Here is a 143427-nt window from a genome sequence, read left to right as displayed (position 1 = left end):
CCTGGTTGTGTAAAATAACCTTTTCATTACTGTCCAGATCCAGTTCAGATTACAGAAACATGAAAGAACAAGTTAATCAGTAGTGTGTATTTTTATAGAATAGCCCGACTTTCTGTTTCCTCCTGCATTAATGTTTGCTGGTATCCACAGATATGAAACCTTTTATTCATGTCATTTGTTTTTATTTTATTTTAACAGGACTTTATCTTTCTCTTTTTCTATATAGGAGGAAAAACCATGATGCCACAGCATTTCATGAAAAAGTGAACTAAAGTAAATCTTAAATCTGCAGGTTTCAACATCCTAGTTCCCAGTTGTGGAAACTGATAATAAACTGTTTGGGTGGTTTACTACTATTTAAAAAAATCTTTTTTGTTCCTTTGCCATATTTCCATCCTGTTGTTCTCAGGCACACTGGATTGGTCCGTTCAGCTTAAGAGTGGTTTGGGAACGACCTGAGAGTCGTGTTCTCTCATTAGAGCCGGACAGACGACACTGACAAGCCGCCCAATGAGTGATGAAGTCATTCTGCATGAGCGGTGGTTTGACCGTGGCGCATTGAGCTTTGGCGCGCTCCAAGTCAGAGCGGGTTGGGAGTGTAGTAGTTATTCCACGGAGTCTTTAAGCACGTCCCCTCTTTTCTCCATAAACAAATTAATCCTGAAGTTATCCTCGCCGTCTGGACGGCGGCCCTATGACTTTCCCATCTGCCTGGCAGGAAGGGCCCCATGGCCGGGGCCCATGTCCTCCACCATCCCATCCCCTCACAGGAAGGCGCGCACCTTCCTCAAGTATGCTCCGCTGCTGTGTCACGTCCCCGCTCTGCAAAGCTATGTGATATAAAGCAGCAGTTTCCAACCAGACGTACTTCGTACCCCAGGGGAGGGGGTTCTGCATTTGCCAGGAAAAGTTAGTGGGAGTAGGTCAACTGATTAAAAAAAAAAAAAACCTCAAATTTTATTTTTATAGCGCTATTTCACAGGATACATTATCTCAGTGAACTTTACACAGTAAGGCCGAGCCGTTACAGCATTACAGGGAGAAACCCAACGGTTCCCACAGTGAGCAAACACTTGGTGACAGCGGAGAGAGAGAGAGAGAGAGAGAGAGAGAGAGAAGATAAACTCACTTTTAACAGCGAAGAGACCTCCGACAGAACCAGCGTCGCCGGCCTCGGAGCCGCCTGCAGAAGACAAGAGAGGAACAGTACAAACTGCAGGAGAGAGAAGACGCAAAGTTAATGACATGTAGTGTGATGATGAATACATGAGGGAGAGGGAGGGAGAGAGAGAGAGAGAGAGAGAGAGAGAGAGAGAGAGAGAGAGAGAGAGAGAGAGAGGTGCATCATGGGAGTTTCAATAGCTGCATAACTAAAGGATTGGTTCAGGGCTCACCTGATATTTATTTGAAAGTACGTCAAGCAAAGGCGACACAGTGGTAAAGTGGTTAGCACTGTTGCATCACAGCAAGAATCCCAGTTGAGCAGGGGTTGGCTCCAACGCTGCTACCTGAAATAATGTTTATGTTTTTAATGTTTTTTTTCGGGGGGGGGGGGTTATTTCTTTTACTTTAACTCCTCTGCCTCGCTTGGAGGCGTCTGTGCCTTTGCTTTGCCTTTGGTACTTTTGCTTTGGTTTACTCTTTATTTTATTACTTCCATCTCATGCAACTTATCCATGTTATTCTAACCATGTTTTTTTCATTGCTGTTTTCCCTGTAAATTCTTTAAATAAATAAATAAAATAAATAAAATAAATAAATAATATAATTAAAATAAAATAAAATAATGTACGCATTTAAAAAATAGATAAACATAAAGGATAAATGGTTAAAATTGCCACAAAATAATTTGTGGCTAAACAGTAGAATTTGTTCGCTATAACTGAAAAAAAAAGAGTAAAAACCTGGAATAGAATATAATAATAAATGGTTACTATTATTGGCTGAAGAAATCGATAGTTGGTTGACATGGGTAGAATAACAGGTAACTGCTTAAAGTAATGGATTATATAAAAGATTGAAACATCCATATTACACTTAAAGTTGGAGCACAAATGCAAAGTTAACCAACCAAACTAAATATTGAAGTTAAATGGACTGTATTTTTTAATAGCACTTCCCTAGTCTTATTGAACAACAGTGTTTTACAAAATTAATTTTTACAAGTAAAAAAAAAGGGGGGACATTTGGAACATGAACACCTGCTCTCCAGCCGGAGCGAGTGCATTCGTCAGTACATTATTCAGGCTGCTGCTCTTTCATGCTTGAAAGTCTTATTTTAAAACAGGTCATGTGGCACTGCACTCCAAACTGAAACACTACATTTGGATTCAGGGCACAGACGCTCAGGCTGAGCAGTCGTGCTCAAGTTTTTTTTCGAATTCATGTGTCATCTCTGCACCAGCTAATGGAGCCTAATCCGTAATTAATATTGCCCCCCACAGGCCGTCTCTCCCCTGACTTCAGATGTGATGCTCTACCTGTAATTACGGCCAATCAAACCTCTAAATCGCAGAACCCTCCGCTCCGATCGGGGTCGTCGCAGTTAATCAGAGGCCGAGACTCCATAATGGTCCTTCGCTCATGCCGGGCAGATGAAGTGTCAGGAGACGGGCAGATCAAATGTTATCGTTATTAGATGCTGCGAGAGCCACATTTGTCGGTGAAGGACCGAGTCTCTGCTCTTAAAAAAGAAATTAAATAATTAAGAGAATGAAATGCTCCACTCCTTTCTCTCCAACCACTTGTGATCTAAAGTGAAATACAGACAGGAGACTGGGGTCAATGCACAGGCGAGATATTTTTTATTGCATGCCATTTTCACTTCACATCCCTGTTCAATCACACTCACACACACTCACACTCACACACACACACACTCACACACTCACACTCTCACACACACACTCACACACACACACACAGACAGACACGCGCACAAATGTCATCTCAAGACAACGTAACGTGGTCCAGAGCTGAGGGATCTACTCAGCTTCCACTGGCTCCAGACTGAAAAACAGAAACCTGGAGAACAAAACGACCAACGAAAATAAAGAAAATGATAAATAAAATATATTCTAGCTGCTGAATCTGTGCGCGCGTGTTGTCAACAATTTGAAAAAGGCTTTTAGAGGCTGCGTAAAATGCTGAAGAGCCACTTCCACACAATCAACCCTACTGAGCGTTTACCACGGTGCACAGTAAATGTATTTAAATATGCATTTTTTTATGCATATCTGCAGGTTCCGGCGAGTTCACCGTGTCACTGCAAAATCAGCTTAAGCACAAACACAATGTGTCAGGAAGGCAAAAAGGACCATGAGGAGAAACTAAAAGGTACGGCCTCCGTAACCACCTCACTTAACTTAATCACAGCCGATGCTCTGCCAAGGTCGATAATTGGCACCATTACTTTCTTAATCACACCGAGAGCTATTCGTTATTTAAACACACGAGCGCTCGAGGTGATCGTAGCTTGGACCCATTTTGTGGCTTCAACGTATCCGTTTCTTTTCATTTCTTTGGCAACTTCATCTTCACATAGCTAATATTTCATTTGGGAAAGTCATTTACTTTTTACAAATGCATGAGTCCAACAAATATATAAAATAAAAAAAACATGCATAAGTAATACCTGGCTCGAAAAAAAAAACATCTCTTCAGGACCACATTCACTCGTGAACAACACTCACACAGACGTGCACGCAAACAAAAATGTTGAGCAGCAATAAAACGAAGGGGAAGCATGAGTTCGCCTCAGCCTTGCCTCCAACTGGGCTCAACACAGACTGATGATATTTGAGGATTTGACAATACTTCAGCGGGAAACTGCAGCAGTGACGCTGCCAACGACACCACGGCGACTCCAGGGGGATGTTTTCACTTTGATGGTATGTGGTCTATGCTGTTGAACGTCAGTGTTTGTTCCAGGTCGGAGCTGCGATAGGACCACTGGAGGACCTCTCCACCACTATCAGCTCATCGGGGTTGTCACGCGCCTTATAGTGGAGTAGAAGGTCTTGGATGGCCCGCTCTTCAATCTTTGAGGACACAAGGAGACAGGAAAAAGGAGAAAGAGCCAGGGATATTGTGGCGAATCAAAACCACACTTGATTTTAGGGGAAGAGAGAAAATGCTGACACTGAGGGCGTAATGATAATAAGAGCCTTTTTACATAATGGCAAAAAGATGCCGCAAAAAAACGACAAAAAGTGTCCTGCGAAGGTGCTGACAGAAGCCTGGCTACAGCTGGGGAGGAGCAGAGAAGGCCTCGGGGAAAAATTGGAGGCACCACATTTCTGACTAGCACAGAATGTCTCGTGTATGGGAGACCGACGCGCCAACCACGAGGCAAAAGCCCATGAGATGTAGCGCCATTTGCTAGCACGTCTCTTAATGTGTCGGGGAGTGATGTTTATAAACTGCATGCAGCTTTGTGCGGTTTTTCTAGTTTTCGATTTACAGAGCCTGGGCTGAGATTTTTTTTCGGCGCACACGCGGAACTGACAGCTAGAGTACCGCAAGGAAACGTGTATTGCTTTACAATCGCTCACTAGCCCTTCAATGTCTGCCACATAGTACAGAGAGGCCACTCATGAGCTATACATTCAGTCACATAGGAGTGTGTGTGTGTGTGTGTGTGTGTGTGTGTGTGTGTGTGTGTGTGTGTGTGTGTGTGTGTGTGTGTGTGTGTGTGTGTGTGTGTGTGTGTGTGTGTGGGTGAGTGTGTGAGCACTAATGCACACAGACAAGACGCATTACCTGGATGAGCGCCAGCGGCTTCTCTCGGCTGCGGATCAGTGCGGCTTCCTGCTGCTTCTCCTCCTCCACAATGGAGGCAAAGGTCACCGGGGAGTGGAGGGGCGGGCTGCCCGCCGCACCCAGGACCCAGGGCCTGAGGGGAGAGACGGGTGACAGGGAAGAGAGAGGAGAGAGACAGAGTGAGGACGGGTATCAGTGACTGTGCTGTGATGGTGAAAGCAATACGACTCTGGGAAAAGGTTGAATCGACTAGTGCAGACAAGGTGCTGTGGGTGAACACAGCCTCTGTCCACCTGGCTTCAACAACCCTCTTATGATTGTGTAACCTGACTGAAGTAAAAATTCATTTTTTACACACACACACACACACACACACACACACACACACACACACACACACACACACACACACACACACACACACACACACACACACACACACACACACACACACACACACACACACACACACACACACACACACACACACACACACACACACACACACACACACACAGTCTGGACTGTCACAGACCATCTGTAAGAATCACAGGACTGACACAACTTTTTAAAGGAGATCTACTTAAAAGATTAGATACAGGACTGCAAGACAATCCTCATTGGATACAGTGGATCACAAAGTATTGTTAGAGTCAGAAAAACTGAATGAGACTGAGAAGTCCAATCCCAAAGTGGTTTAAATAATAACACGAAAAAAACACGAAGAACAAAGTTCCACGGGGCCCGATTCTTGGTCCTTTTTAGCTCATATCATGATTACATGCATTCATTATCAGGGAAAGAATTGTGTCAGGGTTTCATTCCTGGTTCACAAGGAATCTTTAAAAGAAAGAGGGGAAAAAAAGGATGCCCAATCAAAGCGCCAGGATTACATTTCTATTAAACCAGACTCAAAACCCTGGAAACAATGTCCCAGAAGGCCGACACCAGATTGAACGGTGCTGCTGCTGCTGCTTCCTGCGCCTTGAACTCGTCCATCTCATCCAAATACCAGGAGGAAACCTGAAACCTGCTCCCTGTTCTGTATGATCCGTTTTGACGTGAGGTCTGCCCTTATCAATTCTGATTAGTGTCACCGGTTTCACGAGAGTGACTCACATGGTTCAATATGTCTGCTGGAAACATTTGCAGAATTGAAGCAGAGGCAAACAAAGCACAGAGGAAGTATGCTAACAGATGAAAGAGACACAGAAAGAAGAAGAAAAAAGACTTCGAGGATTAACCTTGAAGACCTAGAATTACAAAAAAAACCCCAGAGAAGTAAGCAAGTATTTTTATTTCTTTCCCTCAAAAATAGGCATCATATTGACATAAAACTAGTCTGTAATTGGAGTGTGTGTGTGTGTGTGTGTGTGTGTGTGAGTGTGTGTGTGTGTGTGTAGTGTAGTGTTTGTCCAGCTGGCGATGTAAAGGTCAGGGTGACCTCGGTGGCTGCACGTAGGTCGGCTCAGCTGTACTCGGGTCATTCTGAGCTGTTAAACTCGTTTTGACCGGAGAGACTCATGACTCTCAATCTGAAACTCAGTCCGACGTAAAAACGTTTTCCAGTTTTCCATTTTTATGTTTTAATGTCTGATTTTAATCTGCCAATGTTTTGGGATATGACGAGAAACTAAAAAATGAAATAGGATGTATATGAATTGTCTTGAAACAAGACTTAAATTAAGTATTGTGTTGAGGTTAGAACTGAGGTCATACAGTTAATTAGGGATATTGAATATAAAGTGCGTGTCATGTGTTTGCTGATTTGAAAAAAAACAACTAAAAACCTTACAGCAGTTTTATGAAGACAACTCAACAGTGTCACCAAGTGGTAACCAGCAGTACCGTGTGTTAGTAATGAGTGACACTCACCCAGTGTGTCTCTCTGGCTCGCTGCTTTCACTTTTGAATGTGACCCTCCTGGCAGCAGGTGAAGGAGTGACGGGCGACACCGGCGCACCGTGACCCCTCTGCGTTCCCGTTTGTCCCACTCTGATCAGGCGCTTCTCCTCCTCCTGCAGCAATGCCCGAAACGAGCACGGGGAGGGAGGGGACTGAACCGCCGTGGCCCTGCCGACAGAGACGACATGACAAAAAGAGCATATGTGACAAATGAATTCACAGGAAAGATAATAATGAAAAAGAGTGTTGCCATGTCGCTACTTCTTGTGAATTCAACTGAATGGAAACAGAGTGTAGTTAATCACAGAGACGGGCCAGAACATTTCCTGTCTCTATACCGTCTCTCAAATTATGGCAAAAATTAAAATACAAAAGTCTTAAAAGAAGTCATCTATACTTGGAAATGTATGCACTAATGAAGTTGTGAAGAACTCTTAAATCCCCCCCAAAAATAATATATTTTCCACCTCAAATCATCAAACTAATCTCATCTGATTTTCTTTCCATTCATTTCAAACTGTGCAGCCAGTGAGAGGCTGTGAGCCCGTCCAGAGAACCCAGGAAGTGATTTGATGACGGCAGTGAGCTGTGGACAACAGTGGTCTTCAGATTCGGGGCTCACTCACTCACCAGGCCTTCCCACTGCTTTTGGATGTGGTAACTGTGGGGGTCGGCTTGGAAGCGGTTGACTCCACACTGGCCTCCTTGTTGGCCATGGCCAGCATCTTCCTCTGCTTCTGGGACAGTTTAGTAGGAACAGGGGAGTGCTTGACGCTGGTGCTGACACTGCGAGCGGGAGGGGAAACGGAGAGAACAGAGGGAAACATCCATTCATATGCAACAGTACAGCGTTCCTTCTACTTGTATGGCCCTCAACTATTCCAAATTGTTATTGTAAATAAGAGTGTGATTGTAAGTGACGCAGCTCTCCCATACCTTCCAGGGCTTTTTGGAGTTGCTCCAAGAGTCTGCAGAGAGTTGGCTTCCATGTCCATGATGGTTCTCAGGTCCAATACTGGCAGTGGACGAGCAGGGCTGCAGATCGTAATAAAACAAACAGTCGCACATACATTTTTTTAATAGTTATCGATTAACTAGGGGTGAAATGTAAAATAACTCATCTGTCTCGTGGATTTTTTATTTTTTTTATTTTTAGGGGGGGAAGAAAACTGAGATTGTAAATGTAAAAAAGAAAAAAAGCCTTCTTACCAGGGCAGAACCTTGGGAATGATTTGTGAAGCAGAGTTAGGGGGAGTTGGAAGACCATTTCTCAGGGAGGTCGGGGTGCTGGGTGGAGTCTTCAGTCTCTGGCTGGAAGCTTTCTCATCCTGCAGAGTGGAAATGAGAAACATATTACCTATACTATAGTGTACAGTTGAGTTTTATATCCACCAGTCCATGCTGTGAAGCCACTTTTCTATCAATCTAACATGATCATTTAATTGAAAAAAGAATAAAAACGATACATCGTGGCTGCAGTCCGTGGTCAGATATTAACCTCAGCTCTGTCATGGAAGACAGGTGACTGCACGTCTCGGGGGCTGCCCAATCCCATGTAGCTGCCCTCCGAGTCCGACGTGAGCAGCTCCTGCAGGGACTCTGTCGAGTTCGCCTTGCCTGACTTCACCAGGCACTGGGACACAACTGAGAGGGAAGGGTGTTTAAAGGTAAGATGTCACTAACAAACAAGCTGTTGCTTTAAAAAGTATATGGTATATACAGTACATGATAAGGTTTTAAGTGTACCTGCAGCAGGGGGACTCTGGATGATATCAGAGAGAGTGTAGCCCCCTGAGCTGTCAGATCGACGCCTTGGTTTCTTTTTGGCCTTCGTCTTTGCCTTCTTAAACAGGACGTCCCTGTGGGGTACAATGGTGCACAATCAGTAGCACATACTTTTTGGGGCACAATGTTTTAAATGTTTAAAGGGGATTACCGTCATCACAGCTAGTTATTAAGGTTTATAAATCAAATTGTCAAAAGTGTTTTTTTGGCTCTGTATCCACATGAAAAGAGCAACGATTTGTGTTCACAGAGGCTAGGCTTGTTTACAAGAGGTTTAAATTCTCTTTTAGTGAATAAATTAAGGTTGACTATTAAATAAAACTCTGCGCAGCAGCCTAATCAGAAAACAACTTCACAGTTCTGCCTGCGGACCTGCTGGAGTGATCCAGGTCTGCCTCGGGTTTTGGGCTGAACGCCGAATCCAAATCTTCATCCCCATAAACACTGAGGTCTGGGGCGCCACTGAATGGAGTGATGATTCTCCTTTGCATGGCCGGAATCTGGGAGAAAAAAAAGAGACAACGGTATCAGTCATTATGGAACATGACCCTGAACACATTTATGTAAAGATATGAGAACCAGGACTAACTTAAAAAACACTGCAATCACAATATGCAAGAGGGTAAAAGGTTGGTAACCCCCCCCCCCCAATACATTTGACTGTATTCTGTAACAAACCAAACACTGCACTGCTTTTATGGAGCACGTGTATTTCTGTATAAATCCCAGAAGCCCTGCAGATTGTGCCAGAAGTTGCTGCATTCGGCTCCAAGTTATACAAGAAACAAAAAACAACAGTTACACAGTTCCCTTGCTACCATTTACTAAACCAGCAACTGCTGGAGCGATGGATTGGTTCGAGTCTCGAGAGCCCTTACTCTATAAGACCGAGAACAAAATCTGACAGCTACCGTACTGTTGCCGTGCTAGACTCTGTTCTTCAACTTCCAAGGAACTATTATCGTAAAGGAAAAAAATATTTATCCAAGAGATAAACAATGCGCAAATAGTGAAGTGACTCACCATCTGCCTGTAAGCTGCAGAGAGATCCACGAGCACTTCATCACTAAGCACATCCAGGGCTCTGAGGGCAGCGCAAGACAAACAAACAAAAGGGCACGTGATGAGAAAGATGAGAAAACCTATTCAAGTTCTCTCCTACTGGTGCCTGCATTCCTCCTGCTGCATAGATCAGAAGTCCCCATGTCCACACATCTACTGTATAGAGATTAGATTGTTGAAATGACTTCTGATTTTCTTCAGTAGTTTATCCAGTATAACTATAAGTGCCGTCTAATAATTCTGATATTGTGTCTTTATTGTTTTCACAGCTTCACACGTTTTTTCAGATTCTCAGCCTATTGAAAATCACCATTTTGCTTCAGGGTGTTTATATAGTTGGACAGCTAGTGTCATCAGCAAGCGGAGCCATCACAGATGTTACATTGAACAATTTTAACAAGACTTATTGAGTTAAAAATACTTCTACACAGGACCTTTGTGATGCTATAAACCTTTTAAAAGTCATGTAAAGTGCTGTGTAATAGAGGCAAGAAGATCTGTCGAAATCCCCAGTTGGTTCTCACTTTGACTCGAGCAGGGCGGCCATGTTGAGCACAATGAACTGGAGACAGGAGAGTTTGAGCTGATCTGCGTTGTACATGGCGGCAAACTCCAGCAGCTCGGCTGCGTTCTTCAGAGTCACTGAGGAGAGAAAAGCGAGCAGCTTAATCGACAACAAGTTTGGCTAAAATGATGCAACTGTGCCTAAATTTAGCTTTTCCATATCTGGGATTGGAAAAAAATAGGGTAATAATGATCATCTAGTAATGTGTAAACAGAAATGAACAATTAAAAAGTTAAAGTTAATAACAACTACAAGACTATTTGTAACACTATAAGCAACAACAAAAAATGAACCTTTCATTAGTTCATTCAACTCAAAAAAAGAAAAATTGATTTTTGTGAGATCTTGACTGATTGAGTGGAACTCAGTGTCTGAATAGCGTTAACACTTGAGTGCAACATTACGTACAAATCAAAAAAGAGCTGGTGATAGATAAGAGCAAAGGAAAAGAAGATGGGTAGAGGGCGTGCAGACAAATTAAAACATACAATTCTCGGTGATGACGACCTCGCACATTTCCTTCAGTCGGGTGATGAGCAGCTGGTCGGCCACAACCAGTACGCTGCAGACAAACTCTACATTAACGGACTCTGCCAGGCAAAAGAAAGAGAACATCAAGTGTTGTTAGCGGTTGCCTTTTACTGTTCATGTAAATTTAGAAAAACTAAGACTCCTAATCAGTACACAATCACAGAAACACAACAACTTTCAGCCACAAAACTGGAGAAGTCACCTTTAACGGCGGGAGACTCGTCTGTGTAAATATACTGCAGAATGGCCTGAAGAATCTCCGAGCTGATGGGCATCTCCAGTGCATTACAGGATGTGGCCTGAGGGGGCGCAAGACATCTGTATTAACAGCCCTGGAAAAGTTCTGCATCAGAATTAAACGGATGTTTAAAACAGTGACACAGGAATAAAAAAACATGGCGTACCTCAACCCAGGGGTTCCCAAGCATACTGTTGAAATATTCTGCAGAAAGAAATATATAAGGTACAAACAAGTAAACACACAGTTTCTCATATTCTTTTCTGAAAACGTCCCACAGCCGTCTCATGTAAAGTTCCATCAACAAACAGGAAGCTAATATTTATGCAAAGTGATGATGTCCTGCTAACAGGTGAACGGGTACATAACCAATAAAAGTTTATTTAAGTAAGTGTTTAACAAATGTTTCTGCAAAATAACAACCTGCAGTTACAGTTTCTATTCTCTATAGTTTCTTTGTATAAATATCTTCATTCGATGACGTGTCAGCTCATCAGCTTACCTAGTCTTGCACAGAGGACACTTTTGTGACAAGGAAACTCTTTGCCATCTCCCGATTTCAGAGTGACATCACACAGGTAGGAGCTGTGGAGACACAAAATATAATAGAAATATATCAAACATTCTACACTGTCATATCGAACGTATTAATTAAAATCTATTCTACGGCTACGACCGCTGATGTCCACTCGTATGCTCACCATTTCCTCTGACAGAATTTGGGTTTGTTGCCAGTCTTCTTGTGATTGACGATGATTTTTCCATTTTCGTATTTGACGCAGTCCAGTCTGTCGAGGAATAAAGAAAAAAAAACATTGTTGAGAAATGACACAATATCCCCAAATTTGACTGGAGGTTGAACGGCACACTTTGGGGTCTCTCACCGTGCAGACAGGCTGCCCAGGCCGAGCTTCTTGGCAACACCCTGCAAGGTTTTCACAGGGTTGGCTCCTCCTCCTTCGGTTGCTCCCGCCTGGTCACCTTTGACTCCTTTCCCCTTCTTGCCAGGCTTGGAGCCCTTGCTCTTGGCCTTGTCGACCTCTCCTTTGGTTGCAGGGGATAGGGAGCGGTACACCTCAAGTGCTGAACAACCTCTCAGGTTCAAGTCCCGCAGGCCGCTGATGAGCCTCTCCTGCTCCGAATCCTGACCGAGGCGACAGAGAGAGTAGGGCAGGACTCATAAAATAACCACAGCTTAGTCAGATGGTTTATTAACTAATTAGGTACATTTTTCCCCCTCACCTTATTTTGACCCGTCATGGCCCCTGAGACCCTCGGCCGGGCCCCATGCACCAGCAGCTCACAGGAGTCAGTGTAGATGAAGTGGAGGGCGTGTTCTAGCATGTCAGGTGGGATTTTTTCCAAAATGAGCAAGTCGCAGCCCATGGCATCTTCGCTCTTCCTCACTTCCTGATCGAGATCATCCTCACCAATCCCACAGCACTCGGACATGAACTGCTTTCGGAAGAACTCGGACCTCATGGACAAAATGTACTTGTGAGCCGGGAAGGTGCGACCGGCGGCCTGCAGCGTCACGTCGTGGATGCTGTCCATTTCATCCGCCTCGTCCAGAAGGCTCCGGAGGTGTTGGGAGAAGGAGGAGGGTGAAATGCTGGGAATCTCATACAAGCTGGATTAAAGACACAGGGAGGATGTTGTACAGTCAGTTTTCAATCAAAGGAACAATGAGTATAATCTGTGACAGCTGAGTGACAATTGGACCAGATTAATCTATTTTCATTAGGCCAGGTGTATTTTATACAGACTTATAAAAATAAGTAAGAGATTGTGAGCTACTTTTTCTATGTTTCAAGAAAGATCCCCCACCTTGTTTTGGGGTCAGCCTGAAGAACTCCAAAATTCCGGCCTTTAGAGTCCATGGTGATGCTGACAGCTCTGTGGACGTACGGGAGCTTCTCCAAACGGATTCGCTCATACAGCGTCCCGGAATCGGAATGGCCACAAACCTCCACACTGACCTCTGTGAGAACACACAAAACGTGTAAATCAGATAAATAAAGATCCTTGAAATCAATTCTTAAAACCTAATTTTTACAAAACTGCTTTAATGAACGTTTTTCGCTCATTATTTCTCTTCTGAATTATGCTGCTATTGACTTTTTGCATAACTTGTCAGGCATCGATTCAAATAATTAGAAACACAAACAAAAGCAAACTTTATGATTGAGTATACCTTGTCCCTAAATTCCTCACCTTTCTTCTCACTGTACTTCCGATACTCTCCAGCCCACACGCCACTGAAGCCCTCCCCCTCCTGAGTCACAAACATCATGCTGTTCTTGCTGATAGCAATGTCCGACATGAAGACCTGGCGTCCATACGCCCACCTGCACTGTCTCACCGAGCTGCCGCAGGAACGCCAGCAGAACACCTGACAAGAGAGGGGGAGCGAACGAAATGAAGGGAGGAAATTTAAGTCTTAGTCACCGTGTTCATCCGCAGGAATCCATATAGGCCGGATTCTGCTATGTATAACTGTGTACGCCATAGGTTAGATAACAATGCAGAACGTAAAGCAACTCTAAAAATATCAAGATACACATCCTCTCACTGTGCCAACTTTAAAAACTGAGGTAGAAGTGAAATTAAACTACAGTTTTATTGTTTCATCGGCCAAATTAAGTGTTTCCTCTTTTACTTGATGAACACACTCACCCTCCCAGCTTCATCTAACGCCAAGATGGCCACCTTTTCCCCTCCTCCTTCATTCAGGATCTGTGGGTCCACACGGTGGTCCAGACTGCCGCCACTGACCAGAACCTTCTTAATGTTGAGCTGCCTGAACGGGACAAAGCAAAAACAATAATTAGGAAAGAATAATGTAAGTGCCGCATTACATCCATTTGTCTATGGATGGATATTACTTGGTGTAAGACACTCATTATAATCATTACTGATGATTGCGTGACCGTTCAATTATTGCTATTATAATTGCCCTTTCAAGCCAACGCATGTTCACAGAGATACACTTTGCAAAGCAGAATGACTGATAACAACTGTTTCCAGTTAAGTGGCTGATTTACTATCGGCTGTCATTCAAACGAGGCTTGAGTAGAATAATGGAGGGGATGCAGAGACTACAGTGCCTCTGCTGGCTGTGACATCACAAGATGTCGTCTATTGTTAGTTATGAATGAAGTCTGTGCTGCGACAGGAAATGTGCCCAAATTTACTACCATGGGACACAGGAGTTTGGAGATGACTTGCTCAATCAATTGCCCTGACAACATTTTTCTGAACTATAAAATAAATTTTAAAAAAATAAATAAAACAGGACAAAGTGAATCTTTTAGATTTTCACAGTGCAGTGAAGTCCCGGGGTTGTTTTTCTTTTCTTTTTACCTTGAAGCAATTTTCTTGCACTGGTAGTCGGCCAACAAGTAGACGTCCCCCTTCTCCGTCACCACTACCGTGGCCCCATCACATGCTGCAGCCGTGGCTATGGTGACGTCTTTATGAAACAGCGCTGACACCTGCCGAGGGGCTGTCACACACTTCTCCCCGTTCGGATCCAGGAGGTAACCTGGAGATTAAATCACAACAGACAACACGATATACTGTAAATCAACATACCAATGAAAAATAAAAATAATGACATGGTAACATTTGCTGTCTTGCACTTTTACACTAGTGTGCCAGTTTTTTGGGGCTTCATATTCATCGGTGAATGTGAAAGTGTTCAGTTATATTAAGTGTCTGAAAAGCAGTATAGATTCTCTCCCATTGGCTTTGCAGACATTACAGAGTTGACACTTACCCAGCTGGCCTCCGTTCAGTCCCATCGTATAGACGGCCTCCTTAGTCCACAGTACCGTATGGAACCTTCCTGCTGCAACACCAATCACCGTCCTCCCTCTCAGCGTCTTGGAGAACACCTGTACACATGATTATAATATTAGATGTAATTTGGACACCAAAACAACAAAAATCCCATCCGTTGGTACGTGCACCGCCCTGCTGCTGTAACCTACCTGTTTAGGGACGTGTGCGGAAGCCGGGGGAGGAGCTAAGCCGAGCTGGTGGAAGGTGTTGAGGCCGAAAGTGTAAACGTATCCTTCCTCCGTCAGAACCACGGTGTGGTCTTTAGCTGCCGCCACCTGGGAGCAGTGGTGGGACGTCAGACCCTCGACCATCCGAGGAACCTGAGATAGTGTGACATGGATTAGAAAAAAAAATGTAAATAGGTATATAGATTTTTTTTAAAAGCCTTTACATGCTCAGTGTCGGGATTTATCACTATTAGCATGCCGTCACTGAAAAGCCATCGACGAAGCCTCATTATTTTCTGCTGTGTTCCCCTCATTTGCTCATTTGCTGTGTTAAGCTCATGTTAATGCATGCAGCTGCAGTTGATATCACCTCAACACTTCATCACTGTACTTTACAATGAATTTATTTTCAGTTCAGTAATGTTCTGTCTACTCATTAGAACAGGTGCACACAGAATGTTGATTCAGGTATTTAATCCATGGAGCCGATAAAAATATGTACATTCTGAAATGTGCTTATGTGGCTGTGGTCAGAGAGCAGCCTACATGTTTTATCAGTTGTAAAAAACATGACTGGCTCAAATTGTTTCATAAAATAGTTACTTACAGGCCTTTAAAGCTATGACAGCCTCAATTTTTTCCTTTTTAGTTCAATAGACAATTGATAATCATCATCAATAGACAATTGATAATCATCATCTCAAGTGAGGCCTTCTTCAAACTGAACCTTCACCAAAACTTCCTAACATTTTTGATGTCATGTCAAAAAACACTGGTCCTAGATGTTTCCTGTTGTTCCTGTACTGCAGGAAGCATTTACTGTAATTATAAGGTTTCACCAAAATGATGCCCTATATAACGAGTCTCACCATATAAGCCTCGTCGTCTCCGTGGCCGAGGCGTCCTCCTTGTCCGTGGCCGCAGGTGAACACCTGGCCTTTCTGGGACAGGAACACAGAGTGGAACTTACACAGGACCACCTAACGGGGGGGCGAGAGAGGAGATTAAACATGAACATGTTGGTGAGTTTTCGGTTGTTGCTTTAAGTTTCGAGGTATTATTGGTTTGTGCTGATTATTGAGGCTCTTGTCATTATAATTTTGACCTTGCAGCTGAGGGCCCTGATGCGTCTCTTTCCACGTCCTTCAGCCAAGCCCTCATGTAGTAATAGTAAAACACTACGCCAATAAAAGGCCACTGCACAAGTGGAAAAGCAAACATCATTACTAATACATCGGCACCCTCAAGCCTTCAATAGAGCGCAGGGATGTTTCCTGAAGTATCACATTGATGTGGACGTCCACACACACACATGCGTACACACACCGGTGTGTTCATTTAATTAAAAACATGTCATTGTGGAATTAATATTTAACCTCTTGCACCTGCTGGATTATGCTAGGGAAGACAAAGAGCGTGCACTGTGCCACTGGGTCATTGTGTGGTCATTGAAATCAGATCCACTTGTCCCCCACGAGCCTTTATGAAATGACTCGACACGAGCCGTGCAGGTCCGAAAACACCTCAAACAGAAGTTTCTTCTGTACACGGGCGGCAAACAAAGTGTCACGAAGATTCAGATGAATTATTTCTTACCGCACATGCAAAAACCCGCTTTCAAATGCCAAGTGAATAGATTGAAATGACAAACTTATCTAACGCAGTCATTCTGCATTACTTAATCTACTATCACCTGGTTTGCGCACACACACACACACACACACACACACACACACACACACACACACACACACACACACACACACACACACACACACACACACACACACACACACACACACACACACACACACACACACACACACACACACACACACACACACACACACACGGGGTGGCTGCGCCGGTGCCAGCAGCTAAGTTATATTAATCACACTGAGAGCATCTAAATGACAAACGCATGAAACTGTAGCCTTGGCTGGCACAGCCCGACCACGCACCGACTTCGCTCGACTAAGTCACACGTTTAGACTATACAGAAGAAGACGTAGCTAATCGCTCCCTGCCCAACGCACCAACTATGCCCTCTGTTTGACTCAAGTAACGTTACTGCTGATACCCCCGGCTCCCAAATCCACATTAGCAAAGAACAAGTGGTTCTACATCGCATCAACCTCCTCTTCTAAAGAACAGTTTAAAACTCAAGTGTAACTAATGTTGTGGATTCACCAAGTCAAGTATGAGGCAAGCTTGAAAATCAAATGCTAATGTTCCCTGAGGAGAACGTTGTGTAATACAGGACTCTGGGGAAGGGGTGTTTTGCTGGTCTACCCAGGTGGTGTGTGCCTCATCTGAAGTACCCCTGTGAATTGGCTTTTCTTTTTTTTTTTTTTTATACATGTTGGTAACAGACAAGAGTGGGGTTATCAGGGTGGGGAAGCCTTGTGCTGCGAGGAAAACACTGTTCTCACTTCCCTGGACAGCCATGACAACTGTTGTTAGTAGAGATGTTTTCCGATTCCAATACCAGTAAAGGAAAACGACTCCGACACTGTTGAAAGTGCTGGATCGGGAGCCAACGAGTGTGGGGAATCTATGTAACGATTCAATACCACATCTTTAAAGTGGCTTCACCCAGATAAAAGTGCAATTTTCTTTTCCCGGAAAGCATTTCTTCGTCACTGCTCCGGAACAGCAATTACGCTGTACTGCCGATGGCAAGTACTGTTTTTAGAGCAGCAAAGAAAAAATGATTACCAGTAGTGCAGCATTAGTCAGAGAAAAAGGCGACATGCACCATACTGTTGTTTTATACTGTTACTGTGAAATACACAGACTAGAAATATTTTATTTTTTAACAGCTATCTAAAGGAGGTAATTGTTGTGTATTCCTAGATTTATTTATTTGTGTTCTTTTTTAGTTATGTCTGTCAAACCACATAATTAAAGAAGTTATGTGTCATTCATTCTCTGTATGTATCTGTTTTTCAAAGGGGTGTAATCTGAGCGAGGCCAAACAACAATGATAGCAACCATCATCAGTTTTTTTTTTATGCACTAGTTTAAGATCGGTACTCTGTATTGGTCGATACACAAAGTCCAGGAACTGGAATCGCTATCAGGAAGGGAAAAATGGTATCGGAACATTTCTAGTAATTAGCCCACCTGCTTGATGTAAACTCCAGTCCTTGCAAACACATCCACAAGCTCAGGGTGCTGCCGGCTCTCCTGATTCCCATGGCCCAGGCTGAAGTTTGTATTGATTCCCCAGGTGTATACTTCAGTTGGGTCTGCAGTTTGGGAGAAAAAACACGATTACTGATATGGATTTTTGGGGGCTGATATTAGGGAGTAAAAAAAAAAAATTGGATAGAGATATATATATGCAATACATAAATATATATTTTAAAAAGGGGCAATGATTCCTAAGATGCTGTTATCAAACACTTACGACAAAGAAATGTAATTGAGGCTTGATTTTACAGTTTAACCATAAGCTTTTATAAATAACCATAAATAATAAGTAAACACAAATGCAACGAAATCATTTGAATTAAGAAAATAAACCTAATTCTTTTAACGTAAAACAAACATGAATGTTCTTCTTTTCTGCATTGTTTATTCTGTAAAATAAATGTTTTCATATCGGCAGACATAAACGCCGATACCAATATGTCTGTGAAAGGCTCACATCTGCCAAATGATAAAATTAATCGGGCTCTTGTGATGATGGCAATATTAGGCATTTGAAATAACACAGTGAAAATTAAATCCCCTACATGTACATGTTAGAAATGCATCATTAAACAGAATGAATCAGGATGATGCTTGTTTAGCCTTGTGACTCTTGACAAGGAGAACAATCTAAAGAGGTAAAACAGTTTAATCTTGAAGAAGTCATCAACTTTTCTCACCAGTGGGTTTGAACACAACATGTGTCGGTCGGTCCTTCATCGTCAGGTCCGGGACAGAGAGACCCTCTTTGTCATGGGTGGACAGAAGTCCGCCATGCTGAAACAGAACAGATTTAAATGGTCAAATTTATGGAAAAAGAGTTTTCTCTTGCTTCACTTGTGTAAAGAAAGTGTTAAAAATAATACATTACAAGGAACAACTTGTCTTGTGATATTGGGACTCATTTCACTAATTTAGTGAATGGCACCTTTTATTTTCCCGGTCAATAAAGCTAATAAATGCAGACAGCACATTTTTTCTTTAATGATCCACCTTGAACAAATACCTTGACAAGGGATATGAGACAGTGGATCTGTCCGTAGAAGGCGCTGCGGTGCAGAGCGGTCCAGCCCGATTCTTTATCCTTTGCCATCAGGTCCGCGTGCTTACTCTCCAGCAGCCACTCCAGTGTGGCCTTCTTTCCCAGCGAGGCGGCCATGTGCAGGGCCGTGCGGCCATAGTCGTCCCGCAGGGTGGCCACATTGTGGCAGTATGAGGACAGGAAGGCCCGCAGCTTCCCCTCGGAGCCCCCCGTCAGCGCCGCCACGATGTTGTCTGCGTGCTGCGGTGAGCGGCATTTGTGGGTGCAGTTCTGCGGTGCCACACTCATCTTGACCACCCCACTGAATCTTCACAGTGACCTCTAACTCCCTTTATGTTTTTACAAAGCCTTACTCCGACAACTGACCACCAACAATTGCAAATTAACTAAAAAAAACCAATATGAAATCAGGTAACAGACCAAAAACACCGTCTCTAAAAAAAATTGCAAACTATAACAGCGCTTGCTCTCCAGGAGGCAAAAAATACATAATAGGGGAAAAAAAGCGTGTCAACAAACGGTCAAAATGGTTCGGAGCGCTAGAATTGTGCTTGTGTTGAGGTTCCACCGCACCCTAGCGACCCCAGAGCCCTTGTGTGGCTCGCTCAGTCCACCATGTCGACCACGCGTTGAACACGGCGAACTAAGGTGCTCGCAGCATACATTGACATCTAGACTTCAATAAATACAAAAACTTCTTCTGTGTTTTGTACAAAATTCTACATTTAAGTGTTTGCAAAAATAGATTTTTTATTTTTTTTTCCTCTACGGATTTACAAAAGGCACAAACCCTTTGACCTTCCTGTCCAGCAGTCCGACCATCAGACTTTAAGGGGAAAGGCCGCCTTTCCCCCCAAAACTCCCACCTTCCTCTTCAAAACTCCATAATTGTAGAGTGCACCTGAGGAGGGGAAGACGACAGAAAAGTGTCTCAACTAAATATCAGAAATAGCAGTGGGGAAGAAAAACAACAACAACGATGACGTAACTACATTCACGTTTTTCTTTAAATGCAAAGTGCAAAGGTCAGAAGAAGTTTGACCTAGTGACCGACTTATGCAGCTCAGGTCAGCCGAGTCGTCAGGTTTGCAGACAGCTGCTTTAAAACACTTTTCAGACAAGATCAGGGTTATTAAACTTACTTAACTTTGCATATAGTTTGCATATGGATGGGGCACTGACATTAACTAGGGAGCTTCTTGGTGTGTTGACTATACAGCAGGATTATGTAAGCGGTCTTAATACCATGAGTTGTTTTATATTTTATGTCATATATATTTATATAGTTTTCCGTGACAGCTCCATTCCTGTTCAGCCCATCACGGAGTAAACAAGAAGTGACTTCAGTCGAATAAGAGCTTCCAAAAACAAAGCTAAATGTAGCTAGCATGCTAAGAGCTAAAGAAGCTGCATCCAAGGAGGACGACGTGACACATCGGGCCACGTAATAATGACTCATGCATTATACCAAACTTGGCAGTTCACTTCTTCTCCCAGTGAGGACAAAATCGACTATATATTAAAAAAAGTATAAGTTTTAAATATGAGCAAACTTAACTTAGCTTAGCTTACCTAGCGTGAGCTAATGCTACAGCTGACAGCTAGCTTAACTGACACATCAGCGCGGAGCTAGCGTTTAGCGAACTGGACGTTAGCATGTCGTTTTTCTTACCTGCCGCTAAATAAAGGAAGAAGTGCACATGGTGGAGAAAGTAGCGTCAACCGTGAACATCCACTGTGTCATTACTACCAGCGACACTTGCGCTTTTTGCTGCTGGTGCAAATTGGTGTCAGGCTTTCAGGATTGAACGCCTGAAAGGCTGCAGGTTGGGTAAGAAACCCCTCGCTCAGTGTCGAGACTTGCGATTGGTCGGGGCGTGTTCATGCCGCTGTCCTATTGGTTGGATTTTGCGAGGGCAGGGTCGTGGCGCTGTTGCTAGATACATGACGTCACTGGGGTTTTAAAAAATTATATATATTTTAGGATTTATAGACACAATTATAAAGTCATAAAATATTTAGGATTAACACGATCAAACAGCGTAGACGTAAGGAGGATTACAATAAAACTGCTTTGTACCTTGTAAATAAATCTATCTAACATTTCATATATCATTTAGGATTAATTGAGTGTTACATTTTACACCTTATGTCAACATTTATAAAGTGTTAATGCTGTTCTCTCTGAAATGCATATTACATATTCTATCTCACAACACTATCCTATATTTCAAAATTTGAAAGAAGCAGAGACCAGGTTTAAAAGTAGAATTTAAATCGTGCACAAGACAAAATCGGTTTGATGTTGATGGTTTGATGTATTTAAAAGAGGAATAAAAATAGTGTGATGAAAAAATTCCACAGTATTCCACACTGAAGGTGACATGGCAGATGGATGTAATCCACAGAAACATCATGTCAGTTACAGTAGTTTTGCATTCACACTCACCAGACAGGACTTTAGGTACAGTATCATATTCGGCCCTCGAAATCCAGGTGTCATGGAATTACCCAGATGATTGTCACATTGACCCCGGCTAAGAATAGGAGAGGGGTCAAGGAAGGGTTGAAGCTAAGGTTACACCGGGATCCAACAGAGGGGCTTCCAAATATGACATATTGATGAGCACACCCCCCCCCCCCCTCTCTCTCTCTCACCTTTCAAGCTTCAACACATCCACCATTTTTTTCTTCTTCTCAGAAGTAAAATCCAGCAGACAATGCTTTCACCGCAACGCCACCACTCAAGTCTTTTTTCTCAAGGGGACATATGGAAATGCAGACCACGTAAAAAAAAAAAATGCTGCCAAAAATCAATTTTGCATTATGCATCAGGGACAAACTAGAGCTAGCATTCCTTTTCACATTGATAAGATCCAGGAGTTCCTAAACTTTTATCTGCACCAGTAACACTCGGATCAATTCTTATTATACCAAGGAGATTGAATCAAGCTTTGACCCCCACCCCACGGAGGAAAGCCTGAGAAGATTTTTTCTAAGTGCAGAGATAACAACAAAGGAGAGAATTTGTTCCAAAACATTTACATTGACATTTTTTGACATTGCTATTATTGCTTGTGCATAAAATAATGAAATAATTCACACTTCGAGGTCAACGGACTGACATTTGATGGGCACTTCTTTAGTGACGTTCAACCACTCAGTTTAAAAAAAAAAAAAATCTAGTATGACAAAGCACGTTCTTGCAGTATAGTCAATATTATTAAAGGTACTTTAATCAAAGCTGAGTTGTTTTAATGACTGTTAGTATTAAAGGGATAATGACCTTTGAGACATTGGGATGTTTGTTTGAAAGAAGATCTTTCTTAAATAAATCTAAGCCCAAATTATCATGAAGTCATATTTTCTTTGTCATTTGTGGTTCTGTGTGTGATAATGGGTTTAGTGAAGTCAAATTATCAGTGGATCAAATGATTAATGTATTTCCACTTTTGGGCTTCTCAATTTCTTTAAAGACTATACGCGCCTGTTTCCACTAAAACTGTAAGTTATCGAACTCTGTGTTGAACTGGACTGAATATCAACTCTCACAAAAGGTCAATTGATCAAACAGCTGTACCCACATGGCTCCTTCCGTTTTTTCCTTTCTTTTCAGTTTAAAAAAAAAAAAAAATTCCCCCTTACACGGTGAAATGACGTCACTTCTCCTCTCTCTCTACACCCATGAGGATAATCATTTCCAGCGAGTACAGTTTTTATATTTATGTTTTTGGTTGGTCATAATTTCGTGTCGAGCGCCAAAAATAATCATAATCGCTTATTTGAAAACCTCAAACGTATTTTTTTTTTTTTTACCGCACAGTGCAACGTGTTATTCTACAGGTCTATTTATGAACAAATGGTGGCAATTTTCACATTTGCATTTATTTTTTAACCATCAAGTTAAGATTGATTTTTGTTTGAATGATCCGTGGATCGTTTGAATGCGTCTAAACGAAACTTGTGCGAGTCGTCCTCCCAGCCAGCCCCCACCCCTCTTCCTGCAGGATGATGGTATGCTCCCCCTAACCGATGGTCTGCACTGTGCTGCTGTGTGCTCGGTCTTTCCCCTCCAGGCTGCCAGCGGTCTGGAGAGAGGCGGCCAGGCTGGAAGTGCGACTGCAACATCGGAGCGAAACCTCCTGGGAGCCACGGGGAGCTCTGTCTGTCCGGGCGAGCGCTCCTCTCCGCCGGTTCTGCTCTTCTGCATCCGACCTGGTGGTTGTTTCTTTTCTCCTGGGCTGGAGGAGGAATATCCCCTGGCTGATTTTATTTCCTCACAACCCTGAGGTGTGTGTGTGTGTGTGTGTGTGGGGAACAAACGAAAAGAGGAGGGGGGTGGGTGGATATTCCTTAAAAAAAAGTTTGCGAGCTCCGCGTCCTCATCACCTTCATCCTCGTGGAAATGTAGACTCACCCCGGCGCCAGAATGGTGTGGGGGTAGTTCTGTGCAGTGGGAGCACTTTTGTCCCCCCCCCACAAAAAAAAGGGTGAAGGTGGCACGGACACAGTTGGGAAAACTTTCCGTTGGTGTCGGGCGGAAGAGCGAGGCGGCCACTGGGCTGGAGCTTTACGCACGATCTTTGCGCACACGGATTTGGAGCAAAAAAATCCAAGATGCGCGCGCTGAGCACGTCGCACGGATGCAGCCGCGCGGAGATCCGAGAGGGAGCGCAGAAGTTCGGCATGATGCATTTGCTCGTGCTGCTCGCGGTCGTGCTGTGCTGCCAGGGCTGCCCGGAGCGATGCTTGTGCTCCTCGCAGACCGTGAAGTGCCAAAATCAGGACTTGGACGAGATTCCCAGCTCCCTGCCGGCGAACACAAAGATTCTGTTCGTCACGGGGAACAACATTTCCCGCGTGGGCGTGGATTCTTTCCCGACTGGCCTGGAGATGTTGACGGACCTCTACCTCAGTGGGAACGAGTTGGAGTCGGTGGGCGCGATGGCGTTCGACCGCTTGCCAAACCTTGTGCGCCTGGACCTGAGCGACAACCACATCCAGACCTTCGGCGAGAGAGCTTTCCCCGAAGACAACAAACTGCAGCTGCTGAACCTCAGCAGGTCGTTTCACAACCACTCCTCCTCCGCGGACGTGGTCCGGAGCGTCCTGCAGAGTGGGAAGCTCCTCGCCCTGAAAGTCCTGGACCTGTCCCACAACGACCTTGTGATCCTCCCAGACGACGCGTTCCGGGGCCTCGCCAACCTGGTCAACGTCAGCCTGCAGAACAGCTCCATCATCTCCATCCAGAACGGCACGCTGACGGCGCCCCCGCTGCGTGACCTTGACCTGAGGGACAACGGCCTGAGGTATCTGCCCGCCGCCACCCTGGCGGAGTTCAGCCTCAAGGCCGGTCTGCGCGTCTGGCTGGCGGGGAACCCCTGGCGCTGCGACTGCTTCGCCGAGGAGATGCTGCCGTGGCTGAAGAACTCCTCGCAGGCGGTCGACGCGCAGAACCTGACCTGCGCCGAACCCGGGGCCCTGAGGCGCCAGCCGCTGCTGCAGGTGGAGCCGTCGCAGCTGAAGTGTTCGGGCGACATGGAGGGCGTGCTGGAGACGTCCTACGTCTTCTTGGGGCTGGTGCTGGCGCTGATCGGTGTCATATTCCTGCTGGTGCTCTACCTGAACAGGAAGGGCATCAAGCGCTGGATGTACAACATCCGGGACGCTTGCAGGGACCACATGGAGGGGTACCACTACAGGTACGAGATCAACTCTGACCCGCGTCTGGCCAACCTGAGCATCAATTCAGATGTGTGATCCGAGACGGGACAATGTCCGGTCACCCTGCAAGTGAGATATGAAATGAACTTAAACTATTAAGAATTGCATGAAAGTCTTCCTCCCCCGTCTCCTTCCCCCCCCCCCCCCCAATTATGCTATTCAGATTTTTTTTACATCTGTCGTCTGACTCCTTAACCTCACAACCTCCATTCAGCCACTGCCGCATGTCCTCCACAAGTTACTGTGCGAGGAAGCCGTGACATCAACTGCGTCTCTTCCGTGTGACTCTGCATGGACCACGAATCGTGACAAAGGGTTGTTTTTTTCTTTTGGCGGAGAGTGACACGTTCTGTTTTCACTTTTCCCAAAGGATAAACGGACCGAGTGCATTGACTTTTCAGTGAAAGAAAATCCTGGTTGTCACATCCTCCTCAATAAGCCTCTGCTGCAGAGAAACGCTATGCTGCTTGTTTATAAGGTTTTTTTTCATATGTGAACTTGTGATATATATATATATATATATATATATATATATATATAGGGTATGTCATTTATTTTATTTCTGAATGATTATAGTGCAGATTGCATCGTTTTTGGAATTAGTAGGTTGGATGTGATTGCTCTCTTCTTTTTTTTCCTGTGAAGATATTCGGCTAAATAAAATGCTTCTGGATTGATGGGATCCATCTCGACTGAGGGCCTTTAATCTTAAAATTGAGGAATGTGATCCACACACACACACACACACACACACATTCCTGAGGCTGTGCCACAGCTCGCACGAACCACATAACAAACATTACATCTCACCCCCGTTGTCAACAAGTTCCACCACGTGTGAAAGCGTCTGCAACTTCTGCCGCCGTTTGAACCGGGGGAGTGCGGCCTTTCAGTGTGAGTCGCCGCAGTAACAGAAAGTGAAGTCAGATTGAGGAGTTGAACGCGGGACATACCGTCTGAATTTAAATGAGCGTCTGTCGGCAGGTGACGGAACGCAGCCGTCCGTTATCGCTCGTCCAATTTGCTTCCTGCTGAGGATCCGAAATGATAAAAATCCGCGGCTGCGCAGGAAATTCACCCCCCAAAATAGTGTCGGTGAGCTGCGGCTCGGCGTGGACGGGCCTGGCAGGCTCCAGTGAGTGCTGTGAAAGCGTATCAGTGTCCCCCCCCAGAAAAAAACAACAACCCTGGGAAGATGGCACACACTGCTTCATGGCACATGCAAATGAAGGCAAACTGAACCCAAGATCCTCAAGGGGCACACAGAGGTTTTATGGAAATGAGCCTCAGAGACTTTGCTTTTCATGTAAGCCTGTTTTAGAGGGGATTTCATCCTTGGAGGAGGTGGGGGGGTTCCATTAGTGTTGATATCCAATTGTCAATTGCTCTTTTTCATGCCCGTCCAGCATTGTATGAATTCATATTTAATGAGTGGTATTTTTCTTTGAAGACTGTGCCACGCATGTTGTGGCCAGCAGTCTAAATTAATGAAGTCTGCACACGAGAACCACTGTGACCTCCCTTGGCCATTTGAAGAACATCCAGAGATAACAATTTCCCTCTCTCTGCATCACACACACACACACACACACACACACACACACACACACACCCACCCATAACAACTGCTCTCACATAGCCTGCAGCTACATGTAATTTGAAGTACAACAGCGGGGCTCGTGCCCAGATTTCCCAGGCCTGCTCCTCAGCGGCGGCGGCGGCGGCGTTGGTCTGTTCCATATCTGACACATCTTTGGGATTTTTTCTTCAGTGTGAAATTTATTTTTGTCATCAGCAGCTGCCATAATTCTGCCACAATCAGACACATCGCCGGATGTGTCTGATTACGCTCGTTTCGGCATCAGAAGGGGGGAAGCGATGTGTAACACTATCTGTTCTGGTCTGGTGCCCTGGCTGGTGTTAATGCTCCGTGTGTGTGTGTGTGTGTGTGTGTGTCTCCAGACCAAAAAAAACCCAGCAGCCGCGCAAAACTGCCTCTGCGGGCTAAGGCCGCCGCGTCACACCTTGTAGTTTCACACTTTTCCCGCCGGAAAATCTCCCATCGTCTTGCGGAGGCGTTTGTTCCGAAACAGCCGGCCTCGGAGATTAGAAGGAAAAGACCTGGAGTCGTCAGTAATGTGCCGCGCATTTTACTGGGTATTATTTCTTTTCTCAGGCTCAGGTTTTTATGCCGATGATCACGCCTGTTTTGTCTGGCCCCTCTGAGGCCCTCCGTGCGCACGTTGAACCACCCCACGTTTAAATGGCTGCTGGTTGCGGCGCGCGCCTGTTCCCTCGCCACGGATTTGTAATTGTTGCAGGTTGACTTTAAAAATGGATGGTCTCACTTCACACACACGAGCGCTCACAGTTTCCCCAGATGGAGGCTTCCTCACCTCTCCGTCCCAGGAGGGAGACGTGCAGGTGCAGGCTGCTCACAACCCTAATGTTTCCACACCAACCAGACCAACCGACGGTGGATAGACGTCTTTCCTCTCACACACACACACACACACACACACACACACACACACACACACACACACACACACACACACACACACACACACACACACACTCTGATTTTGCTCAGCCACGCCTCGCGCTGTGCCTGGCAGAGAACGTGTAATCACGGTGGGCGGGTTGTTGGGGGAAAAAAAGAAAGCCCAAAAGAAAGTGAGGGAGTGGACGGTGGTGGAGAAAATAAAAGCGATGAGCGAGGAGATTGCTCTCTGCTCTCGAAGCACAGCCACACCTCTTCTGGCTCACTCGGCGGCCCCTCTGTGCTTGTTAACACCGGCCTCCGGACAGCTCAGACGTCTAAATGGCCGACCATTGACTTATGGTGTCGTCGGCAGGGTTCCGGAGAGGCAGCCCCCCCCCCCCCCGGAACCCTCTCTGCCGCCTGCTGTAGCGCTCTCGCCTCAAGCTCGTTTCTCACGCAGGAGCGGGAGCTGATATTTGTCCTTGTTACTTAAACAGAGGGCTCTTGTATCAGACGCCGGGAGCTCTGGGAGATTCAGGTCGCCAGCGGTGTTTTATCTGTCCCGCCGAGGCCCGACTGTCACTTACGGAAACATTGGCTTTTCTTTTTTACGGAGCCTCGCCAAAGGAAGAAATAAAACCTTTGGGTATAGAAATGTGTTGTCGAATGAATGTTTACCAGCTCTGGGAAGATAGACATGACGAACGGAGGCTGAAGATTGAAGGGTTTCTGGGGTGTGATGGATGCAGGAAGGGCCTGAGCCAATCGCAGCGCGCTACCAGTGCCTTGAATTGGATTTGAGCCGCCAGAGCTACTGCTCACCAATATAATCCCTCCTGTTCATAAAGGTCGTGAAAAGATTCCTTCAGCGGCAGAGGCCGGGGTCAGAATCCACGGTCCACCTCTTCGTCAGAAATGTCTTTTTCAAGTGCCACCAAATTTAATGAGGAATTGGGTGGCCACGCTGTCGGATATTAATCTCAATAGTTCGCTGACTTGAACCTGAAAGGCTGCCGTGCTGTGCTCCGTGTGCAGCCACCCCGGGGAAGAGGCGCCGCCCTCCGGGATGAACTCAAGCAACCAAAGCCCCGTCCCTCGCAGTGGTTTCACAACCCGAGGAGCTTTGTGGAACGGATATGAAATGCGTGAATAGCCAAAAAAAAACCCTGCGCTTAGTCGACGAGAAAACAAAAACGAGCCGGAGGGAGAAGTCTACCAAGACATCCCTGGCCCCAGCCGCACTAAGGAATGGATATTTGCACAGAGAAAGGACTGTGGTCTCTTACTTTGGAGTAAACTGGCCTTCAAAACCTGCACACACACACACACACACTGACGTACACACACACACACACACACACACACACACACACACACACAGCTCCTTGTGCTCGCCGCCACGTTCGTTGAGTCACATTTAATATGCCGGTGCACTTTCCCCGTGCTGAGAGACAGACGGGCAGGTTATCAGATTGCCAGAGTGCCGTAATTACATTCACCGCGCCGCACTGGTCTGCTGCTCTCCAAACGCCTGGCGACTCGCCCCGGCCGCTGACCTTTTCCCTCAGAAAGGAAAATCGGGCTATGTAAATGGCAGTCGACGCGCGGGTCACGCTTTGTTGACTGAAAAGATTTTTTGGTTTTTCCCCTCCACAAAGTAAGGGACCCGTCCCCTGAATACACCTGCTACTTGTAGGCCACAATTGCTGCATCAGTTCTTCATCTGTTGGTCGGCGGCTCGGATGGCCTGGACTGTTTGTCACCGCCTGCTGCATCCTCCCTCCACGCGAGGTGCCTCGTCCTCTCTAATGTGGATTTATGATGCCGCACGCGGGCGCGATGTGGTGGCCTGCCTCCTGTTGAGCCGCGTTGGACTTAATGAACAGGCCCCCCCGCCCCCCCTTCCTCCCATCCGCAACGAAGACGGATCGGAGCTGACAGCGCCGCGGCCTCTCCGAGCGAGCTCGGTCATGCAGAATGTGCCACATGTGCTTGAGGGACGGATACTGGGGGGAAACGCGGAGAGACGGGAGGGACGAGGAGGCAGAACGCGGCGCGGGCCAAGGCGATATATCTGGCGGTTTTACTTGCTGAACTCGCACAAAAAAAAAGAAAGAAGGAACTCGATGTGATATGTGAACAATCTCATAGTATACACACTGAGAATGACCTCTGTGTGACGGTCGGCCGAGGGTACTGGTTTGTCTTTTACAGGATGACGAGCAACCGCGTGAAAGCTGAGGACGTGAAATGATTCTAATACACTGACCTTTAACCCCCGGAAGACCTAGGAGAACGGATTTCATAGTTTGAAAATATTAAATTTTGTTGTTTGCATAGGTTTTCCCTTTCAGCACTTCTGGATATCAGATCAGATCTCTTGACAATGGACGGATCACACGCTCTTGTGCACGCCGACACCATAGTCTCCGGATGCCACTAGCGTCTAACGGAGGAAAAAAACACATTATAATTCATTGCAGCTTCAAAGCCGGTTGGTCGTTACTCGTGCGGTAATTTAGAAAATTGCTTTTTGAATACGCCAAAAATAACCGCGGAGCCGTTCAGGTGACAGGGTTTCACGTTTCAGTTTAATGAATCCAGATGTCGGACTCTATAATAAACTTTTTATGACATTGAAAGTCAGCATTCGCTCTACGTAGATGCCGAAGTGTGACTTCTCTGAGCGCTGGAGCCGACGATCCGTCGGGCACAACCCACACGCGGATCGATTCTTGTGTAGATTCCTCAGCGCTCGATGTGATAGCTGATCAATGAGCCGGTCTCAAAAGGAGCTGGTGTGTTTCCCCTCAGTACATTTTTCTGTGAACTCAAACTTGAAACCCCAGCCTGCATTTCTTGCAAAGTTTTCTGTAACACGAGAGACGAGGAGAAGCCCTTTCGGTGGCATTTAAAAAACCCCATCGGAGACTAATTTGTGGACACGTACATGTGAACGCCGGAGTTGGCCATCGAGCTCTCTGTCGTCTGGGCTCTTCAACAGAAAGTGAGACGTTCAAGTGCTTCAACACTAATTGGTGACTGGTGGATTTAAGCTTGTCTTTGGTTACATGTAGAAACACGCCACACTGTTGTGAAGGGAGCGTGTCTATGCAGCCTCAGCCCTATGTTCCATCAGCCCTATGTTCCCCTTAACCCTATGTTCCCTCAACCCTTTGTTCCATCAGCCCTATGTTCCCTCAGCCCTATGTTCCCTCAACCCTATGTTCCCCTTAACCCTATGTTCCATCAGCCCTATGTTCCCCTTAACCCTATGTTCCCCTTAACCCTATGTTCCATCAGCCCTATGTTCCCCTCAACCCTATGTTCCCTCAGCCCTATGTTCCCTCAACCCTATGTTCCCCTTAACCCTATGTTCCCTCAGTCCTATGTTCCCTCAACTCTATGTTCCCTCAGCCCTATGTTCCCTCAACTCTATGTTCCCTCAACTCTATGTTCCCTCAACCCTATGTTCCCTCAACTCTATGTTCCCTCAGCCCTATGTTCCCTCAACCTTATGTTCCCTCAGCCCTATGTTCCCTCAGCCCTATGTTCCCTCAACCTTATGTTCCCCTCAGCTCTATGTTCCCTGAACCCTATGTTCCTTCAACCCTATGTTCCTTCAAACCCAATGTTCCTTCAACCCTATGTTCCCTAAGCCCAGTGTTCTCTCAACCTAACCCCAACATAGAGCGTTATTTTGATGTAGGGGAAATTTAATAGAAATAAGGGAACACAGGGCCTAATTTGGGGGGAAATCCTTCAGGGAACACAGGGATGAGGGAACATAGGGATGACCCCGTTATGAAAATGCACACTTTGTCTTTTGTCTCAGTGGTAAAAGAAATTGGTCAAAATATTTTGTGTAATGGTTTTTTTTGGTGAAAACAGTTTTACTTTGAAAAAAGAGGGAAAAGCCAGTGTCTGTCCGGCGACAACCATCACTGTGCTAACAAAGCCGAGCTGGATCAAAATGATATGCAGTGTTTGTGTAGGAAGAGAAAGGGAAACTGTCTAGTCATTAGAGTAGCCGCTACTCTTCTGTTTGGACTCGGCAATCTAGTAACGCGGTCTGGGCCGGAGAGAACACCTTCAACCCCTGAGCTCATGGAAACACGTCACTCCTCTGGCATCCATGTGTTTACACTGGGTCATAATTACGTCCACGCGGCTCCGGGGGCGAGCGCGTCCCACTACTCACCCCGCTGGAACTGCAGATTATTCATTTTTTGGTGTCAGGACGTCTGCGGCCCTTCAATCAGCTGCGTGACCACAATCCCGACAAGTGATGGGTGAATTATCAACACGGCAGTATGTATAAAGTATATAGAAATATAAATAGATGGCCATGTGGGGAGAAGAGCCTCCCCAATACAGTAACTGTATTCTGTTACTCTTCCAGTACTATGTCGAGTTAAAATATGATCAAAATACATTTGTATTGTTGTTTTTTTAAGCTCTTTTGTGTTCTGATATTCAATATAATTACATATTTAGCTTTTAATCACTCTCTCCTCTTATGTCTGAACTGAGAAATGTTAAATGGAGTTGGATATGCGCACTATATTGTGAAGATTAAAAAAGATGTGGCTCTGAAGTTTGTTAATTCCCCTTTTTTTGGAATCTTTCGTGAAAGATTCCAGGCAGATTGCCATGTGGGTGTTGTCCGACTCGAGGCTCCGAGGTCAGTCTTTACCCCGGACGATTACAGCTCAGAAGACGATCTCACCACGAGGTTCACTCAGTGAGAGATAGGGAGCTGTCAGTCCCGTCACATGATCTTCTTGAGCGGACGGAGCCTCCCTTGTTGTCGCTGAACTGTAACCGTTCACATTTCTGTCTTTTCCCCCTTTTTTTTCTGAGCAACTTATTCACGGCTTAGAAGTTCAAAGTTAATTCTGGACCTTGGGAAAAAAAAAACTGTCTCACGACAAGGTCGCCTCAGTTCTCCCTCCGGATGCTTTTGATCATATCACACATGCGGATTTCTAAGGCAAAATAGATGAGAGGTCCTTGAAGTGCTCGAATGGAACTTGGCGAACTCAAACATCCGCTGATACATGATCAAAAGCTGTTAAATGGTGAAATTGTTTTCTCAACTATTCGATCTTTCTGGAAAAGGACCTCGACTGACTTGGCTGAATTCTACAAAAAGAAAAGTGTGACGGTTCAAGACGGGAAGATCGATATCTAGCCACGGGTCGACTGGTCACCGTGCAGAGATGACAGGACTCAAGGGAGGTGGTGCGCCCAGTTAAGAAATAGGGCCACCATGTTACTGCCCTGAAAAACTGCTTGTCAATAAAGTTTTGGGGTGAATTATAATAATAGAATGTGTAATTAATGTGCTTTAAAGGAGACATCTTATGTTGTCACACCTGTAGTGTTTTATATTGTCTCTTTGTGTATATGTACTGTAAAAAAAAAAATTTGCAAAGTTAAAAAGCCCAAAGTCCGCGGTAACATCCCAAAACAAAGCCGGGTAAAGCGAGACCGTAGGCCGACACTTCCCATGAGCTGGAAGCGGTTGACCAATCAGAGCAGACTGGGCGTCATCTGCGACGGGATGGGGGGCCTTAAAGAGACAGGAGCAATCGTTAGAAGTCGGAAAAAGAGGAGCTGCAGGAAACTGACGTGTTTGCTGAAGCCAAAGTAAACCTGAATATGAGCATGATACGTCTGTGTGACGGGAGCCAGGCGAGGCTGGTGGACGGGACGCCGCCGTATATTTGGTAAACTCGACCCTCCTCGGCAACAGGCGTTTACCTCTTCCCACTCCGACACGGTCCCATTTCCATGGGGACACGATAATAATAATAATAATAATGATAATACATTTTATTCAAAGGCGCCTTTCTCGGCACTCAACGACTCCCTGTACAGGGATACATAAGACATTAAGAGCGGCAAAAAAATAAAGAATACAACAACAATAAAAACAACAGAAAGAGGCAGAGCAATTGACATTCAGTGGAATAGGCAGCTTTAAACAGATGTGTACGGGCTCCCTTGTAAACAGCACTTGAGGTGTGTGTGTGTGTGTGTGTGTGTGTACATTTATTCTTTAAGCATTTAAGAAGGAGCCACCATCAAGAGCAAGTGTTAATATTTCCCCCTGATGTCCAAATAAAGGGTCACAGCTTATTGACAGACTTTTGCCATCTGCTCCAGTGTTTCTAATATAATCTCTGAGGTAGAAATGAGACTGATTTAGTAAGATATAGGCAAAAACATCTACCTCCCACCTTGGTTGTGTTTTTGGTCCCTGCGTGCACTTTCTTTCCAATTTCGTAAAGTGCAGAGTCTTCGAAAAGACGACATAGAAGAAAGTAACGATATACTGTAGCCCGTTCTTATTTATATATATATATATATATATATTTTTCTAAATCACACAGAGTTGTGGGCACTTTACACCTCGCGAGGTCAAATCTGAAGAAAGTGTTTTGATTGCGTACGTGCATGCATTGTCTCCGCGTACTGCAGGGGACCAATAATCAATAACTAACCAATCACAGTGTCAAGCCTTAGCTTTCCAAAGGAACGCACAGCAGTGAGACGAGCATTTCAGCAGTGTTTGATGATGTAGGATCAGCGCAGCCGGGCGCTCCTCTTGGTTGACGCTTGGTGTGGCCATCGGTCAGCGGGGGGGAACAAAATTAAACACTCGGTAATATGACGCAGATCAGCGGAGAGTGCGTCGCGGTGTGAGTAACGACCGCAGCAGCACGGCGAGCAGAGGCGGCCAGGAGAGGCTCGCTCACGCCGGCCTGCCACGGCGCTCTACAAGGTCATGTCGTGCCCAGACGCCATTTTAAAAAAAATAAAAAATATGTTCCTTTTTTCTCTCCTCTGAATAAAAATGCTCAACGAGGTCCACACAGAATATGAAATCCATCCTCCTGGCATTGATCTGTTGATACAAGAGGTGTTTTGAGTCGACGCTGCTCGGGGTGCAGCGCTCACAGTGGAAGAAGGAACTCGTTATGTCGCCTGAAATGTTGTAATGTGTATGTAGAAAAAATGTCATCAGTTGTGTTTTAATACATATATATATATATATATATATATATACACATGGTGTGTGAAATATTCATCTTGACCTGTGTTAATTGGTTAATTTAAAAAATCTGTATTTAATTTATGTGATAAAAACAAAAAAAGCCAAATGTATTAAGAATTGGTTTGTTAAATAAATAAATGTTTAATGCTTTTACGTGATCATTCTGTTTTTCAAATTCCTTAGTTTCAACCTGTTCACCTGTTCGACTTAGCACACATATTAATATGATATCAAATTTCCTTCCCCCCCAAAAACGTAGAAAGAGTCTGACTAGTCCAAGACTTCAGTATAACGTAAACATAACGAAAACACATGTATGAAAACACTGTACAAGGATGGTCTATCAATGAGCATTAACTAACGTTGTTAAATGTCATTGACCAAAATTCTGTAACTACTGCAGGTTGTTGGTGATGCCACAGAGCAGTCTAGTGGATGGACAATCCACAGAACTCAAACCGTAATCCGACCTTAATCTTAACTGCTGTATGCATAATTGTTGGTAAAGAAGGAAAGAGAATATGCATATGATTTAACTTTTTTATTGCATGTTGTCAGTTTCAGGCCTCCGTAACCCTGTTGGCCAAATGTGGATTGTATGACATCCAAAGACCTCAAGTGGAAATACTTACATTCACATTTCTCCTGTTACAATCTCGGGCGCCCCCCCCCCCCCCCCCAGAGTTGTCAAGTGCGTCGTTCCGCCCCTTTGCACTCCATCTTGTCCTTTCTCTATATCCTCCGTACGAAACGAGACGAGTATCCATGTGCCGGCGAAGCAGTCTGGCTGCGGCGCTGGAGAATAATGAAATAGGCTTCAGTCGCGGGCCCCGACAGCCCCTCGACAGATGAAATGCAATATTCCTAAAGTGCTGTGTAACGGGAGCTTCATAAGTCGATATCGGATAGTGCTTCACGAGACCTCTACTACCCATCCACAAGCCAACGCTTTGGGCAATTAGGAAGTCTCCAGTTACTGTGCAGGAGCCAATCCGAGATGAGCAGGATAGAAAAAACCGAGCTCAATTAGCTTCTGTGCGACGCTGCCTACTGCACAGAGCAGGCTCAACTGTTCCAATACTTTCCTTGTCAGACTAAACACCGAGGTCAAGGCTTCGCCCGTTCACGGTATTGCTCCAAGTTCGCCGGGTGAAAGCAAATTCTTGCAATTCACTGAAGTATAGAAAAAAGGTTCAGCTCGAGGAGGATTAATCTCTCGTGCCCTCCCGCAAATCCCTCCAGCAATGTGGGGATAAACACGAACAGAACACTCCATCAGACAGACCGGCCCTGCGCCTAACGGGCCCCGGTCAGAAAAAAGCACAAGAGTACGTCATGGGATCACTTCATCAGGGAGGGAATTTGCAGTTTCTCCTGATTACCTCCCCCCCCCCTCATCTTCTGCTTCCTCGTCAGCCCTTCAGAGACACTCACAGAAGCCTTTATTTTGGATGAATCTGGATGACGGCCCAAGTAGGAGAAGCCCTGAGATATACAGTGGTATCTGTGAGCCAAGTATCTCTTTGGATTTGACGGAGAAGGAACCGATCAGAGAGATGAGGCGAGCCCGCCGCGTCGACGTTCGTCTTCTACTCGATTCCTGCCGGGTCTCTTTCAGCGCGGTGACCCACCGGTTTTGACCTTTTGCATTTTCGCATGCGGTCAATGGACCGTAGTGCCACGCTTGGCTGCTAATGTGCGCTCAAACTCCAGATACATCTTTTCAAATCATCATGTCGTCTACTTTTCTACACAATCTTGAGATACCAAACTATCATTGACAAATCATTTTGAAAACGGTAAAAATGTATCTCAACCCCAAGACTTTGGATGAAGAAGGCTGCGCATGCTCGTGACCAAGATGGGTCGCAAAATTTCGATTATTACTCAGAATCGACGCGTTGAGTTCGTTCTGGTTAAATCGTCCGTTTGGGAACGTGTTGGCAGTGTTGACTTTTTTAAGATTGAAAACGTGGTGGAGGTAAGTGGCTGGTGGTAATTGAATAAAAGTGGTTGGCGACGGGGGCGTTGATAACACCACTGTCATGAAAAGTGATATTGAAAATTGAAATGTGACATTATGAAGCAAAAAGTGGCATGAAATAAAAGTGTAATTGGTATAAATGTTCAAAAAATAAAAGTGGGATTTTGAACTACAAACTAAAAAACGCTGCTATTATGAAAAAATTATCAGGAAAAATCCCAACATTTTAATGATAATGAGTTGAATATTAAACATTTCTTAAATAATTTCATAAATTACTGTTTCATTTATAATTTTATATTTATGTTATATTGTACACACTTTATTCATATGACTTTTTATCTCATCCATGCTCATAGATCATTTGGTATTGAACACTTTGGAGCTCATTAAGTCTATTCAGATTAATATTTTTTTACATAAAACGCTTTTATGACATGATGTACATCTGTAGAGAAGACGACCCAATAATCAAGCTCCTCCTTGACCAACTAAAACATCAGTGTGGAGCATTAATGTTAATGGATCCGTATAATGATCCAAATGCTTTGTATATATATCATAATTTAACAGTTTGAAATGATCCATTTTGCTGCATAATTGATACTTTTGATACTTAAATTTTTTTTTATTATTGGCTTATTTTACAGACGTAGAGAATGAGGTAGAGAGCCTATTCCCTTGATTGATGTCTAGAAAATATAATATAAAAAAATTAATGTATAAAATGTGCTGTGTGTAACACACACACACACACACACACACACACACACAACTTTTGGAATATGCTTCACAAATAACCTTCTGAGAATCAAGGAGTGCAGATTGCCAGCTCATTTACCTCAAGACCCCAAGCGAGCTCCGACTTTAATGAGCGAGGCAGAGGCTGTTGCGGAAGGTGTGCATCGGTACGGGAAAGCGTTCCCCTATCTCGCCGCGCCCATTAGCGGAGTTTTCAAACATCCTTCTCCTTCTCATCGGCGGTGATCCTGAGCGAGGTTGGCAGGGTTGCGGGCGATAGCGCTGTGTGTGGTTACACTGGCGTTACAAAGGAGCAGTGTAAAATGTTAATGACAACTCGTCGGCTGCACGCACACACACACACACACACACACACACACACTGTAATCACATCATCGTCCCTGCTGGCCAGTCGGCCTCTCCCTCCTCCAGTACAGGATGCCGCCCCCCCCCCAACAGGCGTCGCACGAGGTGCCCGTGCTGCCTCCTACGAGCGGCCGCGACCTCCTGACACACAACACCAACAACGACGACGACCATTTGTGACACACGCTCAGTCTGCGGGGGCCCAAGTCTCCCCGGCGAACTCCGTCGACGACGGAGCCGCTGAGGTCGCGGAAGGAGCTGTCGGGCGACGGGGAGGCAGATCATCCGCTGTTCGCGTCGCCGACGGGACCCGAGAGGCGCCGCGTGGCGGTTCCGAAAACGGAGCCGCGAGGCGCTCACGCACACGCTGCGTTTCAGTACTCGGAACGCTGTGCGGAATTGGAACTCGGAAAAAAAACCAACTGACGATTATGTGTTTCTGCGGTTCGCCCCAAATGAAGTCATCGCACGACCACAGTCTGAATCGCGAACATGCATGAAGTGGGGCCCGCGGTGTCCGAGCGGCAATAATGGGTTTGGTTGTCATTTGAGAATACACCGCACAAGCAGAGGCAGATCAGTAACATCAATTACACAACAATTTCTTTAGGCTATTGCAGGCTACCGGTCTGGAATGAGAATCTGCTCGACGCTGTGCAGCAGCAGCAGATCCCCTACATGCATTGAACTGAGCATTGTAGCGAGGAAGAACGTGTAATCTGGTCCTTCCAAAAGTTACAGTTTAGTTTACACGAGTTTGACAGCTGTTTCACTTGATGTGTGAGTCATGTGACCTGAAGCGAATTCCCTCCATTTTCGTTCTTTTTTTATACAAACATCGTGATTTGAGTTTCAGCCTCGGAACACTGGCAGCTCGTTGAACAGGCTTCAGTCTCCAAAGCCAAATCATGTCACACTCTGTAAGATTTAGTGACTTAAAGGGACAGTTCAGTGATTTTGAAGCGGGGTTGTATGAGTTACTTCTGCATAGTTCACATCGCTGATCGCCATCTCCATGAGGTAACATGTGAACTATGCATAAGTAACTCATACGACCCCACTTCAAAATCACTGAACTATCCCTTTAAATCGTCCAGGGAGACACACTGTTAAGACGTTCATCACGTGCAGGACCAACATGTGGGAGGGACCGCTGGCTGACACTAACACCGGCAGGCAGTGGCACAGTTCACTGTACAGTAAACTGTATCTTTTTTTTCATTTTTCCAGATAACCTGGGTGGTACCATAGCAACCCCTCTAACATCATCTGGGTCACAGACTCGACCAACGTCTCCGTCGGAGCCACAGAGGACATTATGACACTGCTTCCGCGGGGTGAACAGTCTCTCCGCGACTGTAGTCAATCGATTTAGACATTTTGAAACTTTTAGTCTCAGGATTAGATTAAAACAACTTGAGATATGACCTCTTTACGCGATTTCCGTATGAGACGATTCCTGTGTGAGTTCTCCTCCGCGCATCCTGTAGGTCTCAGTGGGTGGGGGAGCTCCCTCCGTCTCCCACCTCACGAGACTAGTATTTTTGTAAATGTGTTCAAATCATCATTTTATGCAAAGATATGCAAATGCCGGTGTACGGTAATAATTAAGATGTCAGTGGTGAAAACGTCCTTGTTAACTCCTGTGAGCTAATAACATGCACTGCAATTATAGCAGGGAAAAAAAACCCCTCTCTCTGTCTGTGTGTGTGTGTGTGTGTGTGTGTGTGTGTGTGTGTGTGTGCGCGTGTCTCCCAATCTCTCCTCAGCAAAAAAAAATTACATTAAACAGTGCATATCGTGACCATGATTCAGTCTCCGTGTGCAGCGCAGCGCGGTGCAGCGCAGTGCAACAAAAGATGCCTTCGGCAAATTGAAGTGAATCACCTCTTAACTTTGTTACCGAAGCTATTAAAGTCAATACAATGCCAGAGCCACAGCCGGAGGCAACGCGAGGACAGGCTCTGTTACAGACGAGGGGCAAGTGGGCACAGGCAGGTCCGACGTCATCCGGTTCAAACATCTGAATATCGCAGCTCCGTTCGGAGACTGTTTGTGGAAATTTCGCCCCCAAAAAAAGGGAAAGACACGAAACAATACAGAGACGCGTCCCTGTGGCACAAATCTGGACAGGAGTCGTTCATTTCCCCCGCGATTGAGAGATTACTTGCTAGGGGGGTGAAACGGAGAGCGGAGAGGTGACAAATAGCTCAGGGGGAAGCCATCTCCTGCGATGGCTTGAAATGTCTCCCCGTCTAACCGCGAATGAAGCAAAAGTTAACTCAGATACCCGGCTGCCCCTGCTACTTCAGTGTTTCATCATCAGCTGTTCGCCGAGGGGCCCTGAATTTCCATCGCTGAGACGTCGCTCACCAACCCCGGCACGATTGAGGTGAGCGATACAGAAAAGAGGACAGGAGGAGGAAAGCATTTTTTGTCGGACAGAAGATACTGCCGACAAGGAAGTTGATGAGATGATGCTCTTGGCTCGTCTCAACAGCCTCCCCTCCACCTGTCGCCTCACCGGGACAGCCGGGGGGGGGGGCTTTTTATCCTCTCCCCCTTTTGTCTCAGCGATAAAGCCTCCACTGAATAAAGGCTTCTGTCGAACAGAACGAGCTTGCCCGGGAGACGGGCGCGCAGGAGGGACCTACAATTTGGAAGCGACTCCGGGAAATCTCTCGCCTCAAAAACATTAATGCCTCCGAGACTCATAATGTGCACAGTCCTGGAACCGCTCCGCGAAAAAAACAGAACACACCCCGGACCCAGTCTCATCGCGATGAATCCCCTCTAAAGATAGATCCGTGGAAACATATTGGAACGGACAAAAGGCCTCTCTTTGGCAAGAGGCGATGGATAACACACACACACACACACACACACACACACAGACACACACACACACACACACACTAACACACACACACACACACACACACACACACACACACACACACACACACACACACACACACACACACACACACACACACACACACACACACACACACACACACACACACACACACACACACACACACACACACAGCGGACACTGTCCCGGTTGGCCAGTGGGAATATGTCTGGGCCTATTATTCGCTTTGGTTTCAGGTCGCTACTTTCCTTGGGTTTATCATGTGAAGGCTGTGTTGCCGCGGGGCTCCAGAGGTCAGGTCAGCTACACAAACAGAAGGCCTCTTTATCTGGAGGCTACAATCAGCGGAGAGTCCCGGAGAACGAGAGGAGAGAAATGTGCTGAGCAATTTGTTTTTGTGCCCTCTTCTCCCCCCCCCCCCCCCCCCCCGCCCCGCCCCCCCTCCCTGGATACCGTCTCTTTTTGTTCTACAAATGCCCGTAAAGAAGATGGACACTCCAACTGAATCCACTGGTTTTTTTTACATCAGTGGGGAAAAAAATGGTCTGTGTCAACGTGTATTTTTTTGTTTTTTTTTGCTCGGGGCTCTATGGATGACAATATCAGTCAATCCACCAGTTTGTGTCCAGGCTGAAATAAGTGAAACTTAAATCCTTTCATGGTCCCCACAGGATAATCTGATGGGAGACATTCGTGATCCTCGGTGAGGAAGATTCCGTCTGGACCATAGTGATGCTTCGACTTTTCTCAAAGCACCAGTGTGGGGGGGTCGCTACCACTATTGGATAAATTCCACACAGACATTAATGTCACCTTCTGGCACACTGCAATAAAGTTGGTGTTGCTAGAATCTAGAGCCAACGTCACGTAAAAATAATGAATATTTTTGTCCAATTGAGATAAGATAAGATAAGATATCCCTTTATTCGTCCCACAATGGGGAAATTTGGTCGTTACAGCAGCACAGTGGACAGAATATAGCAGAAATGGCAGAATATAGAAAGAAATTTAAAAAAAAGCATTATTTATGTACAAAATATAAAACAAAATTTAAAAAAACTTTGCTTAATGACTAATAATAATGCTTAAAATATACAAAGCATTAGACTCTTACCGTGTGTTCAGAATGCGAGGCCACTTTTCAGGAATTCGGACTTACAGCGCCACCCGCTGGCAGCTAGGTCTCTTAAGGCGGCGACGAGCGATGTTTACAGACTGCACTCGCACTGTGTTCGGTGCGGTCCGCACCACTTTTAGTTTTTCAAATTACAGAGCCTGGGCTGCGCCGAAAAACCCGGATTCTTTTTCGTCCCGCGCACAGAACCGACAGCTGGCGGACCGCGAGGAAATATTCGCAGATTTTTTTTACAAAACGTGTGTCGCTTACTGCCCCTTTAAGTGTTGATGCGACCCGAGGGGTTGTGATTCTCAATAGATTTCTCATCATGTGCCTTTTGTCAAAGATATATGTCCCCCTGGACCACAACAACGGAAATACACAGTTAATCTGTCGGCCCTGACATTACCACAAGCAAATATCCATTCCCGTTTCATACACATTCATACGCTCGTTTTGAACGGCAGCAGCTGCAGTGAACACGCCCATGAGAGGAGCAGAGAAGACATGAATCTGTGTAGATTGGACCATTTGTCTTCTTAGCCCGTGAGCGCTGACAGATTTCCCCGTTGTTAACAGCCCCCCTCTCCGACTCTTTCCTGTTCCCGATTCTATTCCATCCCTCATTCGGGGCCTGCCAGTGCACCAGGGCGGCACAGTCGTCCACGTACAGTAGCCGTCATCGCATTCGTGGGAGACAACTGACAACTGAGTCTCTGCCGTATAGTTAGAAGATCCAAATTGACTGGACTGTAATCTGTAATGGATGCAGTGTATTGCATTGTGTCATCAGTCATTGTAAAAAGTCATATTTCATTTCTTTGTTTAGTTTCATGCCCAGCTCCTTCCTGTATTAACATTTTGTTCAGATGGAATCAAGGTCTTACAGGACACAATTCATTTCCCCCGGGACTGTGGATGAGCAGCAACGGGAGACTTGACTGCTCATTTAAAAAAAAAAATTTAATAATACATGCTGAAAAATAGCTGATAAGCATTTTGCCCCGATGATGACGAGTCAAAAGCTCCTCTGTCCCCAAGACTCAGAAGTATCAGTTCGGTTCATCGTCACCCGGGTCGTGGGGGGGGGGGGGGGCATCGAGCAGCAACAGTGGCAGAAACATCATCCCATCACCGGGCGGCCATCTCCTCTGTCAGCTGTCAGCTCCAAAAATGTCTCCCCACCTGTCAGACCAGGGCTTTCAACTCAGTCTGTGTCTGTCCGCATCACCACCACGACACACTTTATTTCCCCCGACTCAGGAATGCGGTTTTGCATCGTGAGCGAAGGTCAAATGTGCCGATGTGTGCACTGCAACCTGCACAACAGAAATATCGCCGACGTGTTTGACAAGTTTCATTCCCACATACTGTATTTTCACATTCGACTATGGTCGCCCGGTGACAGTGAGCAGTCGTTGCGCTGTCGCGAGCATTATAAGCTCCGAGAGGGCTTGCTTTTTTTTTTGGTTGCCTTGTGCTGTCTGAGGCAACTGTGTCATTTTTCCCAAGGAGCAGATTGACTACGTGGCCCTGTAGCTGCTCGAAGGCTTTGACACGGGGTTTGTTCTCGGTTGGCCACTGAGATTTGCTGGGACCAATGGACAAACTAATGAGCCCCCGAAGGCCCCGCTCATATGCCCCACGGCCTTGTTAGAACGCCAAGATGGGAGAGTTCTAGAGAGGGAGAGAAAGACTTAGGTACGGGTGTGTGTGTGTGTGTGTGTGTGTGTGTGTGTGTGTGTGTGTGTGTGTGTGTGTGTGTGTGTGTGTGTGTGTGTGTGTGTGTGTGTGTGTGTGTGTGTGTGTGTGTGTGTGTGTGTGGGGGGGGGGGTCGACAGTCGACAGCGATGCTAGTGGCGATTTGAAGCTGTACTTATGCGAAAGCCAGCACACTAACTAGCTCGCACCCGACGCGCTGACATCACAGCGCAATTCTAACATTTGCCAAAGTGGAATGCGACTGACGATAATTGCCGGAAAACCAAAGTACTGGACGAATAAAAAAATTCTGGAATCACAAAATGTACGAGGCCTCATCGTCGCGAATGTCCTAAGTGTAGAGATGTTTAAAAGGCCTGTGAAAAGACACAGCCGACTTGTTGCTGGTGCATCTGTGATTCATTTTCATTCCGAAACTCGCTTCAGCCATTTTATGGGAGGTGTTGGCTTCTCCAGTGCAAAGGGAACAAATGGAATACAAGTGGATAAAAGTGGATGATTCACAAGGAAGAGTAGGGGGAGATCATAAGACCATAACACCGTGGTCGATCCTATGGAATATGTGGACATAACGAGGTTCATCCTAATGGTTTTTGTGTTCATTTTTCACATGACGCAGTGAAAAAGAGGAAAAGATTGTGCGATCCTTCTTTCGCCGAACTCCCAAGACTCTCAGGATAGATGACCCATTAGGACTGGGTGACTAAAATGGCAACTCAATCTAATGCCTCATTTCCCCTCAGAGACGAAAAGCCCCCCTCCCCCCAAAAAGGACCTTATTCTTTCCACGCTGGCCTCGTTGTAATCTCACACATCGCCGTCTCGCCTAATATGAAAATAATATCAAACACATTAGTGAAGGTACAGGCCTGGAAAATCCAATTTGAAATTCATAGTGTGGCGCTGGTAAAACTTGACCACTCCATGTGTCACGTCGCGCACTGGTTTTTAATGGACATTTATCTCCGATAGGACAGAAGTCGAGAGAGAGAGAGAGAGAGAGAGAGAGAAGGCGGGAGGTTCTGTGTGAAGTGATGCATCGAGTTCAAGTCGGAGAAGTGGAGGACACACGGGCCGTTTCTCAGACTGTACTCCCTCCGTGACAAGACCTACAGTACAGCACATATATTTGCTGTCAGGTGAAAAAAAAAAAAGATGGGAGTTTGAATGCATTTGCTTCTTTCTTTCTTTTTGAGCCACAGTAGCCGCATATCTGCATTACAAATATACTTCAACAATTATCGGTTGGGATTGTTGTAGAATTTTGTACAGACAGACATTCAAAGTCGTTATAATTACTGCTCAACCATCAGCGCATGTAAAAAGAAGTATAGGCAAAAAGAACTGTCCCCCCCACCGTGGACAAGTAATTACTACGGCTCCAATATGGAGTAGACCTTTGTACGGACTGATATTTTTTCAGAGATAACTGTCTAAAAAGGGCTAATGAGCGGCACCGTGTCAACAGACCAGGGGGTGTGCTGGCCGCCCCCCCCCAAAAAAACCTTTTAATTTGGCACTTCAATTGTCTATCATCAAGGGGGAGAGGGCCAAAGAACGCATGCAACTATGTGCAAGGGCTTGTGGGAGACCTCGTCTGTCGGTGTGTTCAAAACGGCGGCGGCGGCGGCAGCAGCCAGTAATGTGGAGACGAAGCACCTTCTGCTCAGCGGGCTTGAAACAAATGGTTTATTTAGAGCCTACTTCATTTGCACTTGTGGAGAAAGGGCAGAGAGGAAACGAGAACCCCTTGACGGTCCAGTGTTGGACGTATTTAATTAGCCAATTCACTCTCTGCTTTGCCGCCTCGGCGGGCACAATACTTCTTTGTATTTTTTTTTATAAAAGTAATTGTCACTTGCAGCATCAGCATTCAGCAGATCCGGGCATGCAGTCAGGGGGCAGAAGGGGAAAAAAAAAGAAGATATAGTTCTCTGAGCATTACAAAGAGCTTGTAAAAATAGACATACAGTCCGGCATTATGCTGCATTGCTGGTCAGATAACCTGTGGATGCCATGTTCACAAAGTATCTTTACTCTTTTTTTTTCTTTTTTTTAACGGTATGAGAAAAATTTAATAATTTTAATAAATATCATATATATATTTTTAAAAAAAAATCTTAAGTGTGAGGCTACATCTAGTAGCAGCGGTTCGAGTTAGATGCTAACTTCACATAACATGCTGACAATGTTAAAGCTGCAGTGTGTAATAATTTGAAGAACTTATTCACAGAAATTGAATATATTGTCCATAACTATGTGTTCATATATGTATAATCGCCTGAGACAAATGTTTTTTTCGGCAACTTTGAATGAGTTGAGTGACATGAGGTGGACCCGACCTCCGTGTGAGTTTCCATGTTTGCTACGTCGTGTTGAACACGGTTGTTGCATAAAACGGTTCCAGAATACGTCGCATTCCCGTTGAATTTTCAGCGCTGCAGGAAACTGGAAATAGAATTAGCGGTGCGCCACCATAAAGTGTCCCCTGTCGGTTGCTCAGCTGGTTGCGGTTTGCAACTTTACGGCCAGATGCCGCCAGAAAATTACAAAAATGACACACTGGGGCTTTAACACTCAGGGGTTTTGGCCTCGTGGTTAGCGCGTCGGTCTCCCACACCTGAGGCATCAGGATCGAGTCACAAAATCAACCACAAATAATCTTTCTCCAAAATCGCTCACTGCCACCTTGGCTGAACCAAAGTGGTGGACCAACTGAACGACTAGATCAACATTGCCATCGTGGCTGAAGAAGCGCTCTCATCTCATCAACCATACTTTTCCATAGTGATCCTTGCCGCCACGCCCGTTACATAAATCCCACCAATCATCGGCACACTCCCAAATAAACCCACCAAGAGACAAAAAATAAATAAATCACGTAGCTCAACAAGCTGTAATTACACGGGAGTGGAGGATGCGCTGCTTGTACCCTGGGGCTGAAGTGGCTCTATAATAAGCTTCCATCAGGAGCCAAGTCAAGAACAATGTCCCACATATCAACAAGCAGTGCTCTCCAGGAGATAGAAGAAAAAAGAGAAGAAAGGAAGAGGCAATACTTTCACAATACAGGAGTTTTATGTTTTTGTTGACATTGTTTAGAAAAATACAAAATAAAAAAAAGAGTTGAGAACTGAAAAAAACTAAAACATTCACCATACAAACCACCACTGAACTACCACAAAGGAATTCTATGAGAAACTATTTGGGTGTTGTTCTTCTCTTCCCAGTTTTTTTTTGCGTTTACTGGACGTGTGTTAATGTGAAGCATCAGCCTGGCAACAACTTGCGGCAACATGAATCCGTTCGCAGGTGATGATGCGCCGGCGAACATGTCGACAGAAGCGACAACTAGATGATGTCAGACGAGCTATTCCACGCTTGCTGCATTTTCTTCCGTGTGTCACCTTAACACATACAAGCACGCGTACATGTTGGCTCCGCCTCCAGCCGGTCCGTCCTCTTGGATTCTCCACGAAGACCAACGAGTCGAGTCGTGACCTCCTCCTGGATTCTGGCCTTCGACCTCAGAGTCTCAGGTATGCCACCTAAAACAAACAGGTAAAAAAAAAAAGGTTATGATGCATGAAAATAAAATAGTTTTTAATAGTCTTCTTTTAAAACTCCACTTTGTTCAGTATAATAGGGTAGGATTTTTTTATTTGTTGCCCAAAGCACAGATGTACTGGATCTCAACCGTCTCTCTTGAAAATCAAAGCAACACATGATCTGCAGTTAACGCCTTCAAACAATTTAAAAACCACAGGTGGTCGAGTTTTAATCAATTGCAAAAACACACATTTAGATAAACAAAGCCAAGGAAACTAAATCTGCTCGGCTACGTCGCCTCTCTCCCTTTCTCACTCTCTCTCTTCCTCCATCTGCTATTCCTGGGTGTTTGCCTGCTGCAGACAATGGCTGCGCTCCACTGAGAGCTCTATATTGGGATGATGGATGAGGGCATTTGCCTCACTCAAGGCCCTGTCTCCTCCGTTCCCATGCCAATGCCTGCTCGCCACTCGAGCGCAGCAATGGTAATTCATACAAATGATAACAAACAGCGGTTGGAGGGGAGCCGCTGCTAAAACAACTCTGGGGTCCCGGAAAAAGAAGACAAAAGAGTGATAAGGAAGCGGAGCTATGGTGAAGAAGAGTGGCTGTACAGGGCACCACTAATGTCCACATATCAATTCAAACTCTGATTGGAACAGATCACGTTTATCAGTCCCGCCCTCTTCAAACGAGTTGTTTAATGTCAAATAAGCAAAACTGTTTAAACCTCACGTGGGTCCTTGTGGGACCTCATCCATCAGAGTGAAGACACAACGGTTTTCAGTGGTTCCAAACAAAAACGTAGGCTCTTTAAAAGGTGTTATAATCAACGTGTAGATGTGTGTGGATACTCGATTAAAGTCAGACGTGAACTCTGGAAAATTACTGCATAATGGCATCCAGACATTTTCCAGGGTTGGCCGTTCACATATGACGCACTCAGCAGGAAGTTGTTCGAGTCTGACACGTTCACACCAACAGAAAAAACATATCTGGAAGATTCCGGAGGCGTCTGGCTGGAGCATGCAGGAGGCAGGACATGACGATATCCCTGTCATGTCTGCAAAGCATTCATCAACATGCCCACTCACTCGCTGTAAATCCTCCGGAGGTTCCCCCTGCTGTTTTCTCACATGCGCTCACTCGGGACATTCTCCAGAAATTTTACTAGGGGGCTGGCAGGAGAAAAGACCCAGAAAGTTGTCCGGAGCAACATTTGTGGCTTCAGTCCCGACTTCAGTGCACGTCTGCAACAGATCCAGCACATCATCAGTTAAACTCAGTCATCTCAGTAACTGCTCGTGTGTGGACATGAGGGCATGTTGCCACAGCGAAGCTAATTTTGGAACCACTACAGGTGGTTCCACATCACCTGTGAACTGCCAAGCTCTGCTACCAGCAGGCTGAAGGGCTGAAAAGGACAAATCAAGGAAACAAGCTGTTTGAGCCGAGGGCTCACTGCTCCCCCACTTGCTCCTGATGAGCATCTCCGTAAGTTGTACCAGATTCGAAAACCAACTGTTTATTTTATGAGTAGCCACATATTAAATAAGATTCTCAGAAAGTTTGCATTGAACGGTGTTAAAATTGCACAAGGGTTTTTAAATTGGCAGGAGTCCACAGTCAGTAGTTCTGCCCCAGAGCACTTGACGATAATATTCTTAAGGGTGTAACTCGCTCTTTGATCTCACTGGGAATCTCTTGAGCTTTAGCATAGTGAAATATGAAATATCAGAGCTGTGGCGAGAGATTACCGTTGCCAGTTTTATTTTCCATCTCGACACGAGAGCTCTTTAGATGAAGGGACTTTACAGAAGGGGGGTGGGGGAGGATGTCATGAGGCTGGTGTTGAAGAAGTGTTTTGAGTAAACACACACACACACACACACACACACACACACACACACACACACACACACACACACACACACACACACACACACACACACACACACACACACACACACACACACACACACACACACACACACACACACACACACACACACACACACACACACACACACACACACACACACACACACACACACACACACACACACACACTTTGATTCTTGGTGCTCGGGACCAAATTTGGCAGCACAGATAATATTTCTTCCCAGTTCCCACATGAAGACAGACACACACACACACACACACACACACACACAGGGTTGTGGAAAAGTAGAAGATGACGAAAGAAATGTTGCCGCCGCTGCTGCTCCACCACAGAAAATGAAGACTCGGAGGGGCGTCCGGCAGTTCGAGCAGATATAAGAGATCGACGTGGGCATAGATAGTCCTGGCACAATGAACAAAGCCACTGACCTATACATAATAATGCATCTTATCATCATATTCCTTTGGCACGTGTCCACCTTGCCCCGGTGGATGTGATCCAAATTAAAGATTAAGGAACCACAACGGTTGATTCTGAATTGCGGACACATGAACTGATCAGTTCAGTCATTATAGTATACGCAGCTGTCATCGAGTTATTGCCAGGGAGTTTCATTAGTTGCAGAGGGCAAACGTAATTAATGAGAAGCATCCTTTTAGTATATAGTCTCATATATATACTGTTTATATATATACTAAGATTTGGCAAAAGGATTTTAGAGTACAGTACCTGAACTGATTTGAAATAAAAAAAAGATTTGATCAAATTATAGATCTATTTATTCGTGTTCATGAGAAAGATTAAGGATTAAGAGAAGTACAGATTGGTGTGATGCTAATCTTTGGCGAAATTTATTTAGCGAATAATCTTCCATACGTAATCATTTAGCAAGCTATCATGGGACATGAAATAGTTCGCGAAAAAGAGTGGATACATGGTTAAAACGAGAAACTCTCCCTGGAGCGCATATCTCTGCCAAGGCCCAACAGTCCTCTTATGAAATCACATTTAAATCTGCTAGATCCGGATTTTTTTTTTAATGGATCCGCACCAGTCCATTCAATATGCCTGATTTTTTTTCATCAATATCCATGAAATATTCCTTGGGGAATAGGTGAAAATGTAAAAAGAAGCCGACATTTCTTGCAATTGTAAAGAAAGTGATATAATACATTTGACCCTTTGCCCAGATCCAAGCCAAACTTTACTGGCCCCTTTCTTGGCCCATGTCCCAACCTTCCGCCAAAGTTTCATGTGAATCTGTTGAGTAGATTACGGACAGCAGCGAGAACGTAACCTCAGTCGACATGAGCATGTTTCAGACATGAACAGTTAGTGTTCGTGAAGGTGTACATGAACGTGTGTGGGTATAGCACACATACACTTGTATCGTACCAATGCCACAGCGACTTTAAGATCAGCGCCTCCCACATATAACCAAACTACAGTCACAATCCATCATGCACTAAAGCTCTAATTCAACAAAAAAGTATCTCTCACAACTCAGCAGAGATAAATCCCACTGACTTGCCATTACAGCATTTTCTTTTTTCCTTTTAGATAAGAGGAAACATAACATCGTCAAAGCAGAGATATCCGTCTGTAAACACCAACGCACAGCGGCATGGCGGACGACCACCAGCTCTGCTGATAAATGCTCCCTCTCATCCATTTGTTCACGTGCAATGAATCGCGACGCGAGCGTCCTGGTGGAAGTAATTTATTTCGACAAAGTGCAGTCGCTCCCGGTGCGATGCCGCAAGGACTGCGGAAAGACTGAGGGGCGATGTGTTATGATCGATACAGCTCCTTCAGGTTCTTCGTGGTAAAACAAACAAAAAAAGCGGGATCACATTTTGGATCGGTCCCCGGTCTAACCTACGTAGGAGCGAGAGATTAATGAGGGAGGCGGTGGGAGGGAGGGGTGTCTGTCGTCGGGCTCCAGAGCGACACTTGGAGGTGGAACTGCTCTACAGCCCATTAGACGGGCAGGGCCAGGGATGGAGCGGCGGGAACCACGGCAGCCCAGACAACACTAGACATTCCACAGGCAGCATAATAACAGGCTGGGTTGTGGAGAAGGCTTTGATCTCCACACAGGGACCGAAATTAAACAAAAAAACCCCTAAAAAAAACACACACACAAACTATGTCAAAGTGCCGTGATAGTCGGATGACTGATGCGTTCGCAGCCGGCCGTGACAGTGAGGCAGTTAGACAGCACGCACAAAAAAAAGACAGGACCCTGAAAGTGAAGCGGCTAAATGGAGTTGAGCCACTTGTTATTAACACTTGTTGGTCAAAAGGTCCGCAGTGAATAAACAAGGCCTAGTATTTGCTTTTCACGAGCAGTCAAATGTTCAGAATTCAACGAATCCCTAAATCAGCCTAATCATCCCGATGCAAGTCACAACAAAGGTTAACGTGCTTGCATTCCATCAGTGCATTTTTTTTTTTCGAACCACAAGCTTGTGCAAGCTTTGATTGAACTTCAGTCAACCTGGCGGAGTTCTGCTTCTCCAGGCTGCCGCACGCGGGCGAACACGAACGCAGCGTCGCACTGGACGGCTCTTTGTTTTATATAAGCTCGTTACTCTTCTTTTGGCTGAGTATAGACTCCCGTCTTTTACACCTTCATCCTCATTCTAATGGGCCCCTTTTCACATCTGACATTTTAACTTGTCATAGCACCGAAAGCAGGGATGTAATTAATAACACAAAAGATACTTCAGCTCCATTAATTGCCCCAGGAAAGCAGCACGTGCAGCAAAGTGAGCCAAGCGTGTAAATGAAACTGTACTGCTATTACATGTCACAGAGTGTGCTGTGAGGAAGTATTAATCATAGACTGTATGTAAAAAAACGAACGCAGTCACCGGATGCGGAAAATGAAGCTAACGCAAAAGTGCCTGCAGCCTTGTATTGTCTAGAATCACCAGCGGAGGATGACTCCCTTTTTTTCAATAGAAATCTAAGAGCAAATGACTCTCACTTTATTTAACTATAACTAGAGCCCGACCCATATGCATTTTTTGGGGCAGATGCCAATATCGATACTAGGGAGTACAAGATTCCCGATACATCGGCCGATATATATACATATATCTGTCAATGATTGCTAAGATGTCTTCATCAAACCTTTATGACGATAAATAATAAGAAAACACAAATACAACCAAATATATAGAATTTATATTAAGAAAATTAACTATTTTTTATGTAAAACATAAACATTAATATACTTCTTTTCTGCATTGTTTATTCTGTAAATTAAATGTTTTAATAAAAAAATACAAATACAACCAAATAAATAGAAGTTGAATTAAGAAAATAAACATTTATTTTACCTAAATTGTAAAACATAAATGCACATTTAAAGGCTCATTTCTGTTGGCCGATAATATCTGCCGGGCTCTAAACATAACCGATATTAATCAGCCAACCGAAATATCGGTCGGTCTCTATTCATAACGTCAGTAAACATTTTCCAGAGGAGTTCATCTCAATTGCTTGTTTTTTAAATTTTGTAAATTATGCTCTCATTTAGAGAGATGTAGACGATAAAGCGCCATATGCATCGACGAGCTCTCAGTCAGACCCCCCCCCCCCCCCGCAACAACATGGCGCTGGTCATAATGGTATTAATGCACAGAGAGTCTTGGAGCGTAGCTCCACTTTACTTCAACCTGAGCAGACATCTAATCAACCAGAATAAATGTGAACACATCCGAGTGGGTGTGCTTGGTCTTTAATAATCACTATTCACCATCTGTTCCAAATAAGTTATTTTAATGACAGATACATTTGCTTGAATCCCGTCTGAGCATATGACCACTTGTGTTGCTTTCCCTAACGGTCAAAAATGAAGATCGAGAGTAGAAGTCTTATCATAGCCTTTACATGAACCACAAAATATACACTTTTCCTTGAAATGAGGTCGAAGGGAGTGTTAATGGTTAATGGTCCACACTGCCACCACCCCGCTGCATGCTGGTCCACCCCTCTCTGGTGGTTTGCCTTTAAAACACAAACTCTCAGATGCTCTCAGACCATCTCCGGTAACTCTAGATGGCCATGAGATCACATTACCTTCCTGTCGCCTATAGCACAACAACAGGCCTCTACTATCAGGAAGTGTTCAACTGTGTCAATTTATCACACTCTTTTTTCTTTTCTTCTTTCCTGCTGTAACCACCAGACAGATACGGTGTCCTACGTCTGGGTCGCATCATCCGTTGCCTTCTCCATTTCAACGTAGCAGCCTAATTTCCCCGTCTACCGCTTGTCATGTCGTTACCAGAGTAAACAACAACAACACGGCTTATCAAATGACCACAATGTGTCAGAGACGAAAGAGGAAAGGAGCTGTAGACGTTTCATAAGACGTTTTTAAAGTTTGAGGACTAATACGCTTATAACAAGACGGGAGACTAATGTAGGTGAAATTAGAAAAAGCAATCTGCTGGAAGTGAACTCTGTTCCAAACTGCACATTCTCTAAGGGGAAAATACAGCTGTGTTTTACCTTTCAAATTATGTTATTATGTAGTGTGTGTGTGTGTGTGTGTGTGTGTGTGTGTGTGTGTGTGTGTGTACACACAAAATGACGCAACAACAGATTTCCACCAAACTTGGTGAGAATATTACAAAGCAGTGTTTCTGCAGGTTTCTCCCCGTGATCATGTAGTATGTGACCCCCCCTGTTGCCAGTCAGTCGTGTAATATGAACTCACAACGACATTAATCAATAAAATTAAAGAATTGTATTTTGACAGGTCTTATTTTTTAAGCCAATCCATTAAAAATATGCCTGGATTGGCACCAACACCGATACTGAAGATCGGTTCTGGACATTTCTTCCTAATATGTTATTTTTTTCATTGCAAGGTAGGCCAGCCTGTCAGGCCTTCATCTGAACACCCCCCGCCTGGGCTGATAGTGAAAGCAGCTTCACATGTACAACAGCGGGTTCCTTGTATAAGAGTCGCATCGCTGTGCATTATACATCAGCTCTCGTATTTTTTTCAGCAGATGGAAAACTTGTTAGAGTGGTGGCAGTCGCTTTCTAAACTTTTCCCGAGCAGGAACAATCGGGGATAACGGCTAATTGCCGCCGTCGCCGTGTTTGAAACAGCTCGGAGAATAGAGTTGTCAGCAAGGTGAACACCTCTTATTTTCTAGTCAAAGCGCTTTCTCCTGGTAACTCCAGCTAAATATATACACATTTTGCACAATTAAAAAGGTGTATGGAAGCTGGTGCCAGGTCGACAAAAGTAAAACCTTACATTTGATCCACATGACTCCCTAAAGTGAGGCTGGTAACTGAAAGCTCTCTGAATCATGAAATTAATTAAGGCTGGATTAAAAACACTGTCAAGCACGGGTGAATAATGGAAAAGCGAGGTGCTGAAAGTAAGAAGTATGAGGAATAAAGTGATTGCTGTCAGCTGAGAGTGTTACAGTTGTGCTGCAATAAACAAAATAAAAGGAGAGGATGAATTAGAGCACATCTCTGCTCGGGGAGGGCGGTATCTCCGATATATTCAATGTATCGTGGTTTGTTACACATGAGATGTATTAAATGACTATATCGCGAAAATACAGCGACTACAAATGGTCACGTAAAATGTTGTAAAGGCGCCGGCATAAGACCTGCTTTGAAGTGTAAGATTGTCCCAATAGAAACCCATTAATGAATATAATCAAGATTAAAGAATGTTTTAATTCAGACATAGGTTTCACGGACGACTAGAATCATCATACTGGTGTGATTGTCTGCATTGTCTCAAAGGGTTAAATTGTGAATTCATGAAGTGCTTTAGAGGAGATGTTAAAAATTATCGCGATGTATATCGTGTATTGCGATATAACAAAAAATATTGCAATATTATTCATAGGCCATATCACCCAGCCCTACTCTCTGCTTGTATTACACAGTATCAAGGTCATTTTTTTATAAAGATTAAAAAGATTATGTCAATGCCAACAAAATCAGTGTGAGTTAAAGCAGTCATCAATCTGCTGTCACTTACAGTAGGGACCGTCTCACCTGATAGGACCGCATGCGACGCATCGACGCAGGAAGCGTAGAATTGCTGTCGTCTATCACTTGCTGCAGCTCCTCGCACACCTTCAGCGGCAGCACCACGGGATGTCCGATGACACTGACCTCCCAGCTAGTTACGATGCTGAAAACACACAGAGACACACACAGCGGGGGGTGATTTACAGTTGACTTCCCACAGCATTATACAATCAGGATGACGGCCAGAGATAGCTGCTGTAAATCCAACGCTCTAGCAAAATCGCCCCTGACGTTCTAATTAAGCAGTTTTGAAGTGTAAACTTAACTGGTTAAACAGGGAAACATAAAAGTGGGATTGATGATGGGTGTATATGTGGAATCAATCTGTAGCTGTGTGCGGAGAAAGAAGAGGGGACTGAGAAGAGGAGGAAGAATAATTGATGCGCTGTCAGTTGCGCAGTGCTGATCCAGTGTGTTTGGGTGACATTAAGCCATCTGCGCAGTTCTCCTGAGGAGAAAAACTCCTCTCAGGAGTGTTGGCAATTTAACGGAGGAAACGTTGCTGCTTTAGCTTTGTTTACATGCATGGGGAAAGTTGCCTTTGGCTACTCAACAACTTGGCTCTTAATCAGGTTAAGCTGCTTACGTAGCAAATCTAATCTAAGTTCTGATGTCTACACATTGACCCCAAAAAGTCGTCATCATGACTCTTGTTAATGTCATTTACAGTTGGATTTGATCAATCAATTAAGTTGAATTAATTCAATGAAAAAAAAATTGCCCATATAATTTCCTTTTAGACTCAATTTCCATATCTATGAGGCCTCCCGTTTCCCATTGTACCGGACTGTGACGGTGCCTGCAACTTTCACTTAACTCACAATCAAGACTCTGCCATTAGCGACAAGCTTAATCCACTTAGGCATCGGCTCACTGATTCTCCAGCCAATTATTGGCAGTTTTAACCACACGCACGGCAACAACCACTGGCTGCGGTTGACTGTAACCGACTGTATATCCCCCCGAATGAGAGGGGGCCACCAGCCTGGGAATTCAGCTCCCCGGGCATAACATTTAATTTAAAAATGTCAGAGATGAGTGATGAAGGATGAACGGTGTATTATGTAGGGGGGGGGAATGGAAGTGCGAGTAACATTTAGCTTTTGCGAGTCTTGAGGGGAAATGTCAGAAGTCTGTGAAATAGCCGAGACGAACGTGAAGCCTGTTTTATAGGTGACGAGGAATCTGGGAACAATTTACTGTAACAGCGAATAATAAAGATGGCAGAGTGATAAATTACCTGGAACGATATACAAGCTGATATTTGCTTTGTTGCGGATACAGAGCATAGATATGTGCTCATATGCTGATGGATAAGTCGACATATAACAGATAGATTAATTATGTGTTTGAGATGGTTTAGAAAACAGTGTCACTATTACATAAGTTTGTCAACTAGTAGACAACAGCAAGAGACATTTCCATTTCATATCTAGCAAATGGGTAATGTGGAATCAGCTATTTCATAGTCTGCAGTACGCAAAAGTTTCCCCGCTGTCACTCAGCTCCAAGAGTTTATCATGTAATTTAAATGGACTCTCACAGCTTTGACTGAGAAGACAAGCCTTTCTACTTTCATGCGAGCTTTGCCTCTAATTACCATTTCTCCTGCGGTTAGCCGGTGGGCTTGTCAAAATGCTAGAACAACAAAACTTCCCTGTTCTGCCTTCACTCTCTCTGGCTGCGGGGAGGAGGAGGAGGAGGAGGAGGAGGAGAAGGAAGGGACGGAAAAAAAATGCAACCCGCTGAGTGCTGATTCAGTTGAAAATAATGAGGGTGGAAGGCTCTTCCAGTGGGGTGCTGCTGTAACTGAGCGTGGAGAACCACATGCAGCACATCCGCCCACACCCCTCTGATGCATCGCAGCAAGGTACACAAGAGCCTCGCTCCAGTCAAAACAACATCCCCCTGTATGTGCAACAAACACGAGCGTGGCTTATGCAACTGACAACTTTGAGACGATAAACACCTTTGATGGCAATCTCATTTGCAAAATTGCAGGCAATTACATCTGAGCAGGGACCCTTAGCGCCGAAACCCGTTCACCAACAACAGCGTAGTCTTTCATCCCGCGCAGACATTTTGTGATTGAGTGGGCTCGTCGGGAAAGATGAAAGGATGAGATTAAGACGAGGGAAACAATGCTTGAAAGAAAGAAGAGAAAAAAAGGAAGAAAAGAGGGTGGGGAGTTGAAGTGGTGCAGGATACAGTAGGTGTCCTCGCTTACTCTCTCTGCTGGGCGCCCGTGTCGGAGCAGGCGACGTAGAGGAGTTTCAGGGCTCTGGCAGCTCCGGGTGATGGACTGTGCAGAGCGGCGGGGCCGATAGACTTCAAACCCCCGACACGCGTCTCCGGCACCGACGCGATGATGGAGTCGCTGTTCAGTAGCCAGAGCTGACAGGAGCAGACAGGTCACTTAACACTCGAGAGGCACATGCTCGACGTCACACGGGCGACGAATCACACTCACGCTGACCGAGGGGTCGGAGAGACACTTTGGGCCAATAGTGAGCTTTTGGTGACCCTCGTGTTCTGCTCTGTCGCTCAACGCGCACAGTATTTTATCATTTTAACACGTTTTTTTCCGAATTTCTTAAAAATGTGATTGATTTTTAAAATTACTTTAAGCTTATGACATGATGCAGCTACATGCGTAGCTGATGTAACATATAAAACAAAAGTATTTCAGGTGCTTTATCATCATTTATTTTTTCATAATTTTGTCCCCTGGTGGTTACTACTTTTGATACATTTATAAATATTTTGTAAAAATTAGGCAAAAAGAGGTTAGATGTATAAAAAGAAAATAACTCATGACAAATTTGGTCTAATTTCACTAGAGTTGCAACAGCTCATTGATTAATCGTTTAGTAATCAATGAGTAATCGATTACTAAATTAATCACAAACTATTTCAATAATCGGTTAATCGGTTTAAGTAGACAATCAACATTTTTCACCATTTTATGGACCAAACAACTTATCAATTTATTGAGAAAATAATCTACAGATTAATGTTATTTCTCTCGCGAGATTCAGTGAAGAGATATAATGTCCCTCAATTTAAAAACGCTGTATGAAATGCCCACACAAACGCTCGGAGGGGAACGTACAGATCAGCCGACAGAATAACTTCAGTTAAAATAATGTCGGTGCTGGAATATAAAAACGCTAAAAGCAGACGTGTTAAAACATGCTACTGCCACACAACACTCGCATTATGAAATGTCCTCGGCGTGCATTGGACAAAATGGCAATCTGTTTTTGTTGCAGCGGTGCGTTGCCGTTGCTATAATAAGAGCTGATTTTGAAAGGAGCTGAAGGTCGAAGCAGTACACTCGAGAACTGGAGCAAATCACAGTCAATCAGCTCGTTGTGAGGACTATAAGGACCTGCTGCAATGTCACTCCTACCCATTTCTCAAATAGCTGAGTGGTCTATTTTTAATAAAAACACCAAGTGTTTTATCCGATGTTGTCGGCTTACTCTTACCAATAAGAAGGCCTTTCCGTCAGGAGTTTGGACGGTGAAGCGGAAGGTGCACAGTGAGTTGGACAGCTCCGACAGCCTGGCCGCTATCGTCCTCTCCAGGAAGAGAGATCTGTTTGGAAATTCATTTGTACATGTAAAAGGGAGACGTGGAACTAAAATTGTAACACAGTGACATTATTTATGAAAGAGCCTGAATACAAGAGGACACGAGCGTCGTTGTCGTCCCCCACAAAAAGTTTCAGCTAAATCCAATCAGCGGTGTCGGTTATCGAGTTATCCCGGCGTTCGCTTCTGCGAGAGCGAGTAAACATGAGCTCGTCGCCGACTGGGTCTGGTTCCCCGGTTCATATGGAGTGAGACTGACATCCAAATGAAGTCAAAGTGATTTATAGTCGCCTGTACTGACTTTACAGTGAGAGGACAAAAATAACACGACAGCAGTCAAAATGATTAACCTACAGAGAAACTGAGTGAGATTATTTTCTCTCCTGTGTGTAACAGGTATTTTTTTTCCCTATGAAACAGCGACAGCTTTCTAATTATCACCACTTGGATAAAAGAAAAAAAACCTGCCTGTCAAGTGAGGCTCCCCACTTTCTGTCTCCCACTGCGGGCTCCACCACCACCTGCGTGAAGTACAGTTTCAGGGTCCCTGTTAGATACAAGTACAAAAAAAGGCTCATGTAACACAACTGGGAAAATGTCATAAGTGTTGTTTTTATTTTAAATCCACTTGAGTGACGCGTACCTGGTGCGACGGCCTCTCCCAGCGCGGTGGAACAGCTCTTACAGGAGATGAGTGTCAGTCGGCGGCAGGGTTTCTGTATGGAACAAAGGTCAAACCCATCATTTTTTGTGTTTTCAGTAGCCACTATTATCTGTATCTGGATGGAAAACAGACGAGACAGAAACAGATGTAAGGAAGGCAGGCTGTCCTTTCTTCCCCTTGCTCTTTCCATTTCCCTCTGTCAGTCCTGCCGCTCGTGCCGAGAGCGACTAGCGGAATAGCAGGGAGCTCAATCCTCGCCCGTGTAGTGTTCAGAGTTTAACTTCACTGACGCGGCCGTCTGAGGATCGAGTGTCTCGGTGGGTGAGTGTACTTTCTTTATGATAGCGCTATGAATCACATTTTTTGTGTTAAATCACAAAATCTTTTGAGCATTTATTTTGGAGCCTCCACCGCTCCCTCTGTCACTTTGCAGATCGTCAAGTAAAAGGTCTCCTCGGATAAATTCTAAATCAGCCGGCGGTGCCGTCAGTCACTGTGCTGGCGCTCTCTGGAAGTCCCTGACACTTGAACTGAGGTCCGCTCCAACAGTCCAACTTCTAAAATCAGACTAAACGCATATCTTTTCTCACAAGCTTTCACTTTTAATTAAGGTGCCCATTCATTTTACAATCTGTTTTAGGGGCAATTTACACACTTTTTACTTTGGTTTTCATTCATTTGCATATTCTCATCCTACATGTTTTTTACCATATTTTTCATCATGTCATATGTTGCCGTGTTTTGCCCTCATCTGTATTGCACATTAAGCATTATCTTGTTTTATTTTATTTTGTAATTTACTCATCTATTTAATCTTATTTGCATATTTATATGCTACATGTTTTTGTTATCTTGTTTTGTCTTGTCATATGTTGCTGTATGATTTTTTTTGTACTGCACATTAAGCACATTGCTGTCATATGAAATGTGCTATATTTATAAACTTGACGTGACTGCAGCAAGTAAGTACATGTAAGGATTTTCCAGCTTTAACTTTCATACTTTATTTCAGATTTTTTTTATATCTCTTCATAATTTTCTCGAAATTACATAAACAGTAAAGACCCTGACAGGGTGCCTTTAGGTTTTTTTTTTTCCCTTCTTCCTGGTGAGGAAACAGACCAATCGCTTTCCTTTGCACGCCCCTCACCTTTGGATCCTGACCGTCCTCCGCGCCGACGGGGCTCACTTCCTCTGTGAGGGTCTGATCACAGCCGTCGTCTCTGGCCAGAAGCAGGAAGGTGTCGCCCAGTAGACAGTCCTCCGCTCTGGGCAGCAACTTCTTAGCGAACGGATCCGGGTGGCAACACCAGTCATCCACGAGGGCGTTCCAGTTGCCGTTGGGGAGAGGAAGTACTCGCTTAAACACTCTGAAGAAAGACAGAAAAACCCAACAACGCAGTTAAGGGGTTTTCTCTCTTTCATTTTCCATGTGGAAACTGTAGTAATTGCTTCTCGCTGCAGTGGGAGCTGTTATCTTTCAATAAGCACAGAGTTCTCCGACGATCGGGGAAGGTCAGAATCCAAAAGAGCGGAAAATCTGACCAAAAAAAAGAAAGATTTCTGGCCCTTTAGCTGCTAAATGTTCCCGTGCGCCCCACCAACGAGTTGCAAACCTTTTGTTTCTGCCGCCTGGTGTTGGAAAGCGAGTGAACAGCTGGTTTATCTGAGCTTTATGGACGGAAACGGCTTCCTGCTGCCGGAGATGAGGCTGACGACAGCAGTGCAAGAACCAAAAAAACCTGTTCTGTGCCCTAAAACCAAACCAATGGGCTGAAAGATGCTAAAACGCTTAATTAGAACCAGAAGGGAAAAACAGAGCTGATGAATAGTTTCCTGTGGGATCGTCACTATGATGTCATTTGAGCCACTGAATCGATGATTCAACTGCACGGTCACTTTGAAGGCTGGGGAAGAACCCATTACATTTTGATGTGGCTGTGGATTAAGAAGAAGAATTTTTGTTTTATGATGAATAAATCATTTAGGTCATCAGACAACTTCTCTCTTTCCTCTCCACTTTTCTCATTTATATTTCTAGTGTAACAAGAAGAAGGTATGTGTTCTACTGAGTGTCATTCCAGTTTGTGCTGTTGTTGAACTATATTTCATCATACAAAGGTGTAGAGCTGCAACAGTTAATCGATCAACTGAACTTAATATTATTAATCTATAAATCGGTTCAAGTAGTTTTTATGAAAAAAAAAAGTCTAAATTCTCTGATTTCAGCTTAAATGTGAATATTTTCTGGTTTATTTGCTCCTATATGACAGAAAACTAAATATCTTTGGTGTGTGGACAAAACAAAATATCATCTTGGAGTTGTGGGAAATATGATCAACATTTTTCACCATTTTATGAACAAAACAAATCGATTAATTGAGAACATATAGATTAATCGATTATGAAGAGAACCGTTAGTATCAGCCCAAAAACAGGTGTTTCTATTATTTAGCCAACCGTCATTGACGTATATGGGGTTGGACAAAATAATGGAAACACCAATACAGTCCAACGCAGCGCCACAAACTGCGGCCTCCAGAATGATCTGTTGGATCGACTCGTCTCTAAAACACTTTTAACACAAACTGAGCGTTATAACCTGCTGCGGGTCTGTTGTGTTAGTTGTTAATACCCGACATTAAACATACTGTTAGAGAGCATAAGTTTTTCAAAACGTTGTTGAAAATTATAACTTTTCACCTCGCTGCGAGCACCTCTCCTCTCCCGACAGTTCGACTTTTCCTAGACCCAGTTGAAATCCAAATTAAAAAAGAAAAACGTTCTTGGCTACTTTCAGTGGGTTATTGTCGAGAAACAGAGCCGGAGGGCGCAGGGTCTCTGTAATGCAGCTTTTGCAATCTTCAGCGCGTCACATTGCTGAGCGGAGAGAGAAAGCTACAAGCTGAAGGCAATAAGAACACCACCACCTCAAGGTAAGAAACACAATTGTTCTTTTTTCCCCCTTTTTTTTTTTAATAGGTAGCACAGACCGTAACGTCACACTGACTTTATAACTCTAACCCACTCAGGCTGACGACTCCAGCTCCGGCTCCATCCATCATTTTTCTTTTCTTTCTCAGACTATCGCTTCCACCGTTGGGTCACACCATCAATAAATTCTTCGCCCCTCTTCCTGCGGAGGAGTGTGTGAATAAAAAACCCATTTCCGCTGATGCTCGCTCCCCCCCCCCCATCCACCTGCTCCTCACCTGTCCTCCAGCAGCCTGGTCATGCAGCCCTGGCAGTGGAAGCAATAAGTCTCCTTTGCCCGGAGTGTCTCCATCACGCTGTCAGAAGCCTCTGTGGAGGGGCCAGAGGTAAGAGAATACATGAGCCAGATCCGGTGAAAGGGTGGTAAACTTGTACTACAGGGCGCAAAAATCGATGGGACTGTGGGGAGAGGGTGTGGGGACGGCGGCTTTGGCCCGAGAGCTGGCAATAAATCTGGATTTGGATTGGGCTGGTCAAGGACTGTCATTAGCTATAACTCACATCGTACACCAGGAGTCCCACAAGAGAAAATCTCAGGAAATGCCAAATGATGGAGTTTGGGGGATTGTTATGCAACGACTCTGGGGCACACGTTTGATTATATGAGATAAATTCGAAACTTAAAGGGATGATCAGGTGCAAGTGGGCCGCTGCCGCGTCCTGAGAGAAAAGATTTACACCTTCACTGTCTCAGATGACCCAGTGACTCAGTCCAATTAATTCAGAATAGACGAGCGAGCTCCAAAATAGCTACTCAAAGACTGTGTTGTTATCTCGGCACAGAGGAGTTTGAGCGAAGCAGAGGGAAACCTTAACGAGTGTCTGTGGATAACGTCTCCATTCTCATTGCGCCTTAAAATTTACCTTCCTCTGAGCTTCGCTCAACACCGATGCGCAGCCGGTAATGCAGCTCCTCTTCGCAGGATTCTCCGGCAGGCGTCGGGACGCAGGATCCCTGCTCCAAGGCGACTCCTGCCGGCAGAGTCAGGCTCAGCTCGCCTCGCCGCGTCCGGACACAGAGCGACGAATCTCCGCCCGTCACGGTCACGTCGGCGGGACTTCCGGCCAAATCTTTCCTGGGAGAGCAGACGGGATCAGAGGCTTCACACTCACAGGTTCACAGTTATTAACACATTAACGCCTGGGTGCAAGTTATGGAAATACACCACCTTCATTTCACAACATCATTCACTTTAGCCAAATAAACTATTTTCAGAATTCATTCATCATTTTAGTCATTTTCAGGCCAAAAAGACAAACATGTGCTGGTTCCAGCTTTCCCGCTTTTCTTTGTTATATATTAGAATAAACCCAATATCTGTGGGTTCTGCTCTGTTGGTCAAATGAAAAAAAGAAATCTGGATACATCACCAGCGGCAGTGGGAAATTATTATTCTGTATTTTCATGATAAAATCGCTCACTGAGGAAATAATTGGTCATCAATAATGAAAATGAATTAGTTGCAAGCGCATTCGTGTCAAAGATCAGTTTGTTTTGATGACCTAGAATTTTACAAATAAAAAAAACATGCACAAGACTCTGACACGGGGCCTTTTGTTGTCATTGTTGTAGAGCTGCTCGAATCCCTTATTAAGAGATTAATCCTAGCAAACTACACCAGAGTGTTTTCAAAACTAGATTTATTTCGTATTTGTGATTTTGCTGAACAAATCAATAGGTAAATGTGTCTTTATAAAATGTCAGAAGTGTTTGCCAAAGCTCACGTTGACTTCTTACAATTAATGTTGTCCTTTTTCTTTTTCTACCAATAGCCCTAAAAAATATTGAATTACTTACAAACTGCAAATACACTTCCATCGGAATCTCCTTAACACCATCTAGTGTTGATGTCGGTGTACTACACCCACTTTCATCAAGAAGAGGAAAGAGCCACATGTCACTCAGCCTCTCATCATCACCACTGCATATTAAACTCAACAGGTACAGTTGTTTAATATGTAATAATGGTATATCAAGAAAAAAACATCTTGAATAATACATCACAACTGGCTTTGCAAACATACAAACAAAAAAGTTGCACAACTGTACAAAAAGTTGCACAACCCCCCATCGCCTGCACCAAAGTCAGTGGTGTCACCCACTGAGTTGTACCAGCTGATGCTTCATGAAATATTAATCTAAAAAAAGTCACTGTGGTTATCAAATGAATAAAGTAAACGGATGTAGAGGATAGACATGTCTCTGTTTAGCAGCTGATATTCAGTTAGCAAATATTAGAGATTTGAATGTTACTGAAACAGCAGAAACAGTTAGTTATTTATTTAGTTAGTCAGCTAGTTATTCATTTATTGAGTTAGTTAGCTATGTAGTTATTTATTTAGCTAGTTATTAATTTTTTTAGTTAGTTAGCTAGTTAGTTAGTTAGCTAGTTATTCATTTTTGAGTTAGTTACCAAATAGTTAGTTATTGCGTTAGCTATATTTAGTTATTTATTTAGCTATTTATTTAGCTAGTTATTTAGTTAGTTGGTTAGTTCGTTAGTTAGCTAGGTAGTTCGTTAGCTAGCTAGTTATTTAGTTAGTTCGTTAGTTAGCATCTCTGTGATCTCTGCGCATTTGGGCTAGGTTAGCTGCCGAGCTAGCATAGCTGCATTGTACAGGCAGTTTGTGAACACACGGAGCAGAGTCCCCGAGCTGCAGGTTGAACTCTCCATCGGTACCGTCGGTGTGTCACTCACCCGACGATGAGGAGTCCGGTCTGCAGCCTCCGTCTCAGCTCCACGAACACTCCGACCTCATGCGTCCTGCTCCGCGTCTCACAAGCCGCCATTCAGTCCGCGCAGTATTCAGAGGAAGGACACGAAGAAAGACAGAAAGTCCGTCTGTCTGTTTGACTCCGGGTTGGTAACGAAGCTCCAGGAGAAATTAAACGTGTGTTAAGTATATTTGTCTGACTTGACTGAGCTGGTTGGATCCAGGGGTTGGTACTTGTTGTCTGCAGCGTGACGATCCCACCGGCATCAAGTCCACCGTAGTAAGAGAGGAACTTCCGGTAAGGCATTTCAAAATACTTTTTTTTCTCAAAGCGCTAGCGCCTGATTATGATGTAGTTTAAAAAAAAAAGATATATTCATTGATGTCTTCATGTGATGGCAGGTTCTTTACATTTTCCAAGAACTCTTTTTCTTGATTACATTTTAGCTGCATAGTACATATTTTAATGCGTAGTGTGTAGAACAATTGAGGATTGTATATATGATTGTATATGTGTGTATTCATATTCATATTATGGTACAGTGGTAATACTACTAAACTTTTGCTCAGGGGCCTTGTTATTTATATGCACAATATGAGCACAACTAGAATAATTAATGTCTCATGAAAAGATTTTGGTCCAGAGACCTTGGACTGCAATTTTAGTTTATAATCCCAAAATTGATCTTATACTGTAATGAAAAATGCAATTTTAGATGACCAAAACCAACTGACTCTCACTGAATTAAATTTGTATTTTTTGGTCACAAGATTTGTCATAAATAATACCAAGGGTTTTTATTATTACTTAATATTTTTCTTTTATTTTTTGTCAAAAATTGGTATATACTTCCGTGGAAGGAGTTTTTGTCACAACCACTTAGTGGAACCATAGTGAAAGTCAATTTCATACAATCATGCAAAACAACAATATATCACAAAATACATTATACATTTTGGTTCAGGTTCAGCAAGGAGAACCACAAGTTTCACAGAAATAGTGATGAAGCATTTAATTAATTTATGGTTAATCATGCAATAAAAATAAGCATTAATAACTTTGTTTTAAATATAATAATATTGATATACATTTGTTAATGTATATATATATAAATAAATAATTAAAATACAATTTAATTGTAATAATCATTTTAATGGGCAATAAAATAGTGGAACTATAAAACAATTTGTAATTGAAATATTATTCCATCATCAAAGTGTTCACATTGAAGAGGCGTTTACACAAAACAGTCAATAAGAACATAAATAAGAAAATGAATTGATGGAACTTTAAAATCTACATTCAAATTCAGAGTAGAGAAAGTTTACATAAGAGGTTGAAAGTGCTGCAGTTTACAGCTCCAAAATGTGAGAAAACATTTAAAAAGGTTTTATTTTGTAAAACAAAGCGCACGACTTCCGATCTAGTCTCGGGTGACCAAATTGCACGCGGCGGCGAGAGAGGGCGGAAGTAGGGCGGAAGACGTCCAATGCGGAAGAGCGGTTATTGGACGTACAGCAGCTAATCTGCAGTGCAGCTCGGGAAGCTGCCGACTGTCCTCCTCTTTGTATCTCTGACACCAGCAGCAGCAGCAGCAGCAGCAGCAAACGATGAGCCCGTCACACACAAGAACATGTAGAAACACAACGAGCCCATCGTCCTGACTCCGAAGCCTCTTCCTGTCAACGGGACCGGACTTGTGTGTGTGTGTGTGTGTGTGTGTGTGTGTGTGTGTGATAGGGTGGTGACATCAGAGCCGGGGCCCTGCATCTCTCTCTCTCTGATTCTCTCTCTCTCTCTCTCCATCATCCCGACAACCTGCTACCAGCGTTAGCCAGCTGGCTACTACGAGTCACACCGCTGACGCTTCGTCAGATGAATGGATGAATGACAGTCGCCGGTGTGTCGTCGTGTCACGGTAAGATATTAGTCTCAGCCTCACCTCGTCACGTCGTTAGAGTGTCACGTACGTGAACGTCAGCTGGACTCACCTCAGCTAGCTAGAGACGAGCTAGAGACGAGCTAGCTGTTAGCATGTTAGCTCCCTGTACTGTAACTGCTGCAGTGACAATTAAATTCATATCTTGTGAATATTCTTCAGCCGAATGTGCTTCCGGTATTATCCTTATCATGTCGTATGTGGCGTTATTGGTTTGTGATAACACAACGTACTGTGTGGACGACAGGTGTGTGTGTGTGTGTGTGTGTATATATGTATGTATGTATGTATGTGTGTGTGTATGTGTGTCAGTGTATATGTGTGTGTATGTAAGTGTGTGTCAGTGTATATGTGTGGGTCAGTGTATGTATGTGTGTGTTTGTTTGTGTGTGTGTGTGTATATGTGTGTGTTTGTTTGTGTGTGTGTGTATATGTGTATATGTGTGTGTATGTGCCCTCAATGTTCCTCTAGTTAGTTACAGTAACAGGCTGCTACACACACACACACACACACACACACACACACACACACACACACACTCTCTCTATTGTTGTTCTTGTCCATACTGACTGTAACTGTTTGACATATTCACAGTGTCGGTTGGAGAAAGAGTGTGAAACCCCTGAAGGCTGTTGACACGAGGAGTCAGGAGTGAGTGAAGTGAAGCTGGAGTCTTTGTCAGTGACATCAGGCTGGAGGTGCAGGTATCAGCTGCTTCACGTGTTTAAAAACAAAACTAACCCCAACAACCATATTGTTGAGTTTCACAACGAGCATCTGCTGATGTGTCACGCGATGCGTTGTCCCAGAAGTTATTGCGATAAAACAATATTTATTCGTCCTTTTAAGACCAATTTTTGGTCTTAAAATTGATGAGAGGACAGAAGCAGCGGGACTTTGCTGGACTGTTGTTGAGATTTATTCTTATGTCAACACACACACACACACACACATGTAGACAAAATGGCTGTTGTTGAGGTCAATAAAAAATGATTGAGTCGATATTCATGTATCGTATGATAAGTGGATAGCGTCATTATTGTGACAGGCCTAATGTGAACCAGGCCTCTCAAAAGAAAATGATTTTGTGTGCAAAAATTAACTTTGCGTACAACTGTCAAGGGTCAAAAGTTCACAAACTCTATATAAATAGACATGATTTATTCCTGGAAGTGGGCGTCTTAACTACGCTGACGTAGTGAACCAGAGTAATGGCTGAAGGAATCCTGGGAGCTGGTTAACATCTCTGTTAATGAGTCGATCCTGAGCGAATCACGGAGCCCGGTGTGACGTGGCAGGACATTAACCACGGAAGCTGCTTCTCTCCTAAACAGAAAAAAAACATCACAGACATATCTTGAATTGTCAGGAAGGAACACCAATGCATACCAACACGAAAACACCGTCGCAAAGAGGAAGTAAGGTGGAGGAGGCAGGGAGGTGCCCGAGTGAATTCCGAGGTTTATCGAGTTATCTGACCGGAGAATGTCCGGGTGGCTGCAGCCCCAGTAGAAGATTTGTTGTTCACTTACTTTTTCCAGCAGCCACATTCATGACTGTGAATGTTTAATGGACGTGTTCCAGTGCAGGTGTTGGCGGTAGCATGCATTAGTAACGGCTCACTGATGTGGCTTCCTGTGAACTGGTGCCGAGTCACCGGTAATGTTGTTAGTTCCTCTTTCTCCCTGCTTTGACAGATCGAAATGTCTCCCCCATGGAAAGAGACTTAAACGAGGAAAGCTCGCTATGACAAAAATGCCACTTGCTTCATTCTTTTAAAAATTTTGCCTGAGCGCCTTTGAAAAACAGGTCAATCTAAAAGAAAGCACATAACTTTTGTAATATTTCATTGACCTAATATCTCTATTTGCAGCAAAACAAAAATGAGATGCCTCTTGAGTTGGACACGAATGGAGAGAAATACTTGCCTGAGACAAGTCAGTGTTGTCATGTCAACCAGAAGATTCCCAGTATCAGTTTTACAGCCAGACAGATACATTGTATATTTATTGACAATCCAGCTTTATGGAAAACAGTGTACGTATGTGACAGATGAGTTAAGAGCCATAATCATAGATATATTCTGAAGTACGATAGGAAGGACTGACCAGTTTATGTTTCTTCTGCAATGTCAGTATTGAGTCTGAAAAGTAAAGGGATCAGTTGATATAAATGTCATGTCTTAAAAAGAGCATTGATCTGACAAGTTTGCATAAATAATTACAGTATAATGAAGAGTCTGTCTAGCTAATCGAAAATCATACGTTTTGTAGTTGATATTCTTTACAGCTGCAACCAAAAGTCATTTCAATTATGAATGAATCTGCTGATAATATTTTTTGAATTTGAAATGTCAGAGAATGAGGTCATATATTCAGATCTGCTTTAATTTGACCAACAAACATGAAACCCTTACGTTTGAGAATCTGGAACCAGCATAGGTTATAATCAGTGAAGAATGATATTAGGTTTTGCTCAGCACTATTCTTGGAACGGAGTTGTTAAAGGTGTGTTTTTGTGTTTTCAATATAAAGGGGGGCGGGGGGGTGTTGAGTCTTAGTGGTAGAGTCTTACTCTGGATGATTCTGTGAAGCCCGGGGAGCCAAGCTGACATAGCCGCCTGTCAGCCTCACGGGCTTAACGGCGTCACCACATGCCAACAGGAGCCCGTGTCACGCTGAGGCTGTTACGAAATTACCTGCCATGTGAAAATCCCAGACCGACTCGTTCATTCCTCTCACCCGGCTTGCAGATAAAAAATCTGTTGTCAGGTCGCACCGATCTTCGAGATTAAATGTTTACCACGAGCTTCCGTCGTAGGAGTGGACAGAAGCTGCTCCTCGTCTTCTCCAAACTTATTTTTTTTGGTTTTGTTCTGTCGGGGAGGTCGTTATCTGATTCAGGACGTCCTTGCGCCGTCACGCTTCATTCCCAACCACATAAAACAAAGATAGTAATGGGCCGCTCCTGTCAGATTTTGCTCCCCTGCTGATTTATATGACTCAGTCTGATGAAAAGACTCCAGCTTCACACTGGCACATAGTAGAGCGCATGCTGCTGATTGATAGGCTCAGGGTTTTTTTCACTTCATGGTCAAGCATGAAGACGATTAAACCTTTAAAAAATGAATATCTGTGTATTTGCGATCTCCTCCTCGTCTCATCTTTCTCCCGTCTTCTCTGTGGGTTCGCTGCAGGTGTGATGTACCTATGTGTCCCCGGTGTCGTACATTAGCGTAAAAAACACCCAAGAGGATGAATGCGGAGGAAGTGGAGCTGCTCAGTGACTCCAAGTACAGGAACTATGTGGCGGCGGTGGACAAAGCCCTCAAGAACTTTGAGTACTCCAGCGAGTGGGCAGATCTCATCTCTGCACTGGGCAAACTCAACAAGGTGAGGACCAGACGGGCACTATTACACATAATCATTCAGTAAGTCTACATTAATCGTACGTCTACTTTTGTGTCTCTGCGGCTCCCTCTAACCTTTTTCTTCTCAGGTTTTGCAGAACAATGCAAAATATCAAGTGGTTCCCAAGAAGCTGACGATAGGCAAACGGCTGGCCCAGTGCCTCCACCCCGCCCTGCCCAGCGGGGTCCACCGCAAGGCCCTGGAGACCTATGAGATCATCTTCAAGATCATAGGCCCCAAGAGGCTCGCCAAAGACCTCTTCCTCTACAGGTAATAAACGTGTCGGCATGTTCAAGGGGCCAGTGAATGATCTCGCCACACAGTGTTGGGTGTTAAACTCACAAGCTTTAACTTTTTCACCCCCCCGCAGCTCTGGACTCTTCCCTTTACTCTCCAACGCCGCCATGTCCGTGAAGCCTGTGCTGCTGGGGCTCTACGAGACCTACTACCTGCACCTGGGGAAGACTCTGAAACCAGGCCTGCAGGGGCTGCTGACCGGGGTCCTGCCCGGTCTGGAGGAGGGCTCCGAGTACTACGACAGGTAAGAAACGGAAAAGAAAAAAACAACTTTGGAAAGATTTTATCGTCCACATGCAGGCATCAGACTAGGCCATTAGGAGAAGGCATTTTATAGCATAATGGGGAGAGGGATTGATAATTGCAGCTTGTATGAATGATACATGAGATATATGAGTCATCGCAAGATGAATATTTCAAAGTGAAGAAAAGCCTAAGACGTCTGTCACGTCTGGAGCTTTAAATCTCTTGACTCTGCAGTCTAGCACTCGTAAAAAATGACGAACTAACTAAAGAGCACGTGATTTATTCATTTCATTTTATCCTCCAGTTGTCAACAATGTGTCAAACACGCCTACTGTTGTAAGTTAGTCACTTTATCAGTGTCTTTTCTTCAACAGTGTGGCTAATACACAGACCTACTGTATCTAAGTGTAACAGCACAAGGAGGAGGAGGAGTCAAACTGAAGCACGAGACATTTGTCCGGCAACAGCTCATCATACTTGAAGCTGTAACAAACTGCAGGTTCTATATTTGAGTTGACTTCCCTCCTGTCAAAATGCAGAGCTTCACAGGACTTTGCATTACTTTCACCACTGCGCTGCCGTTTCCTGTTACAGTCTCAGAATATCTGTTTCCACATTGAGAAAACTTTGCCGTCTCCGTATGTTAAAGCTGCGCTTGGATTGTAAATCATCCCTTTTGTTATGTTGTTGTGCATTAAAAATGGTGATTATAGATTCACCTCCTTTGCCCAAATTAAATTCAGTATTGGGTACAAATCCAGACTGAAGCTCCACAGTGAGACGCAAATGGTCTCATAGACCGCAGTGAGTGCTCCGTTCAGGGAAAGCTCACAGATATATATAATTATGATTAATAGTTCATGACAATGAGTAGTTTGTATTACACTGTTTTTTCTGACTGACCGAGAAAAAAAACTAAATGTTGAGTGAGGGCAATAACATCTGCCACTATTTCTACCACAATGCAACTACAGTACTGTCACAGATCAATATTTACAGTAAACTGCAGTGCTTCAACTCGTTGACCATCTTCTATACCATTGTGTGAGGGCCCTGAAGTGCTCACTCACTATCTCAGCCTAGGCAGAGCTAAAACGGTGTGTACTGTATTTTCACTTGTGCCATCTTTGCTTTGTGGACCACATCACTTTGCAGGACCACAGCAGTAAGAGGGAGACGCTGGCGTGCACCCTTATAGGCACATTCTCTAATGTCCCTGCCTGTGTTTGTCATAGAACCAACACCCTGTTGGAGAAGGTGGCTGCGGCGGTGGAGCAGTCGGCCTTCTACAGTGCCTTGTGGGGCAGCATCCTGACCAGCCCCGCCGTGCGTCTCCCAGGGGTCTCCTTTGTTCTGCTGCACCTTAATCGCAAGCTCTCCATGGAGGACCAGCTCTACGTCATAGGCAGCGACATCGAGCTCATGGTACGCGAGAGGCTGTGCGACTCAAAGGAATTGGCACATCTGACGGTTCCAGTGAGGGGGATGAGGGACAAAATATGCTGCAACACCTGCTAGAAAAATATAAATTTTGGGGGTTTATTAATTTGCAGTGCAGGGTTTTTTCTGGCATAATGTCTTGAAGCAAATTTGTAAGAGGAATCTATATGAAATGTTGATTTACACTGAAAAAGAAAAGGGACAGAAGGGAATAAGACAACATAGATCATAGATGTTTTGTGGTGGTGTCTGCAGCCTGTAAAACATAAGATATAAGACCAACGATGCAGGTTTGTCTTGATTCACTGTCGGTCTGCATGTCTTATCAGTGTAATGGTGTGTATCGTTGTGTATCTTGGAGAGAGGTTGACCCACAGTGCTGTTATGCTCTCACCAGGTTGAGGCAGTGAGCACCTCTGTCCAGGACTCCAGTGTGTTGGTGCAGAGGAGCACCCTGGACCTGATCCTCTTCTGCTTCCCCTTCCACATGAGCCAGGTGAGCAACGCCGTGTGTGAGGTCTGACTACACAGGACTCTGTGTGTGTATGTGTGATTGTGTCTGTCTTATACAGTAGTAAGCATTGATAGTGTGATCCCAAGGGATCAACAGAATACACTACATCATAATAAAAATGTCATTGGAAATTTGAATTTAATTTGTATGCAATTCGAATGGGATTATAGAGGAAGATTGACAGCCCTAATCTATACGTGTGAAAGAGAGACACATATATTTATATATAAATATATTAATTTATGTTGTATTCAGGCGACTCGCCCCGACATGATCCGGATCCTGTCTGCAGCTTTACATGTGGTCTTGAGAAGAGACATGTCCCTCAACCGCAGACTCTATGCCTGGCTGCTCGGTGAGAAGTGCGCACGCACACACACACACACACACACACACACACACACACACACACACACACACACACACACACACACACACACACACACACACACACAGAAACAAAGAGACACACACACAGAAACAAAGAGACACACACGCACACAGTACTGACATTCAGATATACAGTATCAGTTTTCCATTCCACTAATGCATCATACAATTGATTCTACTGTATATTGTACAGTACTAACCTTTTGTTAAAGCTTAACTGTTGGCAGAATATTTATAGTTCATGAAACCACCAGAATTATTGATGTTTTACATGGTGACTTACTGTACAATCCTGTACACACACACACACACACACACGTTATGTTCTGTTTTGTCATGTGCGTACACATCATAAGGTGTGTGGATACTTTGTTGCTCGTTTTCCTTTTTCCCCTGTTCTGTGCACTGTGCAAGTCTCTGCTGTGAACATTGTCGTTACTGTATTTTCTCTTGTTTGCAACTCTGCGGATGATCACACTGGTAAGTGTCTGCATGACACTGGGAATGGACGCAGAATATATGTCAAGCTTATATTTCTTATCTGAAGCAACTTGCAATGATTTCAACTTTAGAATATCTCAAATTCCTTACTATATTACCAAAAAGGATATGGAACAAGGTCTGATGAGTGGAGTGTGAAGCAGTCCAACACGTACTTTACTGTACCGTGGATGAAATCTGAGTGATTATCATGAGGAGTTTACAAAGAAGAAAGAAGAAGACAAACTGGCAGAAGAGTAGAGAGTTTATCTTCATAAAGATTAAATATTAATTTCCTCCTCTCTGGTTAAGTGCTTTTGCCTGAATGTGCTTGATATACATCCGAGAGTTTGTGCAATTCTTACTGTACATGTCTTTTTTTTTTTAAGGCTTTGATAACAATGGGGTGATAACAGGCCCCCGCAGCACTCGACAGAGTAACCCAGAGGAGCACGCCAGCCACTACTTCAACACCTTCTCTAAGGACATGCTGGTCCAGGTGAGGTTTCAAGGTCAATTACAAATACAGGTCATCAATTGACAATACAAAGTTTTTCTCATCAGACATGTACAGACCACTGTACAAGTATGTGTGGGATCAGAAGTGCACTTGTTGGTGGGGGCCCATCCTAAATGTGGCAGATCTGTCCTATCATCTGGTCTCCTCCCACACCTACTTCATCCTCTCTGGGCTCTACATACATGTTTCTTCTCTCTTCTGAAACACACACACACACACACACACACACACACACACACACACACACACACACACACACACCAACAATTGTGTTATCTGTCGCATCATGCTCAAAACAGCTGCAGCCCTCGTGGCATGTGATGAGCTTTGGTACTCTAGGGGTTGGAACAGAGAGCGACAGGGAGGGGAAGTTTTGTTTTTGAAAGTTCTTTTTGTTTTTTTTTTGATTTTTTGTTTGCTCCTCTACCATCTGCTCTGACTTATTGGTGCTCCCTCCATTGGGAGAAGGTTGGTACTACAGAGACCGTCTGTTCCAGGCATCGGCCCATTACGTGGCAGACGAAGCGTGTAACATGCAAAAAAATGAAAGGGGGGTTTGATGCGAATATGAGATTGAATCTGCCAAATATATTCTAAAAAAGCAAAACAAACAAAAAATCAAAAGCAAAATTAACGTTCCCTCAGCTGTGCGAAAAGTGGCTCTGGAGTTTAGAGATATCTCATGATCTCTACTGTAACAGGTGTGTGTGTGTGTGTGTGTGTGTGTGTGTGTGTGTGTGTGTGTGTGTGTGTGTGTGTGTGTGTGTGTGTGTGTGTGTGTGTGTGTGTGTGTGTGTGTGTGTGTGTGTGTGTGTGTGTGTGTGTGTGTGTGTGTGTGTGTGTGTGTGTGTGTGTGTTTTTAGGCAATGGTGGGGATCTTGCAGGGCAAGGCCCGAGGTGGGGAAGAGGAGAGCATCCTCATGCACGACCTCAAGCCATTTCGCATCCTCATCAGTTTGCTGGACAAACCCGAGCTCGGTACGTCGAAATGTCAACCCCATCAGTCTAGTTAGTGTTGCAAAATAATGACAGTGTGTGAATTCTTCCACTGTGGATGTCATCCCTTCTGTCCAGGTCCTGCGATCCTAGAGGACGTTTTGATTGAGGTGTTTCGGACCCTACACACGCAGTGCCGGACGGAGCTGGACCTCCAGAACCAGAGTCCGTTCAGCAAAGACCACACACACCTCAGCAGGTGAGTCCGGTCCAACACCCCCTGGGTCTGTGCGCCTCTCACATCAAGAACGATACAAATGAAATGAACCCTGCAAAGGAACGACCAGGAGACAGAACTTTTTTGTTTAAGAAATATATACATTTTGCAGTAATGGGGGCTTTAAAACATTTTTTTTGGGGGGGGGTATATGATCCCATGTACATTATGAACATGAATTTATATATTTTCTTGATAGATAAGATAAATTATTCATTATAAGAGTCAGAAAACATTTATTTTTGTATTGATCCATACAATTTTTGCTCTTTGTAGATGAAGAGATTGAAACTTTAATGTTTTATGTAAATGTAATCCAGAGTTTCATATTGTTAAATATTGTTTTGACATGATGCAAATTGTGTCTTCTTGTCTTAGCAAATTGCGAGAGAACAAGAAGACGGCAGAACTTATTAAAACTGCCAATCTCCTGTTCAACTCGTTCGAGCCGTACTACATGTGGGACTACATCGCTCGCTGGTTCGAGGAGTGCTGCAGGTTCGTATGTGTGAAAACACAAGTGTGTACACAAATATATATATATATACAAAATAACAAGTGATGTAAAATATGCTTTTGATGCAGGAGGACGCTGAACAGCAGCACACGTGCCCAGCGGCATCCTGGGAGCGTAGATCCTCCTGAGCTCTCATTGGTGGAGTTCTGTCAGCTGGTCGATTTCCTACTGGATATTGTTTCCTTGGTGAGACTTTTTTCTTTCTTTTTTCTGACTTTCCATCTTTTTCTCTCCTTTTTTCTTTCTTTCTTTTTTTCTGACTTTTTTTCTGACTATATTTTCTTCAGATATTCTTTCTTTTTTTCTTCCTTCTTTTCATCATCTGCCTTATTCTTTCAACGTGTCTCTTCTTGTTCATCCTTCCTGTCTTTGCTCTCACTCCTCTGTGGTTGTCTTCTACTATTAAACTCTTGTAGGTATTTCTCACTGTATATTCATTTTCTCTTTCACACCTTTACATCGCTCCTTTCGCTCTTTTCACTCTCTCTGCACTTCTTTGTCTTTTCAGTACACAAGTAATGCTCAGTCTTTCATTTCAGTTTTTTTTCTTCATTCTTTCTCCTTACCTTTTCATGTTTCAGCTTTCCACCTCCTTCTCTTTACACATTATTTTAACCCCCCCAGCTTGGGCTTTTCATCTTATTCTTTTTCCCTCCATCCCTTTTGGCTCACACACCACCTTCTTTCATTCAATTTCTCCCCTACAAATATAACTTTCATGACCCTTTTGCAATTTGACCATCATCTTTGTCTTTGTCAAATTTGTCATCCAACTCCATGTCCAGAGTTGGGATGTAATGGCCACCATTAGGGTGTGTGTGTGTGTGTGTGTGTGTGTGTGTGTGTGTGTGTGTGTGTGTGTGTGTGTGTCTCCTGTCTGTTCTCTGTGTGTGTGTGTGTGTGTGTGTGTGTGTGTGTATATGTGCAGTCACTACACAGGTTGAAAATGCCCTGTGTGTTGAGTTTCCCCGCCAAAATGTTTGTTTGCATCCTCTAGAAATATGCTCTACTGTATTTCCAATCTGAATAGTTTGGAAATCCCTCAGTCTCTTGTTACCCTGTTTAAGTTTGTGTGTTGAGAGAAGAGAGAGAGAGAGAACCTTGTGTTCTGAGAGATTGTGAGTGAGAAAGTGTGCGAGTGCCTCTGCAAACAAAGTGTTGTGGCCTGTGCTCTGCTTGCTCCTGTCTGTTCAAAACTATCTGCTCTTTCTCCTTGAAGCCTACTAGAAGCATGAGGGTAATCTGCCAGGTAAAGTACTGCTCTTTCCTGCTTTTTCACCTCACTCTGCTTCACTGAGGCTACGATAACATTTCTGCAACGTCCCTGCCAACATCCCTCAGGCCGTCTTTGTTTTCCCGCCCCCTGCTTTGAGTGATCATTTCAGAATGACTGGCTCACTGTCATATGCTAATACCAAAAAATGAACATGATCCCATGGGAGCAGAGGATTTACATGTGGTGAAAAACGTATGCTGGCTGTTTGGTGTGGATCTTGTGTGAAATGAAATCTCTGCCCAGTGTGTATGTGCATTTTGTTAAAGCATGCATGCAGTTATGTCCTATTCACATATTTGCAAGAAATATGTTTTATGTTCTTTTATTTTTCCTTGTTTTATAAAAATGTGTTTTGCTTGTTAAGTAAAAATCACCTAAAAAGAAGATCACCTCGCTCGAGACGCAACTACGATGCAAGAACGTGATAAAAAAATGAGTTGTGGCAAAAAGTATGATCCATATATTTGTATCCATAGGTCTAATATATTTAATGATTCTAGCCTTGTTCAGCCTTCATTTCATCGCACAAAATCATATTATTTTTTAATAAATTTGAATAAGGAACAGCCAGAATACAAAAACACAGAGGATGGGAGAGAGATCTTTGGATAAATACAGAATATTTTATACCCTAACCTACTTTGGAGTTTAAAAAATGTATATATTTTTACACTGAAAGTGACAGTAGCTGAAAATATGTTGTCCTTTCAATGTAGTTTCAGGATAAAACGAAAGGCAGAAGAGATACGAAGATAATTTGTGTATTTAATGACATTTATTCAAAAAAAAACTGAAACTCATTAATCCTTAAAGTTCAATAGTCTATCAGAACTCTAACGAAGTAAAAAGCCACATTATATGAGGTTCACATCCTTCCAGAAATTGTATGTTAATTTCCTCATTTGACTTCTGTTTTTCCCCCCAAAATTCTTTCCAGGAGACGTACATAGAGATCCAGACAGAGCATCTTCCTCAGCTGCTGTTGCGCATGGTGGCGGCTCTGACCTGCCACCTGCAGACCCTGGGCCTCGGGGAGCTCACCCACTGCCTTCGCCTCTGCTCCAAGATCCTCAGCAAAGTGCAGCCGCCGCTGGTGTCTCCTCTGGCCCTGCCCTCGGCCTCCCAGGCGCAGGGCCACCCCAACTCCACCGGCCACTCCTCCAGATCAGCGAAGGACAAGAGCAGAGACATGGAGGACAAACGGGTGAGGAGAATAATCCATAAAAACAAAGTGACTGTGCTCAAAAAGAAGGAAAAAAATAAGTTAATTGGGAAGTGTTGAATATTAAATGTTTTTCTTGCCACAAACCTGTTCACATGGTTACAGTGGCACCAATTTTACACCACACAAGTTTTGCCATGATTTACCACTCGCCAACAGTTTTTGAAAATCGCAGAGAAAAGCCCCAGATCAGAGGCAAATTGGCAAGTTGCAGACCACTATTTCTGAAGTGTTGAAAGACGCAGTCCAAGAGACTCTGTGATGCATCGCGTTTATCTAGATACCTAGCAGGCTAAATGCGTTGTGACACGATTGTGAGTGTTAATCAGTGTGCCAACGAGCCGTAACCAATGAGAGCACAAGATATAGAGCGAGGAGAAACCCAACATCAACCATCCCTTCTCTCGAGAAATTAAATTTCTACTGTCGCTGAGTCATTTTGTGAGAAAACCACAACGTTTTCGAGATTCCTTTTACTACAAGACAACATTGAACATTACAGCATCTGACAACTTTGAAAGTTGTGCAGTGGGTGTGTTGATGGCATTAGAAAATTCTAAAACTGTTCACAAGCACCGAAACCAAAGCAAAGGCCACTGCTGCGCTGCGCCAACCTCTGACTTTGAAAAACATTGCCAGGCAGAACAGTGTCTGTTCTGTCTCTGATCCTCCCCCCCCATAAAAAAAAGCCTTTTGATTAAAACAAACCTTGTTCCTGCCCCCGTGGTCTGTGTAAAATCCCAGTTTGACCTACTTGACCCTCTTCCCCTACAAGTTAATGCCCAAAACCCCATGAGTTCAGGCTCTGATGATGTACCTTGGTCCCTGAACAGAGCCCCCTTCCGACTCGTGTGTCCTGCTGCCAGCCTCCTGCCCCGCGCTGCAGTCGGCTGGGTGGCCCTGCCCTCCCACAATCCCCCCCACACGAGGCATTTGAAGACTTGTTCAGACCAAATGCTTTTGTGTGGCCGCCCTGGTCCTCCCCGGTCCCCGTCCAGCAACCTGGTTGGTTAAGTGTTTGAGGGCTCAGCAAGGCATGGCTTAAAGTTTAGTCCCATGTCTGGAGATGAGACAGGGGGTCTACTGGATCAAGGTAGACCCACGAGGGGCAGAGGAGAGAGCACAAGTAGAAAGACAGAAGATGGTGAATGCAACAGCTGAGCCCAGCTCGCCTCTTTCTCTCTGAAGAAGAAGAGTCGATGAGCCCGTGATGCCTCCTGGGTTGTGTCGTATCCATCAGAGTGGAAAGCATCCCACATACATTCACTGAATACTATCACCCCCCCACCCCCGCCCTGAGGGGCATATAGAGAATGTTTTGGCTGACGTGCCATCTGAGTCCAGGCTCCAGGATGTGCACGTTGCCTCCAACAAAATATGCCCCCCGAAGCCCACAGGGCCCCCAGAGGCCGACTGTGACAAAAAACATAGTTTGAACTTATTACAACCAATAGATTTGGCATCGCATTTCTACTGAATAGATTACCTGTGTGGTCTAAGTGTATGGGATGTGAATCAAGTCTTCCAATTTTATATCTGCATATTGGGGACGCAGCGAAATGAAAATTGTCGGCTGAAAGTTTTTCATTTATTTAACCCCACTTACTTTTGTATATTGTACCACCTCAGTGTTTATTTATACTGATATTTTTTATGTTTTATTTTTATATTTTGCTATTTATATTGTCAATCTTGTGAGCTACTAAACTGTTACATCGTCTTAATACAATGACGATAAAGATCTTTTCTTTTTTTTTCACATTCAAGCAGACATTATACCAACAAAGCACAATATAACTTATTAAATAAAATGAAATACTTTTAGTATCATCACTCTTTTTGCTGAACGTCCTTCATCACCTGCCTCTCTTCCCGCAGGCTCTCCCTGCCACTCTGGAGCTACCTGGCAACGGGGATGTTTTCGAGGACGGGGAAAACCCTAATAGTAGTCGCTCCTCAGAAAGTGGCTTCACAGATTTTGTCCAGTACTTAGGAGATGGCCCGCAGGAGACAGAGCAAATCCCCCAGTCCCACTCAGCGAGCAAATCAGGCCGTCGCTCCTCGGGCCCGTCTCAGACCAAACCCCTGGACAAACCTGTCATGCAGTGCTGCCTGGAGCACTTCCAGCAGTTCCTCTCCCGACTCGTCACCCTGTACATCACCCCGGGGCGGCTGGACAGAGCGGAGGGTGAAAGGACTGAGGTCGCGCAGTCGGGGCCCTTGGTGTCAGAGAGCTCCCAGCGTTGTGATTACACCGAGTTGTGTTCAGAACCTGCGTCGCTCCAGAGGGAGTGCATCGCCGCCTTCACCGCTGCCTGCCAGCTCTTCCTAGAATGCTCCAGTTTCCCCGTCTACATCGCAGAGGGCAACCTCAAGTCCTCGCCCACCCAGGAGGAGCAGCTGGGTAAGCACCAGGAACACTGTGATAATAAACGACAGAAGCCTCTGTCTTTTAGTAGGTAATTACAATGTGCGGTGAAGCTAAGACCCTGTTACATCCCTCCTGCATCCCGACAGACAGTGAGCAGGTCCATCTGCCGGTGTGGCTGCAGACGCTGATGGACGCCTGCTGCCTGCCCAGTGACTTCAGCCTGCAGGGCGTCGCCATCTCCCTGCTCATGGACCTGGTGGGGCTAACCCAGTCCGTTGCCATGGTGACCGCTGAGAGCGTGGCGTCCGGCGACAGCGCGGACTCCCCCCAGCCCATGAGCCCCAGCCAGGGTCGGGTCGCCGTGGTCATCAGGCCGCCGCTCACGCAGGGAATCCTCAAGCACATCGCCGACAAGACAGACTTCTTCAAGGTAGAGATCTTCAGATTTCAGGTCGAATTATTGGTTATCGTCTTTTTTTTTTTCTTCATGGTTTTTCTCTTTCGCTCAGAGTGTGGCTTTGATCTTGTGGGACCAGCTGAGTGAAGGAACCCCTCAGCACCATCAACGCAGCGTGGAGCTTTTCTACCAGCTACACAACCTGGTGCCTTCCTCCAGCATCTGTGAGGACGTCATCAGCCACCAACTCATGCACAGAGACAAGGTCAGCGCGCACACACACACACACACACACACACACACACACACACACACACACACACACACACACACACACACACACACACACCCTTAAATCCATACTGAAGCATGTTTTCTTCCAGAGAATTCGGTTGGAGGCCCACGTGAAGTTCTCTGTGCTGTGGCATTTGACACGAGATTTAAACATCACCAAGTCCTCTCCTTTTAGTCGCACGTTTGACAGGTAGGTCAGGATCTGTTAATGACATGTGGATTAATTTATCTCCCTTGATTCAGTTGTATTTTGCGTCAAGCGTCTTTCCTGGGATTCACTGTCCTTTTCATTTTCCTCTCTCATCCACATTACTCTCTCTCGTCTCTCTACTTCTTTTCACTTTGGTCCTGCAGATCTCTCTTCATCATGCTCGACAGCCTGAGTTATTGGGATCCGTGTACCAGTGCTGTCGGTCGGGCGTGGCTCAATCAGGTCCTTCAGAGACACGACATCGCCCGGGTCCTCGAGCCACTTCTCCTCCTCCTGCTCCATCCGAAGACCCACCGGGTGTCCATTCAAAAGGTACAAGCCCAGCGACACTGGACCCAGGTCTATCCCGAACCACCGGAGCAGGAGCCATCAGAACCCATCTACACCAGGGACTCCGGCTTCTCTGACAGTGAGCAATTGCCGTTAACTCTGCTTGAGGAAATTGTTTCTTTTTTATGGTAAGAGCATCTGTTGATGTCAATTTTTTTCCTCTCTCTCTGTCTTTCATTAGACTTCAGTCAGTTCCACGGAGAGAGGATTGCACATGAGGAGCTCCGGAGCCTGGCGATGGGCGAAATGGAGCCGTTCTGTCTGACAGTCAACCCGTTGAGTGACAGCCTGTCCTTGCTGAGCCTGAGCAGTGAGAACTTACAGCTGGCCGGTGAATATCAGCCTGCTGACCAGCAGGGGGAGCCCCAGAGCTCCGAGTCCAGTGGTTCTCACTCATCGACGGTGGAAAACGGCAGCTTTGAGGAACCAGAGGGAGTCAACGCCACAGTGAACGGCTCAGACCAGCAGCCCGGTTCCTCGGATGACCTGTCTGAGGACTCTCTGGAAGAGGTTGTGTCCTCTGTGATAAAAGAGCTGATAGACCGGGTTCTGAGTTTAGCAGATGAGGGATCTCTTGAAGTCTCGCCTCCACCTGAGAACTGGCCACAGACGGACACGGACAGCATTTCCTCAGATGCCTCGAGCGGCCCCCGTCTGGACTCTGGTCCTCTCTCCACCGCCATCCACCAGACTCTTCCCGAGATGCTGGCTGGAGGCACACTGGAGTTTTTCTCTGTCACACCGGCTGATATATCGGCGGAAGAGCTGCACAAAGAGGGCATCACCCGCCATAGTTCATCTCCTTCCATCGTCACGTTGCCGGACAGTCCTGAACCGGCCACCCCGGACCACAACCTGCAGGTCGATGACCCCCAGGCCCGTAAACGTAGCCATAGCAGCACCCAGCTCAGTCTCAAAGGGAAGATCATGGAGAGGCTGTCAGACAAATCTCCGGGGGCCAAGCCCAAGGTCAAGAAGGCCAAGAGGAGAGAGGAAGAGAGGCAGCGAAAGGCAGCGATTCAAGCAGAGAAATTGCGGCCTCCCAGTATTTTCTTCGGCGACAGCCTGGACCTGGAGAACTGGTACAGTTGTGGGGAAGGCGAGGTGTCAGAGATCGAGAGCGACACCGGCTCGCCCAGTGGCGGATCTGGCGGGACGGTTGGGGGTGTCAGCGTCACGGGACGCAGATCATCCTCTGCCCCACCCCGTTTCAACATCCATCCCCTCTACCAGCACGTCCTGCTGTACCTTCAGCTGTACGACTCATCCCGGGCCCTCCACGCCCTGTCAGCCATCGCAGCCATGCTGAAGGCCACGCCCTCAGGATTTGTCAGCGCCATCTCCACCACCAGCATTAACAACACCTACACTCCTCAGCTGTCCTTGCTCCAAAACCTGCTAGCGCGTCACAGGGTCTCCGTCATGGGCAAAGACTTCTACTGCCCCATCCCCCAGGACTCCCACTCCCACTCGTTTCGCAGCGCCATGTACCTGGAGATAATCATATCGCTGTGTCTCTATTTCCTAAGAAGCTATTATTCTGCCCACCTGGCAGCGGGCCCTCAGGACTTGGCAGGGAACCGAGCCATGCAGCTGACCAGTGTGGAGGTCTTATCTCTCCTCTTCAGCGAGCTGGCCAAAGTCACCGGCGGCTCGGCCAAGGGCTTTGCGAGTTTCATCAGCGACGTCCTCTCGAAGTGCAAAGTTCAAAAGGTGGTCCTCCACTGCCTGCTCTCCTCCATATTCAGCGCACAGAAATGGCACGAGCAGCGGGTGGCGGGTGTCAACGTGGCCACTGTGGAGGAGGGTCTGTCCGAGGACAGCGTGATCAACCTGTCGGAGGACCAGATCGACAGCTGCAGCGCAGTCCAGTCGCAATTGTTGCGACTGCTGCAGAGCCTCGTCGTACTCGAGCACAGAGTCCTGGTGCCGGCGGACGAATGCGGAGAAGGAGGACCCGTGGGAGCAGGCGCAGGAGGCGGAGGGACGGGAGGCGGCACCGGCACAGGGTTCGAGATCCTCGGCGGGGAAGTGGAGCACGTCAACCCTCAGCAGCCCATGACGTCGCTGCAATACCTCCACGGTCAGCCGATCACGGCGCAGGGCATGTTCCTGTGCGCGGTGATCAGGGCTCTGCATCAGCACCACGCGTGTAAGATGCACCCCCAGTGGATCGGGCTCATAACGGCCACCCTGCCCTACATGGGGAGGGTCCTGAGGAGGGTGGTGGCCTCCGTCACTCTGCAGCTGTGCAGGAACCTGGACAACCTTCTGCATCAGTATCGCTATGAGACGGGGATAACTGACACCAGGTATTAACATCCGCATGGATCACATTGATATAATATATCATGATGGTAACTACAGTCCCTCACATCACATCAAGGAGGATGTAACACGACTTGGACACCAGATGGCGCTCCTGACCATCAGATGGCATTTCTGTCTTACACATAATCCATCTTTATTAAGTACCATTTGTCAGATGTTTGTATTGATTTGAAATTATATATATGTATTGAGTGAATTGTATATTCTCCCTCTGTCCTCAAGACCCCAGTGGATGGCTCTCTGCATCCCCCCTGACCTGATCCTGACTGTGCTGGAGGGGGTGACGGCCATCATACATTACTGTCTGCTGGATCCCTCTTCCCAGTACCACCAGGTGAGGGCGCTGTCAGCAAATAAGTATAGCTGTTTAAACATGTCCAGTTCATAGACTTGTTTTTTATATATATAGTAATTCTTAATTCAGGCCTCCTTTGTTGTATTTTAGATATTTATGTCCTTATTTGATGATTTTCATTCAGTATTGCAATTTTTTTTGCCTCAAGTTACAAGTGAGTGTTAACCAGAAGCACTTGGCCGAGGCTCGCTCAGGGATCCTGTCCATCCTCCACACCATCATGTCGTCCGTCACGCTGCTCTGGAGTGTCCTCCACCAGGCTGACAGCTCCGACAAGCCGGCCGCTGCCTCCGCTGCCTCCACTTCCAACATCAACCTGGGCTCCACGAAGGTACCACAGGCGACACGAATTATCCCGTCTAGCTAACTGACAAAACAGCCAAAAATAATCCAACTAATGCCACGATAGTTGAGTAAGGACAACGTCTGTCTGACTGAACAAAACGATCAAACACAGAAATGAGAGGAGGCGTCTGTGGTAATGAGATTGACTTTTCCTTTCGGTGGAGTCCTGTTTGGTTTTAGGGCAGGAAACTGAAGTGCTTGGTGAACATCAGAACACAAAACTAACCCAGCGCTAACCTTCAACATGTGGGCTCCCGAGACGAATAACTCCACACACAATACTTGGATCATTGGTCTCAACAGTAAAAACAGAATCTCATTACTGGCTTTTTTTCCCCCCAGCAGTTTGAGCTCTGTATTTTTCCCCTCAAACCTTTATTAGCCTCATTCGGATGGAATTAGTTTTTCTGCAGGTGGGCTGGTAATGTAATTTTCACTGAGATAATACAATGATTTTTATCCTACACACAGAACAGAATTTGCAGTCATTACAGAGCCCTGTGTTCCCCAGGGGGGAACAATTAAAGGCCATATAACCAACCTAACTCTCTCCCAGATTTTGTCAGTTTGAGCAATTTAGATTGGGCAGTGGGCGTAGTATGTCAGATATTAGAATACACCTGGAAGGTAGCATGTGACACACACATGAAAATAAAATGTCTCCCCAGTAACATTAGTATATTTTAAGACTGTGTTTGACTTATTTCTTGCATTCAGTTGTGTTTTTCGTAGCACAACATACACAGCGTTGAGACAAAAGCCTGCAGTGGATTATAACTGACATTGTTTGTTATCAGTTGTTCAGATCTTAACCCCTAAGCTCCTCACTCAAATTTGACTTGACAGAACCTCCGTCAGCAAATTCTAGAGCTGCTGGGTCCGATCTCCATGAACCACGGCGCTCACTTCATGGCCGCAATCGCTTACGTTTGGAACGAGAGGAAACAGGTCAAGACGCCAGTCAGAAATAAGGTGGGTGGTGGAAAAAGAAGCCGCCCTTTTCAATGTTGACACCTTTAAAATCGGACTCTTTTGTTACTGTCTTGTGTAGTTTTGTGTTGTAAACTTCACGTGTAGTTATTTTAGCATGTTAGAAACAGAATATTTGTTTATTAAGTTGCAGAGTGAAACATGACAGCAGGAATTTTCATCGCATCCTTGCATAATCGGGTTTTTAAGAGATGTCTTAAAAATAATTCTTTGAACATTAATAGTGGCACATTTGCAGTGTTTTGGATACTGTCTGCTTCCTAGGTAATCAGGAGCTGCTATAAAAAAAATCATACTGTTCAACGTGATATACACATTATTATACTACTCTCATTTATTCCGTTCATACCTTACATGTCTTTCAGGTGATCCCTCTCGCCAGCGAAGAGCAGCTGCTGCTGGTGGAGCTGGTTCGCTCAGTGAGCGCCATGCGCACCGAGACGGTCATGCAGACGGTCAAAGAGGTGCTGAAACAGCCGCCTGCCATCGCAAAGGAAAAGGTTTGTCTTTCTGTTTTTTGCTGCTGGCGTCCCCCGTCTCCATCATCTGACTATTAGACCCCGCAGAGCTGAAAGAGCTTTTCTGTATTACCAAAACACACATTTCTCTATTAGTTAAAAGTTATTTCATTTTTGATTAAAGTGAGAATATTGGACTATACTTGCCTTTATTTCTAAAGCACAGGGAACTTTGTTAATTGTGGGGTTTTTTTTAAGTTTTTAAGTAGAACATTATGATTTTTGTTCATATGTTGTTGTTTTTTTATACAAATACTCTGATTCTCTTGAAGTCTTGTAGTTTCACCTTGTTCATGATCATTCGCCGTATTTCCTCGCTCTCCACAGAAGCACCTCTCCTTAGAGGTCTGCATGCTGCAGTTCTTCTACGCCTACGTCCAGAGGTGAGTCCACTGCTTCCCAACATTAGTATATCGTGGATTTATCTTTAATTAACTGCATATTATTGTTTTAATGAATCTAACCTTCAGAAAGTACTGTTCACGCGGAGCCTTTTAACCTCTGAAAAGTTTTTACCGTGCGTTCTTGAACGTGCCCCTTCCTTTCGTTCTAGGATCCCTGTGTCCAGTTTGGTCGACAGCTGGCCATCTCTGCTGGCGCTGCTGAAGGACTCTGTGCAGTTAGGGCTTCCTGCCCCGGGACAATTTCTCATATTGGGGTCGGTCTCTCTTTCTTCTCTCCTTTTAGTTGATGTAAAGGTGTGCTTAAAGGTGATCCTGTGGTTAGTGGGTAGCTCACACACCCTGCATGTTTTAACTTATGCAACACGTCTTTCTGTTTGTCTTTCTTTTCTCTAGAGTTCTGAATGAGTTCATTTTGAAGAACCCTAATCTGGAGAGCAAGAAAGACCAGAGGGAGCTGCAGGTGATTCATTTAACCACCAGTTTAATTTTTGACTGTTATAATAATATTTCACTTTCTTCCTCTTGTGACAAGTTGAAGTGTTGCTGACCTCACTGGAGATGACTCCTTACTAACATAACTGAATATATTGATCGTGTTCAGGACGTGACCCATAAAATTGTGGAGGCCATCGGGACAATCGCAGGCTCCTCTCTGGAGCAGACCACGTGGTTGAGGAGGAACCTGGAGGTGAAGGCTTCTCCTCAGATCGTTGTGGATGGAACCAACCTGGAAGCTGATGTGGAAGGTGCGTTTCCTACGTTTACTAATTGCATGGAGAACGTGCCAATGAAGGCCATATCCATATTACCGGATATAGCTACAGCAGAATCTGTATCTGTATATTGGCAAGTTTCACACTAACACTACTAAAATTTAACTAATATTTGAAGCACCATGTGTAATAGAAATGTTAGAAAACGACTTTAATATACATGTATGTCTTATTCTTAACCCCTTTTCATGTTATGATAACACTCCGTAGAGTTTTCTATCTGTTAACAATCTAATCAGATACAACACTATAATAAAATTCAGGTTTAAATGTCTGTCAAATAACCTAGGCCAGCATTTTACATCATGTCTACTTATACATGTGTTCCTGAGGAAGCTCACACCAACAGGCTGAGATAGTTTCACAGTTGTTGAGGTGCAAGTTGAGAAGTAGTAGTTGGTGTTGGTGTTTGTGTTCAGGGCAGCCTGTATTTTATACCAGAGATGTATTTTAATGTCAGGGATTAATGTAATCCAGCTAAATCAAGTGTAGAAATTAATCTGAATGAGGCACTGAAACTAAAATGTGATGCATCACAAAAAGCATGCGGGATGTGAATACACATCTTGGATCGTCCGCATGCTACAGCATGGCAGTATTAATGTTTTTTCTTGTATGTAGCTGCTGCTAATATTTGGTATGTGTGTGTTTTTGTGTAGATTTAATGCTCACAGTGATGGAGGCCTCCAGCTTCACTCCATCAGTGTACAGCGTTCACGCCCTCACGCTGTTGGCTGAGGTAAAAACATGTCTCAACCTGTCCTGCTGCTTCTCAGGGCCATCAGTCAGTGCCGCTTGTTTCCAGCTGTTCATCTCGATTTTGCAACAAGACGCTCTCACTCACATTTGCCAGCAATGTTTAGGCCCCGACGTTGCTCCAGGCACAGACCGACAGTACGCTAACTGCACTCCAGCCGAGCTCCTCACAGCTGATGGACGACCACCTCCCCGCCTCTGTCGTGAATCATTTAAAGTAAACCGATGAATCAGCGTGTTGGGTTAAGTGTCGTGTGCTGTGATCGAGCCGAGCTGGACTATAGAAATAACTCGCAACGTTCTGCCATCCAGTTTGTTTTAGCTCAACGTGCTTTTACTGCAGTTTGCAGCTTTATGATTATTAATGGGTTCATTTGTGGCAGTATATATATTTATATGTTGCCGTGGCAATATGGTGATTAATGTCGCCTTTCTAATAATATTTAGTAAGAACATCAGTCAGTGTTGCCATGGTTACTGAAAGCATATGAAGGCAAAGACTGACACAAGGAATGCTGAATGTGCTCCGCTAGGTGCTGGCTCACCTGCTGGACATGGTGTTCTACAGTGACGAGAAGGAGAGGGTGATCCCGCTGCTGGTCAACATCATGCACTATGTAGTGCCCTACCTCCGCAACCACAGGTGGGGACAAGCTCTGTCACCAGTGAGACATCTCATCTCAACGTCTTTTGCCAAGTGTGAAAAATGAGTCTGAGCCGATCGCACGCGCCTGTTTTGAACGTGACAGCGTAATGTTTCCTGTTTCTCCTGGCAGTGCTCACAACGCCCCCAGCTACCGGGCCTGCATCCAACTGCTAAGCAGCCTAAGCGGGTACCAGTACACCCGCCGTGCCTGGAAGAAGGAGGCCTTCGACCTCTTCATGGACCACACCTTCTTCCAGATGGACTCCTCCTGCGTCAGTCAGTGAGTAGGAGTGTGTGTGTGTGTGTGTGTGTGTGTGTGTGTGTGTGTGTGTGTGTGTGTGTGTGTGTGTGTGTGTGTGTGTGTGTGTGTGTGTGTGTGTGTGTGTGTGTGTGTGTGTGTGTGTGTGTGTGTGTGTGTGTGTGTGTGTCAGCACATGACTTGTAGTCTACTTGGTCCATATTTACATTCATCAGTATCAGAACTTTTTTTTAAAGAAAATAAATAACTTAAAATATAAAGTACAAGTCCAGTATATAACTTTACTTGTAACTTTACTGTAAAGGACTGTCTGTAAACATTTTCCTGTAATTTTCTATCAACATAACTTTGTAATGTTAATGAGCCATAAAGACTGTCTATTAATTTGTCTCTTAATGTTCACGGGATATTAGTCTAACATCACTCCTCTCATCTTTCAGCTGGAGAGCCATCATTGACCACCTGATGACTCACGACAAGACCACGTTCAGGGACCTCATGAGTACGCCTTATGATTCTTCAGTAGAGTTTTTTAATTCATAGTCGAGTGTAGATGTTATCACCGGGAGTGGTTACGGATCATTTAGCAGATCGTCTTTTCCATACTGACACTTAGAGACTGATCTGCCCTTCTCACTAAATCTGTTGCCCATTCAGGCAAAAAGAAAAATGCTAATATGGCATAGCCCACTAAGGCCTGCACATGGATTAATAAAGGCTGTGTGTTTTTGTGTGTGTTTCCCTCTCCAGCCCGGGTGGCTGTAGCCCAGAGCAGCTCCCTGAGTCTGTTCACCAACCGAGACGCTGAGCTGGAGCAGAGGGCCATGCTGCTCAAACGACTCGCCTTCACCATCTACAGCAGCGAAGTGGACCAGTATCAGAAATACCTGCCAGACATCCAAGGTAAACAACCAACACGGAGATGTGCAGCAGCAGCAGGGAACACCTTTGCTTGCTTGGGGGAGACGATTTTTCCCCACATCAAGCGGCACAGAAATCAAGCCTAATGATCCGCATCAGCTAAATCTTACATGACAGATGGAGAATGGGAGTTCTGAAGATGTGCACTATATGGCAGCTGGCGATAGTATTATTCAATACCTGAAGACACTGTATTACAGATCCGTACTGAGAGAGGAAACGTTTAGTTTTTTTTTTTAACTTCCATGTTTTACCACGTCCATTGTGCAGGTGCTTAGATTTTTGTATGTGTGTCTGTGTGTTTTCAGAGCGTCTGGTGGAGAGCCTGCGTCTTCCTCAGGTGCCCATCCTTCACGCTCAGGTGTTCCTGTTCTTCAGAGTGCTGCTGCTGCGCATTTCACCTCAACACCTCACCTCCCTGTGGCCCACCATGATCACCGAACTGGTGAGCAGCAGATGTGACCGACTCAAAAATCTCTTGGTTGTCTCTTTCTTTCAGACGCATTAATCACTCTACAACTGTTTCCCTGCAGGTTCAGGTGTTTCTTCTGATGGAGCAAGAGCTCACAGCGGATGAAGACATATCAAGGTACGTGTTGATGCCGCAAACTGGATTATAGCAGCGAATGAACGTGAAGACCACTTCTTCCTGTGCGCCTTTGATTTTTTGTATCCTCTCCTGTCCATCTCCAGGACGTCGGGGCCGTCGGTGGCTGGGTTGGAGACCACCTATTCTGGAGGGAACGGCTTCTCCACCTCCTACAACAGCCAGCGCTGGCTCAACCTCTACCTGTCTGCCTGCAAGCTCCTGGACCTGGCCTTGGCTCTGCCTCCCGAGAGCCTGCCTCAGTTCCAGATGTCAGTACCAACAGGCATTGGGTCATAATGGGCTTTGCATGTGACAGGCCTGAGTCAGGGAATCGGCTACTGACATCATTTATTTAAAGTAGAGATTCTGTGTGTGTGAGACATTATTTGAGATGGATGAATACAGCAGGGATCATTTGTAAAGAAACGGCAAATTTATTATTATGTGGGTATTTGAATCTGAATAATAGATTTGGACGTCTATTCCTCCTTAATGCTTTGGTGGTTTGGTTTAATAGATCAAAAATGAAGGTTCTGTCTGAGTGAGTTCTGCCTCATCGTAGGTACCGCTGGGCCTTCATCCCAGAGGCTTCAGATGATTCAGGACTGGAAGTGAGACGTCAGGGGACTCATCAGAGAGAGTTCAAGCCCTACGTGGTCCGACTGGCCAAGCTGCTGAGGAAACGGGCCAAGGTATCTCATCCTCCCTCTGTATGCACAAGGTTATTAATAAGTGATGGAAACAAATGACTCACTGTTCAAAAGAGTATGTTCAGGGGGAACACTTGAAAGGACATCCCCGTTTTTTTTTTTCCCGCAACTCCGTCCACCTGCAGAGCACCACATTACTTTCTCCTCGTCTGTGATTTGTTTTTTCCATTTCTTTCCTCCCTTTCAGAAAAACCCAGAGGAGGACTGCTCCACCCGAACCCTGTCCTGGGAGCCCGGTCACCTGACGCTGACCCTGTACGTGATCCGCAGCATGGAGCAGCTGCTGCCGTTCTTCAACCTGCTCAGCCACGTCTTCAACAGCAAGGCCAGCAGCCGCTCCGGTCCCGCCCACGCCCGCAACCCCGCCGACTCCTCGTTCCTCGGCCACAAGGAGGGCCACAAACTGGAGAGCCAGAAAGTGTTTTGGAGTCGAGCGCGACAGAACATCGAGGAGATGGTGGAGAAAGACTTTCTCGAGGGACTCATCAAGACGTGAGAACGCGGCAGAGGAGTGAGAGGAACACGGGGGATTAACACATAACTGATCAAACACTAGTGAAAAACCTCAACCTGTACATTACAGAACAAAGGGAATACAAAGGGAGGGGGGGGGGGTAGTTTGTACATTTTTTTCTATTTATAATGATTATTTTACTTTTCAAAAGCTATTGTATTTAATTTTAATTATTTGTATATATGGAGCAGCTTTGATGACTGACTTTTAACATTTCATGCGAGTCCTTTGGGAAGATGCTGTGCCATTCCATATCGATGTGACTTAATAAATAAAAGATTTATAATGGGAGGGTTACATGCACACCGCTCTGGTCACTGTCTCCACAAGATTCAAAATTGCAACTGCATCAGTCTCAACAGTTACATTGATTGTTGTCAATGTAACTGTTGAGACTGATGAAAGGCCACAAACCTTCCAGTGTTAGTAGAAAATTGCAAATAGGCTGTATATGCAAGCTCCTTAAGGTTCTGATCTGATATAGATGAAGTGTTCAGATCCTTTCCTAAAGTATACAAAATACTCCACTATAATACTATAATGGAAGTGTTGTCAGCAATATATACTCAAGAATGGCCTCCTATCCGAATACAGTGTTTTCAATGCACTTAAATACCAAGTTATTATTACTATATATACACACGGGAGTGTAGCACCAAATTCTGGGCCCTTTACATAAGCAGTTGCCACAGCTATGATGCTTATTAATTTATAGATACTTTGAAGAAGTCACTGGTCAGTAGATTAGTTGAGTCGTGATGGACAGACTAATCCATGTTGTGCCTTTTGTAAGAAGGGAGAGGGAGAACCTCGGAGAATCTCCACTATTTTTTTTTTTAAATACATAGTTCAGTTTTCTGTTCATGTTATGTGGATGCTGATTCAGGAAGACGGAAACCGTGGATGTCTTAAGCAGAAGTATTTATTATAAGAGCTCAATATTCAGGAGACTTCCGGTTCGCTACACAGATCAGCAGGTTCACAGTGTTTGGCGTCCCACGATAGTCTGCCCATCCCCGGTCTCTGTAGTGTATTTAGTTAAGGGGGATGTCGTCATCTCCCCGCGACTATGACCCCTCGAGTGAGGCTTCCGCTGCTCAATGATTGTTTCCGCTGGCCATAGATGAGAAGACCTTGCCTGGTGCCGGAGAAGACTCGTCCTAAGAGTTTCTCAGGGGAGGTTAGACGAAAAATTCCTAAACAATTATGACACTAATTACTTTAGAAAAACACTAATTCCAGACCATGATATCAGACCGGAAACCTTGGACAAGCAACAGTGACAGAGATCATTTCAGATTATATCCAATTTTTTCTTTTTATTTGTCTCCTGATCAAGTGCAGCATCGCTCCTCTCTTCACATGACCTTCACGGCACGGCAGGGGTCATTAACCCCCTCACTTCCTCTCGCGAGCTCTCGTCTTCCTCCTCTCGCGAGCTCTCGCGATAACAGAGGCGGCGGCGCGGGTTGGGCAGCGCCGCGTCACGTGACTCACGACTGAGGAGGGGAGGGGGCGATATGAATAAATGAATAATTACATAAATAGAGTCGATGTGAAACAAGTGTATATACGTATATATCCTCCTGGAAACAGCGCACATACAAGAGGGGACGCGTCCAGCAGAGGAGAGAGGAGGGGAACACTGATGATGATGATGATGATGGTGATGATGATGATAGCGAGGGCCTGAGGTGCCGCTGCACACAGGGACCGGCGGACTGGTGGTGGGGAGGATTATCCTGGAGACGAGGAAGGAAGACAGGGAGGAGGGGGAGGCAGCAGCATCAGCATCAGCATCAGCAGCGAGCATCATCAGCATCATCCGGAGAGGAGCGCTTCGTCAGGGAGGCGCGCGACAAGAAATAGGCCGAGGGATTTTCCCAGCTGGATATTTTTCTTTTTCTCTTTTAATTTGTCTGCATATTTGGACCTTTTTATGTTGTAATTTGTCGTGCTCTCCCGAGGATACTGGCCTTCAGGGGAGGAAAGGCAGTTCATGCTTGTTCCAGCAACGCGTGCAGATGAGCTCCATCACGACTGAGTGAGAATCTGGTGCAAGTTCTGTTCGAAAGGCGTGCTGCCGGCTGGGATTACTGAGGCTGGTCGTTCATTCATCTGTGTGTGTGTGTGTGTGTGTGTGTGTGTTTCTGTGTGTGTGTGTGGGTGGGGGGGCAGGACCATATCGGACGCTTGATAGTCGACAGTCGGGACCTCCGCGGACAGAAGAAGATGTCGGGTCAGACGCTGACGGACCGCATCGCCGCGGCGCAGTACAGCCTGACGGGCTCCGAGGTGGCCCGGGCCGTGTGCAAGTCCACCACACACGAGCAGACCGCCCCGAAGAAGAAGCACCTGGAGTGTGAGTAGTAGAGAAGACACACCTACCTATCATCTATCCATCTATCCATCTATCTATGTATCTATCTATCATCCATCTGTCCATCTATCTATGTATCTATCTATCATCCATCTGTCCATCTATCTATGCATTTATCTATCTATCTATCTATCTATGCATTTATCTATCTATCTATCTATCTATCTATGCATTTATCTATCTATCCATCTATCTATCTATCCATCTATCCATCTATCTATGCATTTATCTATCTATCTATCTATCTATCCATCTCTCCATCTATATATCTATCTATCTATCATGTGACCCTCCATCCATCCACCTCATGAACAACTAGGCCATGCACCAAGTACCATGGTTGTTGCCTATCCATTCACACAGTACACACACACACACACACACACACTCTCAAACTATGCTTGACTCATCCACTCCCTTGGAATTTGAACCCGAACCACACCTACCACCTCATTCCAGCAGGGAAGACAGACACGACGCCTTCACACACCTGATACTGAAGCTACCTGTGGTAGCTGTTTCTGAGCGATGACGTTACACCACTGGCCATCGGGGCTTAATGTTTGAGCTTCCCCCATTTGGCTGTTGGCTCTTGAATGACTTTGGGGCAAACAGTTTCTACAGCGTCCTCGGGGGAGTGTTGCCATCTCAGTGCCTTTTGTTTTGCCAGATTCATGACTTTTCCACTTCTCTCTCGTCCCATGAAAGCACATAGCGCCAAAATCTAGCCGCTCACCTTCGCTACTTCCTGTGGGAGTCACCACGCGAGGTCGGGGCTTCGCCCTCTGCAGGCCCACATCGCCTCTCGTGCAGATAACCGCATGGCAGCCGGCATTCAAGAATGGAAACGAATGAGCTTCTAACTTTGTCTCTGAGTGATCATCCATCCGTCCATTATCTTTACCGCTTTATCCCTTAAAAGGTGCAGTAAGATTTTGGAGAAAGCTTGTTTCTCTCTTTGTGGTTGTTGTGATTTTATTGCTCTGGCCGCGGGCCGCGAACCGCGAACCCGCGTGTGGGAGTCCAAAGCAATAACCACTACTGCACAATTTATTTGTGCCGAAAAACCCGGATAGTTTTCCGTCGCAGACAGAAACAGCGACACCTGCCGGACGTGAATTGCTTTAGAATCGCTTACTGCCCCCTTATGGGTCACAGGGTCAATCCCAGCTGTCATTGGGCGAGAGGCAGGCATTCACTCCGACATTTGGTTCATTTAGAGTCTCCAATGTACCTGACCCCATTCTGCATGTCTTTGGACTGTGGGAGGAAGCCGGAGAACCCGGAGAGATCCCATGAATACACGGGGAGAACATGCAAACTCCACACAGAAAGGCCCTGGTTGGTTTGAACCGGGGATTCGAGCACAGAACCTTCTTGCTGCGAGGCGACAGTGCCGACAACTACGCCACCGTGCGGCCCTCCGAGGGATGATTTCACAAGTAACTGTGGATGAAATCGCAGCACAGACGTTTGTCTTTGACTGGTGTATTTTGTGATCTCGTCAGACGACGTTGCGGTTATGAAAAGAACAGGATTTTAGCGAAGCAGGAAGCTCTGACGCGGCTCCGAGGTGACTGCAGGTCAACACGTTCAGTCAGAGTTTCATACTTTATACATTGTCTGACAACAGAAACAGAAGAGACGCTGGACGGACTGCAAATACGACGTGATGACATCATGCATCACGTGTGACAATTGGCGTTTTTCACGTCATCGAGCCACATTTAGTGACTTTCCATTCAAAACACTTACCGACAGCAGTTTCCACGACACACTCATTAACCACATCCTCAATTTTGAACCGAGACCATCATCCATCGTCCTGACATATACCAGGTGCTGTCCAGGTCCTGTGCCCTGTTGCCGTTTGCTGATTTGTTGGCTTATTGCTTTGTACAAACAAGGGAGTGAAAAGATGGAGGGCAGGGCGCCAATTCCATTTCGAAATGCTGAAAAGGGAAATGCAGAGGAGGCCTTGTAAGCCCTTTGGATAGGGTTTAATGCAAACACGAACCACAGAGGTGCAGCGTACTCGAGAGCATTTAGACCCACGTCTGACATGACAGTGGACGGAAGAAGAGTGATGTTTGGGGAGGCGAGCAGCCTCCGTAGTGTCCGGGTGCTGTCGGGGATGCACTCGACGAAATGCAGCAACCGTCGTGAAACGCCACCGCACCTTTGGGTTTAGAAAATTTCGAACAGCGTCGCTCTTTTTGTGTAATGTGCACAGGTCCCGGACGTTTTCATCACGAGCCAGGCTTTGGCCTTGGTCCCAGACACACAGTGGGACCCCCAAAGCCCCCCTCATCACTTAGTTTGGACTTTCATTTACACCTCATGAGATATACGCCCCCTTAAAGGACCTTTGGCGTCTTCAGTCTATGGCCGAACGAGGCTCATGAGTACAATGATTAAAAAGCCCGTTGTGACCAGATACTTTACCTGTTGTCTAATATGACGGGGACAAATGCTAGAAGCAGAACGTCCATGTAAAGGAAGCTGCCCATTCCTGCTCCTGTCCTAAATCAAAAAGGATCATTGTGGTAGAATATTAGCTCCACTCGACCCGCTCACTCCTGCTCCCTTTGCACTGCAGAATAGAACAAGATCAGTCACAATAAAAAATGAACTCGTACACAGTAATAATATTTCTGACAGTGACAGATAATAACACCGAATGTCCAGGGAGGAGAATGCCCAGAATTACATCCGGCACGAGCGTTCACTCGGACTCAGCGAAGAACTGATTCGGTCTTGGTGGTCAAAGGTCAAACTCACTGTGTCCACACAAAAACACATTTTTGGCCATAACCCCCAAATTCATAGGCCAATTACGACAACATACACTCGATGCCTCTTCTTGAGTTCCGTCAATGCCTTCACGACATATAATATATGAGTCTGGACAGACATGGGTGCAAACGGCATCTCGACTGGTTGACAGAGGCGTACAACTGGTTTTCCAAGGTTTATACCGTAGATACCTGTAAAATCTTATCAGCAGATGAAGTCAAACCTCATGATCCTGAGAAGAACAAGACTATTCATAATTAACTGTGAGACACAAGGGGATGTTTTTGGGTGATAATAATAAAAAAAGGGACAGTCACTCCGGAGACTTGAACAGATTGAGAGAGAAGTGAAGCAGACGAAAGGAATTTATAGTGGGGACAATATTAAAGACATTACACATGATAACTGTGTTTCGACAACTATCGACAACATGGTTGCTGTACAAATGACTCGCCTGAGGAGAAACGGCATGGAGTTCACGTTGGCACGCTCAGTCCACGTCCTGAGTTCCACGTCCAGACTGAGGAATAAAAGTGACCGATGAGCCGCATTGGATCCAATCACAACAAAGTGGAACGTTTACCCACTTGCCAAAGTATGTGTCAGCACCTTGGTCGCCGCGGGAGCACTTTCTAAACATGAAGATTTCTCTCATTGCAGTTAAAGCAATTGCCTAACGATAATTTCACCGTCCTGTTAGCCCGGTCGCTGTTCGGCAAAAGTGTTTTGATATTAACAACAGAGTGAAGATGTTGTTTCGATCATAAGTTTGGGCTTCGATTGATCCGAATATGGCAACTTCTCAATGGCAATTTTTTTTAGCTCCTTCTTTAAATCAAAACACACAGGTAGAGCTGCAACAGGTAATCGATTAGGACATTTATTTGCCAACTATTTTCATAATGGATTTTTTAAATATTTTTTTTCAAGATTCTCTGATTTCAGCTTCTTGAACGTGAATATTTTCTGCTCTCTTAGCTCCTCTGTGACAGTGAACAAAATATATTTAGTGCGTGGACAAAACAAAACATCATGTTGGAGTTTGTCGACTTTTTTCACCATTTTATGGATCGATTAATCGAGAAAATAATCGTCGGATTAATCGGTTATGAAAATAATGCTTACACACAGGAGCTCAGGGGAGCAGCTACAGCAGAGCCGTAAATCCGCGGATGTGTTGGATTTATCTGAATAGCACTTCTCAGTCTGAGCACAGGGGACGTTCGTGTTACTTACTTATTAAAATTCATCCAACAGTTCATTACGTGAAGAGAGGGGAATTAATTTCACCTTGGAGGAGCGGCCTCGGGGACACTGTCTGACATTACATCCCTCTTCATCCTGAACTGACATTTACTCAGTTCAGTCTGCCGCCCGGGGGGAAATACTGAGAAAGTCCGTTTTTTCACGGCATTAGAAGAATCGCTCCACGTCGGTGAAACCTGTCGCCGTGGAAAATTCTCAGCTGTTCTGTCCCGTTTCACGCAGACGAGCTGGACGTCCACAGTTCTGTCCCCGCAACACAAAAAGACCCTTATTACACAAACATCATACGGAACATGCACAGTCGTGTTGTCCTGAGATTTCTTGTTGTACTGCATCGATATAGGTATGTGAGTTCATCTTCATATTCGTCCTCCACAAAGATCCTCCCACCATGCTAACACATTCTGCCCGTTGCATCGATACTAGTGCTGCAACTAGAGATTATTTTCATTATCGATTAATCTGTCGATTATGTTCTCGAGTAGTCGATTAGTTGTTTGGTCCATAAAGTGGTGAAAAATGTTGATTGTGTTTCCTTAAACCCCAAGATAATATTTAGTTTTGTCCAAACACCAAAGAAATTTAGTTAACTGTCACAGAGGAGCAAAGAAACCAGAGAATATTCACATTTAAGAAGCTGAAATCAGAGAATTTTGACATCAAAACTACTTGAACCGATTAATCAATTATCAAACTAGTTGGCGATTAATTTAGTAATCGATTACTGATCGAATAGTCGATTAACTGTTGCAGCTCTCATCGATACTGTATCGACCACACAGTCACATGTATTTACTTTGTGCATCTTTGGCTCTTGGATATTATAATTGCTATCTGAGCAATTACGAAAATTTGAATCATATTAAAATGCCAGACAGATCTTATTGATTGTCCTCTTACACATCAGATTCTTGTCCCGCGTGATTTTTCCTCTGTATTTCCGACTTTAATCCCCAGAGCTGCTCATCGGTCCGGCGGAAATGTGACAGTGGACAGATCATTCGTGATGACGGAGATATATCTTATCGCGCTTTTAAGTTCCCTCTGTTGAGAGCATTTGATGAGGCAGTGTGCCGATCCGATCGTGAGTGTTGAAGCGGCGTCATGCGTAGAAAACAGCAAACTAAGCCGCGTCCGACGGCGCCGCCCTCTTGTTTGGCAGAGGACTCGGTCTCCCTGTAACCTCAGATACACGGTACACCATCCCGGCACGCCAGGTACTCTCCGGGCGCTGCGACGAGAGGACGAATGAACTCGTCGCCCTTCTTCCAGCACTACACCTGGGCATTTTCTTCGACAGATGCGCGTCCAGGGGTTTAAATATAATCTCTCTGCGTATTGATTGTTCCACCGACGGCCCGACTGTGTATCGGTCCGCGGCTCAGCTGATCTGGTGCAGGTGGCGTCCGGAGAGCAGCGGGCCAGTGAGCTCCTCCCAAGCCCCAGACAGACAGACAGACAGACAGAGAGAGAACAATTGAGAAGGTCATAATTCATAATCCGTTTTATTCTTTTTGTGGATCGCAGACAACAAAATAATTCGAAACATGCCAGGAAAGTCCGGGACGTAGGTCTAAACATCTCTTTTGCATTTTAACTAATGATATGTACAGACGAGTGAAGATTAAAGGAATGATGTCAGTGGTCGAACGATAGTAGAGACGTATGCTTCGTGTGTGTGTGTGTGTGTGTGTGTGTGTGTGTGTGTGTGTGTGTGTGTGTGTGTGTGTGTGTGTGTGTGTGTGTGTGTGTGTGTGTGTGTGTGTGTGTGTGTGTGTGTGTGTGTGTGTGTGTGTGTGTGTGTGTGTGTGTGTGTGTGTGTGTGTGTGCGCGCGCACAGAAACGTTCACGTATGCCACAAATGCCGCTGGATGGGCGGAAGTTTTTTTCGAGGCATTAGGATAATGACAGCGAACAAAGGAGACAATCGCTAAGACGATTAAAGTTTTATGTCAGTGTGACGAAATGTACAAACAGCAGTCCACTTTCAGCAGCCCGTCTTTCTTTGTGCCCTTTGTACTGAACACCTCGAGTTGAGAAAACTCTGACTTGATCGTGCGTGTGGTGTGTGACCGGGCGCACGATTCTGGGGCTCAGAGATGAAAGGGTGGAAGCCATTTCTCATCGACACTTGTGAGGTCCTACGACGTAGCGGCGTGTGGGATGAGAGACGGACAGAAACGGTCAAAAAAACATTAGAGCTATGAAAAATGATCCGCGAACAAGGCGACACAGGTCAATACACAGTTTACTGCATTCCAAGACCGGAAGGGACAAATTGTGGCGCGTGATTCAGGAATGCCACTTTAATTTTCTGCTCGCCGGCTTAAGGGGCTGGTGGGGAATACTCGAAGGCAGCCTTTTCTCCAGCCCGCTCATGTGCGGCTCGCTCATGTGCGGCTTTTAAATGTCCCCCAGACGAATCTGTCTCTGTCCAGAAGGCAGGCCCCTTATCACTCCTGCCGCTCCCCCTAATGGCCTCCATCTTTATCTACTCATGTTGCCCCTAACCTCCGAATCCCGCGGCAGTGAAGGGAGTTGAGTTCATACAGCGAGGAGCTTATGTTGTTAATAAATGTGCGACATCGTTTTGTCCTCCCTCACTGTCCCTTTACCCGTCTCCGCCATCCGAACATCAGTCGGATACAAAGTTAATCACGAAGACTTTATGTCCTGATCGAGCGTCTAGCGGAGTTTCCTGTCTTGTGTTCCGCTGCAATAATTATCAACAGCTCTAGTCACACCAATTAACAGGTTGGGTTTTTTTTGTTTTTTTTTACAGAGATGAGATTAAGCTCTGCTCGGAGCAAACGCAGAATATATTACCTGCCCCTATTTTAACTAAAGAAATGTACAGAGGAGTGAAGACTAAAAGGAATGATGTCAGTGGTCGAACGATAGTAGAGACGTATGCTGCAGCAAAGGTCGCGTGTGTGTGTGTGTGTGTGTGTGTGTGTGTGTGTGTGTGTGTGTGTGTCTGTGTGCGTGCGTGCGCGTGTCTGTGTCTGTGTCTGTGTGTGTGTGTGTGTGTGTGTGTGTGTGTGTGTGTGTGTGTGTGTGTGTGTGTGTGTGTGTGTGTGTGTGTGTGTGTGTGTCTGTTTGTGTGTGTGTGTCTGTGTGTGCGTGCGTGCGTGCATGTGAGGTGGGTTGAAGGCACGAGGCTAGGCAGTGAGAAGCATGAACAGCGTGCTGAGTCCCTTTTGGCTGCGATGGTGCTGTTACAACAACATGAGTCACCGTCAATTTGATGCCACACATGCGAGAGGCAGGTGGGGGAGGGGAGGGGAGGAGGGGTTGCACTTTAATTTTAATTTGTGTAGCATTACACTGTATCTGTATCTGTTAGTACAAAGTACACTGTATCCTTGTACACACATATATATATATATATATATATATATATATATATATATATATATATATATATATTTATATATATATATATATATACATACTAGGGCTGCAAATAACGATTATTTTCATATTTTATTAATCTGTCAATTATTTTCTCGACCAATCGATCAGTTGTTTGGTCCGTGAAATGTCATAAGATTGTGAAAAATTAAGATTGTGCTTCCCCAAATCCCAAGAGGATGTTTGTTTTTTTTCCACACACCAAAGACATTTAGTTTACTGTCATCAGAAACCAGAAAATATTCACATTTAAGAAGCTAAAATCAGAGAATTTTGACCTTACTACTCAGACCGATTAATCGATTATTTAAATAGTTGGCGATTATCTTAGTAATCGGTTACTGATCGATTAACTGTCGCGGCTCTAATATGAACTGTTTGCACTTCAAGAAGGAAGAGCTCTCCATTAAGAACAGAATAGCACACGCACAGGTCGTGTTTATTATCATGTGAAAAAGGTTAGCCTGGTCATGAATTGAAACATTTTGTCTGTTCTAATCTTAAAGATTGGAAATGTGTAAAAAAAACCAACAACAATGCGTGTGTAATAATGGCAAGTTGTTGTAAAACAGATTTAGGCTATTGTTTTTGCAATCGTTTCATCGAAGTTTTGGCAAGAGGGTCAATAAGCATAATCTCCTAGACATACTAAACAAATCATTTTATTGTCTGCAAGCAATAACAGATTTAACGGCCCGACCCTTGTGAATATCCTGCTTATAGTTGCTGGTTGGCCTAAAAATATGAACTATCAAAGAAACAGCTGTTTCTTAGAAAACTTGCCCGGTAGGAAATATTAAGGTTTCTCTCCTCTTTTCTCACCTGTATTGCTTTGAGGTTATATTTTACCACCAACGTGTATTTTACCAGGCCAAATGTGTCCAAAGGATTTTGTGTCTCCTAGCAACAGTGGCACGCTCTGCTGATGGCTGTCATGTCCACTGACTGTTAGTCTGTGGAAGGAACACCTGAACATTATCGAGACAGCCTGGCTTCGCTCTAAACGAGCAAAAGTATTGGAAGTGAAATACAGTTTTGCGCTGTAGCAGCTGCGGCGGCGGTGTGGCGTGTCTGAAAATTCTCAGTAAATCTGACACAAAATAATATTTCTTTAAGCACCTCCACTTCCTGACCCAACGCTGTCAGTGTGCATATCTTCAGTGCAACTGCTGGCTGCAGCCACTGGCTGTTTCTTTCATGCTGCTTCACAGTTACAATCTACGGTATCAGTTATATATATATATATATATATATATATATATATACATATACATATACATATACATTTTCCAATTCTTCATAACAGCGTGTAATAAAAAGCTTGAAATAAGGAAAAGATCAGAACTTGATGATGCTTTGAAAGATGTTAATATAACCATGTTACATCTGCATCAAACATTTTCCCAACCTGGACACACACACACAATTGATCTGCAGACATCACAATTTTTTGGAGTCTTTTAGGGCGGACAAATCAGTGTTTTTTTTTTTTAAGCTTTACTTAAACATATTCTGACGATATGTACTAACGGCGTAAAGGTGATGCTGTGTACAGTACGGTCTAGTGGGAGCATATACAGGGAGAATAAAACAGGTCCCAAAGTGGACCCCTGTGGCACTCCAAAATGCACCGTGGAGGGGGATGAAACATGGTCACGTGTAGATAAAACATTGCCAGTTTAACAGGCAGGCCATAAACCACTTAAAGCCCAACCAGATAAGCCAACTCAGTCTAGTGATCACTTCATAAGCAAATGTAAATACTATATTAGCAAGCAGTATATTGTGTTCTCCTCCTTGTACCATAACATCGAGCTTCTTCAGAGACATGGTCATTCCTGTATCTGTATCTTTTTGTAGAACCTCAACGACTAGACAAATCAATGAGTCAGAATAAAGGTTGTGTATGATTCTTAGATCAGTAGACAAACGCACATGTTATGTTTCTAGGGCCTTTCTCACCCTCTCTGATCTTCCACTGGTCATCTCATATTTTCTCCTTCTCTTCATCGTGACCCTCCCACTCCATCTTTACACCCTTCCCACCGCTCTGTTGCTCCTGTCTTCTTCTCTCCTTTAAACCTTTTTTTCCCCTGCCCCCTTATGGTGAGTTGGTACGAGGGCTCAGCTGATCTCACAGCGTGTGTCCTTGAATGCCTCTCTCACGTCACACAGTGTGGGAGGTGCACTCTCCCACTGACGGCGTGTGTTCAAGTCAATGACCTGGAACCAGGAAACCCCCCCCCCCCATACATCTGCTGAGTGACCATTATCTACTCAGAATCTGAGCGGCTGGTTCAAATTGATCTGCGTCTCCCTTTTAATAGCGCCCACCTCTTTCCATTTCCTCTGTCCTCTCTCTGATGTTCTCCTCTGGAGGTCGTGATGCCCTTGAGCCTCCGAACAGAGGTTTAGAAGCATTGGATTTTTTTTTTAAATCTCATGCAGTTTCAGGTTCTTCATGCTAACAATCCCAGCTTCCTTAGGTAAATACGTTGTGTTAATTGACTACACCGCTTCTTAATGCACACTGGAGGAAGACACATCAGATCTGATGCGAGCATGTGTTTGTCTGAGAGAGCATTGTTAGTCAGGAGGCCGTAGGCTGTGTCCAAGAGGAAGGGCAATTAGAGTAAGAAGAAGAAAAAGATCGATCGGCGAACACACCCAGCGAAAGCAGATCTGTTCACCAGGAGAAAAGATTTTTCCGAATGCCCGTTTGTGTGGTTTGTCGAACGATGAGCGAGGACGCGCGCAAGCATTGTCCACAGACCATCGGACAAAGGTCTATTTGCCGCTCAGTCGCTGAATGAGAGACCACGACGACGACAGTCTACCCGTTGAAGGTTTATGAGCGGACTGTCCTGAACACACTCGATATCAGGTGGCTGCCAAGTCCTGTAAATGTCTGGAGAGTGAGTGAGGCCTTTTACGTTTCTGGTCGTAAAGTAGCGTTTTGATGGCAATGTGAAGAAGAGATGGGTGGTTACAGCCACGTCATTAAAGGGATAGTTCAGTGATTTTCAAGTGGGGTTGTATGAGTTATTTATGCATAGTTAATATGTTACCTTATGGAGATGGTGATCAGCGATGTCATTCAACGGAGTTCGGAGGAGAAGTGGAAGTAGCGCAAGTAACTCGGTAATTTACCACAAACCAAAGCTAGTCACAGCTGATCATGTTGCTAAACATGCCACTGTGTTTAGCATGTTCTAAAAAAAAATAAAATAATATCGTCATATATATAATAAAAAGTGAGAGACTGCAGAGTCAGAGTCAGAATCAGAATCAGAAGCAGAATCAGTTTTATTGCCAGGTAGGTAACAGGTTACAATACAAGGTGCATGTAGCAGTCAACATATATAAACAGAATTAGAAAAAGAATATAGTATAAAATAAAATAAATAAATAAATAAAATAAAATAAAATGAAATAAAATGAAATGAAATAAAATAAAATAAAATAAAATAAAATAAAATAAAATAAAATAAAATAAAATAAAATAAAATAAAATAAAAATAATAAAATAATAAAATAAAATAAAATAAAAAATAAAATAATAAAATAAAATAATAAAATAAAATAAAATAAAATAAAATAAAATAAAATAAATTAAAATAAAATAAAATAAAATAAAATAAAATAAAATAAAATAAAATAAAATTCACACTGTTTACAATACATTTACAATAAATACCAGGGTGACAGATAGTTAAATATGAGTTTGGTGGATTATGTTAATAATTGTTGTTGTAATGTTGTAATGTAGTTGTTTGGCTGCCACGCCACTTTGGCGCTGTGCTTACGCTGGGCCACAGTGCATTCTGGGCAATTTTTTCCCCTCTCTCCCCCTGTATGTTGCCTGAGGGCGAGGGGAGCTATAAATAAACCCTGTGTGCTTTCACGGTCCATTCATGTGTAGCTCAACGAGGCACCGCTCATGCAGCGTGGCGTGTAACGCGCTGCACTCTTACAGAGACAAAACGCCCACCGGATTACACTGGTCCTCGTGTATCATGTGTCCTCGTCACCCAGTCAACAATACTGATCCACATTAATTATGAGAGTGATTACAAGATATTCAGGATAAACACAAATGCTCAGCATAGAGGTTAAATGGAGGGTATTTACTGTACATGAATTCAGTGTTGAATCCTTCCACAGTGTTAAGCCTGGTGTGACTCACGTACATCTGTCTCTGGCTCGATGGACCCAATCAGCCGGCTGCGTTGGGAGTTTGCACCTGCGATGAGGATTTCAGAGGAATTTTTCCTGAATCCTTGATGCCATTGCAAATATGAGAGCCAGTTGCCTAGGAAACCACCTTGGCATGTCCCCCCAGTGGTACATTTGTCAAAATCTATCTATGAAGAATGTGAGGAGGAGGTTGTGTGTGTGTGTGTGTGTGTGTGTGTGTGTGTGTGTGTGTGTGTGTGTGTGTGTGTGTGTGTGTGTGTGTGTGTGTGTGTGTGTGTGTGTGTGTGTGTGTGTGTGTGTGTGTGTGTGTGTGTGTGTGTGTGTGTGTGTTTGAGTGAGTTTGAGTGAGTGACGAGCAGGCTTACGTACATGCTTGAGTGTGTCCTGTGGTGGATGCATGCTTGGCAGCTTACCCATCAGTTGTACTTGCACACAGGGCATTTGATGTCAGTTGCATTTATTGATATGTTAAAGGGTGGTATTTGAAACGGGAGTTCTGTCAGGTATGTGTTGGGTGTGGAAAGCAGTGCATGTTGACATTAGTTTTTGGTGACAGTTATCTGACACTCAGGGCTTTTGATCGGCACCCCAGCCCCCACCCCATTATATATAACTAACACTAATCACCACTTTAAGTGAACACTAATGCAAGAAATTAAATATTGTACAACATCTAAGTTATTTGCAATATATAATAATATATAATAATAATACGTTTTAACAGATTTAATAGTCATTCAAGCAAGACAGGGTGAGGATTCAGGGTGGCGTCATTGAGCAGGCAGCAGGCAGCGTGAGTTCGGCAATGGTTTTGTGAGTTCTTTAGTGTTTCTGTTACTTCAACACTTCTTTTTACTCATGTATTTTTGCTGTGAAAAGGGCCTCGTTGGCGCAGTTGGCAGCGCGTCAGTCTCATAATCTGAAGGTCGTGAGTTCAAGCCTCACACGGGGCACCTCTCTTGTTACATGTATTGTGTGATGTTATGAGAAGCTTAGAGTAGACTCTCAGCTCAGAACATTTCATCAATAAGCAACAGAAAGGTACCACACAGGATTCTGTTAAAAGGGTATGGATATAAAGGGACATCCGAGAAGCTCGTAGAATCAACGGGCCGTGTCCTTCAAGTCTAACTTTTGTGTACTGGGGCTGCCGTTTGCAGCAGACTGTTTGCCCCGCCCTGCCTCTGGTACGAGCTGACAGGCTTTCAAGCGAACTGAGGTCGTTGTGTTACAATGCTCACCGTCAACAGGGATGTCATTCTGCCAATTCTAGTACTACCAAGAATTGGTTCAAATGTCTTATCACGGTGCTCTTAAATACACACGTATATGAATTTTTCAGTCATTGTCGCAAACTTCTGTGACGCTCAAGTAGGCTTTTGTGTTTCCGTTACTTCAGCACTTCGTTTTTAGTCATGTATTTTTACTGTCAAAAGGGCCTCGTTGGCGCAGTTGGCAGCGCGTCAGTCTCATAATCTGAAGGTCGTGAGTTCAAGCCTCACACGGGGCATCTCTCTTGTTACATGTACTGTGTGATGTTATGAGAAGCTTAAAGTAGACTCTCAGCTGAGAACATTTCATCAATAAGCAACAGATAGATACCACACAGGATTCTGTTTAAAGGGTATGGATATAATCGGAAAACCAATTGGTCCAAAATGACTTCACAAGAATGGATATGTCACCTCCTGATTACTCTTGTCCTGGATTATTAACAATTTTGAGAGCAACACTGGTCGTGTCTGAATATCGTGATACATACAATTTGGAACCTTTGGACAGGAATGCTCTCAAATTCATACGTATCACAATTTTTTCAGTCATTGTCGCCCACTTCTGTGTGACATACAAGTAGTCTTTTGTATTTCTGTTACTTTAACACCTCCGTTTTACTCATGTATTTTTAATGTCAAAAGGGCCTCGTTGGCGCAGCCTGTCAGTCTCATAATCTGAAGGTTGTGAGTTCAAGCCTCACACGGGGCACCTCTCTTGCTACATTTGCGCTGTGATGTTAGGAGAAGCTCAGAGTAGACTTTTAACTCAAAACATGTCATCAATATGCAACAGAAAGATACCAATGGCATTCTGTTAGGTGGGTAAGGGAATACCCAATTGGTCCAAAATGACTTCACAAGAACGGATATGTCATCGCCTGATGACTCTTGTCTTGGATTATTTACGAATTTGTTAGCAACACAGGTCATGTCAGAAGAGCGTGATACATACAATTTGGACCTTTTGGACAGGAATGCTCTAAAACACACACGTATCTGAATTTTTCAGTAATTGTCGCAAACTTCTGTGAGACGCTCAAGTAGGCTTTTGTGTTTCTGTTACTTTAACACTTCGTACTTTAACACAGGGGGCATCTCTCTTGTTACATGTGTGGTGTGGTGTGGTGTTATGGGAAGGCATTTACACTCTGCACTACATAGACGCTTCAGTGGGAAACGACCTAAACCTGTGGAGAGGCTTAAACGGAATAAGGTTTTTAGGTGTATTTGTTGTTCACGTCTTGCTAAGAGCGTTTCCGCTCTACAAATGGAAGTGCACTTTTGAAGTTCCAATGTAAAGCCAAGCAGCTGCCATTTTGACTACTTGCACACCATTTAGTGCTAATTTGCTAAGTGCAGAAGATAGAGATTCAAAGTAATCCAGACCGGGTCTCCTCTGTACATCTCTTACTACCATAGCCCCGACATGTAGTAATAATTCTGAGGAGTTGATTGGCAATCCAAAAAAATTACTCAGCGTTGGATTATTCTTGATCAGAACCTGTCATTGTGTTGCTCCGCCACATTAGAGACCGGAAGTGGTGATAGATCAAGGCTCACATAAGTGACAGAAGTACAAATTTTGCCATGCTGCAAACGATTTAGAGCAAATGTGAGGCAGCTACTCGTGTAGGTAGTCGATGGTATTGGCTGTAGATCTTGTCTCACAGTCTGACCACATCACAACGGGTAAGGCGTCGAGAGAGCGACAGGCAGAGAGTAAGACAGGCAAGCCGACAGACGGAGACTGAGACGGAGAGATGAAAAGCGTAGGATGATGCAGGCCGCTGACTCATCAGCCCTGTAGGGATTATCCTTCAGATTTTTTTTTGCGTGTATGTATGTGTCCACTGCCTTACTTCTGAAGAGGACATGCACAGCAATCATTAGTGCACGATGAAAGCATGGTAGAGGAAGCAAATCAGCCGGCAGGCTAGTAGCGTGACTGTCAAAGCAAAGTGACCTTGAACGCCTCTCTTCCTTTTTTTTTACTACGGGGCATTTGACTTTATCAACATGGAAAAAGGAGATGAATTTTTTAATAAAAAATAATAAAAATACCAAGTAGTAACCTTAAGTCCATTAGATCTTAAGATTCTTCAAGAACTTAGTTTAAATCCCAAGGAACTCGCGATTTACAGGGGTTAATGAGAAATGACAATTACTCTCAAACACATTAAAGTAAGTTGTGAAGTAAGTTGATCATTTTCAAGCAACTGTAATTGACCTGTGATATATGGTACAGTTAATACAGTTAGGCAACGCCAATGCTGTTTGCCATTATAATGTCTACTACAGTATCTTTGGTTAGGCAAAGAACTTTTGGAGTGCGAAATCTTGAAGCAAAACCTTGCAAATGCATCACTCATTATTTCATGTCATCATAACAAGTGGCGGAATGCTCCATGTGGACGAGGTGGACTGGCATTTAATCTATAATACGCCAGGAAGGAAAATTCAATAGATTGCCTTTCAGCTGCTTCCCCGACTGCTGGTGGTAAATGTGCAGACATGGAAATGACACTATTAATGAATCACAGGACTCGAATAGTGGTCGCTCCGCGTCCACCCTGCGCTGCTGAATCAAGGCTTTTAAAGTGACGGCTCTACCGTCATCTGACGGGAAACCCAACTAAAGGCTCTGTCATGATAAGCATTTGGTAGAATGCCCTCTTGGTCAACTTACCTCCTTACATATGCAGGTATATGCAGAGGAGTCGTTGACTAACATAGCATAAACAATAAGTTATACTAGTTTACTAAAATTCTTCAATTTAAAGTTTAATAGTGGAAATTAGGTATTTTCACAATGCAGCCTGCACATAAATACATTTTAGAATTAAAGCAGCATTAAGTAGTATTTGGCCACATGGGGGCCGAAGTACAAGCTGAAACTGACATGATTACATATCACATAATATGTTAGGATTCACATCAGGCCAAATTGGCAACACTGCCGTTGACTTGGAGTTGTTTTGGCTTCCCAGCAAATGTAAGTCCGACATTCATTGTCCTTTCAGAGCTAGCCTGGATACCACCAAGACGCAGAGAGTAGCTGAGCTAAAACACGTCTTAGAATTTATCCTTACTGCAGAGTCAGGTAAATTCTGTTTACATTATACGTAGGACATTTCAATCAATATCAATAATGACGCTGACGCTCAGGCCACTGACATGTCAATCAATTGGCAAATGAAAAAATGAATTATTTTGGTATGACCTGGAGGTCTTATCTTTGGACCTGAATGTTGATCATCTCTTAAAAACTTGCTCTCTTGGCTCGGATCTGAGGGGCTTGAAGACGGACTCTCGTTGCAATCGTGTCTTTTCAGTTTCTCTCTCTCTCTGCTGTGGAATATTCCACTCTCGCTCTGCCTGTGCTGGCATTAATGACCGGCTGCGGAAGGGAACAAAGCAGCCGCCAGCGTGACTCATAGCAGGCAACGGTGGCATAATGTGAAGTGTTCACTGAAAAAAACCCCCATCTCTTTAAGATGGAACGAGGCAGCTTCAAATCGAGTGCACGGCTGCAAAATGCAGGAATGCAATTTACTCTATTACACGCTATTGTTTGTCATCTGTCATCTGTCGTCATCCACCATCCCTGCAGTGGTTGAATAGACGGCCTCTTCTACAGTGCTCACCTGTGCGGAGTCTCTCCCCTGCTTAATATCCACCAACCTGACCTCCTGTTCCTTCTCCTCTCTGTGCTCATCAGACCTGATCCAGGCCACCCAGGAGACCACGGTGAACGTCCCCCAGATGGCCGACACACTGATGGAGAGGGCCGGCAACGCCAGCTGGGTGGTGGTTTTCAAAGCCCTGATCACCACACACCACCTCATGGTGCAAGGCAACGAGGTGAGATCATATAAACCGAACATATTGTGTACACAAACCAAAGTCCATATGCTTTTGAATGCCTGGGCCTGGGTGAAATTATAGTCGGGGCACATGAGGATGGGTGTATCTGTGCCTGAGCTTGACACACACACACACACACACACGCACACACACACACACACAGTAGTGGGGCGGCGTTGGACAAGAGCACGTATGCTGGACTTTCCACACAGGCCAATTGATTGCTCCATTTCCTCCTACCAAGTGATTTTTATTTTAACATCTCAACCTTATTATGAGTAACTGATATTGCTTCATTCTAAGCTCTTCTCTGCTTAGATCTGATGTCAGACACCAATAACCTCCCGTTCAAGTCCGACCGTCGCACCGTAGTTTCTCTAAATTGCAGCTCAACAGCCACCGTGGAATTGGCGAAGGGACTGGCCGTCTGTGTGCCGACCTCCTGACCCAATTTTATGTCCTGACAGCTGAGCAGAGGCAAAGGCCCCGAACGGACAACAATAGATAGCTCAAGAGAGATGAACAGATGCGTTTTTTCTTTCTGCCCGTCAAATTCCCCCGAGCTTCCACTGGGTTGTACATGTCACAGAGGCGAGCGCGAGCTGTTGATAAGGCAGAGGAGAAGAGATGAATGAAATATTCAATAAAAGAGAGCCATAGAGAGCTAATACCAATACCAATGGAGAATGAGAGCATGAAGCACAATTAACTTTCCTCACCTACTTCACCCTATATTCCATATTTCATATCGGGGGTCGCCTATGCCAGCATGCATTGAACCCGAGAGCAGGAAAGAGACGACTGGTGGTTTAATGGTATGAAGATAATGGCATTAACATTTGTAGTTGTTACAGCAGGTGATATAGGAAAAGGTCAAGTACCCTGGGCCACAGTGGGATATTCACACACACACACACACACACACACACACACACACACACACACACAAACACACACGCACACACACACGCACACACACTTCACTGATAAACACTCTGTGTGAAGTTAAGTGAATATTATCTGCACACAGTGTGTACCTTGTGTCCCGAGACGTGTCGGCCATTATCCAGGACTATTGGAGTGTCCCCAGTGGTAATAAATTGAATACTTACTTGACTTGCAGAGAGACAAAGAGAGCGTGAGAGGATGATAATGAGAAAGAACATTCAAGGCGCAGATGTAATGCATAGTAACTTGTTCTCACGGGAGGATTTTAATTCCTCGCGTGTGTGTGTGTGTGTGTGTGTGTGTGTGTGTGTGTGTGCCATGTATCACTGAAGTTCATTTTTTTTTGCAGGGCCGCTGAGCCTGTTTGTCTTTATTATTTACATGCCTTTATCTATTTCCTGATGCTCCACATTTCTAATTGAAGGAGGGTGTAGCTTTACTCCGTTAAAGCTGGACTACTACTCTCTAATCAATAAAGGAAAAGACCATTAAAGAACCAAACCTCCTGCGTTCATTCCATTTCAATAATAAAGTGCTGATAATTAGACAAATGACCTTCTAGAACATATTCAGTTCTCCTTGTCTTAAATCATAAAAAATTATTATTATTAATTATTCATAATTATTCCCTTAAAGGGGCAGTAAGCGATTCTAAAGCAATACCTATTTTGTAAAAGTCTGCGAATATTTCCTCACCGTCCGTCAGCTGTCGGTTCTGTGCGTGCGGTGGAAAACTTTGCGGCAGCCCAGGCTCCGTAAATCAAAAAAACAAAAATGGTGCGGACCGCACCACTCAACACTGCGGGCTTAATGTGTAACATAGGTCTTTTGGCTTCGTGGTTAGTGCGTTGCAACTCCCGGCCAGAGCAGAAAAATCACAACAACAACAAAGAGAGAAACTAGTTTTCTCCAGAATGGCTTACTGCTCCTTTAACTTTGCCTCAGGGAGGACTGAACCCTTTGTTTCTGTGCTCTCCCACAGAGATTCCTGCAGTTCCTGGCTTCGAGAAACACCTTGTTCAACCTCAGCAACTTCCTGGACAAAACCGGTTCCCATGGTGGGTGATTTGTCTTCCTTTGCCATGTGTGACAAAACTAGCCCCTCCAACACTTTCCACCCTCGAGCAGTTTTAGGCGACAACAGAACAGGCTTGAATGTAAACCTGATTACTCATTCCATCCATTACGGAGATGTTCTAGCTTCCCTGGTCCATGCTCCCTTCAATTAAACCCATCTCCATGGAGATAAATGCAGTGTCCTACGGCGATAAAGTCCGACTTCAAACCCGGTTGTCATGGATATTTCCTTTTAAAGCGTTAATTTTGTAATTTTTTTTTCATGTTAAACAAAAATATAATTGCAGAACTTGAACACACTGGTCACCAGGAGTAATACAATATGGCTCATCATATATGGTTTCACTCAGAAATTAAAAATGAATTAAAATGAATTTATTCGCTTTCCTGTCAAGAGTTGCCTCTAAAGCTTTGTGTGGTCTTAGGTATGGAAAGAGCGAGACTAGTTGTTTCCCTGCTTTCAGTCTTTAAGCTAAGCTGCACAGATAGTTATCTGTAAAAATATGAAGCTACACACAGACAATTAGCGTTTGGACTGGAAGCAATATTCTTTTTTGTTTTTTGACAGTCCTATATTTCCCATACGAAGTTTTGTTGCGGTTTTAGGCTGTAAAATCAACGTCAGTGTGGTTTTATCGTCTCTCTTCGGGTGGCCGACCTTTTTGAGAGTGATGCACTGACGTGCCGACCACGGGTTGTTGAATTAAAAAATAAAAGGATGCATGCTGGGTCCAGGTGGGCGTGGCTAAGGGCTAATGACCGTATGGTTTTATTAGTTCGCAACATTAAAGAAGTCCTTATTAGGGCTCATTTCTGGGGCAACCATTCTCAATAATGGGCTGTGTGAATATCTCCATGTGTGTTTTGATACTTTCACTGTATATACAGTAAAACCGAGAGCTGCATGATTGTGATAAAAAGACACGGAAATCTCACTCTCTACAATATGGGGCTGTTAAACTTTTTCCAATGGCTACCAACACCCTGCATTGAGTTGACATTGAAGAGTGTTCATGTGTGTGTCTTCCCCAGGCTACGACATGTCCACATTTATCAGACGCTACAGCCGCTATCTCAACGAGAAGGCTTTCGCCTACAGACAGATGTCTTTTGACTTTGGACGAGTCAAGAAAGGGTACCGCTTTTTTTTCATTTCTCTCACGACACCGTCCCCTCTGCATGATCAGTTCAGAGTGATTATTACTTTCTTTTTTGTCTAAGAGAAAATACACTTTGTTAGTTCCTCTGGGCCTAGCACATGCCCACTCCATACTGGCCCTCCCTATTCATCAAAATAACAAACATCCCACAGAGGTTGTGTCCATGCGTGGGTTGACCTCCGTGACCTCTAGCAAGTGCATGTCTTTACTGACGCACATGGATGAATACAGAGTGGGTTATTACTCACACTCACGGGGTGGACGGCTCTGCTCCGACTGGCAGGGAATATTTTGGATTCCTTGCCGGCTGAAAGTGTTCCACCTTAATTGTCCACATGCTTCGTCTCTCCCCTTCTTCTGTCTCAGAGCTGAGGGAGCGATGAGGACCATGTCAGTGGAGAAGCTGCTGAAAGGGATGCCCACGCTGCAGAGCCAGATCGACGCCCTGCTGGACTTTGACGTGAGTGACGCGCGCCGATAGAGAAGCGGAGTCCCTCCACGGGGGTGACTGACCAAACACGCCCGCGACAGAAGGGCGCCGACTGGGTTTAACCAAGCACAGTGTTGCGGTCACGGCCCCTTTCACACATAGCAGAAGAGAGTCAGAGGGTTGAAGTTGATTGAAACATATACCCTGTGCGGAGATTAACACTGTTCTTTATACATTACATTATTATCAACTAGTGAGATGATCAAATTTCACCTCTTTGCTTACGTTTGTGTCCACAGGTGCATCCACCAGAGCTGAACAACGCGGTGATAAACGCCTGCTTTCTGCTGCTCTTCAGAGATCTGATCAAGTTGTACGCCTGCTACAACGACGGCATCATCAACCTGCTCGGTAAACAGTCGCTCCGATTCACATCCGATCACGCGATTCATCAAGTCATCAATGGGCTACAGTTAGGTACTCTGAAAAGGGGTGAGGCCGGGGTCATTAGAAAGGCAATGTGGATTTCTTTTAGGGGGGAATTTTCAACAAACGCCACGAGACGATCAAGAACCAGCAACGGAGTAAAGAGTGAAAGTGCATTTGCTGGGTTTTTGGTTTTGGTCTTTTCGCGCAGTTTAACAAAAAGAGACATACGAGAATATCAGCAGCCTTGCTCTTCAACTATACGAGGGTCAGGAAGTCACATTTTACTCATCTCCTTTTGTCCAGAAAAATTCTTCCAGATGAAGCGAAGCCAGTGTAAAGACGGGCTGGAGATCTACAAGAGATTCCTGACACGGATGACGAGGGTTTCGGAGTTCTTCAAAATCGCCGAGGTATTTCCTCCAGAGCACGTCGTGTGTCACTGCATCTCAGCTCAACATTGTACCGCTTGTTAATTGTCTCTGTATTTTCCTCTTGCAGCAAGTGGGAATAGACAAAAATGACATACCTGAACTCACTCAGGTAAGACCTCACCCATTATGATTGGATCTCTTATGTTTTAGGCGACATACTAACAGAGCATTTCATCCGAGTGTCTCGGGCTACCAGCTACTTTTTTTTCTCTCCTACGTTCACCACGAATTCTTTCCTTTGACTATAATCCGACATTCGCAGAGGGCTACACGAGTGCGCTGTTTAAAGTACCTGTGTGCACTTCCAACCTCCATGCAACCAACGAGCCGTGGTCCCTTATATTATTCATGGCCCCTGTGCCGCCGCCGCCGCCGCCGCCGCCGCCTCCTCCCCTCTTCTCACTTCCAGAGATGCAGATTGATGGTTCGGGCTGAGAGTATGTGAGTAACGCTTTGGGGAGCAAACCGCTCAGGGAGGGTCGACAATCGAGCGCTCTGTGAGTGCACAGACTTGAAGCGCGGAGCAAGTGAACTGCTGCTCACACCCAGCAGACGGAGGTCGCCCCCCCCACTGTGAAGTGGGATGATGTGGCTGCAGATTGATAGGATAAGATGTGATCTGCCGGTCCGGTTGGCCGTTCCCGCTACTAAAACCCTGTGGGCTGAATAAAGTTTTAGTTTAGACTGTTGTCCTGGAATTGAAACAGCAAATCATCACTTTCCCGAAACGTCAAACTATTGCTTTAAGGAGTTATGTGGGTGTTTCTGTTTTAAGTGGTATACCTATGCTATGCCTTTCGCGGCCACATCGCACGGGCAGATTGACCGGCATCTTTCTTTCACTGGCCTTCTTGGATGAGAGCTGCCAACCGTGTGTGTGCACGCGCGCCTAAGTAGTGCGGTGACAGAGCTGCAACACGATCCTGCTCGTTGCCACGACGAACGCTATCACCCTGTCAGCCTCGCTGCCGGCCTCTCACCCCATTATGGATAATAAGACTATAGGCGACTTTTGAAAGGGTTTCATCCAGGAAATGGATCAGGGGATTAAGGGGAAGTTAATTGGTGACTTATTTCATTGGCTGAATAAGCTTTGACCTCTTAATATTAATAAGCCTGCGGGATATTATTGTGCTATTCTTTTTGAACGCATGTCGGGGGGGTGATAATGTCCCATTTAGCCTCTCCTCTTGTTCTCTTCACTCTATTGGCATCAAGATTAAACCCTTTTTTTTTCTGTTGTCGTCTTATTGTTAGTTGTTGTTTTTCTCTCCTGCTTCTTCATCCCCTTCCGTGTGATAAATGGATTCATGCAAATGACCCGAGGGAATTGGGGAAGTGGTTGAGAAATGTTTTTTTAATCATTGCGTTGTTTGCTCTTCTGTGCCTCAAAAAACAATGGAATGACATTTGCAAAAGTTATCAATTCTGTATGTACAGTAAACACCGGTTGGGCTCGGTAACGGCAGTTTTGGAAACTGGATTCTAGGGGTTACAGGTTTATTAATATAGCCATCAGAGAACGTCTTTACGAATGAATATATGCTATTCTGAAGGTAGATGAATAAGTCTGAAGTCGGCATGCAGATGTAAGTAATGTCCGAGTTATGATCAATAAAGAAACTTTGACCAGAGACTCGAGTTGAGTTTGGAGCAGTGCATTCCGAGATGGAGGCGTCCGAGAACAGAGCGCTGGCGAGTCTGCACAGGGGAGATGAACTCAGAGCCTCTTCCCCCGGCATGGATTTCAAAACACTTATGGTGTGAAACAAAAAAAAATGATACTTCGGCTGTCATCTGTCTTCTTTTATGATGCAGGACGTCAGGAAATGTTTGAGATACACTTGTAGCATTGGCTATAGTTGCAGAATTCATTTGGCAAATCAACAGCGTTGGCTACATGGGGTTGCTCCTGCCATTTGTAAAGTAACAATCACTATTCACCTTTATTCTACCCTTATACCGAGAGGACGCCTAGATTAAGAAAATGCATCCGTCAAGGTCCCACCACCTTTACAATAGCTCGACTTGTGACCCTAAAGCGACACTTGATGTGTTTCTCATGGCGCTGCAGATGAATAATGACGCTGCAGGGCATACCATGTTGAAATCCATGATCAGGATGCTCTTCTAACTGTGTCGTCCACTCTCTTCCTCTGTGGTGGTGCCCCCCCCCCCCCCCCCCGGGTGGTGGGATCAGGCCCCGGAGAGTCTTCTGGAGTCCCTGGAGACCCACCTCAACACTCTGGAGGGGAAGAAGCCGTAAGTAGCCGTAAGACGCATCGTCAGCCTATTCGTTTGCCAGATGTAGCACAGAACCAGAGCTAGTTGACTAGTTTTGGTTGAACATGTGGGTCTGAAACATGGGCCTGATCATGTTAGGTGCTTCTAGAATTACTTTTGTTTCTTCTCTCTGGGGCCTGTTTGAGCTTTGATTCGTTTTTTAATTAGTGACCGTATCTTCTCTGACTCTTCTCTAACGTGGCATTTCCTTCTGTCTTTTTTACCCAACTCAGGGAGGATAAGTGAGTATTGTCTTGTCACTGGCCACTGGACTTTGAAATACGCTCATTCACCACTCATCATTTGCACTCGTCTGATTCGTCTGAGCCATTCTATAGAACAATATCGGAACAAGCCGCAGACGTTGTTACCGTTCTGTACGGGCAACTTGTTCGTGATGCACCATCTATAGCAGCCTCACTGTTGTTTGTCATATCTGCTGTGACGTGGTTGTGCCTGTGTCATTGCAAACATATTTGTCATCTTATCAGCTCCAACTCGTGCAGAGCTTCGAAAGTAAGCCGCTCAAAAACGGCCATCTCCCACTTTCTGTGTGTGACGTGAAAAAGGAGAAAGCTTTGTCGAAGTGGAGCTGGGGCCAAGATGCCGTTACTCAGCACGGGCAGCATGGATCCTCTAATTGCACATGTTTGCTAAATGGAATTTCTCTGAAATACCGCCCGTCTGAAAGCACCACAGTGATACTTAAGCCGTCACTTTGCCTCCCATCGCAGTCACAGACATTATAGTTTCAGCGAGCGCATCATTAAGCCCTTTAACTCATGTCCTATCTCTCTTTCTTTTTTTTTTGCAGGTCGCCCACTAAGGTGAGTTGTGTTTCATGATAATCATAATGTGGTGGTGGTCATAATAATAGTCTTTGCTTATACAAAGGCCTTTTCAGCGTCAAAACAGTTACTTATATCTTTGAAAAACGACTTTTTACCCCTCAACAGTTTCTACTGCAGGCGGGTGGTGATTCATTGTGAATTCATGTGTTAAAGTAACCGCGTCAGTCGCCACATTAACGGCCGTCTTCTCTGCAGCCGGACGCGACGGCCAACAACAGCTCGACGGCGGCGGCTGCTGCTGCTGCTGCTGCTGCACCGGCCAAGCATGCGCCTCCCGCTCCAGCCGGCGGTCCCCCCGCTCGCCCCGGGCCTCCTGCCAAACCTCCCCCGCCCGCCGTCACCCCCACTGCTCCGGCCCGCACCGCCACCGCCAACGCCGCCGCTGCCGCTGCCGCCACCGCTGCCAGCAAGTAGGAGTCACTCAACAATATTACAAAATGTTTGACTAACTGAGCTGCATCAATATCCACAGCTTCACAATTACATTAGATATGGATTCTTTCTCTGACGACACGCCCGCTCTCTCTTTCTTCCTCTGCGGTTTAGTGCCCTTATTGATGATGGGTTCTTGTTGGATCTAGACCCGATTTCCTCCTCGTCAACGGGGGGCGCCGCCGTTGCCTCCTCCATGACGGGATGGGGAGGTGAGGACTTCCTGCTTCTCTGTCAGTGATTGTGTATAATAGTAGCGAGTGAGTGAACAAGGAGCTGATTTCAGACACAGCCATGTCCCATACCCTTTGTGTGTGTGATTTTTGAGGGCCCTATGTAGTAGATACATTTGCACACTCACAAGTCCACACTCAGAAGTCCACACTCACAAGTACACACACACAAGTACACACTCACAAGTCCACACTCACAAGTACACACACACAAGTACACACTCACAATTCCACACTCACAAGTACACACACACAAGTACACACTCACAAGTACACACTCACAAGTACAAACTCACAAGTACACACACACAAGTACACTCTCACAAGTACACACTCAGAAGTCCACACTCACAAGTACACACACACAAGTACACACTCAGAAGTCCACACTCACAAGTACACACACACAAGTACACACTCACAAGTACAAACTCACAAGTACACACTCACAAGTACACACACACAAGTACACTCTCACAAGTACAAACTCACAAGTACACACTCACAAGTCCACACTCACAAGTACACACTCACAAGTCCACACTCACAAGTACACACTCAGAGGTCCACACTCACAAGTACACACACACAAGTACATACTCACAAGTACACACACAAGTACACACACAAGTACACACAAGTCCACACTCACAAGTACACACTCACAAGTACACACTCACAAGTACACACTCACAAGTACACACTCACAAGTACACACACAAGTACACACTCACAAGTACACACTCACAAGTACACACTCACAAGTACACACACACAAGTACACACTCACAAGTACACACTCAGAAGTCCACACTCACAAGTACACACACACAAGTACACACTCAAAAGTACAAACTCAGAAGTCCACACTCAGAAGTCCACACTCAGAAGTCCACACTCACAAGTACACACACACAAGTCCACACTCACAAGTACACAGTTGTCGATTGACAGTCGCGGCTGCTACACCTGTCGGTCTTCCTGTTCTAGGCACATGTAATATGTTCATGATAATAACTTGGATTTAGACGTTTCTACTAGTAAGCTGCTGAAACTAGAACGATCGCTGTTCAGGGGGAAATTATCGGCAAATAACAAAAGATATTTAACGACATAAAATTCCATCACATGAAAAAACGCACCACGCTATCGTCGTGGATGTGTCATCCCACTAATATCAAGTCCTTTACATCGCTGTGGGCCATTTTTCAAAGCATATTCGTGAGCCCAGGTCACTGCAGAGGGACTTCAATACCACAGTTGAGTTACTGGAACCCGGTTGCCGCCTGGGGGAGGTAGAGAGAAGAGAGAAACACAGAAAAAAGCTACAGTGAGCTTCGGCAGTAGCACTGACAAATACCCAATGTGTCATGAGTGAGTCGGAATAAACAAACTGTGGCCCTTTCAGAGTGACTCCCTACAGTGAAATAAAGAAGTGGCACCCGCTCCGATGGGTTTTTATTTGACTATGTGGAGCCTCTGGTAGTGAAAATCAATTATAAATCTGCTCATGTCCTCTGTGTACCCCACATCTCCACTGATACCCTGAACGTGGCCTGAATCCAAATGACACTGAGGACATTTTTTTATTTATTTTTTTATTTTTTATAGCTCTATTGGGCTTTAACTTTGGTCGATGTCGGTTTGTTTTGTAATGGCCTGTTCAGTACAATGCTGGCAGCTTTGTAAAATGAAAGATTTCAACATTTTTCCGCAGAGCAGCTCAATGTTTCAGAGTGATGACATGTGCATTCACGCCGTCGTTCCTTCTCTCTGTCCGTCTCTTGTGCAGATCTCCTGGCTGAGGGTGAGTGTTCCGCTGACAACTCAACGTGAGAAGCGCTGTCCATCCATGGGTTTCTCTACCTGTTGTCTCTGTGTCCGGCTGTTTAGTTTCAACCTTGGCGCACAGATCCCTCCCGGTTATCTCTCGCCCGCACGCTACACAGCAAGGAATTTCACTGCCATCTTCCTCCTAGCTTCCTTTTTTTCTACTCTTAACTCTCCTCTCCTCTCTCCTCTGACTGGGTCGCGGCATTTGGATTTTGGGGCTCTATCCGCGTAGCAACTCCGGCTGCCTCTGATGGAGCTTCTGACGCTCTCCTGGCGGAGGGAGAGTCTGCCGACGCCGATGACGCCGACGATGCCGACGATGCAGACGATGCAGCTGCCGCACCCAAAGCCGCCGCCGCCGCCGCCGCCGCCGCCGCCGCCGCTGCCGCACCAGTGCCCGCCTCTCTGCCCATCTCCGCTCCCACCGCCACCTCAGCCGCTGTCATGGACCTTTTCGGAGGTCAGTGTGGTCCGGGGGGTCACGATGTAGGGCCGAGGATTCGCGGCCTGTCCGCTGCCAGGCCTACATCATTTATCAATTTAGTGACGGTTTTTCCCCTTTGGTACATAAAAGCCTTTTTCCCAGAGTATATTCACGAGGAGACAAAAAAGTCTGCAGGTTTTTGTATCATATCGTATTACACATGTGCGTGATGCATTGTTCCTGTGATGGCTAAAGAAATGAGGAGGATCCCGCCTCGTGGTCCTCGCATTTCTTCTCCGATGTCACATGAAAAACTGGAAACCAAAGCATGTAAATGTACGTTATGACATTGCCATGAGCAGCTGGTACCAGAACCCCAGTTTGTGCCTTGTGCCATTGACTCCCATCGACATTCGAGTCACCGAGTCCAGCTGCCATCTTTAGAGTCACAACTCCAGAGATCTTTTTCCTCCGTGTGGGTGCTTGGTCGCCCTTGAGGATTCTGGAAATAACCTTGAGAACAACAGTAAGCTTTGTTCTGGGTGTTTTTCCACCGATCGCCATCTTAGATGCTCAGCGATGTGACTCAAATGTGATGGTTTCTATATCCCCAACTTTCTCCTAATATTTTCGCTCCCTCATGTGTTACTGCCATGCACACTGATGTGCTTTCACACACACACACACACACACACACACACACACACACACACACACACACACACATCCTGCTTTGCACTGAGCACTGAGGAAAAATACATTTTGTTTGTTTTTAAAATCATTTTTGGCACATCCCAAAAAAACACCAGGCATCGTAGGCGATTACTCGCTTTTCTCTGGGTTTATCCGAATGTGCTCCTTCGACATGAACTCGTTTCAAACATTCATTGAGGTGTTTTTTTTATCGTTGTTGTCGTGTGCACCTCGGTAAACCCACTGAGACGAAATGAATCTCCTATTGTGACTCGTCGAGTTTGGGATTCGTCGCGTTTTTAGCTTTTCTTTGTTTACCCCCCTTTTTCCTCCCCTAACCACTTACTAACGGTTTCATAAATAAGCCACAGCGATTAATTGCTGGATTTTATTTAATGACATTTTGTTGGGGTTTTTGTTTTTCATTTTAACCTCGACCCTAACATTTCATTTGTGTGGGAAAAGCCAACGGAATTCCTTGGCTGAAGAGACTCTTCCCTAACGTTGTCACACAACTTGCCTCATTTCACACACCTGCACCGACCGTGCGGTCACTGAATGCAGCATTATGCAGCCTTCCCAAAAAAAGTCAACCGGTGCAATCGGATCCAATCGTAAACCAACACTGACCATGGCTGCATATTTCTTGTATTCTCTGCGTTTTCATTTGAACTGATTCTGACCTCTCATTTTTATTTGTGTTTCCTGTCCACTCCATCTGTTCACTCCTCCTCCGTCCCCTCACATCCATCGTGTCTGTCGGTGTGCTGGCCTCGGGGGATGGTGTTCTGTGTCTGTTTTTTTGTTGTCGTCTTGCGTCCCGGCTGTTCTCCGTCTGCTATACCCTAGATGCGTTTGCACCCTCCCCAGGAGACGGTCCTGCCGCCGCGGCCGCGGGCCCCGCCGCTGATGCGTTCGGTGGATCTGGTGGGTGACAAGACGGCCTTATGGTGCACGTGTGTGTGTGCGCGCGCGTGTGTGTGTGTGTGTGTGTGTGTGTGTGTGTGTGCGATTGTGTCTTCTATGATATTAGTGCTGCTTCTGCTTCCATGGGAGACAGTAGAGCGAACGCCTACTGTCTCAGCCCAAATCCTGCTGGGATGCCCCGGTCATGGACCCTCTCTTCCCTCATCTTGACTCCGCCCTCTCCTCCTAATATTCACCCAGTGAATACGGCAGTAAAAAGCACAGTGCAGCTATTTAATACACTCATTTGTTTTGACAAAACTTACGCCAACGCTTCCAGATTTAGTGATGATTATGCCAATCGTCATGTTTTCCCCTTTTTCTTTCAAAAAGGAACTAACTACGTTCAGCGTCTCTCTTTGGAGCGCTGCGCGCGGTGCCTGTGCTTTCTCACGAATTCTATTCTCCAAACACTGTAGATCAAAATGATTCCTTTTACGGTACATTTTGGGAGCGCTAGTTTTGTTCATGTAATACTGAGTGCGGCGAAGCTATTCATTGATGGGAATGCAGTCTCTGAAATGATCCGTATCTTATTCAAGGCAGTTACCTGTTATTTCATACATACTAGTCAAACTTTTGGTAAAAGAAAAGAGGGGAAGAGTAACGACAGAGGGAGAAAATGTGACCTGCATGAACTGAATGGCCGGTTTCTGTATAAATCAATAGTGAGTAATATTACGCGAACAGATGAACAGTTTATTTTATCACTACGTTGAGCTTTCTTAACCGCATTATAGATTTTTTTTCCATTTTTTATAAAATGGCAGTAGCTGAACGTACTGTATGTTAACATGTCTGTTGGCTCTTGCCTCACAGCAAACAGTGTACAAGCGACACTCATGAGCTAAAAGGTTAGATAGGATGCGACGCGCTCGTCTGTTTGTGGAGCTCTGACGTTAACGAGGGACCATGTGCATGACTCATCCTGATCTGGAGATCACGTGGCGTCTTGCCTCCTCACAAAAAATATGCTTTTTACAGTGTTTGCTGTTCTAACGAACCCCTCAATCCCCCCTCCCCTCCTTCCCCTCCATCCACCGCCTCCTTCCCTTCTCTAATCATCAACCCCCCCCCCCCGCCACCGCTGCTCTTCCTGAAGACCCCTTTGCAACGACGGAGGGGAGTGCGGACATTGCTCCCGGGCTGGACCTGTTCGCCATGAGGCCCGCCGACACGGGGGCCGCCGCCGCCGCCGCCGCCGCCGCCTCTCCCACCTCCAGTGAGGCGCCGACCATCGTCGTCCCCGTCGCTGCCCCCGCTGCCCCCACCCCTTCTTCCACCACCACCACCACCACCGCCACCACAGAGTCTGCAGCCGCCCCGACTCTAGATATCTTTGGTGGTAAAGTCCTCTCGCTCTCATTACGCCTCTCACTGCATTGCCCCGCGTTATGACACTGATGATGACCATGGTCAAGCTTTCGATGATGATGATGATGATGACGACTGTGTTGCACCTGCTAGTGATGCTGATGCTGATGATGATGATGATGATGATGATAGTGCCAATGATAACAACTTGCCCTCACCCTACATTTCAGATTTGTTTTTCCTATTTTCCATGATGCCTACCCTTCAGATACAGACCATCAAGCATCTTGACCTCCTCTGCATGAATGGAATCATTCTGATAGAGAAACTAAATCTACAGTAAAGTCCAAAAGTGGTCCGTTAATTGAGCGCTCTTCAGGAAAAACTGAAAGCTCATAATTTGATCTCCTGGGACATATTTTCATCGGAGGTGGCTCAACGTGTTTCGATTATTAACACTGACACTAACACATAGTCGGCGTGTGTTTTTAGATGCTGACAGCTCTGAGAATGCTCTACTGTGGCGTACGCACTTTGGTTAAAGGGGAATATTGCTCATTTTCAAAATGCAGCCTTATTCACAGGTTTAGGATATATTGTCCCGATGGTGCATCCCACTGCTGCGGGGGATCCCCTGACTTTTCATCTATAACGCGCGGCACACGCCGACTTTAATCTGGTCTGTCATAGTGGTATCAAGTGTTCTGTCGCGCTCACTGCGGACATTTTGCAGCGTTCCCTTTTTAACTTTTGCACCGTTTCATTTGTGCATTGCACTGAGCGGATAACGCGGCAGACCTACGCCCGCGATTGATAATCCCCCAAAATTGTACGCTCTCTCTCCTCTCTCCGCTCTCTCTGCTTTCCCTCATCCCTCTTCTTGACTCGCCGCCCTGTTTTGCACTTGACCTCTGAATGTACATGTGATTGTGTGTCCTTGTCCTTAGATATGTTTGATTCTATGCCTGAGCAAAGCCCCGCCACAGAATCCAAAGCTGCTACCACTCCTAGCGTAGACCTTTTCGGTGCAGGTACAGCAGCTGCTCTCCATGTCTCTGTGTGGAACCTCTCTCTCCTCACCTCCTCTGGCTCCCATACTCCTCTGGTCCACTCCTCTTGTCATCTTGTTTGGTTGATGTTTTTTCACCCTCTTCCACACGTCTTGGTTTGCCCCCCCCCCCCCCCCCTCCCATAGTGGTATGAGAACTGTGCATGCCGTTCCCCCTCGTTCGGTCTTGGACTGTGTCGTCGTGGTCGTGGCTGCTCTCTATCTCCGCCGTGTCTTTTCTACCTGCCACGCTAACGCTTTTTCTTTGCCTCCCTCCTCCCCTCCCTCCCTCCTCCACGCTTCTCTTCTTTCTCGTCTTCTGCCTCCCGCTTGCGCTGGTATATTAGACCTTCCTGCTGTTTCACGCGGGCCCTCTCCTTTGCCCGAGCTGCCTCCGCCTGGAGACATTGTAACAGGTGAGTCCCGCTGCTTGACCTAATGTCTCCCTTACCTCCTTTTTTTTGGGGGGGGGGGGGGGGGGGGGGGGGGGTGCAGTGCATGGTGCTGGTGTCTGCATGCACACGCACACCAGTCGTGTGCATCGAGACGCGTCGAGCACGTGGACACGGGAGTTAAAAAGGAAAAAAAATGCAGGGGTTGCTTGCGTCCTTCTGCTGCTGCTTCTTCTCCGCATGCATCACCTTTTAGAGGAGGCAGCACGATGACAGTGCTGCAGAGCATTCTCTCCTCGGGGAGAAGGAAAAAGCCGCCGCTGACTTAACGCGGCCGCTGAGACCGGAGGGTCATTTAATCCCTTCCTGCTTCTGTCTCTGCCTAGACTCGTTCGCGTCCCCGGCTGCCGCGGCCGCCCCGTCCCCAGGAGCCTCATCTCCGCCCAGAGCAGAGCCGGCGCCAGTCATCGACCTGCTGGGTACTGCCCTGCTCAAATACACCCAGATATACTGTACATGCATTGACCACTAAATAAATCGGCCAACTGTTTAGATCATCGGTTCATCGGGTCAAGTAGTTTCTGTGGAAGACAAAAAAACGTCCGACATCTCTGATTTCAGCTTCTTAAATGTGAATATGTTCTGGTTTCTTTGCTCCTCTGTGACAAGGAACTGAATATCTTTGGTGTGTGGAAACACTGAAACTACTAATCAATTAATTGAGAAAAGAATCGACAGATGAATCGATTTTTGCATTCATTCGAAACATCTTATGCTGTATACAATATATATGTTTGTACATTTTATGATTTGATTGTTTCTCTTCCTTCTGGGTATTTTTCTTTTATCCCTGCTGAGTTGCTCCAGTAAGTTCTCGGATGAAGTTTTTTGTTTTAGCTGTGAGGGTGATTATTATTATTATATTGTGTGGATGCAGTGATAGACAGATAGATAGATGAGTGTAGGTGCAAAACTAGTGTCAGACGTTTAAAAATTAAATGAAAAAGGCTGTCGAGAGACAATAGATACAGAACAGAGTAGATGGTAGACTCCAGTAACATTATTAGAATAATTGTTATATTATACATAATACAATGTTTTCATATATCTCAGATGAAGTACTAATGAGCAAGTGTTGAACATTGTACCCGCGACACACACTTTGTTGCAAAGCAGACTGCTGACTGATTGACTGGAAGGGGATCTATGGTCTCGGGGGTTATTATCAATCTTGAGCTAATTTAAATGATGCTCACCTCTACTGGAGGCGTAATCGCTCGACCGGGATTGGACCCCAGAAACAGTCACATGACCATTGGAAGACAGTAGAATGGGAGCAATGTGTAATCCACTAGCTTGACCCCTAACTTTAAAACAGAATAAAAACAGTTGTGTGGTTTGCACGTGTTGCGGTGTTAATTGTAAACTGCGCGATGAGAGATTAACAGATTAACTTGGCTGTGAAGCCTGGTAGCATCATCATCATGAGATTATTATTAACCTCCAACTATGCCGTGTTCATGTCTTTTTGGACTGGAGAGAATTGGGACCGGAGAGTCTTTCAGAAAGTCATTGTGCGGTGGTGCATCATGACCAGAGTTCCCTCGTTTCACCTGACACCTTTCCACGTACAGTATATTTCTTTATCTCTGTTTTTTCGTTTTGCTTTACGAAGTTATTCCGGGCGCGCGTGCGCGTCTCGCTTGTCTCCCACCTCCCCCGCCATGTCTCAGTGGGTGGTCCAGGGCTGACCTCTCTCCCCCTTTCTGCCCTCCATGCTGCGCTGTGGACGATCGGAACCGCCCTGCAGACGCCTTCAGCGGCCCCGTGGAGGACGCGCAGAGCGCCGCTCCTGGAGGGCCTGCAGACGACCTGCTGGGAGGTGAGACGCCCTCCGACCGTCACCTCTGTGCACGTCCCTCAAGGAATCTCATGGAGATTGTGGCTGAATCCGACGAGGCAAACGTTTCCGCGTAAATGCCGTCAGACTTTCTAAAAGCTCTCATGCTGGCAAACTGATTTAGGAAATAAGAAATGGCGCAGTAAGCAATGACGGAAACGCATTAGTCAAATTGATGATGACGCAGACTTGGCGCCGGACGGGTTGAATTGATTCCAAATGTTGCTTTTACTCCCGTTTGTGAAATGTCTGTTCACCACAACCTAGAGATGCCAAATCTTGTTTCTGTCACTGGTGTAAGGCCAATAGATGATGTAGAATACGACAATCCCAACAGTGACTGTGATTTTTATCTTTGGACGTTAAAGAATATAAATACATATTATAAACAGTACATTATATGCTTTGCGTATTCAAAGGCCTCATGTGCTGCGAGCCTTTCGGCCATGACGGGTGACACTGTACTACAGTGTACACACTGTATGTAGCTTCAGCATTACCTTGCAATTCTATGTTACAGTAAAACCATAGCCATGCTTGGTGTGTTTATCAGCACACCTTCACACTGTATACTTTTATTTGGCTGCACATGCAACAACACTGCGATACTGTTACTCCATTACAAGTAAAAAAAATGACAGTAAGTAAAAGTACAGACGTATTATCACCAAAGTGCCTGTGCTGCAGAACAAATGTCCCCCTGTATATTAATATTTATAACCTTATCAGATTGTTAAGATTGATGAAGCAGTATTTTATCACTGAGCTCAAAATGTGACTAGTCACAGGGGTCACAGGTCTATTGTTTGTTATTAGCTCATATGTTTTTAAAATCTTACAAATATTTATAAATCTTTTACAGGAAAAAGTGTATGAATTATAATGAAGTACGGGTGTAAAGTAGCATCAAACGTATATACATACTTGAGTACAAGTACCTCAGAATTGTATTGTTGGAGTAAATGTATTTACGTACCACACGCCATTCATGCTCCTTTTCATTGCAATGTTTTTTCCTCCCTTGTTCCATCATTTTCTTGTGATAATGGTATTATGACTTTGTGTTGTAACTGGTCGAGTTGCTTTCTGTATTGTTTTCTCTTTCTCTGTGCTCTGTGCTGTTGCTATTAGCCGCTGCAGGGATCAAGTCTTCTCCGGATGGATAACCCACAATTCCTTTTTGCTTTTAAAGTGCCTCACATTCCATCCGTTGCCAGTAATGTGTGTCGATCATGGAGTTGCATCCCTCTCGCCTCATGTGTCCGCCCCTGTCACATCCTTCAGGCCTGATGTCCCCCACCCTGGCCCCCACTGCCGCCCCACCCCTGGCTCCCTTGGCCCCCGTCCCGGTGCAGAACGACCTCTTGGAGTCGGGGTTCGACGCCCTGGGCTCGCTGCTGTCTCCGACCCCACCGGTACCCGCTGCCGCTGCGGAGCCTGTGACCGCCTCACCGGCGCCCTCTGGTGGCTTCGATGCTTCGAGTAAGTGGATAATAATCTGTTTTTGTTTTTTTAAAATGTTTCCCTTTGTTTTGCTTCATTTTTTAATGATCTGTCTTGAGTGCCGTGCCTTGAGAATTTCAAAAAAGTCTTCTGTTCATATTGGCACAGATCTTCTTGCTTGATGCTTTAATCCGCTCCGCTTCATTCAAACTGTTTTTATCTCAACAACGGGCCGAGACGAGAGCTTGACTCCTGCATGGATGACACTGCTCTTCTGTCCACACAAAATGAGTTCTCTCTTTCTCTTTCTCTTTCTCTTTCTGCTCGTGTCCTTCTTGCATTCTCACACACAAATGCTGTGCTTTCTCCACCACCTCCTGACCATTCGCTCCCCCCGCGCCCCCTTCTCCACAATCTTTTCTTTCCGTGTTTTTTTAATTCTCTCTTTCTCACTTCTCCACACCTTTACCGTACGGCTTCATTTCATTGCTTTCACCTCCTGCTCACACTCCCTCCGCTCTGCTGGGTCATTGTTTGCTTCTTCTAATCTGTGATTGGTGAGTTCAAGCCCTCGCAGTTCATTGCAGCATGTGCAGTTTCGGACGAGTCCCCCCCCCCCCCCGCCGGCCCCCCTCCCCTCTGCGTCTTCTAAAAGATCTCCCTATTTTGCATGTTGCAAAATGAGCCTGGTGTGACTCCTGCATGAGACACAACTGACGGTTGTTCATTTGTTTCCTTGGGTCTTTTGGAGCAGTGGCTCTTATCGCGACCACATGCCATCAAGCCCCCAGAGTCTGAAGGTTTTCATTCCCAGCATCACCGCACAATGATACACTTTTTCCTCTTACACTCTTTGGTAACGGCAGGGGTCCGAATCAATGAGACTTAAGACGCCCGCACAAGTGTTTTCTCTCCTCAGACCTCCATCAGGCGCAATTCACACTGACAAGCGGCACCTTAGAGACAGTATAAAAGGCCAGGTGGAGAAAAAAATCCGCCACTCAGAGGATGCCAAAAAAATGATCTTATTGTATGCATACAAATGAAATGTTCAGTGTGTAGGATCTAGTGACGTCTAGATGGTGGTAGAGGTTGTAAAAAGCTCCCTCTGAGCGCGTAGGAGAACCGAGTGGCACCGTGACGTCACCCGTTGGTGTGTGAACTCCGTTTATGAAGCATCGAGCTTTGCCTTTAGACCAGCGCCGTCTTGGTTTAGGGGCTGGGCCTGACTGAATGTCTAAAGACCATAACGACAAAGTGAGAGACTGCAGGGGAGATTCTTTGGTTTTCTTTTCCTGCGCACCTGAAGACTCAATGATGTGCAGGACCTTTTTTCTTCTTTTTTTTTTACCTAACAGTTAGTCAAGACTTAAAGTCCTGCTGCTGCAGTTAAAGTTTTAGTTTTGCACATTTTTTCAGTTTTGGCCACTTGTTAATTTTCACCTGTGGAGCCTCTCAAACTATTCCAATTGATCTTTTGTTCATATCTAGACGTCCTGTAGCGCGGCTATTCACAGCCAGTTGGGAAAATAAACAACCTGCAAAGTCTTTGGGCTTGATGTCATCTGGTTGAAAAACCAGTGCTGTATTCCAAAAAATCAGTTCCTGACGATGTAAAGTGTCTGAGCAACTTGCCAAGTGAGCGCAGTTGCTGTGGTCTTCTCCCCCTGAATGCTCAAACAAACTTACAGTCCCACATTGTCACATTGTGCATGTGAGGCACAGATAACTACCGATGCTGTTACAGCTACATAACCCCCCCCCCCCCCCCCACTCCACCGTACCGTCTGGTCTCACGTCTGCCCGCTGCCCGTGTTACAGCGAGATTAGGGATTTGCAGGTTTGTAATCTGTGTTTGTTTCTCTGTTGTCCCCTCTCCGTTCCCGCCCTCTCCCTCCAAGTGTTCGGCGGACTAGGCGACCTGCTGATGCCCGCCGTCACGCCCCAGAGCACCGGGGGCAGCGCCGCCGGCAGCGCGGCGGGAAGCATGGGAACTCCCGTCGCGGCGGGGGGCGTGGCGGCCGCGCCCCCGGCCGCCAAGGCCATCGGCGGGGACCTGGACTCGTCGCTGGCCAACCTGATCGGAGGTAGACGACCGGCCTTGTTCATTCCTGCAGCTCAGAGTCTTTCATGATTAGAGTCGATTGTATGTGATAGCAAGTCAACTTGTGCTGCCTCCTTTCCTCTCTGCAGACCTGGGAGTCAAGAAAAAGTAAGTGTGTGTTATAGATATGTGAGTTCTGCGCGTGCATGATGCTCGTGTGAGCTCGGACTTTGTGTGTCCCCACAAACGCCTGTGGACCTGTGTGGCGAAGGCTGCAGCAGCAGTCTGATCAGAGTGTGCGCCCTGCAATTTGAACGAGACTCTAAACACGCCGACCTGCGCTTGATCTCTTCAAAGGGATCCGCAGAGTGAGAAGAAGCTGACCGGAGGTGCCAACTGGACGCCAAAGGTGGCCCCCACAAGCTGGGCCACACCCGGAGCCCCCATGGTAAGAACAATATGGACTGTGAACTGTGCCTGTTGCCTCGGACCCACAAGGCGGAGCCCCTCAACACACCAACTCCCGCGATCTGTGTTAATCTGCGTTGAACGTTCTTGAGAACATACCCGTGGTGCGGATGTGTGATCGGCTGTCCGTCTCTCTAGGCCGGCGCCACCCCCGGAGCTCCCGGGGCACCAGGGGCAGCTCCGCCCGGCGTAGCCGTGGCGCCGCCGATGAGCGCGCAGCCCGGCTTTGGCACGGTCAGATATTATTCCATTCGCAGTGAAACCCTCTCGCGCGCAACACCGTAATTCGGTTGCATAAAACATCCGGATAATCCCCCAGGGCTGCGTCTGTTTCGCCCCTCTTTGCAAAATCCCTAATCTGCCGCGTGTCCTCCCCTGTGTCCGCAGCCGGCAGCGGCAGGGCCGGGAGCCCCCATGATGCAGCCCATGATGGGGCAGCCCATGATGGGGCAGCCCATGATGGGGCAGCCCATGATCAGAGCTCCCTTCACAGCTGCAGCTGGAGCCGCCGCACCAGGAGCACCGGTAACACACACACACACACACACACACACACACACACACACCCTGTTGTAGACATGTTTGCCCTGCAGCCTGTGACGACGTTCTCCGTTTCCTCGCTTCACAGATCTCTCCCGGACCAGCGTGCCAGAGTCCCAAGAAGCCCAAGGATCCACTGGCGGAACTCGACCTCAAGGATTTCTTATAACGCCCCAGGTGGGAGCTCAGAACAGAACGTGCACACGTGGTCATTTTACAGCACAGTGCAGACACACTGACAACGGGTGATACTTTGATGCGTTCACCTTGTGGCGGTTGACACGTCCGCTGCTTCAATGGCGAATGATCAATCGGACAGAAGGAACGAACGTCTTGTTTCTGGTGAAATTGGAGGTTTTTCGCTTCATAATATTGTAATTTTTTGCCGTTAAAATGTTTAAATTACAGACGCAGAGGATTTCTTTGGAGACACTGCAAAGTAAAAATCGGTATTCTTTAGTATATTACTACTAGGAAGGTTATTGAACAGTTTTTTTCCAGTGTTGTCAAATATCCGTCGCACCTTCATAGCTGCTCTACTGCCGAGTTACGCTGGTCACTTTTTATATATTTTCATCTTGTTTTTGCTTTTAAAAATTGTGAAATTCAAACCATGATGAGCTTTTCTTTTAAATAACAGTGACAAAGCGTGAGCCTCCTACTTCTGGTTGTCCCCTTTTTATATCAAATCTGCTTTTCGTTCACATGTTCCCATTTGGCTTCTGTTCAATTACACAAAAAATTGAAAAGTTTCGCACTCGTGGGATTTGAATGAATCGAGATTGGCATAATAATAATAATACATTTCATTTATAGAGAAGTTTGTTTTTGGAATCACCACTGTCCAGTCAACCCGTCTTTCTGTAGCAAGACAAGAACAAATCACCGTCTATAAGCTCTCAGCACCGACCGCCTACTTTATTTGGACTCGGAGCCACACTTTGACTCTTACGCTGAAAACCTTCTCTCACTTCCTGTCTTCCAGCTGCTCTCCTCTCTGGAGCGGGGCCCTCTCGACTTTCAAACCTGGTGCCCGTCGACATCTCGGGACGCCGCCGCCGTTTCAGCTTCTCGACCTTATGACAGTAACCTTTTTCTCCACCCGCCGCCCTTCAACCCCCCCCCGACCCCCGACCCGGCCCCGCCCCTTCTCCCCCAGTGTGATGTCGTAGCACAAATCTGTGAAAGTGAACCATAGCGGATAACATGTAAGAAATATAAGAGAGACGGGAAGAAAAAAAAAAAATACAAGCGTGTGCTTATGTAGATGTATCATTCTTTTGTCCAAACAGAAACTACACAAAACCTTGGAGAAAAAAAAGTCCACAAATGTAAGTGCGAGGAAGTGACGGCGTACGTGTTCAGTCTTCTTTCTAGTGTTGAATGATGGATGTGCTTCAGTGTCTTAAGCTCCACCCCCCTGTATCTTTGTCCCCGCCTCCTTCTGAAGGAGGAGGGGCTCCTCTTTGTCCCACTCTGACAGGAGGGTGAGAGGTTAATGGAAACCACCCCCCCCCCCCCACCCCCCACCCCTCCATAGATTTCCAGACAAAACATGTGGTGTGTTGTTTACAGAACGATCCTCCTCGATGTACATAGATTTCTCTCTGGCGAGGATCCCGTCTCTATTCTGTGTGTCTGTTGAGAAGAGAAATATAAATGTGAATCTGACATGAAACCGTGCGAAGTTGTGTGAGTGTCCTGCGATTTTTCTTCCCCCCCCCCCGTCGTCGTCATCATCTGAAAGTATTTGGAAACAATTGTGAAATACCGCTGTATGATGAATATTCTGTATATTAAGATGCAACCTCTGCGGGCTACTGACTCATAACAGATTAGCAAGTGATCCTTTTAGTTTGTTTCTTTTATTTTCTGTTTCCTTGTTTTGTCCTTGTCTTTCCTGTCTTATTTATATTCTCCAGACTGATGTTTATATTTGAAAAAAACAACAACAACATATCTGACAACTAAGTTGGAGAGAAAAATGTTCCTCTCATTCATCGTAAAGGTGAATAAATATTAACTGCCCTTCAATGTAACTGTACAAGTGTCTACCTGTCTCTCTCTCTCTCTCTCGTGTCTTCATCATAACTTTGCGTTATGAAGACCAGATCAGTATGGTTGTTTTGTATTTGAGATAAGACGTCCATTGTCGTACCGAACCCTGTGTTCAGACAGCTCAAATCAAGTGGGGGTTTTTTTCTGATCAGATCTAAAGTGATGCAGCGGCAGATTTCAAAGAATGGCGGACGGCCACGACAAATGATAGAAACCTGTGGATATTCTTTTTTCTTTTTAAATGAAAAAAAAGTTATATTTGCATTCGGAGCGCTGTGTGTATCGCGGAGTGTCGAGTGCATTTGCTTCCTCATAAAACATTGGGGAAAGCTTTTCCATCGTGGTGCTGCCAGTGGTCAGAAATAAAAACACGGGGATCCTTCATGATCCACGTCACCAACCTGTTGCACCAAATGACAGTGGCCTGGCTGAAAGTATGTACGAGATCTAAACAGAAATAGATTTCATTGCTCCTGGGTTGCTCCTCTGATCACTGCCGACCTCATAGTCCCATCGGTGTCACTCCTGTACTACCGTGTGTGGCCACACGGGGGCGGTGTGTGAAGATGTTCAGGCCATGATCCTGTGTTTCCCGCAAAAGCATCTTCACACAACGCACTTTGTGTTCCCGCTGACTTACGATGGATTTTAAGGAGTTCTGGTGTTGACACGTGTGTGGACGGCTGTATTCTCCCGTCCCGTGCTGAGAAAACTACGGGCGGTTAGAAAAGCGTACACGCTGTTCGAAGAGGAATTTGGTTGTGAGAATCAGGAGAGAAAGTGACGGGAGATTTATTGACATTTTTTTTCATGACTGAATTATCAAAATTGTATTTTTCTTTAGTTATGAAATTATTTTTATTTACGATGGCCCCTCCCCAGTGCATGTAAGCCCTTTGAGATGCAATAAATTCAATGACGGATTGAACCGCCTGTGAGGGAGTTTCTTTTTTTCTTAGAAAATGGCTGATGTGTCTAATTTAAGGAGTTTATCATTTGCTTCATTTCAACTTCATCAACAGTACCGTATGTGCATGTGTTATTGAGCAGCAGGTCTGGATTATCAACTTGCAAAAGCAAGAAAGTCCCCGTGACGCAGGAGCTCCAAAAGCCCCGACTTTATTCTTTGTCAATTAGCTTGTGGAAAATTGTTTTACTGCAAATCTGTTATGGAATTTGCACTTATGTCAAAACAGAGATTAAGCATTTTATCACTATCCAGTGGTTCCATTTCTTTTTTTAAAGGAGCTCTGCCAGAGTTCGGTTTTGAATTATTGCCGACCACTCGACACATTGGAAAACCAGGCACGGTGTAGTTTACTGTAACCGCTCCAGCAGAAGACCACTGATGGGTTTGTGGGTTGGTCTCTGGGTGTAAAATAAATCTGCCATGTACAGTGTGTTATCTGGGCTGTAATTAAACATTCAGTCATTTTTTTGGGGGGGGGGGGGCACTTGAGGAACATGATATGAGAGCGAGACCTTTTTGCACTGATTTCCCCTCATAAAATGTTCAGTGGAGTAGTTATTGTTGAGTTAGAAAGTCAAACAGAGGTCGTACAAAGCACAGGAACCATTATTGGCAGTGGTCTCGAACCACAAACCAGTTAATAGTAGTGTAGAATATTTTTTGTAATCTGGATAATCACAAACACACACAAGTAGTAATCTTGGTTTAATGGATGGTAGTCTTCAATCTGCATCGTTAATGTCCGGTATTTGGTATTCAACAGGATACTCGTATGAATTTTTTTGGAACATAAGCTACATGAAAAATATCACATCATCCCAGATTTAGATTTGTTATCACATGACAACGTTGCTCTTGTAAATTGTATTTAACCCTTAAGAATAACAGAAATCTAAACAGCTCAAGTAGAAATCGTTAAATGGTTCAGTCCCATCGTAACACAACCCAAAAATACGTAGCCTCACATTAAATACATAGTTACAGTACTAGGCTATCAAAATATATTCTGAGACCCCGCCCCCACCCACTTGCCCCTTTAAAAAAAAAAAAAAAAGTTTACAATTCCATAAATTAGCACCACGTCTTCTGGATAAGCACCGATATAATTATGTGCACAACAATGAAACCACACTTCACTGCGTTGCAAGAACAGAAAAAAAGATGATGAGATTGCGAAATCAAAAAAAGGACCCTTTCTCTATTTTGACAGACAAATAAGTCTTATTTAAAAAGGTAGCTGTAGAAAAACTAGGTATACACAATGCAAAACACCAGCTCATTACATCAAATTGTTTATAAAACACAGTCATCTCAATATCTCTATATAGTTCATTTATAAAACAAAAGTTAACATCTATTTTTCCTGGGTCTTTTGTCAAAGCCAATGCGCACAAACTCCTTTACAGTGGTGGAGAACTCTTGACAGTGAACGTCTTCCGTACAAAGCCTGGTTGGAATATATGACGGATGGAACTGGGCTTCACACAGACGTGTGAATGTACACACTTTCCAACATTGCATCCAAAATGGTCAAATCTTTTTTTATTACTTTTTTTCAGAGAAAGCAAAACTGCAGATCGGAACGACCTGTAAAAAACAAAATAATACAATACACATTTTTTTCTCGGTTGTTTTTTTTTTTTAGCAAATAAATTAGAAAAAGCTGAAGAGCCACAGTTCTCTTGAAGCGTTGACGACTTGTTATCAACACTGATGTGTGTGTGTGTGTGTGTGTGTGTGTGTGTGTTTGTGTGTGTGTGTGTGTGTGCAGATCAGTGGAGGAGGTGTTGCTGGGAGGCACAGGTGGTGTAACAGGAAGGCAGGAAAAGAAGAGGCAGTCGTCAGGGCCCCTGGTTGGTGATAGGAGGTTTGGGGGATTGGAGAAGGTAAGGTGTCCCTTGTATAGAGGTGGTGTGAGGGTCAGGAGTGTGGGGGGGGGGGGTCCTGTGTTATCTTAGGCTACCTGGCACTCACTTGAGTCCCCGTGGACCCAGTAGCAGATCTGAGCGTACTTCATGGGCGTTATCCTCACTGCCACATTGTAATCCTGTTGATTCCCGTTGCCGTTCACATCCACCCACTGGTGACCGGAGAAAATCCCGATGATCTTCCTCTTCCACTTCTTCTTGCCCGGCTCCTTGAGGCGGATGTAGACTCCGGAGCCACTGGAGCCCGGTTTGGCATCGCAGTACTGGTAGAGTAAATCGCTGGACTCCTCGGACACGGAGCAGAACCGGTAGATCAGGTTGCCGGGCCGGTCATCGTCGAAGCCAGAGAAGTGGATCCTACCAGCAGGGAGCTTCTTGACCGAGGGGATGACGCCCAGATCCATGAATTTGACTTTCGGGGCTTTCTTCAGCTCTAGAACAGCGTAGTCATAGTCTGCAGCCAGTCCGTCAGCCACACCTTTGAACCAGCCCTTGGGAATCTGGGTCTGCTTGACCCTGGTCCACCTAAATGAAGGTTTCTCCGATTCCGCACTTCGCCTACTCCGGCTCTTCCTCCCTTTCCCTTTTCCTTTATTTTCCCCTTTCCCACCTTGGTCTTCCTTCTCCTCATCGTCTTCTTTACCTTTGTCTCCCTTTCTCCTTTTGCCCTTCCCTCGCCCTCCTTTCCCTTTGCCTCCTTTGCCCCGCCTGGACTTTTCCTTCAGAATGCCAACGCGGAGCTTCTGTGCTCCATTCAGATAATCCTTCCCATCGTGGATGCAGTGGGCGGCCGTCAGCACGTGTTTAGGCGACACCAGAACCCCGGAACATCCCGTGGAGATCTTCACAGTGGTGGAGAAGGGATATTTGGTAGAGAACTGCTTGTCGGAGATGGTGAAGCGGGTGTCCGTGCCATACACCTCCCGCTTGCGGCGCGACCTAGTCGAGGAATTTCTGGACAAGGCTGTCACCTCATTGAGGCCTTGCACAGACACTGAGGTATACGTGCGTGTGCCATTTTCGTAGACCGTCTCGTAGGACAGCAGCTGCTCCAGGTCGTCCAGGGACGGTGTGGGAAGGCGACGTTGACATTCGATCCCACAGGTCCCGCTGATCTCTGTTTGTGGATGGGCTGAGAAGTCGGGGCTGCTGAGATGCACGGTACGTCTCTTTCTTACCAGAGGCACCTTCCACTGTGGCCAGGTGTACTCATCGTCAACTGCGTTCTCCTCAGCAGCTGCAGCCACAGTCACAGCCAGCACAACCGGGAGCAGGACGCACAGGGGTATGGGGCCCATTGTTAAGTCGGGCCTGGCTCTGAAACATCAAGAACAGTGAGGGAGACTTAGGTTGAAGTCATGAATCATTCTGAGGATATGTAGAGTTTCTGTCTAGTCAAAAGACAGAAAGAAAGAAAAAGTTTTAAAACTTATTGCTTTGAAATTCATGGTCCTAGGAGGATGAATCCTTACGACCTTGGTGATGCCTTCACCTCCACCGTTGGGTTGCCATTTGTGGTTTTTAGTCACATTTCTTGACAGATGCAGTTGACTTAGACATTCACGGCACCCAAATGATGAATCTTAATGTCTTTGGTTAAACCCCAGACTTCCATCTAGTCCCACCACCAGCAGTCAATGTTCAATGAAATACTTCAACATCTATCTAATTGATTTGCTCAAAAGTTTGTACAAAAATTTGTGGTTACCTATAAAAACTGAATACTAATGAGTTTTGTGAACCTCTGACTTTTCTTCCATCCCCAACATGAGGATCACATTTGAGTGAAAGGCTTCAACAACTGTTTGAAATGAATAAATCCCTGCGAAACTAAAGGCCATTCCTATCCTCCGCTGTACTTGCATCATAGGCGTTAGGCAAAGTTTGCATGTTAACATGCCTAACTTAGATGGAGAACATGGTAAACATTGTAAACCTACTAAACATTAGCATATTAGCCTCGTCACTGGGGGAATATGAGCATTTAGCTCAAAGCACCACTCCGTCTAAACACAGCTTCTCAGAGCTCCTTGCGCGGTGGTAGACTCCCAAATCTTGCCCATTTAAGCTAAGCATCTGATCTCTCTGAATTGAGAAGGTACTGTATCCAATATATTGAACAATTGCAGCCACAGGAGGGCAGTGTAGCCCGGAATACTGGAGACAGAGACAATCACTGGAGCAGCTCGGCACTATGTGACAGCAACAGGCACATAGGACAGTCCAGTAAATGGGGGTGTAAGATTCCTTAAAATGCCCAGGTTTCGCAGAAAAAAGTTTGGTGTCATAATTCATAAGGAAAATAGCACTCTGCCACGAAAATTATCAAGCTCTTACAACATTTCTCTAGGGGTTCTGCTGGTGTGGTTTAGAGGAGATTTACGTCCTCTGAGTCTTGCTGGAGGCTGCGAGCGATGGGAGGGAGAGGATGAACCCCGGTCCTCTGAATGGGCTGAGACAGTGGCTTGGGGGTTTGCCACGATGGTTAACCTTCTCTCTCAGTAATGACCATATCTGGTTTCCTGCGCCCCGCTCTCACTCCTCGTCCGTGCACGCAAATGACATCAGCCGTGGAGACTGTGCGGGCTGCAGACAAGCCAGCCTGCTGGTTCGCGCCTCCACAGCAGGAGTGTGCGAGGCACGCCAACAATTCCTGATAACCCCATAAAGAAAGTTACAATTTAGGGGGGCGTTTTAATAGATTCAGCAGACCATCACTTCGGAAAAACGTCAGCGCGGTGCTGCGCCGATGAAGTCACGCGAAGGGCACAAGGAGCGAAAATCATTTGGATGCTGTTCATGGAGGAGCAATGCAGCAGATGATCCAACAGTTAATTTCAAACAGGAGTGAAACAGTTGTCCGTGGCTGCTCGGGGGGGGGTTTAAAGGGAGTGTGGCAGACAGGCTGACATCTGACCACAGAGTCCACACAGACACACATTCCCCCTTTGAATCAGATGTTTGTGCAACACGAGGCGCTCGGTTGGGCAAAGCTCCCGGCAGACTCATTGCCTCATTGCACGTATGACATCGCCTTTGGACGGCACTTCTTCCACTCTTTTGAGTCGAGAGGACAAAGCCTCGGCCTTTCACTCCAGGTTCTGTTTTGTCAGTCGGTGCCCGGCCATCCAGCTGAGTGTGCCGCACAGTCGCCAATAAAAACGTGCCCGGGGGCCAACGTCTAACCAGTCCGAAACAGACTGTAATAAAATGTACATGCCCACAAGAGCTGTAAAACAGACTCTATAAATGAGAACACAAAAACAAAACAAAAAGAAATGACCCAGAGTTTCTGCTGAGCCGTTCACTCCCACACACCAGGCTCAGGCATAACACACATCCAACCAAGAAAGGGGCCCTGCATGCAATTATTCAGCATGGCGTGGAAACTGATATGCTGCCATGACAGCACTTGGTCACAGAAGAGGCGTTTCGTTTCTACTCAACTATTTCTTTTCCCCTGCAGTCAGCTGAACGAGGAGCCGCCTGCCCTCTCTCCATCCCCCGGCGGAGGGGAGTCACGAGAAGCTGCCTTTCGACGCCCCGGGAGACAAAGTGACCAAAGGATGGCGCCATGGAGCAACTGTCCATCTGCGCCTCGGCGGGGCAGCGTCTTTTTGTCTGGTTCGGCACCACGTTCATCAGAGGGGGTGTTCTGTTTTTTTTCATTCATTTTCACCCATTTTCACAGCTTGAAATGAACTTGGCCTCTCAGCACCATTTGAGTGTTTGAACAGCCAAAGACTCATCCAACAGACACTGTCACTGGCTTTCATTATGAACCCCCCCCCCCCCCCCCCCCTCCCCCAAAAAGTCTAAATTAGAAAAAAATGTCTTAGGATAAATCTGAGTCATCTGTTTTCACATTTCAAACCGTTGTACAAATATCACTGTTGGAATCATGATGCAAATAAAACTCTCAATTCCTTCAGATATTCAGTGAAATGTGAAAAACTCAAATCTGCAATTCCACATCTGCATCAGCAGCTGTGTGTGGACAGAAGAGGGACAATGCTTCTTTTAACTGCAGAGCAGCCTATATGCACATACTAATATAATATATTAGTAGTAATTCCTCATATATAGTAACTATAGTATCGTAATAATAACACTGACAACAGCTTAAAGATAATGTGCATAAATAAGTAACCTTGTGCACTAGTTAGACAAGTTAGACAGCGAGTAGAACAATAGGAATTGCATCATCCAAACTGAAAAAAACCCAATAACAAAAACCAACCAAAACATCAAAATATTAAAAAGAAAGGAAGGAAGACTGTCTGTCTATCCTCCCCATGACTCCCCAACACGAAATCGCAACAACTGCAAGTTGCACCACGACAAAACGCGCCCCTACCTGCTTGCATCCGATGGATGGATATGTCAAAACTCCGCAGTGTGTTTGTTTGTTTCCCCTGTAGATACACACACACACACACACACACACACACACACGCACAAAAATATGATCCCGCCAGAGAATTCACTGCATCCCACACGTCCCGGTCTCAGCAGGGCGACGACGGCGGCTCTCCCTTCTCCCTTCTCCTCATTACTTCTTCAAAGAGGCTGAGAGAAAGTCGCAGCCGGGACGCTGCGCTGCAGGCTGCACTTGATGCTGAGGAGGAGGAGGAGGGAGAGAGGGAGGGAGGGAGGAGGACGGGGGGAGGAAAATCTGAAAAGGACTGTTTTTTTTTCTTCTTTTTCACTTGTGACAAAAGCTGTTCACATATGGGAGGGACCGGGCCGAGCGAGATCTGAGCAAAAGGCTGAATTGGGTGAAGTCAGTGGTCTATTCAGCAGCAGCAGCAGCAGCAGCAGCCTGGGGAGGTGTGGAGGAGGGAGGGAGGGAGGGTCATCGAGCCTCGGAGCGAGATGTGAAGGATTAGGTCCCACCGGCCTCAACAATGGCCTCTGAGGCGTTTCTGCACTCTGAGCCATGAGGGCCTCCGCGTCCGACCGCCGCGGCACTTTTATTCAACCGGAGTTTCCAGTAGATTCACCCAAGTTCAGTCGCTATAACTCCGACTTTAAAAGTGATGACCTCTCACAATGGACAACAGTTTGATTTGGATGCGTAATAGTCAGAGAAAACACCGGGATGTGTCCAATTTTTTTAAAATTTTTTGTAACATTTCTAGAATAAAGTCGAAATGTCAAATTGAAGTCGAAATGTCGAGATTAAAGTCGAAATGTCAAATTAAAACCGAAATGTCGAGAATAAATTTGAAATGTCAACATTAAAGTCGAAATTTTGAGAATAAACTCGAAATGTCAACATTAAAGTCGAAATGTCGAGATTAAAGTCGAAATGTCGACATTAAAGTCGAAATGTCGAGATTAAAGTCGAAATAGCCCTAAACGTCCGTGTTGTGGTTCCAGTTTAACTGTCACACATCCATGTTAACTGACGTTAGCGAAGCTACGCTAACTTCGCTAACTGCACGCCTCTCAAAAATTCACTAACGATTGTTTGCAGCTGAACGTTATCGTGTCGGGACACACGTCGACGTTCACGTGCAAACACCCGTCGTCCCGCAACGTTTTCTTCCAGATTCAGCCTGTCAATAATAATATCGCAACTTTACAACTTGATTAGCAGCTAGCGTTAGCTTAGCAAACTGGCTAACGAAAACATCTACGCTTGGTCCGGTGCTGCTGAAAAGTGCTTCCGAGTCACAATTTTTGAGTTTATTCTCGATAAAGCATTTCAACTTCATTCCCGAGATTTCTACTTTATTCTAGAAATGTTACAGAAATTTACAAAATCTTCCCCATCATTTTTTTTTCTTCTCAAGCCTGGCGCTAATACTCTTCCGTACTCTTCCGTACGCTCCTGAGGTTTGAAGTATCCAAATGGAAATTTTGGGGAAACCCACTCTCTGTTGGTGCAGTGTGGTGTAAGATGTATTTGTGATTGTTACTTTAAGTAAGAACCGGTGTCATGCTTCAAAGATACTCTGGTGCAAGTAAAAGTTCTGCATTCAAAACATTACTGGGGTCAAAATCACCAGTAAATATACTTATTTATTAAAAAGTAAAAGAACTCAGAAAGTCATATTAGACAATTGCTTTATATAGT

General features: G+C 45.2%; 6 protein-coding genes and 2 non-coding genes across 24 annotated transcripts; 5 read left to right on the top strand and 3 right to left on the bottom strand.

Moving 5' to 3' along the window:
- Positions 1-2781: 2781 nt before the first annotated feature.
- Positions 2782-20925, bottom strand: ibtk (inhibitor of Bruton agammaglobulinemia tyrosine kinase). The gene is made up of 29 exons (XM_035628860.2): positions 20767-20925; positions 19059-19995; positions 18733-18829; positions 17984-18108; positions 15727-15837; positions 14840-15010; positions 14626-14743; positions 14211-14391; positions 13524-13647; positions 13062-13239; positions 12675-12828; positions 12090-12477; positions 11732-11991; positions 11549-11635; positions 11350-11432; positions 11014-11051; positions 10812-10908; positions 10567-10668; positions 10038-10155; positions 9475-9535; positions 8824-8951; positions 8413-8525; positions 8165-8310; positions 7876-7994; positions 7603-7701; positions 7297-7452; positions 6637-6834; positions 4762-4894; positions 2782-4040 (listed from the first exon to the last, which is right to left on the bottom strand). The coding sequence occupies exons 2-29, from the start codon at positions 19380-19382 to the stop codon at positions 3915-3917; spliced, it is 4035 nt and encodes a 1344-aa protein (XP_035484753.2). The 5' UTR covers positions 19383-19995; positions 20767-20925; the 3' UTR covers positions 2782-3914.
- A 2192-nt stretch (positions 20926-23117) lies between these two features.
- On the top strand, positions 23118-25500 carry tpbgb (trophoblast glycoprotein b). Its single transcript, XM_035628872.2, has one exon. The coding sequence runs from the start codon at positions 23712-23714 to the stop codon at positions 24852-24854; it is 1143 nt and encodes a 380-aa protein (XP_035484765.1). The 5' UTR covers positions 23118-23711; the 3' UTR covers positions 24855-25500.
- Positions 25501-46230: 20730 nt separating this feature from the next.
- Positions 46231-64965, bottom strand: ube3d (ubiquitin protein ligase E3D). Its single transcript, XM_035637213.2, has 10 exons — positions 64664-64965; positions 62829-63040; positions 62183-62273; positions 60121-60340; positions 58950-59022; positions 58775-58853; positions 58202-58310; positions 56938-57104; positions 54675-54813; positions 46231-46722 (listed from the first exon to the last, which is right to left on the bottom strand). The coding sequence occupies exons 1-10, from the start codon at positions 64753-64755 to the stop codon at positions 46702-46704; spliced, it is 1203 nt and encodes a 400-aa protein (XP_035493106.1). The 5' UTR covers positions 64756-64965; the 3' UTR covers positions 46231-46701.
- Positions 64966-66103: 1138 nt separating this feature from the next.
- Positions 66104-92162, top strand: dop1a (DOP1 leucine zipper like protein A). 5 transcript variants are annotated; one of them, XM_047333030.1, is made up of 39 exons: positions 66104-66598; positions 67215-67271; positions 69817-70012; positions 70119-70300; positions 70401-70571; positions 71809-71998; positions 72411-72509; positions 72783-72882; positions 73787-73896; positions 74781-74895; positions 74992-75112; positions 75509-75628; positions 75716-75833; positions 76867-76896; positions 77861-78127; positions 80024-80549; positions 80663-80946; positions 81026-81178; positions 81297-81397; positions 81562-81827; positions 81930-84060; positions 84302-84413; positions 84583-84765; positions 85626-85751; positions 86135-86269; positions 86615-86670; positions 86841-86945; positions 87085-87151; positions 87293-87437; positions 88124-88203; positions 88754-88863; positions 88997-89146; positions 89566-89627; positions 89876-90028; positions 90355-90491; positions 90580-90635; positions 90740-90904; positions 91198-91327; positions 91533-92162. In XM_047333030.1, the coding sequence occupies exons 3-39, from the start codon at positions 69875-69877 to the stop codon at positions 91839-91841; spliced, it is 7503 nt and encodes a 2500-aa protein (XP_047188986.1). In that variant the 5' UTR covers positions 66104-66598; positions 67215-67271; positions 69817-69874; the 3' UTR covers positions 91842-92162. The 5 variants fall into 5 exon arrangements, with proteins under 5 accessions (XP_047188986.1, XP_047188987.1, XP_047188975.1 ...); XM_047333031.1 differs by having other exon boundaries at positions 67215-67318; XM_047333019.1 differs by having other exon boundaries at positions 67215-67324.
- A 1219-nt stretch (positions 92163-93381) lies between these two features.
- On the top strand, positions 93382-135375 carry snap91a (synaptosome associated protein 91a). 13 transcript variants are annotated; one of them, XM_035636565.2, is made up of 30 exons: positions 93383-93903; positions 94038-94221; positions 110905-111047; positions 112981-113056; positions 114108-114210; positions 114602-114695; positions 114965-115076; positions 115398-115504; positions 115593-115634; positions 117726-117787; positions 118042-118050; positions 118623-118635; positions 118855-119069; positions 119206-119303; positions 121117-121131; positions 121390-121617; positions 123145-123201; positions 124343-124585; positions 125502-125585; positions 125950-126018; positions 126381-126473; positions 127805-127876; positions 129179-129376; positions 131239-131424; positions 131531-131549; positions 131739-131829; positions 131988-132083; positions 132237-132374; positions 132478-132566; positions 133375-135375. In XM_035636565.2, exons 2-29 carry the CDS (start codon positions 94092-94094, stop codon positions 132556-132558), a joined length of 2874 nt encoding a protein of 957 aa, XP_035492458.2. In that variant the 5' UTR covers positions 93383-93903; positions 94038-94091; the 3' UTR covers positions 132559-132566; positions 133375-135375. The 13 variants fall into 13 exon arrangements, 11 of the variants coding, with proteins under 11 accessions (XP_035492458.2, XP_047191174.1, XP_047191164.1 ...); XM_047335218.1 differs by having other exon boundaries at positions 123124-123201; positions 131254-131424; XM_047335208.1 differs by having other exon boundaries at positions 123124-123201.
- trnam-cau lies at positions 106793-106865 on the top strand. Its single transcript has one exon. It is a non-coding gene; the product is annotated as a tRNA-Met (tRNA).
- On the top strand, positions 107350-107422 carry trnam-cau. Its single transcript has one exon. It is a non-coding gene; the product is annotated as a tRNA-Met (tRNA).
- A 734-nt stretch (positions 135376-136109) lies between the features above and the next one.
- prss35 (serine protease 35) lies at positions 136110-142075 on the bottom strand. The gene is made up of 2 exons (XM_035638076.2): positions 141703-142075; positions 136110-138662 (listed from the first exon to the last, which is right to left on the bottom strand). The coding sequence occupies exon 2, from the start codon at positions 138641-138643 to the stop codon at positions 137372-137374; it is 1272 nt and encodes a 423-aa protein (XP_035493969.1). The 5' UTR covers positions 138644-138662; positions 141703-142075; the 3' UTR covers positions 136110-137371.
- Between the last annotated feature and the right edge of the window lie 1352 nt (positions 142076-143427).

Source organism: Scophthalmus maximus, chromosome 1 (assembly GCF_022379125.1).
Source record: "Scophthalmus maximus strain ysfricsl-2021 chromosome 1, ASM2237912v1, whole genome shotgun sequence".
NCBI classification, from domain to species: Eukaryota; Metazoa; Chordata; class Actinopteri; order Pleuronectiformes; family Scophthalmidae; genus Scophthalmus; species Scophthalmus maximus.
This window is presented reverse-complemented; position numbering and strand designations above follow the sequence as displayed.

What these genes read in the sequence shown, in the direction of transcription:
- ibtk (XM_035628860.2), bottom strand. Translation starts at nt 19,382, where the DNA reads ATGAGTGTGGCACCGCAGAACTGCACCCACAAATGCCGCTCACCGCAG. An exon ending in CAGGCTGACCCCAAAACAAG is followed by an intron (nt 12,478 to 12,674) that starts GTGGGGGATCTT and finishes TCTTTAATCCAG; the next exon opens with CTTGTATGAGATTCCCAGCA. An exon ending in GCCGCCCTGCTCGAGTCAAA is followed by an intron (nt 9,536 to 10,037) that starts GTGAGAACCAAC and finishes CGCTGCCCTCAG; the next exon opens with AGCCCTGGATGTGCTTAGTG.
- snap91a (XM_047335208.1), top strand. Translation starts at nt 94,092, where the DNA reads ATGTCGGGTCAGACGCTGACGGACCGCATCGCCGCGGCGCAGTACAGC. An exon ending in TGGTGGCTTCGATGCTTCGA is followed by an intron (nt 129,377 to 131,238) that starts GTAAGTGGATAA and finishes TCTCCCTCCAAG; the next exon opens with TGTTCGGCGGACTAGGCGAC. An exon ending in CCGCCGCACCAGGAGCACCG is followed by an intron (nt 132,375 to 132,477) that starts GTAACACACACA and finishes CTCGCTTCACAG; the next exon opens with ATCTCTCCCGGACCAGCGTG.
- prss35 (XM_035638076.2), bottom strand. Translation starts at nt 138,643, where the DNA reads ATGGGCCCCATACCCCTGTGCGTCCTGCTCCCGGTTGTGCTGGCTGTG.
- tpbgb (XM_035628872.2), top strand. Translation starts at nt 23,712, where the DNA reads ATGCGCGCGCTGAGCACGTCGCACGGATGCAGCCGCGCGGAGATCCGA.
- dop1a (XM_035629679.2), top strand. Translation starts at nt 69,875, where the DNA reads ATGAATGCGGAGGAAGTGGAGCTGCTCAGTGACTCCAAGTACAGGAAC. An exon ending in CCTCTTCCCAGTACCACCAG is followed by an intron (nt 84,414 to 84,582) that starts GTGAGGGCGCTG and finishes TTTTGCCTCAAG; the next exon opens with TTACAAGTGAGTGTTAACCA. An exon ending in AAGACCAGAGGGAGCTGCAG is followed by an intron (nt 87,152 to 87,292) that starts GTGATTCATTTA and finishes GATCGTGTTCAG; the next exon opens with GACGTGACCCATAAAATTGT.
- ube3d (XM_035637213.2), bottom strand. Translation starts at nt 64,755, where the DNA reads ATGGCGGCTTGTGAGACGCGGAGCAGGACGCATGAGGTCGGAGTGTTC. An exon ending in TGGGGAGCCTCACTTGACAG is followed by an intron (nt 58,311 to 58,774) that starts GCAGGTTTTTTT and finishes ATTTCCAAACAG; the next exon opens with ATCTCTCTTCCTGGAGAGGA. An exon ending in ACGGAAAGGCCTTCTTATTG is followed by an intron (nt 57,105 to 58,201) that starts GTAAGAGTAAGC and finishes TGCTCCTGTCAG; the next exon opens with CTCTGGCTACTGAACAGCGA.